The sequence below is a fragment of the Equus caballus genome, chromosome 11 (assembly GCF_041296265.1).
Source record: "Equus caballus isolate H_3958 breed thoroughbred chromosome 11, TB-T2T, whole genome shotgun sequence".
Classification (NCBI taxonomy): domain Eukaryota; kingdom Metazoa; phylum Chordata; class Mammalia; order Perissodactyla; family Equidae; genus Equus; species Equus caballus.
Genome location: NC_091694.1, coordinates 46,277,561 through 46,421,739, shown reverse-complemented (window position 1 = coordinate 46,421,739; position 144,179 = coordinate 46,277,561). Strand labels below are relative to the sequence as shown.

The window sequence follows — 144,179 nt, the reverse complement described above, 5'->3', positions numbered from 1 at the left end:
TAGCATCAGCATGTCCAATTTTTTAAGGCATTTTTAGGAATTGTCTAGATAACATAACTAATTTTCTAGTGCCTTGTTGGTGAGATTATGGACTCTGTTTTCTTCTTTAGGAAAATCTTAAATCATCTTAAAATAATAATGTATTTCAAATGAATAAAAGACAAAAACCAACCACAAATAGCCAATTATCTTTAAGAGGTCATTTCCCAGCCTTTCTGAAGTGTGATTCTAATACTTCTCCAATAAAACGTAATGTTAAAAAGAACTGGCTGTAGGGAGTGGCACATTTAGGGCAAAATGTGGAGCATTACGTGTGACAAAGCTAAAATAAAGTTAGGGGAAAAAGGGGCCACAGTTATACCCAGATCACCAAAGCTTTAAGGAGCTAGTTGCCCAAGATCATGGAAAGTGGTCTGAAATGAAAGGATTTCAGGCACAGGTGGTGAAACCCCTCAGGGTCCCTTTCGTGATGCCTGCCAGGTGAGCTCTCTGCCGCAGATGGAGGAAGACGTGGGCAGGGTTGAGGCAGAGGGAGTGTGTCTGAGACCACACACACACACAAACACACACATACACAGAGCTCATTCCTGTTGCCATGCCAGTGGTTTAGGAATGATCAGAGACTCCGAAAGTCAGAGCTGACATTTGAGGGATCATTTTCTCCAGATCAGGCATTTCACCACTAAGGAGAATGCAGCCCTGCCCGTTTGATCTCTCCTTCAGAAGGTAAGCTGGCTAAGAGGCTTATCCTCAGAAACCTCTGGCTGGCTCTCCAGCCCAGAGCTCCCCATACACAATCCCTCTAGCCGTAGAATCCCAAGGAACCCAGAGAGGGTGGTCTTTCAGGACCCCTAGCTGAATTGAGGAGGCCAAGACAGCACAGCCAGAGTCTTTGAAGAACAGAGGCTACCTCTATCGTACTGTCACCTGCCTCCTTGTTGCATGGAGAGGGGGTCGTGGTGCCTACTGATGCTGGAGCACTCAGTGGGCAGCAACCTAGGAGGGAACAACAGCCCAAGCTGGTGAGGAAGGTCACGCCACATATCTCATCCCTCCAGAAACTTTCCCTGCCTTTCTCCACTCTGCTTGCACCCTGGGAAGTCAACCTGTGCAGGCAATGTCAATGGACTCCCTTAACGTCTGGCTTCTGATTGGGATTGGCTGGAGGAGGTATCAGCAGAGCACTGGGAGGCAGGAGGAAAGTGAGGTTGGGGTATTTATTCCTCCCCTCCCTCCCTCTGTGTCACTGTGCTCAGTTCCTTCCCTTTAAGGAAAGCCACAGCTCCTGCCAGGCAGCCTTCTCCCCTATCTATCCTTTCTTTTTTTTTTTTTAAACAACCTTAATTTTATTGTATTTTAGTGTTTTGCTGGGGGGTTTTTTGAGAAAGATTAGCCCTGAGCTAACAGCTGCCGCCAATCCTCCTCTTTTTGCTGAGGAAGCCTGGCCCTGAGCTAACATCTGTGCCCATCTTTCTCTACTTTATATGTGGGATGCCTGCCACAGCATGGCTTGCCAAGTGGTGTCATGTCTGCACCCGGGATCCGAACCAGGGGACCCCAGGCCCCCGAAGTGGAACGTGTGCACTTAACCGCTGCGCCACCCGGCAGGCCCCCTATCTATCCTTTCTGAGTTCTCGTAACTGCCTTCTTCTCTTGTCCCTCCAAGCCCAGGGATGGTAACAGCTCTGCCTATCCCTTGTCCCTAAACTCCACCCACAGCTTTGTAAATAGTTCCTTAACTCTTTTCAAATGATCCATTTTAAATGTACAGTGTGTTCCCTGCCAGGATGCTGACTGATACAGAGTTGTTACCCAAACAGAACTCAGAAAGTTGTATTCCAAGCTGTCACGAAGAGATAGAGAGAAGCTCTAGGCCTTGTCTGACCCCCACACCTCACTCTCCTAGCTGGCATTCAAGGCTCTTACCTTCCCCTAAAGCTCATGGCCACTATGGGTGCCTTCTGCCACAGCTGGATTCATCTCCTCGCTGAGATGCCTGAGGAAGCTCGCCTCTGGCCTTGACTGGGCTGGGGTTTCAATCCTGGTTCTGCTGCTTACAAGCTGGATGGTGTTAAATTGCCAATAGGACTTCTCGGAAGTTTCAGTGCCATTACACTGGTAAAGTGCTCAGCTCAAAATAATGGTTACTTCTGAGGCAAGATGCACACTTTTTATACACTTTAGTTTGATACACAAAGGTTTTTTTTACACACAGTCTTTTGACTTTGTTACAAGTTTAATTTTGAAAATAGAAAAAAGATACTTTAACAGTATTTAGTATATTGCCTAGCACACAGAAAATGCCTAATAACTGTTAGTTATTATTGTGATCAACATCATCATCTCCAATGTCATCATCTCCATATTTCATAATATGTCTCTGCATCTCCCCACAACTTCAGGTAGAGTACCATGCAGTCGGCTTTGCTAAATATTACTCTGTGTGTTGAGTGACTGTTCGCCTCCTCCAAGGAAGTGCCCCTCAGTCCCCTGGTCCCCAAATCCAGGTCCTAGCTCTGCTTTCACAGGGCAATCTCTCAGCTCTGCTGGCTCTGCCACTCTCAGCTGCTCCCTGGGTGCTCTGTACACATCTTTTGTTGCTTCACCTGTGGCTGTTTTTCCAGCCAAAGATGTTGCAATTGTCCTGAGGACAGCCTTAGAGGCCAGGCCTTTTATGCCCAGCTGGGAGCCCGACCCAGTGGAGGACTCTGCAAGAAGCACTTCTTGTTGCAAGGTTGGGGCCCCCCCTGAACAGGAGGGGCCACCCCTCAGACAGACATCCAGGACTGTTTGCTTTAGCTGATGAAAAGCCACTGTCCTGGGATCCATCTTGTTATAGATCAAGGAGAAAAACATTTGGGGTTTGTTCATAACCATCCTATCCACTGCACTTTACACAACCCTTTCAGTCTCATCTCAGGACACCCTCACAATGATCCTGTTGGCAGAGTAGATATTCCCATTTTGCTGAGGAGGAACTGGAGCTCAGAGAGGTTAAGACTTGCCCAGGGGCCAGCAAGGTGGTTAAGTTTGCACACTCCACTTTGGCTGCCCAGGGTTCTTGGGTTCTGATCCTGGGTGCGGACCTACACACTGCTCGTCAGCCATGCTGTGGCAGTGTCCCACATACAAAATAGACAAAGGTTGACACAGATGTTAGCTCAGTGAAAATCTTCCTCAGGCAAAAAGAGGAAGATTGGCAACAGATGTTAGCTCAGGGTCAATCTTCCTCACACACACACAAAAAAAGACTTGCCCAGAATTACCCAACTAGTAAGTGACAGAGCTGCCATCAGAACCCAGGTTTTCAGGCCCCTTCATACCATACGTCTTCCAGGGATACAAAACAAAACTTTCATCCTTCTTACCGATATCTGGACTTTAGACCAGTCCAGTTTTTATCCATTGACACCCAAGTCCAGGTAAGGCTTAAAAGTTGACTGATGAACGGGATCCATGGACAGAAGGCAGGGAGTCCTTGAGGTCAGTGAGCCACAGGGACCCTCCCCCAGGCCCTCACGCCAGGGTCTCCCAGCCCTGGAGACAAAGTAGAGGACTTCACTGGACTTCACTGGCCCCGGAGGGCAGGGCAGTGAATATTTGGCTGGTAATGGAGTGCAAAAAGCTATACCAGCCCTTTAGTCTGAATTCCCTCAGCTCCTTTCTCTGGGCCCTGAAGGCAGGGATGGAAATGACTTATCCAGAGCTCTGAGCCACCTGCCACTCAGACAATGCCACCTGGTCCCCTGCCATCCTGAGCATGAATGCCTAATGAGCACTCGGCACTGTTTTAACCACTTTACATGTGTTAACTCATTTAATCTTCACAACAACCCAAAGATCTTATGAGCTGCGGGGACCATCCTTGTCTCATTTTACAGATAAGAACATCGCGGTCCAAGGAGGAGGAAGGTATTGGTAGAGCTGAAACTAGAAGCCAAGCAGCCCCGCTCCAGAAGCCTCTCATGTGCAGTGAAAACGGATCAACATCAACGTTCTGGACTTTAGACTTTATAAAGGATCTTCTCTTGGCTCTTGGGACCGTCACATAGAGGGAAGGAGGGTGTCATCAACTGGAGCCCAGAAAGGTGATGTGACTCACCCAAGGTCACACAGATAGTGAGAGGTCTGGGGCGGCTTTGCTACCAACTAGGCACAGAGTAGGCTTCCTGACCGCCGGTCAGCTCGCCCCCCACCCCAACCCTTCCCTGGGCCACCGAGGGCACTGTCTGTTGTTCCCACAGCAGGGGGTGGGCGGAGGGGCGGAGCGCAGCGCGGCCTGCCGGCCTGGGCGCTGTCCGCGGTGCTGATCCGCCCGCCGTGCCCTTGCTCGCCTAGTGGCAGGCGGGTGCCCCGGGTTTCCCTTCCAGCTCCCAGCCGAGGCCGCCTCCGAGAGTCCGGCGGCCCGCCGGGGTCCTTAGGCCCGACTCTCGGGACTTCCGGGGTTCCCCCTCCCCCGACAGCGCACCGCCAGCCTCCCCTCCCCCCGCCCCGCCCACGGCCCCTCCCCGCCAGTCCCAGGTCCCTCCCCTCCCCCCTTATCTCTCCCGCCCCCCGCTCCCCCCTACGGCTCGTTCGCCAGTTCCGGTCACGTTGCTGGGTGTTTACGCCTGGAGCCCGCCCCGGACCCCCCCTCGGCGCCCCGGAGCCCCCCGGAGCCCCGGCCCGAACGCCCCGCAGCCTCGCAGCAGCTGATGGCGCCGCAGCCGGGGCGGGCGCTGCGGAACCCCGGGCGCAGCTAGCGCGGGGAGGAAGAGCGCCTCCCCACACCCGGCCAAGCCCGGACCCAGGGCTGTGCTGGCCCGTCGCTCCCTCAGGTCCCAAAGGTGAGGAGGCCGGTGGGCGTGGGGGGTGGGCGCCGGGGTTCCCCCGGGAAGGCTGGCGCGGGGCTGGGCACCGCAGCGCGCGGGAGGCGGAGAGGACCCGCGAGCTGCTGGCAGAAGTTGTCCTCTGCCGCCCAGACTCGGGCCCTTCCTGACCCTGGTGGAGAGTCCAGAGCTGCCCGAGGTCAAGTCCTCGCTACCTCCTGCCTCCTGCCACCTCCCACCACACATCTTTCTTTCTGCCTGCCTTTCCCTGTCCTCCTTAGTACCTCTCTTCCCCGTCCTCCTTAGTCTCCACATCCCCCTACTGCCTTCTCTGGGAGTGATATTCCAGGCATAATCAGGGCAGAACATCAAGACTGAAGGGGACGGGAGCTCCAGTTTCCCCATACATCCCACGCCCGTGTCCCTGGATCCTCAGCTTTGCTGAGGCTGGGGGTCTGGGATTTCGGGGGCGGGCGGGGGGGGGGGGCGGTGATGCGTTGTCTACGGGTATTGGGAGAGAATGGGCCCTGGAGTGGAGAGAACCACAAGACCCTAAAGAACATGCCTCCACCACTGGCCAAGTGAGCCCACCTTGCAGAGAGTCCCAGACATTTGTCAAGGGCTGACTTCTAGTACCCAACTCAAGTCCCCAGGAGAGCCGAGGACTTGGGGGGGAGTAATTATTTTTTAATGCATGTGCTTTTCTTGCCCTGGTGATTCCCAATTAACACTGAGCTCATCTTCCCTGTTTCACCGATGTTCGTTATGTGACTATTCCATGCCAGTGATTCCCAGAAACAAAGCCCTGGCCTCAGGAAGCTTATGGCTCAGAGCAGAAGCCAGGTGCACGCACACACCTGCACACACATACACACACAGAGGACAAAGTGTGAGACGTGGTAGAATGCCTGGGAAACACAGACCCCCAACTCGGTGGGGGTCAGTGAGGGCTTCCTGGGAAAGGTGGCATCTGAGCAGGACCTTGAAGGATGGGTCAGGTTTCAGGTGGCAGAGAGAAGGTGAGGGATAGTAAGCGAGGGGCTGTGCACCGGCAGGGCAAGAGTTTGTTGTGAGAGCAGCAAGAGGTAGAATCCGAAAGAGGAGGAGATCAGACTGCAAACGTGGACTGCACTTAAATTATGAATGGCCTTAAATGCTAGGGTGAGCATCCAATGGGGTGCTCCTACTTGCCAGGCAGTGTGGTTGTGTACACTAGGCAAGCTCCTCAACCTCTGGGAGCCTCTGTTTCCTCATCTATGCAGTGGGTATACTAATAGACCCTTCAGTGAAGGGTTATTGTAAAGAGAAATGAATAAGTATATGCAAAATGCTAAGAGCAGTGCCAGCCATTTATTATTATTATCATAAGTATTACTAGCTGCACGCTGATTATTATTATAAGTATTATTACCTGTGCATCCATATCTGAGAAAGACTTCTTGAGTTCCTATTCTCCCCCCTACCCTGAGCCTCAGTCAGGTAGTGAAGAGGAATAACAACCAAGAAGAGTAAAAAACCTATTAATTCATTTATTACCATGCCTGTCCTATCTAAAATATCTGTCTGGCTATAAGAATAATAAAAATAAGTTTAACATGCTCCTTCAAACAAGAAGGCATTCTTAAAGAATTTTAACAAAATGTAGGTATTCAGTGTTCAGAACAGTGCAAAGGTATTTGTTGACTCAATAAATATTTTCAGTCCCAAAGAGAAAAGAAAAGTTAAGAATGAAGTTGAAACTGGGACAAGAGACATGGTCAGGGGGTGCGAGTGGCAGACAATGCAAACTCCATGCGAGCAGAAAGCAAGAGGCTTCAGTTCTGGTTCCTCTCCCAGCCACTTCATTTGCCTGAGGGAGACACGGGGCAGCAGAGGCCAGGGGCCATTGAGCAGACTAAGGGAGGGCGAATGGTTAGCCACCCAAGGAAAGACTGGACTATAAAAGTGGTTTTCAAACCTTTGGTTAGCAGAAGGCTTTTCTCCAATGATTTCACACGTACAAGCCCACCATATGAAAGACGGACAAAATTAGCAAAGCCTCAGGCTCTGCCCTTTACCTCCAACCCTTTTGGCCACATCTGAGACCCCTCTGCCGAACTCTCAGACTGTATGGAGCAGAATTTGAAAACCACTGATTGAGATTATTCAGAAGGCCTTCCGAGCCCTGAGTGCTAGATTCTGTACTTTCTATGGTTCTTCCAACTCAAAGAACTATAAGAACTGGAGAGAGGAGAGAAGTACAATTTCCTACTTCCCACGTCAGTTGTAGGCAGATAGCTGGGAGAGAAAGTGAGTACCCAGGAGCTCCAAAGAGAAGCAGGAGGCGAGGTCATTTTCAGAGATCAGGAGCCCAGGCCTTTAGAGAGTCAGAATTGTGCCAGAGTCAGAGGATTCTTGAGCCTGACACTTTGTTGGTGACCTGAGCACAGAAGTCTTCTCCCACCAACTTCCCCAAGGGGAAAATTATCTGTAACTTTCAAACAGATGAGAGGCATATCAAAAGTACTCGGGATTAACTCTATAAATTGTGAACCCTGTGTTACAGGTCCATTTTTATTCTGGATGACAATTTTTGAGAATGAGCTTTTTTTTTTTTGTGAGGAAGATTTGCCCTGAGCTAACATCCATTGCCAGTCTTCCTCATTTTTTGCTTGAGGAAGATTAGCCCTGAACTAACATCTGTGCCAATCTTCCTCTATTTTGTATATGTGATGCCTCCACAGCATGGCTGATGAGTGGAGTAGGTCCACGCCCAGGATCCAAACCCACAAACCCCAGGCCAACGAAGTGGAGCAAATGGAACTTTAACCACTTGGCCACAGGGCCAGCCCCTTAAGAATGAACATTTTTTATCAAACTAGAAATTTAAAACAAAGAAGATCTAGGAGCAAAGGGAGAGGGTGGGCAGCAGAAACAATGCAGGCCCTGAGGTGGTCAGGACAGGGGTCAGAGGCAAGGGACCCTTCTCACTTCAACCTGTGAGGCTGGGCATCTCAGGCTGGATGTGGGAGAAGAAGCTAATCTTTTCTGCTGCCACTGACCTGGACAACGTCCTCAGGCATGAGCTTCTTCTGAAGCCAGGAGGTTCCAGGACTGCATTTCTGTGCAAAACCCTGACATTTTCCTGGCTTGGGCCTTCTGAAGTGCACGACTCCCTAGACACACAGAGAGCTCTGTGTTGTCCCTGGTGCCCCCTTCCCCACTCCACTTTCCACCCTCCCCAAAACAAACTAAACAATAACATCTAAGAAAGAATATTTGCCAAGATCATTTGTGACCCAAATTCCTGCCCTGAGAAAAGCAGCCTGCCTACTTGGAAGCAAATACTCAAGTCCTTCTGGGAAGGCACAGAAACAGCTGGTTGGCTCAGCCTCTCGCTGTGGCCAGGGTCCAGTCTCCAGGGCTGTGTGGAAAGGGCTTTTACCCTTCAGAAACATTTGCATTGCAGTGGCTGGGAACAGACATTTTCTCTCTTCCTCGTAAGCACAGGCCCACATGCTTTCATCCTCCAGGTACGCACACAGCAGACACATAGATGCAAGAGAAGCAAGAACCACCCCCCACACACACATGCATGCATGTAGACATACATGCACTCCTCAAGGCACGCACACAGGCTCAGGTACACACACATAGGCACACACATCCCAACATAGATATACAATAGCACAGACATAGCTCCCCTGACTTACGTACCAGTATGTCTTTTTGACTTCCTGCTTGACATCTACTTCTTGTTTGAGGTCTCCTGAGCATGTAAGTCTAACCATGTCTCAGGCTTGATCTTACCTTCTCTGTAAGTCTGCTTCTCCATCAGCCCTGCCCCAGCTCCAAGATTCACTCACACGTGCATTCTACACATATTTACTGAGTACCTCCTATTTGCCAGATTTTGTGCCAGGTACTAGGGAACAGGAGGAAAAAAAACAGAGTTCTTCATCGTGTGTTTCCAACAATCTGGCAAGGGAAACAGACAATAAACAAAAATGTAATATACGCATCTGGTGATAAGTTTATGGAAGAAAAACAATGCAGATTAAGGGAATGGAGAGTGACAGAGGGTTCTCTTTTAAATCAGTCTATCAGAGAAGGGCCCTGAGGAGGTGACATTTGAACAGAGTCCTGAATGAAGGGAGGGAACTGGCCATGAGGGTATCTTGACGAAGGGTGTTCTGGCAGAGGGGACAGCACATACAAAGTCCCTGAGGCAATAGTGTGGTTGGCACATTCAGGAAACAGCCCGGAGGCCAGAGTGGCTGGGGTGGAGCCAGCAGTGGGAGGGCAGTAGGAGATGAGGGCAGACAGAGCCGGGGCGATTCTCTGGGGTCTGGTAAGAAATTTGGATTTGGTTTCAGATGCGATGGGAAGCCAATGGAGGGTTTTGAGTGGGAGACGGGGAGACATGATCAGATTTGCTAAAGAAACACTGGCTGCTGCGTGAAAAACAAGGGCAAGAGTGGAAGGGAGAAGCCAAGTAGGAGGCAGCTACAGTGGTACACCAAGGGGATGGCGGTAGCTGGGACTATGGAGACGGCAATGGAGAGAGCGAGAACTGATCGGATTTAGGACATTTTTTTGAAAGTGGAGCCAACAAGATTTGCACATGGATTGGCTGTGGAATCAAAGAGACTCCTAAGTTTTGGGCCTGAGCAACTGACAGAATAGGCAAATAGCAGTGCCGTTTTTCAAGATGGTGAACAGAGGGCAAGAGCAGGTTTGTAGGAGAGATCACAGGAGTTCAGTCCTGGCACTAGTAAGTTTGAGGGACCGATCAGACATCCAAAAGGACACATTAGGGAGTCGGTCTAGTGTGTGAGGGAGAGTTGGTTTAGGAGTCAGCATATAAACCATATTTACAGCATGGAATTGGACGAGATCACCTGAGGAGTATCAGATAGAGAAGAGGTCCAATGTGAAAGATGTCTAATGTAAAAGATGAGGAAGTGGGAAAGCTCCAGCAAACGTGTCTTCATACTTAAGTTGGCCAAGCCAGAGGACTGGCAGCCATCCCTCTCCCCATCATCGTGACCTAATCCAGTCCATGCCCACGTCCTGCCAATTCTACCCCCAAAACTCACCTGGAACTCCTCTGCGTCTTCACCTCCATCATCTGGTTCAGGCCTCCATCCTCTCTCACTTTGACCACTGCTGCATTCTCCCAGCTGACCTCCCCGCCCCGTCTAGTGCGCCCTTCCCACAGCAGCCAGTGATGTTTTAAAAATGCAAATCATATCATGTCTGTCTTCTGCTTAAAATCTTTTAACTTCCCAATTCACTTACTATTAATGCAAAATTCTTGACATAGTTGACGACCCTGTGTGATCCTTCTCTTGCTAACCTCACTCCCTGAGACCCTCCCCCAGTACCTTCCACTTCAGCCTTCACCAGCTGTGGCAATATCTCTGTTCCTCAAAAAGACCATGTGAAGCACTTAGCACAGGGCTTGGCACATAGTAGGCACTCAACAACTGTAAGCTACCATTATTATTCTACCTCTGGGCTTCCACAGATGCTGTTCCCTGTTTGGGATGCTCTTCCCTTTACTCTTCAGACTAACTCCTCCCCACCCCACCCCCAAGTCTGTATTAGTCTTCTATTGCTGCATGACAGATTACTACAAACTAAGTGGCTTAACACAACACAGATTTATTGTCTCACAGTTCCCAGGGATCAGGAGTCTGGCACATGTTACCTGGGTCCTCCACTCAGGGTCCCACAAGGCTGAAATCAAGGCAGGCTGCACCCTCATCTGAAGGCTCAACTGGGGAAAGACCCACTTCCAAAATGCCTTAGGTTGTTGGTAGAATAGACTTCTTGCAGTTGTAGGACTGAAGTCCCCCTTGTCTTGCCAGCTGTCAGCCAAGGGCCATTCTTAGCTACTAGGGGCTTCTCTCAGGTCCTTGCTGTGGCTTCCTCCCTAGGCTCTGTCACAGCCTGGCAGTTAACCCCTTCAATGCCAGCAGCAGACTCTCTCTCAGGCTTCATACCTCGTCCTTCAGTAAGGGCCCTTTGAACTGGCCTGCCCAGAACAATCTCCCTTTTGATTAACTGAAAGTCAGCTGATCGCAGACCTTAATTATATCTGCAGAATCCCTTCACCTTTGTCATATAACCTAATCACAGGAGTGAAATCCATCCATAGTCCCACCCACACTCAAAGGGAGGGGAAGATACAGGAGGGCATGCACACCAGGGCTGGGAATCTTGGGGACCATCTTAGAATTCTGCCTGCTTGGAGGTCTTGGCCCAAAAATCACTTCCTCCAAGAACATTTCCCTGACCCTAAATCTAAAATAGGTCCCGTGTTATATTCCTTCACATTACCCTGTAGGTTTCTTTCATGGCATTTACCACAGGTTGCAATTGTATCCTTATTTTTGTTATTATTTGTCTGTTTGATGCACTTATTTATTTGTTTGATTCTCTCCCCCTCGCCCTGTAAGCTCCATGAGAGCAGGAATTTTGTTTCATTCATCACTGTGTCCCCTGAGCCCAGCACAGGGGTTGACAATAGTAAATCATTGAATGAATGAATGAATGATGAACCGATGAGAAAATCAAGACAGGGATTAACCTACTCGCACAACAAAGAGAAGAGAAGGGATGCAGCATTGACTGAGCCAGGTCCTCTGGGGAGTGCTCCACACTTTTTAACCTCATTTCATCCTCACAACTATCCCAGGACTGTCCCTATTAGTAGCCTCATTTTACAGGGAGAGGATACAAGGTTCAGAAAGGCTAACCTTCTTGCCCAAAGTCACACAGCAGGTAACTGAAAGACCTAGGATTCAAATCCAGGATGGTTCTCTGTGTAAATACTGGGAACTTTCTTTGGATTCAAGACTCAGTTCAAGAATTGGGTCTGCCACCCCTTACTGACCATGTGAACTGGCTCAAGTCACTTCAGCTCTGAGTCTCAGCTTCTTTGTGAAATGGAGGTGGCAGTACCTCCTAAAGAGTGGTCGGCAGAAGTAAGACAATGTGTATAAAGTTCCCCAAACACAGCAGATGGTCAGTAAATGGAGCCAGTAATTCCCACAGACCAAAGGGCCAGCCCCTGCTGAAATGAAAGTCCCGTTTGCTTGGATGAGGGGGGTCGGGAGTTCAAGGGGAGGGGCCCCAGAGAGAGGAAACTATGAATGTGAGGTTCTCAAGTGGACCTGCTTGATGTGACCCTACAGATGAAATTTGGATCTGCAGAGACTTACATGGGAGCCAGACAGGAGCAGGGGACCATTTGCTGAACAGAACCATCCATCAGCTGGCCTCCTTCTCCACTGCCCAGGGAATTCTTAGGCAGGCGGAGGCAGGTCCTTGAAAGCTTAGGGAGTCCCTGGCAGAAAAGGCAAGAGCTCTGAGTCCTGGGCTCCAGAGGCCTGGGCCTCCGCTGCCCTCTGCCTCCTGTTGTTGCCCTCTGCCTATACTTTTCCAGGACGATGTTACACAGAAGACACTCACTGGGAAAGGGGTGGGGCTGGAAGAGAGCTGAAAAGCCAGACCATCGTTAGGATTCAGGGCTGCAAACCTCCCCTCCATCACAGTGTCCTAAGTTTCCACTATGGATTCACTGCTTGTATCTCCATATCACCCTCCTCTATTCCTCTTTTTAAAAGGAACTCCACCGGGGCTGGCCCGGTGGCATAGCAGTTAAATTTGCACACTCCACTTTGGTGGCCCAGGGTTCACAGGTTCAGATCCCAGGCACACACCTACACACCACCCATCAAGCCATGCTGTGGTGGTGTCCCACATACAAAATAGAGGAAGATTGGCACAGATGTTAGCTCAGGGCCAATCTTCCTCACCAAAAAGAAAGAAAGAAAGAAAAAGAAGAGAACTTCACCACTGCCTTTAGCCCACAGAGTCAGTGTTAGTAAAACATTCATCAGATCATCCTCCTCTGTGACCTGGAAGAACCCAGAGCCCTGGGTTGAGGTTAAGTCAGAGAAATGGAGTTGAACTGGGGGAGGGATGTGCTCTAACCATCATGCTGCCCTGCCAGTTGACGGTCGCCCTTGACGTGGGATGCTTGTGGGATGGCAGAGCTGGAAGAAACTTCAGGATTCATCCACTCCACAACTCCCTTACCTTACCCATGAGAAAACTGAGAGCCCAGAGAGGGAGAAGGCTTGCCCAAAGTTACACAGCTGGTTAAGAAGCCAACTAGAACCCAAGTCTCTGTCTGTCTTTACTGACTTTGCTGCTCCATTTGTTTTCCTCTCTGAGAAGTAGAAGAGGCTAAAGTTACATGGGGGCAGGAGAGTGAAGCCGTTTCCCTCAGGGCCCCTGGTTCTTCATCTGTTAAATGGGAATAATTATGCTTCTCTACCAACACACCCACCTGTTCGTGAAGCTCTGGTGAGTAAATACAGGGGAAATGACTGTAGTGGCAGAAACGTCTACCTGGTGGCAACAGGACCCCAGATTGGAGGAGACTGCCTGGGATCCGAGGTTGGGCAGGGAAGATGGACTTAGAAGATGTTGGTTCACCTTGTCATCCTCCCCAGGTGGGGCCCAGGCCTGGGTTGCCATGGATACCGTGTCCCTGGAGCATCAGATCCAGAGCGTGCAACGCCACATCAGCTTCCTGAAAAAAGAGCAGATGGCCCTGCTGCGAGACCTGCACCTGGAAATCCTGAGGCTGCAGAAACGCTGCTCAGGTGAGGCCAGGAGGGATGGCTGGGGCGGGGGGGGGGGGGGGGGGGGGGGGAGGTGACTGTCATCATCAGAAGTGCTATCTCTGATCAGGTGTCCATGGGGAGGCTCTCTAAGCCTCAAAACAATCTTGCCAGGCGGGTGTTCCTCACCCCTTTTTCTGGATGAGGAAACTGAGTCTTGGAGAGGTGAGTTTCGGGGCAAAGGGCTCTGGTTCTGTACCAGAGGGAACCTAGGAACAGTCCTGAGGATTCCTGTCCTTTCCCACTAAATGTCCACCAAGCACCTCCCAACCCTGAGAAGCCCCAAGTCTAGTTGGGGAGACACACACACCAACAGGTAATATTAAGATAGGCAGAAAATAAAGAGGGCCGACGGGAGTTCATGGGCAGGATCATGTCCAGCTCGAGGCGTGGGTGATGGAGGAGGAGACGAGGCATCCCCAGCTCCCCAGAGGAGGGAGCATTTCCACTTCCTGAAGGTTGAGTAGGATTTAGACATGCTGAGATATTATGGGGGAATGAGGGTGGAGAAAGCGTTCCAAATGAAAGGAACAGCATGGCAAAGGCCAGAAGGTAGGAAACCAAAAGCTCATGAAAAGTTCCATTTGACCGGATAAAGCTACGCTTAAAGCTGATGAGAAAAGGGGAGCCGGATCATGAAGACCTTGACAAATATCAGGGCAGCTGAGAAGTTTGGCCTGTCCTCCTCGGTAGTGGGGAGCCACTGAAGGATTTTGAGCAGCATCCTGCTGCCTTAAGAAACTCAATCTCGTAGTCATGTGGAAGATGAATTGGTGGGGGAGGGAGGCAAGGAGACTAGTGACAGGGCTGATGAAATAGTTCAGGGGAGAGGTGAAGGAGGATGGAAAGGGGACAATCAGTGGGAGGCAGATCGAAGGAAACGACTTGACAACCGATTGGATTTGTGAGCAGGACAGAGGGAGGCGCCAAGAATGAACTAAATCCCAGGCCTGACCGCCCCTCTTGGCCCTCGGGCCTCGGCTGCCTGGCTCTCTCAGAAGCTTGGCTCTGGCCCAAGCGCTTATCCAGGCCAAGTCTCCAAGTGAGGCTTTAAAGCCAATGACTCCTTGAATGTCTCAGCTGGAACGGCCCAACCTCTTCATTGTACAAGTAGGTAAACTGAGGCCCAGAGAGAGAGAATCACCATATGTTAGTGGCAGAGCCAGGATTAGAACCCAGGAGGGCTCTAGACTCCCAGTTGTGCATGCCTCTGCAGCTTTCTGCACATTCTCTCCCCAAGATGCTCAGATTTCCACCTTCATTCCAGCCCCTGCTCATGGGAGGCTCCCCATTCCCCAGAGGGTTTGAGTGACCTGCCGGGCTCACTCTGTGACATGAGGAAGCCAGCAGTCTGACTCTCAGCCCCCATAGCCTCCTCTGGCTCCATATACAGGTTCAGCTGCCACATCTCAAGGCCAGGCTCCCTGCAGTCTCCCACAAAGCCTGAATGCCAGCAGAGGCCAGCCCAGGGAGCAGGGATGGCCCATGCAGACTCAGCCCTGCCTCATGCCACTTTCTTCTTGCAATAACAACACTAAAGGAAACCGAGACAAGAGACCCTAAAGCTCTACAGCTCTTCTGTTTGCTTTTTGCTTTGCCCTAATTCTGAACACCTTGGTCCTTCCACTCAGGACACAGACCAGGATCCCGAGAAAGTGTAATCGCAGGAACGGAGGGCCCTCGGCCCCCACCACACTTCTCAGACGGGTGTGGACCTGCAGCCTCTTGGTATTGATTAAGGAGATAAAAATAACTCTGCCCTGGAGCAGCCACTCTTGGGGCTGATATGCCTGAATAAGGCCCTGTCTCCAAGGGGTGGGAGAGTCAGGAAGAGACAGGAGCAAAGCAAAGGAGAAGATTAAAAAAAAAAAAAAAAGATTAAAGAGGGACCCAGAGGCTGGGAAGGGGATAGGAGAGGGGAGGGGCTGGTATAGGAGTCACCGGGGCAGACCTGCAGGAGCGCCTGCCAGAAAGGGGTGACAACTCCCAATGGAGGGGCTTGACAGGTGGGTGGGTGTGTTCTGAGTGGCGGGCAACCTGGATGACAACAAGAACTGCCCCCCCCCCCCCCCCCACGTATTCAGCACTGACTCAGCCACAGGCTGATCCCTCTGTTTATTTCCTCTCATTTAATCCTAGCAACAGCTCCTGGTGAGGCAAGTATGATTCTGTCGCCATTGCGTAGGTGGGACAACTGAGGCTCAGAGAGGTGCTGTCACTGGCCCAAGGTCACACAGTGTATCTGGCCTCACAGCATATTCATCTAAACTGTGGGGACTCTGGCCACAAGATGGGCAGGGAGATTTGATGGATGGGGGAGCGGAGCCCAGCTGGGATTCTGTCTCCCCTCCCCCAGCTCCTGGGGTTAAGGGCTGAGGAGAAACCAGCCCACAGGGAGTTGGTGGCAGAGCAAAAATCCCTTGGGCTATGTCCCTGAACCTAGTCCAGGGTTCCTTGGGCTACATCCAAGGGCTTCGGAGGAGGGGCCAAGTTGGCCCCAGGAAGCCCTGCGGGGTGGAGGCATCACAGTCCTCCCAGGGGCCCCAGGGAGGAGGTTCAGGCTCCGGTCACGGCAGAAGGGCCCAGGCACCCCGGGCTCTCTGCCTCCTAGCAATAGTTGGCCTCCTCAGGGAAAGCATCTCCAGCAAAGCCCTTGGTCTCTAGAAGAGCCGTGAGGGCAGTGAGCAGGGGCAGGAGAGGGCCCACAAGGCTAGTCGCTGTGGGTGCTGCTGGACGGTGGTCCCAGAGATCTGCTACCTTCCCCCACCCCCACCTCCCTGCAGGCACACACAGGTGCTCCTGAGTAGGTCCCTCTGTCACAGGCAGCGCAGCTGCTGGGCCCCCTCCTGCCCCTTTCCCAGCTCATGAGCCCTGGTGGAGTTTCGGGAATGGGGGTGGGGCTGGAAAAATGATCAGACTCAGCTGGCTGAGGGGCGGGGCATTCTGGGCTCTAAGGAATGGGGACTGGGAAGACAGACAGGCAGAGGGGTGGTGGCTGGGCTGCCAGCGCCCAAGAGGAAACTGCTCCTGCACCGGCGCCCTTGGCGGGCTCCTTGGCTGCCCCGCCCCGCCTCCTCAACGCCAAGCCACGTGCCATGCAGACTTTGCTTCGCCAGGTGGCGCTGTCCTCCTTGAAGCCCCCTCCCTGCCGTGTGGAATATGGCGGGACCGGGGCTTGAAAAGGGGCGGGGCTGATGTTCAGAAAATAACATAGGCACAGCGGTACTGCCTGTGGAAATAGTGAAACGCATGTGTCCTACTAGTAAGCAGCCACTGCCCTGAGTCCCCGTCCAGTGGTCCCAAGCAGCCCAGGACCCTCCACCCTTCCCAGATCCACCAACTAACGGGTCTCCGCCCCGCACAGCAGGGGGTCCTCCAGACCGGCTCTGATTGGTTGGCATGTTCAGTATTTATGTATCACCCCTGGGAAGGAGCACATGCGTCTCTATCCCCAAAAGCAAGCCGGGCTCCTCAGTTCCACAAGAGTTGAACTAACCCCAAATGCAGGCCACATAGCTTGCGCTGCAAAGATCTCTGGGCTTAGTGTCAGGCAGATCGAGCTAAGCTGACCCTGGCACCTCTCTTCATCTGTTCCACTCACGGGGCTGTGGTAAAAGAGGTATGGGGGGGGGGGCAGTTAGATGGTTTCTAAAGATCCTGATTTCCACTTTTACTGGGCTCTAATTATTCCCTGATCCCTCTCACACACCTTCTCTCTCTCTGACACACACGACTGCCTTTTATTTTCTCTCCCACCAGAACTGACCCATGACCTGGAGTTGAGAGAGGCCCAGTCTCACCAGCAAGGTAAGGGAAGGATGACTGGTGGGGAAGTGCCATGGGGCCAACAGGTCACCTTTTCCCCACCACTTAGTAGGACCCAAGCCTTCTCTATCCCCAGTCCAGGCTTGGGGACTCCACTCCTCAGCTTGTTAAGCAGATGCAGGACGTCGGTCCCACTTGCCCACTCAGCTGGGTGACCTTGTTGCGTGAACAACCTGTACCACCATACATAGTGCCCTGTATCCATGTCTCTGTCCAAAGTAGGAAAATGAAAGCAGGAAGGAGATGGTGCCCAGGATATCCACCTGGCTGAATTCATTCCTTTCTGTGACCCACCTCCCCAGTCCTTCCCATCCTTGCAGAAATGATTCCCATGGTCAGTGTCCACGCCCTGCAAGATGCTGAGTGTCAAGATGCAACACAATGGCAGTATAGGGGTCCTTGACTTGAAGGAACTTAATCTAGATGAGGGGAAAAGAGACACACGCACATTAGCAAATCTTTCATTTTACAAAAGCATGACTTCTTGGCAATGTAGCAATTCCACTAAAAAACTTGTTTACAGATTATTACTTCCTCTGTAAAACGGGGGGTGGCGTGGGGAGTGGTGTTCAGTGGGTATAGGGTTTCAGTTTTGCAAGATGAAAAAGTTCTAGAGATCTGTTGCACAACAATGTGAGTATACTTAAACTATTGAACCATACACTTAAAAAATTAAGATGGTAATTTTTAAGGGTTTTTTCTTACCACAACTAAAACTTTTTTAAACTGGGAGGGACTGCATTGTTGAGATCTTAATCACCAGATTGTCTGATCTCTGAGAACTAGGACTGGATGCCCATGGTCTCCAAGTACAAGACACATTACCCGACATGGAGAGGAACTCCGTAAATGCCTAATTAAAAATGAATCACAAAAACAGTCTTTTTTAGCCAGGAGAAATTTAAGAATGGGCCATGTTAATGTGCTACTCATAGATCAAGAGCTACATGGCCAAGAGTTCGGGATGGGGAAAGCTGGAAGTTGAGAGTAAAATTAAAAGCCCTACACATTGCTTTGTGTATTTGTGCATAAAGATCTAAAGACTTACGGACTTGAATGAATGCTGCCCACTCCTTTAAGTGGCCACCACGGGCAACCTCTTGGTGTCTAGGTGCTTAGAGGAAGGGAGCACACATCCCAGACACCAGGTAAGGACAGTTCTGTGACAACAGCAGTTTCCCCTCCACCTACTGTCCTTCCTCTGAAGGGCTTTGGAGTCACCTGGGCTCAAGACACTGCCACAGTGTTCCAGTGTTTACCTTCTTTCTCAGTGCCCTTGAGAGCTCTCTTTCTTTGTTCTTTTCTTCTATGATCACCGAGTGATTTTCATATCCCTTCCAGCATCACCTTCTGCCTACCTTCTGTCACCTTTCAGCTCCATACATCTCTACACTCACATGTGCATATCCCGGGATACTGTCTCTGCTGAAATGGGACTATGATCCAGTAGGCAGGAATCCTCAATTCTAGGGGTACATTAGAATCACCTGGGAAGATTTTTTTTTTCTTTGAGGAATATTAGCCCTGAGCTAACATCTGCTGCCAATGCTCCTCTTTTTGGTGAGGAAGACTGGCCCTGAGCTAACATCCGTGCCCATCTTCCTCTACTTTATATGTGGGACACCTGCCACACATGGCTTGCCAAGCAGTGACATGTCTGCATCTGGGATCCGAACTGGCGAACCCCAGGCAACTGAAGCAGAACGTGCGCACTTAACCGCTGCACCACCTGGCTGGCCCCTACCTGGGAAGATTTGAGAAGTACCAGTTCCCAGGTTCAATCCCAGATTCTGACTCAACTGGTCCTTGGTTGGGCCTGGGAAACTATTTTTTAAAGCTCTCTAGGTGGTTCCAATATACATCCAGTGGTAAAGGCAACTGTCACTGCAGTGGCAAAGGCAGACAAACAAAAAAATTACCAAGTGCAATAAATGCTCTCTCTTTGAAGGAAACAACAAGGTCTGGGCACACTGACTCCTCTCTCCTCCCCACACTCCCAGTTCTTTCAGTCCCTTGGTCTTGCGTGTCTCTCCTGCCACAGGGCTTTTGCACAAGTTGTTCCCTCTGTCCAAAGCACTCTTCTCTCCCTTCTTTACAACTTAGTTCCTATTCATCCTTCAGATCCAAGCCCAAGTGGCTCTTCTGCTGAGAAGCCTGCCCTGCTTAGGTCACATTCTCCTGTTACAGTCAGGGCACTGGCACATCAGAGGCAACCTCACATTCATTTGTGATTCTGTACTGCACCTCTCCCACTATTCTTACTGTAAACTGCATGAGGAATGTTTTATTATCCACCATATCCCCAATGCCTACCACAGTGCACATAGTTGGGGCTCAACAAGTATTATGGAGTGAATAAATGATCAGGGAGGGTTTTGCGCTTAAGCTGAAACCTGAAGAATTAGAAGGGAAGCCAAGCAGAGGGTAGGAAGGTGCAAGGGCCCAGAGGCAGGAGGAGGAAGGCCAGTGTGGCCGAAGCGTGGGACGCGTGGTCGGGGAGGGGCAGGGCTCTGTCACGTGGATCGGTGGGCTGTGCAGGTTCCGCCAGGCGGGATCATCACTTCTCCCCGTTATCTCTTCCTTCCAGAGGCGGCGTCCCGGGAGCTGGAGAGCAAGTGCCGCGCGCTGGAGTCCCAGCTGGCGGCGCGGGCGGCGGCCAACGCGGAGCTGCGGCGGGAGGTGGCGCAGCGCGAGGCGCTGGTGTCGGCGCTGCGCTGCAGCCTGCGCGCCGAGGAGCGCCGCTTCCTGGACGAGCTGCGTCGCCGCAGCCACCGCGCCACCGTGCTGGGCACCGAGCTGCAGAAGCACACCGAGGCGGCCGCCTACCTCTCCTGCCAGCTGCACGCGGTGCGCCAGAGACTGCAGACTCCGCGCCCGGGCCCCGGCGCCGCCGCCGAGCCCCGGCCCCGCCGGCGCGCACAGCGGGCCCGCCGCCTGCCCGCCGCCGCCGCGGAGGCCGCCGCCAAGGGCCCCGGCCGGGACTGGGCCGCCTGGGACCGCGCGGCCGGCGCCCTGGACGACGCCGATGCCATGCCCGACCCCGCGCTCTTCCTCTACGCCCGGAGGCCCCCGCGGCCCAGCGGCCGCAGCCCGCGCCAGCCGCCCCCCCAGGAGCCCCCGGACGAAGCCGGCCCGCAGCCTGGGGCCTGCCGGAGCCCGCCGGCCGCGCCCAGCCCGCCCGGTGCGCCCGGGGACCCGGAGTAGGCGCGGTGTCGGCGGGGTGGGGAGGGCGGGGAGGCAGGGCCGGGCAACGGCTAGGACGCAGCTCGGGCCGCGCTGGCAGGTCCCCGAGGCCGAGGGAGTCGGTCCCTCCTCCAGGGGGCGGGCGGAGGCGGCCCCCGCTCCCCAACCCCGTCCCACCGCCCCCGCCTTTTGTATTTCCCGATGTTTCCGAAGCTTCGAGCTCTCCCCTCCCGCGAGGAAGCTCCTGCGCGGGGCTCAGCGATTGCACCTTCTTTTGTGGCGTGGACTCGCAGTGCCGATCCCCACCCAGCCATTGGGAGGGGAGGGGGCAGGTGTCACGCCCTGCCCCGGGAAAGCTGACAATCGTTTGGCGGGAGGGAGAACGCTGGGCTGGCCTCCGGAAAGGAACAAGAGTGGCACTTAGCACCCTTGGGCCTTCTAGCCCCTCCCTGCGGCCTCCCCGCGCCCCGCACGCCTGCCCTTCCCGCCGAGCCTTGCTCCGCGGAGAAGCTCGGCGGCGGGCTAGAGGCTGGGCCTTTCCCTCGGAAGCCCCGTCTCCTACCCCTACGCCGCTGATAGGTCCTTAGGCGTGAGCACCGAACACTTTAGAAGAACCTCCTCGCAGAGCTCCTGGTGGAGAAAGTGTGGCCTGAAGGAAGTTTGAACTTATGGAAAGTAGCAGCCATAGACCCTTAGAGAGGATTACAGAGTGGCTTTGGCAGCAGGACCTGGTGTAGAGCTGTCTGCAGCTCGGTTCTTTCCCGGGATGCCGACCAGGTATTTAGACTAGGAGCTGAGCTGGGGACGTGAGGGGGAACGCTCCAGAGTCGGGCCGCCCTGCCAGAATGTGGAAGGGCAGCAACTGCCTTCAGGAGGTCGCTGGGAACCTGAAGGCTGCCCTGGGAGTTGTCCTAGTCCTGTTTATTGGTGCTCATTTTGCCCAGCTTCCTAATTAGCTGGCTGCACCCAGAGGCGGGAAAAGTACCCGGCTGCTTGGAAGTGGCAGTTGTTAGAGGTTTGAGTTTGCTGGGGCGGGAGAGCGCAGGTTAGTCCTCAGCCTGGCCCCCTCCAGGGAGGCCCCCAATCCTATCAGGTGACGGGGTGCATGGTGCCCTTCTGTCTTGGTTGGGGAATGGCCAGATGGAAATGGAAGGCCCCCACCTCCAGCTGCGTTGCTCCCCTCTCCCGACCGAAGGCAGGCAGTGCAGTTCCAGTCCAGCTGGTTGCCCCTCCCCCCAAGCCCAGCCTAGAAAGACACACCGCTAGAGCCCTCCCAGCCCCACGCCATTCCTCCTCTGTTGGTCCTGCATCGAGTCCTAAGTGCCTGTGAGGTCTTCCAGGGGCTGCCGAGGGAGGACATGGGGTAGGGAGAGGCCTTTACCTCCCTCATAAACACCGCATTCTGGCAGGTCCCCACCCTGGCTGAGGTCGTGCATTCTGTGTCACCCCGGGATCCGGGCAGTGAGCAGAGTCAATCTCTAAGGGTGATGAACCCTTCTCCCCGTACGGCCGGCAGTGAAGAAGAGGGGGGAAGTCAGGAATCATATCCTCTTTCACTCTATATGTTAGAGGGAGGGGGAAATCAGCAGGAAGCAAACCCAGTGAGCACACTCCCGCCTCACACCGACATGCAGCCCCTCCGGGCTGGCCACACTCAGGGCTGCTGAGACCACTGAGCAATAACCAGGCCTGGTCTGGGCGTCCAGCCACTGGGATCAGATGGCCAAGGTGTGGCCACCCTTGGGACAGACAGTGCTCTCTAGTCTAACCTGAGCCACAGTAGTGGCCCAGGGTCCTTGCTCTGCCTGCCCCTGCCTCTACCCCCTGCCCCAGTTCTCTGGTTGAGCCTCTGCCTTCTGTGTCCCCCTTCAAGTGTGTGTGATGCTGTACCCCTCGTCCTGTCGCCCTCCCTTTCAGAATGGGTCTGTGTGAGGAGGCCTCTCTTCTCTCTTGACTGCACTCACAGAAGGAGCCCAGAGGATGTGGGAAGGAGGGAAAGGGTCTCTTTCTGGAGGCACCCCCCAGACCTTCATCTTCCACAACCACACTTTTGGGGTGAACAGGGTGACTTTGTTACGTCGCTTCTTCTACAGAGATGGTGAAGTACTTGATCCACCTACCCACCTACTAAAAGCCATAGCAACACCCCCCTGGCCTCCCCCTGGCTCTATAGCAATAGCCCTCTTCCCCCTTCCCTCCTGGGGCCCCAAGGTGTCCTGCTGGGGCTCCCACCACACCCCCACCCCAGGGATCCTCCGGTGGCCTGCCTGTCTCTCCCCAAGTGACCCCATCAGCACCTCCCAACTCCTGTCCCTGTTCTAGCACCAGAGATAATGACATTTAATTGTTTGTGGGGTGCTTGGAGAGCCCTGAGATGAAAGAAAGTCCTAAGTGCGGGGGCGGCTGAGTCACTGAACGTCAGAGGTATTGGGCCCCCTTGGAAGGGAAATAAGGCGATCCTCCCCCCTCCACTAGCAGGCTGGAGGAGGGGCTGCGGCTGATACAGGGTCTCAATTTTAGCAGAAATTCCCTTTCCCCATCTGTCTCCTGGAAATAATGGACTAGAGACTCCCCTCCAGCTGCCTGCTCCGGGTTTTGGAACAGAACACTTGGTGCAGCAGAATGGGACTGGGAGTCAGTGGCCTGCTTGGCCTCAGCCTCAGGGTTGGGAGAGGCCCTCCCCGTCCCCTAGCCTGGGGGACCCACCCTGCCAAAGGAAAGACTCCTTCCCACGAGCTCCTGGAAGGTCTGGGTAACTAGAAGGGAAAGGATTCTTTCTCCTCCTGGCTTCTCCCCTCTTCTCTGCTGCACGAAACCCCAGCGGGGCAGGGGTGTGTTGACAGAGACATTCAGGGGCCCTAGTTGGAGCTCCAGCCACACCCCAAGTGTGCACAGACCAGGAAGGAAAGTGCAGGTGGGGAACCCTCCCTGTTCTGGAAGCCAGCCAGGGACCAAGGGGCAATGCAGCATGAGGCTCTGAACCCCTGCCCCCCATCCCACCCACAGTGGCCTGCAGTTGAGGGGACCAGTCCAGGGCTGAAATGGGGTAGCCCTTCTCCAAATAAGCAGCAGAATAGAGGCCTCCCTGGTAGAGAGGAAGGGGACCGAGAGGGTGTGGAGCAGCATGTCCTCAGTGCGGAGGGTGGGGCATCCCTAAGCGCCCTCTCGCTGAGGCGCCAGCCTTGAATGGGGGACAGGCAGGGCTTCAGAACCCCCTGGCAGGAGCCCCGTGAGCAGGGCAGAGGCATCCTGCTCCAAATTCTCTGTTGGCTGCGCTTTTTAATCCAATGCTTTTCAGAGTGTATTCACTCACCCACAGAAATAGAGCCCTGTGCTTTAGGGGTGACTGTCATATGCCTTATTCTTAATAAAATATCTGAAAAACACATAAGGCAGACCTCCTCTCTGTGGGCACTCCGCCTCACCCCACTCCCGTTCCCGCAAGTGTGGAGAAAGGATGCAGAAGAGGTAGAGAGTGGTTTGGGAGTCAGGCAGTGGATTAGGTGAGACTGGGAGCTGAGACTCTGGAGTCCCCTCACATAAGGCATAAGGCACTCATCTGAGATGTCCCAACGCACAGGCTAGCTGTGTCCCTCTCTCCATGCCACCCTGAACCAAATGAACGAACGAGACTTTCAATCACAGGCTCTTGGCTAGGGTTGGGAGGGATAGATTGGAAGGGTTCCATGCCTGCAATTGCCCATAATCCTGGCCTGGAAGGAATCCCGGGGTTCTGGCAATTTGGCCGGGCTGGTTCCCCCTTCCTGACACCCACCCCCATCTGATCCAGCTGCATCCCCGAGAAGAGCCCTATTCTTATCCTCCACTAATGAGGGTTATCCTGGGACTGCAGCTTGAGCGCTCAGTACACCCAGCACCCACAAGAATTCAAGCCTGTGTGTTTTAAGCGCGAGGCTGTGTTGTGGATGGCTGTAGGAGAAAAACAGCAGCTCTGCATTCTAAGGATGCAGGGGACATATTGCTTTTGCCTGTGACCTTTCTTCTGATAACAGGACCCATCATTTCCTTTTGGGCAACTGCCTTTCTCCCATTTCAGTCCATGAGTTGGTGGGGGCTGACTCCACCCAGATAAGGTAGGTCACACTGGTTGGGTTGGAGATGGGCACATGACTCAGTTTGAGCCAATGAGAGTCGATCTCAGGACTTTTACTGGAACCATTCACTCAACACACAAAGTTAGGTGCTGGGGATACAGCAGGGAACAAAACAGGACTATTGAGAAGGACACTCTGGGGTGGCTAAAATGGCAGAACATCAGCCTGGAAGTCTGGCAGGCTGGACCACACCTGCAGCAAGCCTGGGAAATACGGCCCAGGCCTGTGCTTGTCCCTGGCCTTTTATCTCCCAGGGCAGCTAGAAGAGGGAAGCCCCAGCACTGGATAAACATCTACCAAGGGTCTGGGATCCCATGTTCAGTTAGAGAAAAAGGAGCGAAGAAGGGGAAGGAAGAGACGGGATTGGCCTTAGGATCCTCCAACAGAGCCCTGGGGTTGCTTGGCTGAGCCCAGCCCAGAGTCGCAGTGCGGGGTGGAGATGTGCAATGACAGCACCAGATAGCTCAGAGATCATCCGTGCAACCCCCTCATTTTGCAGATGAGGAGACTGAGGCCCAGGGCATCTCGCTGTCGCCCCTTCCCTCCTGGCAGTTCTGCCCACACAGGTTTGGGGGTGAGGAAGGTGGGGCATCTCCTTTCTCATAGGTCCCTTGAATCAGGCCTGCGACGGACGGGACTACTTCCCACAATCCAGGGGGTTTGGGTTCCTTCTCACCTCACCAACCCCTTGGGAACTCTAAAAAGGAGAGGAGAAGTAGGCATGCCCAGCCAAGTGGGTACATCCATCATAACAATAATTAGAGAGGTGGGACGCTTTAAGCAGGCTAATTACATAGGCTTGGTCTCAGCCTCGATAAGCCTCCTTTCATACTAACTTAGCATCTTTCCCCAGGGGTCCTAAAGATGGGAAAACTGAGGTGCTCAGGAATGCTACCCAGGCAGCCCTGAGGATGGGGGTTGTGTAACAGGAGCCTGCTAGGGAAAAGGGAAGGGGATCCTTGGAAGCCAAGATGTAGGTTTTAAAGCTGCTGGAACCAGTTAGTCACCAGACACAGGGACAGGCCAATCACCAGCACCCATGCTGACCAGTTGGCACTCAGGCCCTGACCAAGAGGACAGGGGAGGAAGGCCAGGGCATGGTGCAGGCTGGTGCCTCTCCAGGGCTCAGCCCGGTGGGTCTCAGCCAGGCATTGTGGAAATGCTTTGAAGCTCTGGATACAAAGTTCAAAGCATACAGTACACAGAAGGGATATCTTCAAGGAAAGCCAAGATATTATAAATAATGATGGGGGTCAAAGGTGAAAGACTGGACTGCTAGCAACCCTCCCCCCTCAACATCCTGTGGAGCCCCCAAAAGCACTGCTTGGGACCCCCTACTCCTGGGTCACCCCTTCAATCAACATATGTGCATTAAGTACCTACTATGCATCAGGCTCTAGGAAGATGCTGAGGATACCCAGATAAATAAGGTGTGGTCCTCGCCTTCAAGAAGTTCCCCAGTCTAGCAGCTGGACTCCACCTGAGAACCAGACATTCCAGTTTGGCCAAGGCGTTATCAATGTATGCTTGCTGTCCAGTGTCATTATTAATAGTGTCCGCTGTCACTCTCAAAAGTGTCCTGGTTTGAATAAGTTATATAGTCACCTTAATGATCCCCATCTGTTTAATCTGTACACAGAACATATCATATAAAAAACTGGGCTAGCTTTAGATGAAAGAGGAGTGAACATTGGTGGAAGGAATATCAACAATCTAAGACATGCAGATGACACCATCTTACTTGCAGAAAGCAGCAATGACGTGAAACGACTTCTGATGAAAGTGGAAGAAGAAAGCGCCAAAGCACGACTGCATTTGAACATCAAGAAGACAAAAATCATGGCTATAGAAGAACTACACAACTTTAATGTAGACAATAAAGACCTTGAAATTGTTGAAGATTTTGTTTACCTCGGTTCAGTCATCAATTTAAATGGAGAGTGCAGGCAAGAAATCAAGAGAAGACTGAGACTCAGAAGGGCAGCCGTGAAAGAACTGGGAAAGATCATCAGGGGTAAGGAAGCGTCACTGTAGACTAAGGCCAAGATTATCCACACCCTCGTATTCCCAGTTACTATGTACAAGGGCAGAAGCTGCACAGCGAAGAAGGCTGACGGGAAAAAATGGATTCATTTCAAATATAATGTTGGAGGGGAGCTCTGCCAATACCTGGGACTGCCATAAAGACGAACGAGTGGGTCCTAGAGCAAATTAAGCCTGAACTATCGCTGGAGGAAAAATGATAAAACCGAGGCTGTCCAACTTTGGGCACTTCATGAGAAGGCAGGATTCCTTGGAAAAGACAATAATGCTGGGAAAAGTAGAAGGCAGCAAGAAAAGAGGAAGACCAAATATGAGATGGACTGACTCCATAAGGACAGCCATAGGCGTGAGTCTACACAAGCTGAGTAGGGTGAGGACAGACATTGTGGCCGTCACTCATTCGTAGGGTCTCCAGGAGTCAGAGCTGATTTGACAGCACATACCTCACACACACACCCTACCCACAGCACAATGTGTAGACAATGGTGGGAATAGTTGAGGAAAGTGGTGGGAGTAGTTGCTGTTAAGACTGTGATGAACAGACATTGGTGGAGGCAGCCTGAAAGCAAAAGTCTGCTTAACATGTGATCAGAGGTCAGACTACCAGACTACAGAGAAAGTGGTCACAGGATGACGCTTTTTTTTTTTTTTTTTTTTTGGTGAGGACGATTGTCCCTGAGCTATCATCTGTGCCGATCTTCCTCTATTTTATATGTGGCTTGCCGCCACAGCATGGCTTGATGAGTGGTATAGGTCCACACCCAGGATCCAAACCTGCAAATCCAGGGCTGCCCAAGTGGAGTGCATGAACTTAACCACTACACCATCGGGCCGGCCCCAAGGATGATGCTTTTTGTGTGTATCACTTTCCCCGTCCCCAGACTTGCTGCCTCCCATATCAAAACTGAGCTATGCTTCTGGTTATGAGTAGTGTTACCAACATGAGGGGGCTTCCAGCTTCAGCTACACTGGACTAGGCACAATTCTCCAAATTCTTTGAGTTTCATGGGTACAAACTAAGTACTCATCAGTCTGGAGACTGGTCAAAAGAATTATGGTATGGCCACACAATAGAATATTATCCAGCCATAAAATCGAATGAGAAAGCTCTTTGTGTACCCATATGGAACAATCTCCAGAATATATTATTGTTGAATAAAAAAAAGCAGGGTGAAGAATAGCAGGTACAGTATGTTACCATTTGTGTAACTCAAGGGAAAAGATATATATATTTTTTAATTGAGGTATAATTGACATATATATATTTATATGCAAAGAATATCTCTAGAAGAACATAAAAGAACTGGTAACCTTGGTGGTCGGAGGAGAGAAACTAGGTGGCTGGGGGCAGGTGAGAGATTTCACTGTATATCCTTTTGTACTTTTTTAAGTCTGAACCATGTGAATCTATTACCTGTTCAAAATTCTAAATACAATTAAAATGCTTTTTAAAAATAACTAAATGAGTGAATAAATTCCCACAGTCGCTCCTTCTGTGTCTGCCCATATTATTCTTCTGACTTGTTCATTAAAATCTTTCTTACCTCTCAAAGCTAAGAGCCGCCTCTTTCCAGAAGCCCTCCCTGACTGACTCTCCTGCACACTCCAAACAGCCTTCTTTAAAGGCCTTTTATTCTGCAGCCTTGGAGGTGAAGTAACTGTGTGCATCTCACTTCATCCACCAGGTTGCAACTTCTTCCGGCAGGGACTGGGTCCTGTTCATCTCTGATCCTCCTGCAGCTCTGAGCTCTTGCAAGCTGTGCTTGAAAGACTGAGTGACTCACTGAGTGTTTTACGCTACCTAAAGTGCTTTGATGACCACCGTCTCCTCCCAACAGTTAAGTGAGGCTAGACAGATGGGTGTTTTTATTTGACAGAAGAAGCACCTGAGATTCAGTGGGGTGAAAGTCGAAACACTTGCTCGAGGTTACAAGAAGAGACAAAGTAGAGGTTGCAGGATGCAGATTTCCAATCCAGTACAAGTCAGTGTTAGGTTCATGCACCACTCTGGCTGCCTGCCTTCCCTGTACACGCAGGAGTCAGGTCTTGCTTTTATTTCTAGTCTTCTTGTGCAATAGTCCTAACTCATCTCCCCCTAGTCAAGCTCAGTTCCCCTTATCCTCCACACAGCAGCCAGAGCATTTCTCACCTCCCTTCCTCCTGCTTAAATGCTTCAAGTCTTTCACTAGCTCCCCTTCCCACCACGTGTACTCCAGGACAAAGTTCACTTTCCTTTGCAATTTTTACGAGGCCTTAGGGCCCGCCCCACGCCACCTCTGCAGCTTCAGTTTCTCAGTCCCCATTAGATCCTGGCAAACGTCAGATGCTTCCCAGTGGCTTCCGGGCCTGTGCATGGAAGACCCTCCCCACTCTGCCTGGAGAACTTCAGCTCACTGGCAGGACCTGGTAAAATGTCACCTGGGGAGCATTCTCTGACCTCACTTCTCAGTCCCTACCAGCCCCAAACCCTTGAAAATATGAACTACCGTAAAGTGTCCAGGCTGCGGATTTAGCCTGACCCAGCGCTCAGTGACCTTGGTCTCAGCTTCCTCCTTTATAAAATGGGGATAACGTACCAGCCTGGATGTGAGCACCCATGTGGTGAAGGGGGTCGAGGCCGCTGGTAGGGAGACCCGTTGTGGCTCAGCACAAAGTTTGGTGGGTCCATTTCTGACACTTATCCCCATTAACCACCCGCCACCCCCACCTCTAGTGACCATGCTCTAGGCCGCCCCCCAACCCCTCCTCAAGAAGCCAGAGGCACCCTTCAGCAGAAAGGGCAAGCTTGGTGAGGAGGGCGCTGAGGGTCACACTAACACCGCAGGTTAGAGACCGCGTGGTCATTTGGCATGTTTGCAATAAGAAGCAGTGGGTCATTGCGGGAGGGGACGGTTAGCAATGGCAGTCCTAGAAGAGTCTCCATCCAAGGTCAAGGCGCCCGCCGGACAGGCAGGGAATCGCAAGGACGTCCTCCTCAGCCCCGCCCCTTGAGGGGGCCCGAAGCTTCTCTCTCATGAGTCTGGGTACGTTCCCTTTAAGGCGTTCGGGAAAGTCACCGCGTTGGTAAACGGCCAATGAGGCGCGGCGCGTTTTGTCCCTCGCGGGCCACCGTGGGTTGGGCAGGGCGCGAGGGCGGGGCAGGGGAGCGGTGGTGGGGTCAAAGGCTACAGCGCACACCACGTGGGCCGGTGACTCCGTCCTTCCCGCAGCGGCCGCGGCGCGCAGGGCACTTGGGTTAGTGGCGCGGCGGGCGGCTCGGACAGCCTAGCTGGACGCCCGTTCCCGCCGCCATGGTCATCAAAACGGACGAGTTGCCGGCGGCCGCCCCGGCCGACAGCACCCGGGAGCCCAGCTCGCAGGCCGGTGGCAAGGGGCGGCCGGGCGCGGCCGGTGAGCGGGGCGGGGGCCGGCGGGTAGCCGGGTGGGAGGCTGGACCGGGCCGAGCGGGCGGGCGGGTTCGGGTTTGCGCGGGGACCGCCGCCTTCCCTCCGCGCCAGGCCGGGTTGCATCTCACCCGGCCTTCCACCGGACCGCCCCCGCCCTGAAGGTCACCTTCACTGTCGCCCCCGGCTGCGGCCCGGACTTCACACGTGGGGTCCCGGGGAGGACAGCAGCGGCGGGCACCGGCGCCGGGCACACGCGCGCCGGATCGCGGGGACACGTGCGCGCACACGCGGTTTCGGGGTGTGCCGCTGCCACAGACGGATTGAATCGGCGGCCCCACCCCCTCCGCGTCCGGGTCTAGGGAGCCCTCCGGGCTGGGGTACTGACTTTTGCTTCGTCAGGCACTCCTCCGCGGCATGATCCCAAGCATTCTCTGTGCACAGGGCTGCAGCCCTGCGAGTAAGGCTCAACTTGGGACTTCCCAGGCTTGGTCTGTGGGGAGAGCGCGAGTTGCATGTGTGTATTGTGAGGGGGCTTCTCTGGTTCCTTCCCAGAGGCAGGGCTTTAACCCCAGGTCTGCAGGGTCTGATCTCTGCCCTGTGAGGTGTTGGCCTGGTTGGCAGATGTAGGGGTCTGCATGTCTACGGGGGCAAAGCCAAACTCCTTGGCAGGAGGAGGTGTTTGTGCCAGAACTTGATCATTAACCCGCCTTATTGCGAAAAGTGGGTCAGCCCAGAGTTGTTGTTTTTAAGGCAAAGGTCGTTAGTGTGGAGCTGAGCTTCCAGCTCTCCCTCCATTTGGGCTGTGTGGCAGTGGCTTTGGGAGTGGCTGCAGCTTTTCTCCCGTGGGGCCTGCTTCTCTCCCTTTCTCCTGAGTTGCCTCTGTGCTTTCCATCATGGTTTTAGATTCCAGCCTTGAGGCTGGTAGCTCCTCCCCAGCTCCTCAGTTGTCATCTCCAAATCTTCTTCAGAGCCCCAGGGCTGGACCGTGGTCCTTCTGTTCCCTGGGTGGCAGTGTAGTGCAGAACTACTCCTGTCTCCTACTCCTCCCGACTCTGCTCAGCATGGACTTGTCATCTTCCTCTCGCTTCCCAGTTTCAGTGAGTAAGGATAAGAACAGGGTTATGTAGGCTCTGTGACCCTGTAACCCATCACAGCAGGGTTCCCTTGTGGTGGGGGATAGGTACTGTGGCAGCTTTGCTAATTGCCTAGACAAGGCCAAGGTTTGGGCAGAACGACAAATGCTGATGGCTCCAACCTGCCAGGTTTTGCCTTGATGTGGTTCTGAATCAGTGGGGCAGGCTAGATGAGAGGAGGTCGGGCTGACTGAGTTCCCCTTTAGAAAAGAGACCTGAAGAGATGAAGTGACTTGCCCAAGGTCACACAACGATTTAGCTGCTGGGGGTAGCATTTGGAGTTCCAGCTCACAGCCAACATGTCAAGGCTGTTCCGGCCTGTCCCAGCTTCCTCTGGGACAGGCCTATTGGTTGGGATCGTATGCTGAGAATGTGGGCACTGAGAGTATGTTGGAGGATTTCTCTGAGGGCCTGAGTAAAACCCCTTCTCAGCTATGTGCTGAGAGGCTCTGTCTGGGGGACCCTGGGTCGGGGAACAGAACAGCTGTTCATTTTGGGAAACTGGGAGCATACCAGCAGGTGGAACACTGGCTCCTTATATCTCTGGGAAGCTAGTATAGATAGCTAGGACTTGAATTACAGCTAGCCTGAGTCTACGCAAAGAAGACTCTTATTCAGGCTCCTCCCCTCAGGATCCAGCTCTGGAAGGCTCTCCAGTACTTTGAGGAGGTGATCAGGGCCTTTTGTTGGGAGGCGCAAGGGTCAGTTACCTTCTTGGGAATAAAGCTGCTTTTAGGGGTTAAGAGAACGGGCAGGTTTTTCAAGTTCACAGTGGTGTGTCAAGTTCCTTCTGTCTAGGGGAGGACTCCTTGGGGTTGAGGCCCAGAGCAGAAGGGAAGGGCACTGGCAAACTGGGGAGGGACTCGATGGCTTAGAGGAGCTCCTCGGAAGGATCCCATAGCTCTGCTCTTGGGTGGGTCTGAGGAGAGCAGCTTGAGGAACCCTGGACTACCACCACACCATGCAGACTTGCCTCTGGTCTTGGGGGACAGGAATTAGGCAAAAGAGGTGCCCGCCTCCTTGGGGTCTTCCTTAGGCTGCCTGCCTGTCCCTGCTGCTTTTTCTTGAAGCCCTGGGTTCTCGGGATGGGGTGCTGTGTCTTCTGTGGCCTTACTTCCTGCTGGAGCCTCACCTGCTAAGGTCTTGGCTGGGGTGGGGCCTGGCCCTGGCACAGACGACTGAGGGAGGCTGTGCCAGGCTGGGGAAGGCACACAGAGGCCACCCCAGCTGGCCTAAGTTTCTTTTCCGACTCCTTTCTGCTGCCCGTGGGGTCCTGGGGCTCCCAGGCCAGGGCAGGGTATGCTTTATCTCTTCACTCTGATCTGGCCAGTGAAGACTGGGGGGGGTGGGGGGGGGGCGGTTCACCGCTCCTTGGGCAGCCCCTTCCTGTTCTGCAGAGAAGCACCTTTTCCCTTTTCCCTGAAGCCCAGATCCTCAGAGGTGCCCCTGGGATATGAGAGGAACCATGCTGGCCCAGAGGTGTAGAGGCTTGGGGAGGGAGTCCTATGGCTGAAGATAGATCTGCCTCGTGGGCCAAGGCCTGAGGCCTAGAGGAGGAAGGGGGTACTCTGTATCTTGTGGGTGCTGTAACCTGGGGGGGTAGCACTCGGGACCATGGGCCTGGGCATCTGATGGCCCTGGTTTTTTCTTGACCTGGCTTCGCTTCCTGTTGCCTCTGCGACTTTGGGCAGCTTGCTTACTAGCCTTCTGGAGCCCCAGTTTCCTCAAGTGAGGTGGGCTGGGCCTAGAGTGTGCGTAGGCTGTGTGGTGACCAGAATGGATGTGGCTGGCACCACCATTCGGGGGTCATCTCCAGGCCCCCCTGTGGCTTCTCCAGAGGCTTGGGGTGTGTTGGAGGAGAGGGTGGGATAAGAGAGGCTCTGCTGGGCCTGGCCTTTCATACCATCTGGTCAGTGTGTGGGGGCTATAGAAAGGCTAAAGGGTGTGCTGGGTGCCAGTCCCTCTGGGCTGCCTTGGATGGGACTGGACGGACGTTGGAGGTGGGGTGGCTGGAGCAAGCCTGGCTCCCCACCCCCACCCTGGTTAGTATGGATGCCGGAACAGTCCTGACTGGGCCCTGGCAACAAGTCAGAGGCCCTGGGAAGGCGCCCTGGCGAGGCTGGGCATGTTGCTTCTCCACAGCCAAACGGCCTTCGGCCTCTTGTTGCCAGCTCTGTTTTCCCTGGGGGGAGACTTGGTTTTCTCCTGGCAGTGCAGGGACTGCTGGGAAGGGAAGACGGAGCCTGCCAGCTTCTTGATGGAGCTAGAGGCGTGGGGCACGGGTGCGGTTGTCCTCTGGGAGACTGGGGGCCCATCCCCCTCCCACCAGAACCAGTGACTCTCAGGAAGGGGAGAGCTGCCAGGTCACCTGCAGGGGGCAGCATGAGCCAGACGCCCTGGCTGGTCACTTGACCCAGGAGGAGGCAGGGTGCTCAGTGTCTGCGCCTGGTGGACAGGGGGCGGCCACCTCATGGCCTGGGCCCAGGTCTGTGCCAGCTGTTGCCGGCAGCTGGCTGAAGCAGTCCTGCCCACTGCCACTGGGGTTGAGACTGAGGAGAGGACCCTCTTGCTGGGCCCTGCCTCTGCCAGGCAGTCCCCGGGACCCTTGATCCCAGGGGTCCCAGGTACCCCAAACCCTGGGTTCTCCTGCCCCTCTAACGGCTTCACTAGCAGTGACCCCCTTTCTGAGGGGTACAGGAAGGAGGGCCTGAGCACTGGTAGCAGCTCCACCTGGGGTCCTGGAGCCACCGCGGCCTCCTGGCCCACAGCCGTCCTTCTGGCCGACCTTGAGCAGGATGCAAGGCAGGGGGAGTGTGCCCTTCCCAGGGCTGTCCCAGCAGGCCTGGCCCCACTGAAACCCGAAGCCAGCCGGAGCTCTAGCCCTGGGTCGACCAGCTGCATGGGAGCAAGCGTAGTGGCAGAGGTCGGACCGAGAGACACAACCAGTGCCGGGCCTGAGCCAGAGACCTGGCTGCCTCGCTGCCATGGCAGTCTTGAGACTCCAGAGCCCAGGAGAGGGCAACCACCGACTGCACCAGGTGGGCCTTGGGGGCGGTGAGCCAGGTGGCTGGCCTCTTGTGGGGAGATCACTTAGCCTTAATCCAGTGATAGGGAGACTTCAGGGTCCTTTGGAGGAAGGAGGAAGGGCAGGGCGGGCTGTCCTAGGGGAAAGGAGGCCCCTGGGAACCACATTCCTTTGAAATCTGATAGGAGATTGAGTGCCGCCTGGGGCAAGAACCTGGTGCCGAGGTGCCTTCTGGGCAGGCTCACTGGGCTGGGGAAGGCAGAGTGGGAGCTGTGGCCACTCTTGCCTTGTCTTCCCTGCCCTCCTCCCAGTCTTCCTGGCCCAGACTCAGGGAGCACAGGCTGCCTGTCTGGGTCTCTGACTTCCCACTTTTGGGGTCTCAGACCTCAAAGCTCCTGTTCCATATTGGATGGGGACCCCTTACTGCGTCTCCCCTCATTCCGGGGGATCACCAGTCAGCAAAAGCTTTCTCAAGGACTGTTGGGGGAAGTGCCTCCTCATATCTGCCATTCCTTTTGCTGCCTTTTGAAAGCTGACCAACCACCGCCCTTCTCCCCGCCCTGCTGTCTCTGTCTGCTTTGTCATAGAGTTGGCCAAATTCTCCCTTTGGGGCCGGCTGTTCACTTTCTGGGGGCTTGGGGCTGTGGGCTAACTGGATGGAGAAGTCCTTGTGCGTCCTTGTGGTTCTCGGGAGTTTCACTTCAGGTTTGGAGAGGTGTGCTGGGAATGGGGACGGGGGTGATGACAGCCATCAAAGGTCCACAGTGGCCAGGATTGAGGGCAGTGCAGCTGCGTGGTGGTGTCCTCTCTTGATGGGGAATCTGGGATCCACTCTTGACCTTGGGCAAGACTCTGAACTTTTCTGGGCCTCAGATGTCCTTGTTTGGGGGAAGGAGGAGGGGACTATATCTGAGCTGCTGGAGGTCCTGTTTATCACTAAGTGGAGGGGACACGGGGACGAGGGAGTGGCTTCGCTCCATGTCCCCCTGGTGTGCCCTTCTGTGCTGGGCTTATCTGCTTTCCTGAGGCCCCTGCTCCACGTTTCTGGCAGGTCTGGGTAGGGCCCACACAGCTCTGGGGACATGCACCTCATCCCCGCTCCTAACAGCTGGGTAGGGAAGAGGAGGTGGGATGGGCTGGGGTCCGGAACAGCTCGATGAGCTAACCTGTCTGCAGCTCCCAGAAAGCAAGGGGCTAGTTTAGCTGCCAGGTGGACCCTGAGTGGGAAGCCCCATGGGCCAAATGGGCATCCAGGCAGGGCTGTGTGTTGCTGGAGGGCTTCTTTGAGGAGGTCCTCTTGCTCCCCAGAGCAGGGAGGGGCCTCTCCTTTGATCCCCTTGGTGCCAGGGTAGAAATGGAAGGTTTTGTCACCTGCTCCCGGCCTCTCTCCACAACATGTGAGTTGGGTGCTCTTCACAAATAATTGGACTCAACTACACGTTTACAGTAATTAACTCAGTGTCTTTCTGTTGAGTGCGGGCAAGACAGAAGGAGGAAGATAGAGCTACTGGTGGGAACAGCCAGCCACCCAGAATGCAGTAGAACAAGTGCCCTGGGAGGTGGTAACCATGTCTCTGGGGACAGTGGGGTGGCGGTAATTCTGCTGTCTGGGGTCATTTGGGCAGGTTTTAGAGAGGAGGGTTTATTTCACCGAGGCCTGGACGGCTGAGTAAGAATTTGCCCAATGCATGGTCTGTCGGGGGCAGCACGGGTGGGAGGGAAGATGTGTGGCCTGTTCTCAGGCTTCCAGGTAGTTTGGTGTGGCTATACCTCGACAGGGAGAGCTGGCAGGAGCCAAGATGGACTTCAGGCTGTTGCCTGAGAGTGTTGGCTTAAGAAGCTTGGATGTGGTGAGCAGTAGGGAGTTTAGAAGGTTCTAAGTGGTGCTCTTGAAATAGGGGAATTGGCCTGCCCAGGGCCATGGCTGCAGAGCCTGGGTCCCATGGCCAGCTTGGAGGTTAGCTTGGGTGACTAGATAGGTGCCTTGTGGGAGCATCATTCACAGAGAAGGGACCAGTTTGTGGCGGAAGATGAATTCCATGCTGACATAATGAGTCTTTGGTGATGCCTTGGAGTAGCCACGTATTGAAAAGCTTGAGCAAGGCCTGGATTGGCCCTGTGAGCTGTGAGGCAGGAGAGCATTTGAAGCCATGGGAGAGGGTGAGATGAGAATGAGGAGAGGCTGGGGCCCAGGGACACTCACAGCTCAGACTGCTAGAAGATGGAGCTGGAGAGGGAGGAACAAGACTGTCAGCATCTGTCAGGGAAGAGGAGGAGGAAATGAGCAGTGGGAGGGCAGCTGAGGGGAACCCAGACACATTACAGCCAGAGAAGACCCTTGGGTTTGGCCCTCGGGGTGGCATTGGTGGCTCCAGGGAGAGTGGTTTGGGTGGCGTGCTGATATAAGTGGGACTAGTAGACTGAGGAGTGGATGGAAGGGAGGACCTGGGTGTGGAAGGGAGAAGACAGTGGCCTGCAGGTGGCCAGGGCTGAGGGGACTTGTGTGCCCAGTGTGAGGTGGGACTGTGGAGTGTGGGGTAGGGCCAAGTCTCAGAAGGACATGGAGATGCCATTTTTTAATTTTTTTTGAGGAAGATTAGCCCAGAGCTAACTACTGCCAGTCCTCCTCTTTTTGCTGAGGAAGACTGGCCCTGAGCTAACATCTGTGCCCATCTTCCTCTACTTTATATGTGGGACGCCTACCACAGCATGGCTTGCCAAGCAGTGCCATGTCTGCACCCGGGATCCAAACCGGCGAACCCCAGGCTGCCGAGAAGTGGAACGTGCGAATTTAACTGCTGTGCCACCAGGCCGGCTCCCACGGAGATGCCATTCTATAGGGCACATGCCCACCCTTGGGGGTGAGCTGATGGCCTCACCTGACCAACTAGGGCCATCTGACTCAGTTCCCATCTTGTCACCTGCAGAACTGCCGTCAGTCATGCTGTTGAATGGGGACTGCCCAGAGAGCCTGAAGAGGGAAGAGGGGACTGCCGAACCGCCCCGGGAAAATGGGCTGGATGAGGCCGAGCCAGGAGAGGAGACCACTGGACAGGAAGTCATTGTCATCCAGGACACAGGCTTTTCTGTGAAGATCCTGGCCCCTGGGATCGAGCCCTTCTCCCTACAGGTGAGATGGGGGAGGGGGTGCTGGGGACCAGGGCCAGAGCCTTTTAGGGAGGATGAGGCTGGAAAGCCAAGCCTTGCCTTTGTTCGTCCTGGCCCCAAGTTATAGCAGGAAATTGAGGGTCCTGTGCCTTGCCCAAGGTCATTCAGCTAGCATTGTGGATGTGGCAGTCCAGGTTCGAGTCAGTGCCCTGTTGCTGGGGGATAGCGCCCAGCTGGGACCGCCAGCCCTGCCTGGGGAAAGGTATTCCAGCGGCTGAGTGCTGTTGGGGTCCCAGGGCTCCTCAGCCTTCTGCTCTGTGCCCTCAGGTGAATCACCTCTCTCTCTTGCTGTGGTTTTACCGTCTGCCTAAGGGAAAAGCCACGCCAGAGGTCTAGCAAACCGTTAACTCACTGGGGAACCAGGCAGTGCCCTCTTACATCTTTTGTATCCGCAGCTTGGGCCCCAGAGAATCCCTTCTCAAAGCGGGGAGCCCTTTGCCTTGGGGGCCTTGGCATTGGGCAAGGGAGGAGGCAAGATTGCCAATTTCTTTTCCCCGTTCTTCTGTCTCCTGCTGCTCTGCTCAGGGCTTGCTCTTGGTCTACAGGAATAGTTTACGCCCGAGGGTGACGGGGCTAGGCTGTGTCCTGCACACATACACAGGTGCAGATGGGAGTGGCCTGTATGGGCAGGGCCTGGAATTTAAAAGCCAAAAAGTGGGAAACTGAGTATTTGGGGCATTGACTCTAGGGATCCAGGTGCTTTGCACTGGGTGAAGCGGTTTGCCCTCACCAGGGTAGTCGGGGCCTTCTCCCTGGCAGGTGTCCCCGCAGGAGATGGTACAGGAAATCCACCAGGTACTCATGGACCGTGAAGACACGTGTCACCGCACCTGCTTCTCACTGCACCTGGACGGCAACATGCTGGACCACTTTTCAGAGCTGCGCAGCGTGGAGGGGCTGCAGGAGGGCTCCGTGCTACGTGTGGTAGAAGGTTTGTCCGGAAGTTGGGTGGCCTGCCAAGGGAGGGCACATGGAGGCAGGGCCAGGCAGTACTCCACCCGTCCCGGCTGGTATCTCTGTGTCACAGATGAGCTCGTGGAGGCTCAGAGCAGAATCAAACTTGTGGAGGTGGGATTGGAGCACAGGTCTGCTTCTCAGGCCATCACATGTGCACCCTCCAACTTCATGGGTTAAATTTCAGGTTTGTGATTTAAAAAAAGAAACAGTACTAGGCAAGGGCTTGAAATCAGCCCAGTCAAATTCTATGGAGATAAAAGTTAAATCTTATGAGGAAACAAGTCTCACAGCTCTCTAGTAGGGAAGTTGGGCCAGGTGTGGAGCCATCAGCTGGTGTGGTGAGGCTGGTTTGGTTGTAAAATAAAAGTTCTGGTAAATTTGAGTCCCATGGGGAGGAGTGGCTCAGAGGTTCCGGGCATGTTGGCTTGTTAAGAGCAAATATGGAAAAAATGTAACCCAGCTCTGTCCAAACTTGATCACGAACCTCTTTCCTCCCCCAAAAGAGCCTCCATTAAAATTTCATGAAACATATTGGGGAGCAGTGTTGTAGTTCAGGGTCCTGGTAAGTCCTCAGGCCACCCTTGAGCGAGGGCTGCCCTAGGGGCACACGACCAAGGCCACAGGGGCCTAGCAGCTCTGTAGGCCTACCCGCCTGTGGACAGAGCAGCGAGCTTTTGTGGCTCCCCAAGGCCTGTGTGCCCTCTGGCAGAAGGTTCTTTGCAAACAAGGATCCCTGCCCACTAGCAAGCAGGTGTATGTGTTGAAACCAGAACTCCAAATTAGGTGTTCATAGTGGAATTTGTAAATGGAAGCCTAAAATTGAAAATCAAGACCACCTGTGGTAGCTCCAGGGCAAAAAATTCTCTGTGCTGGGCAGCATGTTGCAGAGCGGGGCCCTGGTAACGCCCTGCCTCTCCCCCTCCCAACAGAGCCGTACACGGTGCGTGAGGCCCGCATCCACGTGCGCCATGTCCGAGACCTGCTCAAGAGCTTGGACCCGTCTGATGCCTTCAATGGGGTTGACTGCAACTCCTTGTCCTTCTTGAGCGTCTTCACCGACGGCGACCTGGGAGGTGCGGGAGGCACTGGGGCCAGGGGTTGGGCAGAGGGGCTGAGAGCAGGTTGGCCAGGGCTGACAAAGGGGCTGAGGGCCAGGCCTTCCCACCCAGAGGGGGTGGGGCTGGAGGTGCCCAGACTGGGGCCAGTTTAGGCTGGGAGGTGGTTGGCCCCTGGGTGGCCCTGTGCTGACCACCAGGCTCGGGTCCCTCAGACAGCGGGAAGCGGAAGAAGGGCTTGGAGATGGACCCCATCGACTGCACGCCACCCGAGTACATCCTTCCAGGGAGCCGGGAGCGGCCGTTGTGTCCCCTGCAGCCCCAGAACCGTGACTGGAAGGTGGGACTCCCGGAGCAGAGCCGGGAGGTCTCTGGCAGGGCGGGGGTTCACCACACCAGGAGGCCTGGCTACTCATGCTTGGCCATTCCTGCAGCCCCTGCAGTGCCTGAAAGTGCTCACCATGAGTGGCTGGAACCCGCCCCCTGGGAACCGTAAGATGCATGGGGACCTCATGTACCTGTTTGTGATCACGGCCGAGGACCGGCAAGTCAGCATCACGGCGTCCACGCGGGGCTTTTATCTGAACCAGTGAGTCCCTGTGCGAGCCTGCTCCGAGTCCATGCGCAGCCGCTTGGGGCGCCCTGTGCAGTGACCACCCTCTCCCTGTAGGTCAACAGCGTATCACTTCAACCCCAAGCCCGCCAGCCCCCGCTTCCTCAGCCATTCCCTGGTGGAGCTGCTCAACCAGATCAGCCCGACCTTCAAAAAGAACTTTGCTGTGCTGCAGAAGAAAAGGTAATGCCTTTGCCCCATCTCTGCCCCTTGTCTGCTGTCCCGGGGGGGATGGTGTGAACCAGCCAGCCTAAACCCTAGCACTTCTGTCCTAGGCTGCTCAGCCCTCAGCTTCCCAGCCTCCTTTTAGGGAGCTGTTGGCCAGGTCCCAAGATAGCAGTCCTAGGAGAGGCACCGATCTGCTTCTGTCGGGCTCTCCAGGGCTGGAGTCTCAGGACAGGGAGACAGTGGAGCAGGTGGGGTCCCAGGGCAGGCATCTGAGCTTGGTGGGCTGCCCCATCTTCCCTCCTCTGCCTGCCACAGGGTCCAGCGCCACCCGTTCGAGAGGATCGCCACCCCGTTCCAGGTATACAGCTGGACAGCCCCCCAGGCAGAGCACGCCATGGACTGCGTGCGCGCAGAGGATGCCTACACCTCGAGGCTGGGCTACGAGGAGCACATACCCGGACAGGTGCCCGTGGCCCAGCCCTACCCTCCCTGCGCGCCTCCCTCCTATGCCTTTGGTGGGTGCTGGGATGGGTTCTGTGTGCTTCCCTGGAGGCTCTATCTGCTTGCTTGTCTGTCTGATTCACTTGGGAGCCTGTGGGACTGTCCATGGGAAGGTGGAGGAAGTGACTGCCCAGGGCAGATCATGGGGCACGGGCTGAGCTGGCGTCTCCCTCCCCACTCCCTTTGCAGACCCGGGACTGGAACGAGGAGCTGCAGACCACGAGGGAACTGCCCCGCAAGAACCTGCCTGAGCGGCTGCTGCGAGAGAGAGCCATATTCAAGGTGCCCATGGCCTCTGACCCGCCTGCCCCGCGCCAGCTGTTTTCTTGTGGACAGGAGGAAAGCTGGCATATGCTGCAGGGGGTTCTGCTGCCTTCTGCCTCCTGGCAGACCACCCCAGCTCCTTTTTCTGGCTTCTCTGAGACTTGGAGTCCGTAGGCAGAGGAGGGACCTGCCTCCAGTGTGGGCTCAGTGACAGGGTCCATTCCGGCTTCCCACACTCCACGGACCACCCTGGGGCCCTCGCCTGGGCACATATGCCCTACTGTGATGTTATTAGTGCTTTTACAGAGGTAGAGAGATGGAGAGAAAATAGTGCCTTCAAAAAAAGCTAAATTTAAAATCTCCCATAATCTTACCACCTAGAGATGGTAATGGTAAAAATAAGGTCTAAATGTCCTGCGTACTAATTTTGCCAGGGGCTCTGCCAGGCGTTTTGTAGGCGTTGTCTCTGGTAGTCTTCTAGACCCCTTGTGAAGGTAGGTGCTTTTATTGTCCCCTTTCTGTAGTTGAGAAAACGGGCCTGAGAGGTGACCTGTCCAGGTTCACCCGGCCTGTGATTGGTGGGTGCCACACCCGCTCCAGTGCTTCCGCTCTCTGTTAGTCACTCAGCTCTGCTGTCTGAATATCAGTGTTAAGTTTTGTTGAAAAAAGAGTTTCTTGCCCTTTGCCAAATGTGAGGAAATGGAGGCTCAAGTCCCTCGGCCCCCCGCAGGCCTCTGCTTCCACCATCTGGGTGAGCTTGACCAGGTGGGACGAAGGCTGAGGCTCTTGTGGACAGAGCCTCTCACTCTCCCGACCTTGGGTCCCCCAGGTGCACAGTGACTTCACGGCGGCAGCCACGCGGGGTGCCATGGCGGTCATCGATGGCAACGTGATGGCCATCAACCCCAGTGAGGAGACCAGGATGCAGATGTTCATCTGGAACAACATCTTCTTCAGCCTGGGCTTCGATGTCCGTGACCACTACAAGGACTTCGGTGGGGACGTGGCGGCCTATGTGGCGCCCACCAACGACCTGAATGGCGTGCGCACATACAATGCAGTGGACGTGGAGGGGCTCTACACGCTGGGCACGGTGGTGGTGGATTACCGTGGCTACCGTGTTACGGCCCAGTCCATCATCCCCGGCATCCTGGAGCGGGACCAGGAGCAGAGCGTCATCTATGGCTCCATTGACTTTGGCAAGACAGTGGTGTCGCACCCACGATACCTGGAGCTGCTGGAACGCACGAGCCGGCCCCTCAAGATCCTGCGGCACCGGGTGCTCAACGACCGCGATGAGGAAGTGGAGCTCTGCTCTTCCGTGGAGTGCAAGGGCATCATCGGCAATGATGGGCGCCACTACATCCTCGACCTGCTGCGCACCTTCCCCCCTGACCTCAACTTCCTGCCCGTGCCTGGCGAGGGGCTGCCCGAGGAGTGCACCCGTGCTGGCTTCCCCCGCGCCCACCGGCACAAGCTCTGCTGCCTGCGCCAGGAGCTAGTGGATGCCTTTGTGGAGCACAGGTGAGGAGCAAGGCCTGGGAAACCGGGCCAGGGCTGGGCTGCACCCAGCCGGTAGGTGGTTCTGATGCCTGATCTTGGTGAGAGAGACTTTGGAAAGTGGAGAAGAGTTAACTCTGGCCGCAGTCATTACAGCTCCAGCCTCCCCCGCCCCCAACTCTGACGTCAGGGTCCCCAACAGACATCCAGAACTTTATATTGGTCAAAAACTAGCAAGCAGCTAGACCAGTGGCTCTCAACTGAAGCTGTGCTGTTCCTTTAAGGAGCGTGTGGAATCTGCTAGGGTGTCTTTGAATATCCCGGTGCCAGGGCCTGGGAGGAAGGGCAGGGGTGTCACCACTGCTGGCATTTAGTGCTTAGGAGTCAGCCACATCAAATGTCCCACACCACGAATAGTTCTTCCTTTCAAAATGCCGGTGGGCTTCCTGTCACTCTTGAGAGCCCTGGCCTGCATGGTGAGCCACTCCCCCACCCATCCCCTAGCCGTCCTCTTACTCTCTGGAAAGATCTTGTATTGTGCTGCGACCTGCAGCCTCCTGGTAGAGTTGCTGGGCAGGCACCTACATGCCTGCGTTGACTCTTGCCCACTGGGCAGGACACGTCCCCGTGTCAGCAGAGTGTCCAGTCCCAACGTTCCTTAATCCCAGCAGGCCAGGAGCCTGGGGCTTGCCTCTCCTCCCCATAGCCTGAGGAAGCTGCTGGGCCAGCGAGGCTTCCACATTCCCCTTTCCTATCCCCTGCTCTGCCTGCTCTGCTGTGCTCTAGGTACCTCCTCTTCATGAAGCTGGCTGCCCTGCAGCTCATGCAGCAGAAAGCCAGCAAGTTGGAGAGCCCCACCTCACTGGAAAACGGCGGTCTCCCCTCCCCGGAGTCCAAGCCTGAAGACCCTCCAGGACCCGAGGCGGGAAGCGAGGAGGAGGGCAGCAATGCTAGTGGCCTGGCCAAGGTGAAGGAGCTGGCGGAGACCATCGCCTCGGACGACGGGACAGGTGGGGCTGCTGTGGATGCCGAGGGGAGCCCCAGGCCTGTCCTGGCAGCTGGTGCTTGTTGGGGGTGGCTCACGACTCAGCCCCTAGAGAGCCAGGCAGACGTATCTTCAAGGAGCTGCGGGAGGCTCGGGGCAGCCTGGCCCCACCGACGGTGGAGTGGGCTGCCTCCCAGCAGGCCGTGTCTCCACAGCAGACCCTCGGAGTCGGGAGGTGATCCGCAACGCATGCAAGGCAGTCGGCTCCATCAGCAACACAGCCTTTGACGTTCGCTTCAACCCTGACATCTTCTCGCCAGGCAAGCGGTGGGGCAGGGTGGGCACAATGGCCTGGGGGTCATCTTGGGGCCTTGTCCACCCACCTGAGTGCCAGCATTTTTCTTGCCTCCCTTCTTCGGCCTCCCTTCTGCGTGGCTCAAGCCTCTGCCCTCCCTCCTGCAGGGGTTCGCTTCCCTGAGTCTTGCCAGGAGGAAGTTCGGGACCAGAAGCAGCTGCTGAAAGATGCCGCTGCCTTCCTGCTCTCCTGCCAGATCCCCGGCTTGGTGAGCGGGGGAGACAGGGGTAGGGGGCTGCACCAAGGCTGCAGTTACAGGCCCTGGGGCCTTGTCCATCTCTGATTCCGGAAGCTTGTAGAACCTTCGCAGGAGTGCCTTCCTTAGACCTGCTGACCTGCAAGGCAGGCAGGGCAGAGTGCTCATCCCCATGGTACAGATGGGGCCGCTGACCCAGAGAGGCCAAGGGAGGCATTGGGTTCAGGCTCTGCTCTGCCATGCTCTCCATATGGGCCGGCAGCTGGGGGTATGGTCCCTTGAGCCCCTGTATGATGGGATGGTTTACAAGAGGGGTGAAGGGCATCTGGGAAAAAAGGTGCGGGGGGGCCCTCCTGTTCACCCTCACAAGCTTTGTACGTAGGCCCTGTGGATGACTGGGTGCTTGTTCCCTCCTAAGGTGACTTTGAGGTCAGTGGTGCTCTTGTCTCAGATCTTTGAGCCGAGCCTGCTGTGCCCTGGCCCCCTGCCCGACCCCTCCAAGGCTTGGCACAGGGATGGGGTGAAGCTGTGGTCCCCGAGTGGTCCCGCCTGCTCCTTCCTGGGTGGTCAGAGGGGAGCCTGTTCTGCCCACTGAGCTCTTTGAGTTCATCACCTCTGGGGCTCCCTCATCCCTGCCTCCCCATCAGGTGGGCCAGGCAGTCCCAGGGCCCCTCTTTCCTGTGGCTTGTGTAGAAGGCTGTGGTCCAAGTTCTCACGTCTTTGCTGCTGCTTTATCTCCTTCCCTCATCCCCACTGGGAGCTGGGGTCTTAGTCCCCTTCCTCAGGGCCTCAGCAGAGCATGAGCTCCCCCGGGAAGACCCAGGACAGGAGGAGGCCGAGGGCCTGGGCTGGGGGCGCCTGACCTGTTGCAGCCCACAGGTGAAGGACTGCACAGACCATGTGGTGCTGCCCATGGACGGGGCCACACTGGCCGAGGTGATGCGCCAGCGTGGCATCAACATGCGCTACCTGGGCAAGGTGTTAGACCTGGTGCTCCGGAGCCCGGCTCGTGACCAGCTGGACCACATCTACGTGAGTGGTCCTTAGGGTGGGTGTGTGACAGTGGGGCCAGGATGGAGGCCTGAGCCTGACTAAGACTTCCCTCGAACTCTTGCAGAAAATTGGCATTGGAGAGCTCATCACCCGCTCTGCCAAGCATATCTTCAAGACATACTTACAGGTACCACTGCTCCCTCCCCAGCCTCGGTCGTGTGGGGCATCAGGGAAAAGCCCTGGGCTGCGGCCTGAGGGCCCTCGTGACTGATCCAAACCTTCCTTACAGGGAGTTGAGCTCTCTGGCCTCTCAGCTGCCATCAGCCACTTCCTGAACTGCTTCCTGAGCTCATACCCCAACCCCGTGGCCCACCTGCCCGCTGACGAGCTGGTCTCCAAGAAGAGGAACAGGAGGAGGAGAAACCGTCCCCCGGGGGCGGCGGATAACACGGCCTGGGCCGTCATGACCCCCCAGGAGCTTTGGAAAAACATCTGCCAGGAGGCCAAGAACTACTTTGACTTCAGCCTCGAGTGGTGCGTGAGTGGCATGGCAGGCAAAGTGGGTGCTGGGCTCCCAGCCAGCATCGAGGTTCTCTGACAATGTGGGGCAGTGGACTAGGAGAGGAGGAAGGGGGGAGCTGTGGGGGCCATTCGTTCTGGAAAGTGCGGATGGGAGCTGTTAGTCCGAGTCCTCCAGGAGTCCAGGCTGGAGGAGGAGTGGCTGGGAGGGGCACCTGGGTGGGAGGTAGCTGTTAGGGGAGGGGCGGAGTGGGGGCTGCTCGGCCTACCTGCCGCTTCTCCCCAGTGAGACTGTGGACCAGGCTGTGGAGACATACGGCCTGCAGAAGATAACGCTGCTGCGGGAGATCTCCCTGAAGACCGGGATCCAGGTGGGTACAGTTCATTGTCCCTCCTGTGCCGTGGCTCCTACAGGGCCGTTGGGGGAGGTGGCTTTCTCTTGACACGTGGTGGTGGGTTGGGAGGTGCTGGCCATTTAAGCCTGGGACTGAGCCTGCCTGGGGGCGTGTCCCCTAGATCCTGCTGAAGGAGTACAGCTTCGACAGCCGCCACAAACCCGCATTCACTGAGGAGGATGTGCTCAACATCTTCCCCGTGGTCAAGCACGTCAACCCAAAGGCCTCGGATGCCTTCCACTTCTTCCAGAGCGGGCAGGCCAAAGTACAGCAGGGTGCGTGGCCAGGTGCGGCTCGGGGGAGGGGGGTTCCCTGGCCTGGCCCTGACCTTGCCACCCTTGGGGGTGCCCTGCAGGCTTCCTGAAGGAGGGCTGCGAGCTCATCAATGAGGCCCTGAACCTGTTTAACAACGTGTACGGAGCCATGCACGTGGAGATCTGCGCCTGCTTGCGCCTCCTGGCCCGTCTCCACTACATTATGGGTGACTACGCTGAGGTGGGCCTTGAGCACCCTCTGGGCTGTGTCAGCAGAGGCCTTGGGGCCTGGCCTTGCACTGGGGATTGGCGAGTGAGGGGGCTGGGGCCGTGTTCTCACCCCTGGCGGCAGCAGAAAACGGGAGTCCAGGCCTGCAGAACTGGAGCACCGTCCAAGGGGCCTGGGATGCTGCTCACCTCCGGGCCCTCCAGGGAGGAGCAGACAGAGACCTGGGAGACCTGGCGAGTCCCTTGTTCTGCCTGGGCCTCCCCCGTCTCTGCTGTGCCTGTGGACAAAGTGGGAGTGATGGCAGGGACGTTGGGAAGGATAAATTTTGAGACTCGGAAGCACCATGTAAAGCTGCTAGGGGTGTCTCTGCTGCTGTTTTTACCTGTCATGCAGCTGGGGGTGCACCTGCCTCGTCGGCCCCAGGGCTTCCAAAGGTGGTTTTCTGGGGCAGACATGCTAGAGGCGCATCGCCCTTCACCCACAGCGATTCTTGTTTTCTTTTGCCTACAGATGCCTGTTTTTTTTTTTCAATACTTTATTTTTAGCACAGTCTTAGATTTGTATGTATGTATTTGCATAGTTTTTATTAAGGGGAAAAAAGGCTTAAGACAAGTTTTTTTAAAAAGTGAAACGGGCTGGCCCAGTGGCGCAGCGGTTAAGTGTACATGTTCCACTTCGGCGACCTGGGGTTCACCGGTTCGGATCCCGGGTATAGACATGGCACCGCTTGGCAAGCCATGCTATGGTAGGCGTCCCATGTATAAAGTGGAGGAAGATGGGCACGGATGTTAGCTCAGGGCCACTGCTCCTCAGCAAAAAGAGGAGGACTGGCGGCAGTTAGCTCAGGATTAATCTTCCTCAACAAGAACGACAACAACAACAAAGTAACGCCTTCTCAGAGTGAGGCATAGACTTCCATGGTTACAACAGCTGAACCGTGGCCCTTTGTCCCTGCCATTGTGCAAAGTAAATAGCTGCAGTCGGGATGAAGCCAAGCTACTGTGTGTCCGTTCATGGGCCAGGCAGAGTCGGTGTGGGGCAGTGCCCACCCTGGGGTGACAACGCCCCCTTCTCCCAGGCCCTGAGCAACCAACAGAAGGCAGTGCTGATGAGTGAGCGAGTGATGGGCATCGAGCACCCCAACACCATCCAGGAATACGTGAGTAGCCATGGGCGGTGGGGTCTGTGCAGGTGGGCAGGGTCTGCGCCTGCCCTGCCTTGACACAGCTGTCCCCGCAGATGCACTTGGCCCTGTACTGCTTTGCCAGCAGCCAGCTGTCCACGGCCCTGAACCTGTTGTACCGCGCCCGCTACCTCACACTGCTCGTGTTCGGGGAGGACCACCCGGAGATGGCACTGCTGGACGTGAGTGCTGGGAGGGGCAGTGGGACTAGCCTCAGCCCCAGGGGAGCGGGAGCTGACTAGGGCCCTCCCGACTGCCCCCAGAACAACATCGGGCTGGTGCTGCACGGAGTAATGGAGTGTGACCTGTCGCTGCGCTTCCTGGAGAATGCGCTGGCCGTCAGCACCAAGTACCACGGGCCCAAATCCCTCAAGGTGGCCCTCAGGTGAGGCTGCGCTGGGTTAGGGGGCATGGGGGCCCCAGGGCCACAGGGACAGGGTCCCAGGAAGCACTTGCATTGAGGGCGGGCACGGGATGCAGCGCTCTGTCTCCCATCTGACTCTTGAGGAAATTTCTCTTAATTTCCATCTCTTCTCGAGTCCTGGACTTGTTTGTGGGTAGATTGCGTAGCAGGATCCAGAGTAGTGTGCACACCCCCCAGCAGGCCCCCACTGCTCTGGCCCATTCGTGTCCCTCCTTCACCCGCCGGGCCATGCCTCCTTGCAGCCACCACCTGGTCGCCCGGGTCTACGAGAGCAAAGCCGAGTTCCGGTCAGCCCTACAGCACGAGAAGGAAGGCTACACCATCTACAAGACCCAGGTGGGCCGCAGCAGGGGCCGAGGGGGTGGAGCTGGGCCTGTGGGCTGTGGGCAGCCCTGATCCATTCCTGCCCATGCCGCCTCTCGCCCCCTGTAGCTGGGCGAGGACCATGAGAAGACCAAGGAGAGCTCTGAGTACCTCAAGTGCCTGACCCAGCAGGCCGTGGCCCTGCAGCGCACCATGAATGAGATCTACCGCAACGGCTCCAGCGCCAACATCCCACCCCTCAAGGTACGTCCCCGGCGGAGCTGGGTGGACCCACACCCCAGCCTCCCGGCGCCCACCCCTTGGCTCATCTTCCCTGCCACCTTCAGTTCACAGCCCCCAGCATGGCCAGTGTCCTGGAACAGCTCAACGTCATCAACGGCATCCTCTTCATTCCTCTCAGGTGAGGCCCCTCCACCACCTGCACCCCACCCCCTCTTAGCAGTTGGCCTTGAGTTTTCTGTTTTAATAATATATAATACATTGACATGGCTCAGAATTGGAAAGTACAGCCAAAGGTGAGACGTTTGTTGTGAGTCCTTCTGGAAATACTCCGCGCCTAATTAAGCAAACACGTATCTGTAATCTTTTTTCCCTCTTTTTTTGGGCACAAAATGGTAGCAAGCCATGTGCATAGGTATTTTTTTTTCCTACACTTAACGTATCTTGGCGGTCTTTCATTTTGGTACATAAAGAGTGGCTTCCTTCCTTCTGTGGCCTCCTGCTCTTCCAGTGTAGACATGTGCTTTACAGCCAGACGCTGAGGGTTCCAGTGTGGCTCTTACAAACAGTGCCGCCTTCGTGGGCCCCTGGTCCTGTCTCCCTCCCACCAGTGTGGGACGTGGGTTTGGTCCAGCAGGGGTTAGGGCGTTTACCATGTACCAGCTGGGAGGGCGTCCTAGCCCACTCATTTCCTGTGTGTAACCTGCTGTAGGAGAGACCACATGTGATGCAGTGGGTTTGAACTAGACATAAAGGCCAAGTGGGAGCCAGGCCTTAGCTGGAGGCTGTGTCTAGTGCACCGAGTTCGTACTTTTTAGCACTTGGGGACCTTTCTGCTCTGGGGAGGAGAGCACTTGTTCCACACAGATCTCTCACTGACTGAAGCACAGAGCCTGATCTTGTCCCAAGTTTGTTTAAGTAAAGCCAGTAAGGTGACGGGGCCCAGGCCCGCTCTGATACCCACCCTTCACCCCTGTTCTTCTACTCAGCCAAAAAGACTTAGAGAATCTGAAAGCTGAGGTGGCACGGCGGCACCAGCTCCAGGAAGCCAGCAAAAACAGGGAGAAGGCCGAGGAGCCCATGGCCACCGAGCCTGAGCCAGTGGGGGCCCCAGAGGATGTGGCCTCCCAGCCCCCGGCTGCCAAGGACCCTTCTTCCCCGAGCTTTCAGGGGTAGAAAGGGAGAGACAGATGAACAGTCAGTCAGCTGCCCCGTTAACCAGTGATCCGGACTCCAGGAGAAGGGGAGCATGCCCTGCAGATCGGGAGAGGAAACAAGTCCCTCTTCTTCCACGTTTCCGACCCCAGCCCCATCCCCAGCATCCTCCTGGGACCCCGGCCTGGCCTGCCTGTCCCCAGAAAGATGTTTTTGCACTGGTTCAATGAATATACGATGCAGAGGCCTAACTGAAGACATGTGAATGGAGTGTGTGGGCATCAGTTCCCAGCTGGGGGGCAGGTGGCCCCACAGGCCCCCCATCCTCGAGCAGTGTGTGCGAGTGTGTCCATGCCCGTGAGCGTCTCGGTCCATCCTTCCTAATTGTACATAGCCCCGAGTGGATGACGTGCAGCTGAGATTTCTCAGGTCATTTGTATGTTTGACATTATGGCTGCTGCTTTTGCTGCCACTACCCCTGGTCCAGCCTGGCTTAAAGTCCAGGTTTGAAGCCAAAAAGAGGGGAGCTTTCCTGTGTCCTGGGATGGGGAGCCAGAGCTCCGTGGCAGGGCTGGAGGGTCGGGGTGCACTTTAGCTTTGTGGCAAGGTGGGAGCTGCGGTAGCAGCTTTACTAATTGGGATGGGTCTGGCCTGGCTGTGCTGGGGGTGGGCCGTGGCGGTGGTTCCTCAGACACCCCTGTGCCCAGCCACAGCCTGTCTGCCCTTGGGCCCCGGCAGGAGGCGCTGCCTCCCCACTCCCTGCACCCCAGTCGGGGCTGACCTTGGGGGCAGCAGTCTGAATGTATCCTCCTCCCCATTTAACCTGAGCTGCCTAACGCACAGTGGGGGTCGGGGGGAGTGAGGGGTTGAGGAACCAGGGCTGAATCATGGATCCTGGGGGGGAAGCTACTAGATACAGGAGTGATTATCATTGTTTGTGGAGCCCAGGTCCCTACCTGGTTCTTGCCACACAAGCACCTTCTACAGAGAGTAGCTCTGGGTGGCAGGGTGGGGGCTGCATGGAACGTGGCGGCCCTCACAGGCCCTGGCTCCTCCCTCTCTCGCCTGCCTGTGCCGCTTCTCTGTGCCTGCTGTTGGAGCCCTGATGGGTGGGTGGAGTTCGCCACCCTGGTGAGCCTGAGGGAGCTGTTCCCAGGAAGGGGCCTCTGCCTGGGAGCTTTGCGGGGAGCTGCTTATGGGTATTGTCTGTCCAGACACCTTGTTTCAAAGGGAGTGGGCGGGAGCTAGCAAGCAAAGCATCCCCACAGCTGATCAAGAACTTTTTCTTGTTTTTAAATCATCACGTCTTCATTTCACATTGGAATAAAGTGAGTTTTTGAAACCTGCTGCCCCAGTCTCTCCTGTGTGTTCTGTACCAGTCTCACTTGATTGTGAGGGCTGCTGCCAGAAAGGGTTTAAAGCATGTGAATGTGTATAAATTAGGTCAAATTCAAGGTTATGCTTATAATGTCATTTAAGCGGGAGGAAAGAGGGTGGAATCACAGGCACCCAGCTCGGGTTTACCAGTTGGCCAGTCCTGAGACCCATGGGAGTAGCACACAGATGAATGCCACCTCTTCTTGGTCACGGGAGAAGGAAAGGCTGAGAATCACTTCTCCGTTGAGCTTTGTATGGTGCATGCTGGAGCAAAGGCAGCTGGAGTGAGGGTGCTACAAGGTGGGGGCCCAGGCCCTGGGCATGCTGGCCCTGAGGTCACTGAACACCTAACTCTGGGCATCTGCCCTTGTCCCTTTCGTTGAGTCGAGAGGACTGACAGCACTCCCCAAAGACTGGGAGTGGGAGGAGAATGGACGGTGTTTGAAGCTTGCCTCCTAGGGCGGCTTCAGGGTTAGCGAGGCTCTCGTGGAGATCTAGGGAGGAGAGGGAAGGGGAGCCCACCTAGGTGGCCTTGAGGGACAGGCCTGTGACGTGGGAGGGGGTTTGGAAAGGGCTTGTCTCTAAGCAGGGGGGAGTCTGATTACAGCTGGTGGCTTCTGCTCAGCCATCCCTTTCCTGAGCAGGCAGGCCCTCAGTCTCACGCATCCTAGAGTGCCGGTTTGAATACTTTTTTTTGAGTTGTGTCTTTGACATTCCGAAAAAAAATTGCAGCCCTAATGCCTGTTAGTTTTCCTGAACCAACTAGAAAAGACGACTTCCCTGCCCTCGAGGTTTTCAGTTGCCGTCAGTGCCTTGACAGTGCTGTGACGCACGCTCCCAACACCCCCCACCACGTTTGCTTTTATGATGTGGTGGTTGTATTCTGAACATGCCTTCCTACGGCCTTTATCCTGTGAACACTAGTCACATGTTTCACAGCACTTCTGGAACTTATCTTGTAAAGCTGAGAAAGGATTAGGTTTAAAACCTACTAGTCACCTGAGAGGCCCATTTTTCATGGTTGATCTCTTAAGTGTATTAGTGCTGTCAGATACCGTTTTGACAACCCGGATAACAAGGGGCTGCTGTTGTATAAACAAGAGGCTCTAGGTGTGAAATCCACCCTTTCTCCTTGCCTTCTCTGAGTTGACAGATTTCAGTTTTTTAAAAAGGGTGAACAGTGGCATCCAGGAAGGGTTAATGTGAGAACCAGCATGTCATGGTCACGGTCTGTGTGGATGGGCAACTGCTCAAGATGGAAATTAAGGCTAAATCGTGTGAGCCACACCCAGCTCTGTCTTCCTGTACCCTATGCTGGTCTTTCACTTTCCACTCTTCTTCCAAGTTAGAATTTCTTTTAACATGCATATTACTTTCACACCTTAGAAATTTTATTTTTTGAGGAAGCTTGGCCCTGAGCTAACTGCTGCCAATCCTCCTCTTTTTGCTGAGGAAGACTGGCCCTGAGCTAACATCCGTGCCCATCTTCCTCAACTTTATATGTGGGATGCCTGCCTCAGCATGGCTTGCCACGCGGTGCCATGTCCACATCCAGGATCTGAACCAGTGAACCCCGGGCCGCCGAAACGGAACGTGCACACTTAATTGCTGTGCCACCAGGCTGGTCCCAGAAAATATTTTTAAAAGAACTATTAGAACCAAACTTCAATCATGTGTCTCCACACCTGCCCTCAAATTGTCATTGTTAGATGTTAAGTATTTTCGGGGGTTTTTTTTGGTGAGGAAGATTCACCCACCCTGAGCTAACATGTGGCAGTCTTCCTCCACTTTGTATGTGGGATGCCTCCACAGCATGGCTAATGAGTGGTCCAGGTCCACACCTGGGATCCAAACCTGTGAACCCAGGCCAATGAAGCAGAGCATGCGGAACTTTAACCGCTCGGCCATGGTGCCAGTCTAAATATGGGTATTGAGAGACCTGTTAGACTTCCTTGAGGAATTCCTATATATCCTGAAACTGAGAATAAGGTATCCTAATGTGGCCCGAGTATTTCCTCACCCCTACTTCCAGATCTAAAATACCAAATCAAATAAAGCATGCATAATTAGGACACCTACAGAGGACAGGCAGCCCTCCTCAAATGGAAAGTGAAATACCCCCATTAAGCAGGCAAATCTATCGATAGTAAACCAGACACCGAAATGCAGACAATTCAGGACACAATTACCCTAAGAATCAAGTCATTTCATATAGAATGATTGAAGAACCTTCCTAAGTGCCAAGTGTGGGTAACTTAATTCTTTCTTAGCCATTCCCAGCCTCCACCCCATTCTTAATGGCCATCCCACAATGCAGTTAGCAGTGGGGTGTGACGTGGTGATAGGGAGGTGCTCAGGGATGGGGTGAGGGTCTTCCTTACACTTAAACAGCCAATAGAATGCTTTATACAGGCACAACCTGATAAAGGAAAGAGTAAGTGCATTTCGGTTAAAGTCCCAGCTCACCCTTTAATTAGCTTAATACCTTTCACATATAACCTCTCAAGTGAGCCTGTTTTCCTGTCCATAAACATGCACTAATATCCACCTGTAGGGGGTATATGTGAGAATAAAGTGTGTTAAGAATAAAGGTTGGTACTGGCACCTAACAGGCATTTTGTCAGGAATTTTCCCTCCTCTAATCCCTCCACCTCCACTTTTATTGAAAGAGGGCTGGTGACCAAGTGGGAACGACTGAACAAAATATTCAGTAAGGACAAGCTCCACATATCAAAGAAAGAGGAAAGAGATCCGGGTTTAAAAGCCCAGGGACCAGCGGCTTTTGTCCAAATTTCTTCTTTGACGAGAAGTTAGTTGGATCATTTAGATAAGTGGTTCTCAAACTTGAGCCTCTGCCAGAGTTGTCTGGATGGCAAATCTAAAATAGATATGCTGGTTCCCACCCTGTTTCCGATACAGTAGGTCTGAACTGGAGCCCAAGAACTTGCATGTCTAATGAGTTCCCAGGTGATGCTGCTGCTGCTAGCCCCGGGGAACAGAGAATCACCTTCCAAGAGGACTGTGGTACGTCAGCAGTTGAGAACTGTCAGTCTGCATGCAAGCTAATTTTCACCAAAGACCAAACAGGGACAGAGCTGGCACATCCAGGATGCAGCATTATATCTCCACCAAGTCTTCCACTTGCCTAACCATCATCTCCACTAGGGACAGACACAATCATGAAGCTCTGAAGGAAGCCTGATGTGTCTAACACCAGTGAGTTACTCAACAGGTTTTGAACAGCTAACTGCATTTCAGGATAGTGATACTAAAGCTAGAACTCCACCCCTAGGGAAAGCGATCACCATCATCTGGATCTTAGCCTGGGAGCAAAGAGGAGCCCTGCAAGGAAATGGAAAAGCTGCAAAATGCAGGGAATTGTAACTGGAAGCAAATTACTTTGGTGCTCTTGGCTATTTTGTTTGGGGGTAGAGGCTACTCCCAGCAGGAGGCAGGAAAACAACTGGGCTATAAGAAAAGAGTCGCCACATCATTCAACACGTCCTTTATACTGAACAAGGCTGGAGACTTCGGAGGTGCCCTGAAGACACTATGGACACGAGCTGCGCAGTGGTGTAGGGATGAAACACATGAAAGAGCCAACGTGCAAAGCACAGAGGCGGCTAGGGGCTTCTGGGGTGAAGATTTTTTTGGTACATTTCAACCAAAATGTAAAACAGTTATCAAGAATCTTCAAGAATCCAAGACCACTGGGCAGGATAAGATGCTCATTCTCTAGAACAAAGTGGGTAGGAACCCTTATCTCTAGCCCCTGACCACAAGAGGGCCAGGTCTTTGTAAGGGAGGCTATAATAGGTCACTCCTGGCTGTAGAGTCACTGTCCAAAAAGGGCTACTGGAGGGGAAGGTGGGGCCTTAGAAGACAGGCTGGAGCTGCCAGACCTAGTGGGCTCTCTATAAGCCCACCACCGCCAAGATCCCCTATGGTCACTTCTTCTAGCTCCTTCCTCCAAATAGGATGAAGGAAGCAGACAGCAAAGGTGGTGCTGGCATTGGCCTAAAGAAAAGCCTTCCATCAAGGCCCTGTCCCCAATTTGATTTTACTCTATGACTGGTGCTGAAGACAGCCCCACTTCCTATTAGGACTCAACTTTAAAGGTTTTAAATCTGTGCACAAGGAGACCAAAAAAAAAAAAAAAAAAAAAAATCACATCTAGTTTTATAGGCATTTAATAGTTTACCAATTGGTACAATAAGATTTTTTAATATGCAGAAAACATGAATAAATTTTGTTTTACACAGTCTGAGCAACAAATCTTACTGTAAAACACAAGAGCAATATTATATACATTCCTTTACTGATTTTTTAAAACTGTGTCAATATCTTCAGTTAACTCTTACAATCTGGGGAACTGTCTTCTCCAATGACCACCTCTGCAACGTTCATCTGAAATCAATGCTTGCCTTCACGTCAGTGTCAGGATCAACTTCTAACTCGAAGATTTTGTATTTGTTTCTATCATCTTCAGAGTGAGCTTTAGGGGTGCCTGAAGGACAGGCAGGACGAGAAAGCAGCTACTTACATGATACAGCGGAAAGATAAAAAGGCCAGTTCAGTCCAGTCGTGACTTGTAAATCCAGCTTGCCCTCCCCCCACCCCACTGAAAAAAAACCATAACCTTTTTCACCGATTTTGTACGTTGCTTCTCTACCAGGAGATTCTTCTTTGCATCATCTAGATTAATTAACACATTGGACTTATATACAGCTGGACAGAAAGAGTAACCATTTCAAGTGCCTTTTCCTCCAAATTCAACAATTTTAACTTCAGTTGCTTAAGGATTATCAAGCCACCACTGTCAACAAAACAAATATCCTTTACTTTTAAATAGTTTTTTTTTTAATAAATTTAAAAAAAAAGCTATTTAATGAGTGATATTACCTGGAAGTTCACATAGAAACAGAAAGAGGCAAACAGGAGAGCAGGGCACTGACAGCAAGGAGACTGGGCGTGGTGATCTAGAGCCAAAGCTTCCAAAGACTAAACGAGCGCTCCACAGCCCGGACAACTTGCTAACACTAGTGATTTGAGAGCAGTGCTCTGGGCACACCATTGGTCACACCACACGTAGACAAAACAGGACGGTCTTAGTCTCCTAAAGTGCAAGATGCCATGTCAAAAAGCAACTATTCTCCAAGCGATGTCTAAACCAGTTTCCGTGGCTTGCACTTTCCAGAGTGCAGCTAGGACTTCTTGGGCACGTTATATCAGGGCGGCACTGGAATGTCTGTTTTCACACACACAAAAAGTCAACAGTCATCTGAGGATGCAATTCTACCAGCTTTTTATTTCTTAAATAAGTGGCCAATCTGATTGAGAAAGTGACAAAGCAGCAGTGAACCTCTAAACCAATTAATAAATTCCTCTACTTACAATCCAAACCAGGAACCTCCTCATTGTACTTATCCCAGGCAAGGCACAGGGTTAGACAGCAGACAGAGAAAACGAAGAAACAGGAAGAAAGGGCATCAACAGGGCAGTGTCAAACAACAGTGCAGGAAACTTCCGCCAATCTGAGTCCGGACTGTGGATGGATCACTCTCCCCCACCCCCCTTCATTATTCAAACAGGGCTCATTACATTTGGATCCAGTTGAGGACCATCCCTGAGATTCAACGTTCGCTGCTTCTTAAAAGGAGGCTGTCTGGTAACTCAACTAAGCAGCAGGCTGTGGCACTCTCCCGAGGAAGGATAACTTTGTTTACAGAGTAATATTGTTTCTCCTCCTTTGTCAACTTAAGTCACTGTATGCTGCAGGGGAAAAAACCCACCGGACAGCAGCTTTGTTTCCTCCTAAATTGGTACCATTTTTTCCTTTATTGTTCATATCTATGAGTGATTTCTAGATGTTGTGGCTTACCCTTAAACAATTCGTGTTGCTACATGCTAAAAATGAATTAAAATACAAGACATTTATACATGTACAAACAAATGTTAAGATGCACCATTTCTATGTATTTATATTCCTTAAAATAGGACAGGAAATAGCAGCAAACGAGAACAAAGATATTTTCCATAGCATTTTTAGAAAAATCCAGTCAGAACAGCTGAGGGGAAACAAAAAAACTTCTCAATGTGAGCAGGGTTGTGAGGCAATATTGTCCTGAAAGTTCTTCTACCGTATTTAAGGAATTAGCTTAAGTTGTAATTTTTGTCCTCAAAAATAGCCATTAGTTCTTAAAACACTTTTCCTTCCAGAGACATCTCTCAGGAATTATTAAAAACAAACAAGTAAACAGACAGACAGACACAAGCTAGACATAAAGCTGCTTCTAGTGAATACATGGCCTATTCTCTGTGTGTGTATCTACAGGACGTTAACTCTAACCCTTTGTCTTTTTCAGGAACCAAATTTCCATTAAATACTAAAATGGACATTTAAAAAATCACATATTACACAAATGAATAAAATGCAATTCAGAATAAGTTTCTTTGTTAAACTGTCTGTTATTTCATTGTTCTGTTAACTTTTCAAATGACTTTCTTAAAAAAAGTTGGTTAGCTAAGCAATGGAGTTATTTATTAATAATCTTCAATGGAATATTGTTTCCAAAGTCACAGATAAAAATTCTCTCAAACCTCCTTGTAGAAACTTTGGATCACAATATACAGTATGTCAGGGATGCATAAAATGCTGAACAGCCAGATTGCGGGGGGCGTCAGGGGGAATAACGGAAGTGATTTCCTTTAGCTGGGAAAAATTCCCAGAGCCAGACCTAGTTTTCAGAAGCGTTAGGATCAAAAAAGGTTTGCCCTAAAGCACAGCATTCCACACAGCACGATTTATTCTATTTGTATGCTTTAGCACTTCTTCAAAAACCCAGGACTCAAGGACATGGAGGTTCTATGTGTGTGATATACATATACAGACTTATCCACTTACAGATAGGCCCATATACTTATAAACATTTATATATAACCAAAAGGTGAAAACACAGTACATTGTTATGCGCAGTCCATTAAACCCTGTCTTTTTTTTAACTTGTAAGTTAAACACAGATTTCATGTTGAACAAACTGCTGTATTTCTCCCACTCCCTTAAAATGGGCAAACATAACCTTTTCCATATTTCTCTGTCATTATGTAATGCACATTGCACATCCCTAAAAAACATCAAAAAACAAATAGTGATTTGTACCATGACACACTCAATGGGAAGATTAAATTCTACTTGGAAGTCACATCACTATACAGTCTAAGAGTATGGAGAATACAACTAGAAGTGTGTCTAGTGTGGAAAATAGAAGCTTAGAGTATTACAGTGTTTTTCAACCTGTTTACAAAGCATTAAGACCCAAATGAAATAAATGATTTGCTATTAGCTGCTGAGATTTTTCTTATTTGAGATTTACAGTCATTTTCTTACATAAATATACCACTAGCCTTTGCTTGATAGGCTGCCAAAACAAATGTATCCTATCAATTTGGCAAATGTGTCATGACAAAAATTCCAATGTGTAATCCCCATTAATTACATAGATGGTTCAGAAGATTTTGAATTGTAGCCTTATTATCTAACATCCTTAAAGAAGATTTATTAAGCACACTTAAGTGATGTTACATAGATACACATTTCAGAAAAAGCCCTAATAACCACCACTTTCCCCCACATGAGGCCATCAAGTCAGGCACCAACAGATAGCAGAAAGAAAAACAGGAATTAATAATCCAACATAAAATGACACTGTCAACTATTCAGTTTAGTGCCCTACTTCAATTTATTCAACTTCTGCCTTCTTAGGCCTGGTGTGACCAATGCCAGCCCAGGTTTTTAAACCCTATGGTACTTCTAGACAACGTATGTAAATTTACAGTATACAATTTGGATTCACCATGCATGAATACTTTGTGTGTAACATTTAATAAGCTCAATCTACATCCAGAATAATTTACATGAAAGGACAATATTTATTTAAACAGAGCTCAATGGGGTAACCATGGTATCATCAGAGTGCATCCAGAGGAAAAAAGGGAGGAGGGGCCAAATGAGACTCAATCAACGGCACTCCCACACCTTTACTGTTTGATCTACACTGCCAGTAACCACATATGGGGCCGTCTTATGGAAATCTGAAACAAAAAGAAAAGGTTTATTTTAAAATCAGATTGAGCCAAATACAATTTTTAATAAGCCACAAAATAAGCAAGTCAAAGTGCCAGGAAAACCCATTTTTTTTCTATACACACCCACACATCCACCCTCAGAAGGTATCAAATCAAGCTTACCAACTGGGTCAGGGAAACTGAGACTTAATGATTCACTCCTATATTAACACCTCAATAAAAATACCCCGAATACCTCCATCCCAACTAAGGCTGAATAAACATTCAAATCTAACAAGGACAGCCTAAATGTATCCATTTACTCAACACTCGCTTTATATTCATGTTTAATCCTGTAACAAGCCTATGAGTTAGGCATTAACCCTATTCTACTGAGGTTTTATCTTTATCATTAGATCCATCACACCCAGTGTATTATATTTTACTGTATTCATTATCTTAAATTCTACATTCAGGTCCAGATGATACTGAGGATGTTCATTAAACTTAAATACAATTCCCTGAGTTTCCAGTACACAATAGTATATACCTGCCAGAGGAAAAAGGTTGAGTAAGATTTCCTTTGAGAAACTTACACACTAGTAGGGGAGAAAAATTACCCATCAGAGTGGTCAGTAAGCATCCTCTTCACAATTCTAGTTTCCAAAACCAATGTTGTGCAATGGAGAAAGTAATTTTTTTATTATAAGGCTGATGATGGAGAGAGAGAGTTAGGGAAAGGAGAATTTAAAACAATGGTAGGAATCCACAAAATTTTTAACCTGTCTTCTCTATTCTGCCCTGAAAGCACATCATTTCTTACCTGGAAAAGTCCACGTAGTTATGTAAAACTTTGTTATGTCTGGCACTCCAAAATTTAATTGCTCAGAAACCTCATAACTCATACATACCCAAGGAGGTAACAAAGTGTTCATGCGCATTCAGGGTCTTCATGCATCTCTTGTTCTTGTAATCCCATACACGTAGGGTCTTGTCATCAGCACAACTCAAAATAAACTTCCCCCCAGAATGGAACAGAACTCCACGTACCCAGTTATCATGACCCACCTTAAAAACAAAAAAGTATTTGACTTCAGTAAAGGGATAAACTGTCTGAATAGTATCTATGAAAATAATAAAGTAACTACTCAAAGCACACCGAAACTGCATGCACCAAAAATGTCAATGTCAAAAAAGACAGAAAAAAAAAAGTCTAGGTAATTCTTCTATATTAAGGGAAACTGGAAACTAACAATACATGACCAGTAAATGCAATGTGTGATACGTGACCGGCTCCTGATTAGAAGCTAAAATAAAGTTATAAAGGACACTACTGGAATAACTGGAGAAAATCTGAGTATGTAGTGTATTAATGTTAAATTTCTTGACTGTGAGATTTTATTGTGGTTATCCAGAAAACTCTTGTTCTTACGAGATACATGTTAAAATATCTGGGGTCAAGAGCCATGATGTCTACAAGTAACTCTCAAATTGTTCAGCAAAACACACACACAGAAAGGAAATGTTAACAGACAATTCTAGGTGAAGGATATACAGGTATGTACTGTACATCATCCATCCATCCATCCATCCATATCCCTTGTCCCAGCCAATTCCATTTCTTGCAATTTATCCTAAGAAATAATTAAGGGGGTGTCCAAAAATTTAGTTAACAAAGATATTCATGAAAGCACTGTATGTAATCAGTGAAGAAGAGTATCTAATGACATGAGCAAGTGTTACATACCGTCTAAATTAAAAGTGTGCTGCAAAGCAGTATATACAGTACGATACCATTTTTATTAACAAGATACTATATTCATCTACACAGTAATTTAAGAAAAAGGCTTGTTTAGAACTGCACAGTCCTATTGGGTAACCATTAGTCACATGTGACTATTTAAACTAAAATTAAACACAATCGACAATTCAGTTCTTCCATCTCACTAGCCACATTTCAAAGGCTCAATAGCCACATGTGGCTCATAACTACCATACTGGATAGTGCAGATACAGAACATCATCGCATAAGTTCTACTGGACAGCTCTACTTTAGAAAAATATACTTGGTAGGTATTATTAGATAAGCTAGAATGATCTAAGGGTGATTTTTATTTTATTTTTCTAGCTTTTCCGTATACTCCTAAATTTTTGTACAATGTAAATAACCATATTGCTTTTTTAAAAGAACCAAAAAAAAAAAGCTATTTTAATTTTAAAAAGACAGACAACCAAGGCAACATATTCTTTGCCTTGGTTTATTTTGCCTTTGCCCTTATTTAAAATACTTTGTTCTATTATAGTGACCTAAGAAAGTCACCAATCATTAGAGGTAGAAGACTCAACAAAAGTCAAATTGCATGTCTCATGGTCACACCAAAATAAAGCAGAAACAAGCACTCCCCTTCCACCGATAAATAGGAGCCAGAAACCTCCAGGGAAATGAACGTTAGGGAAGAGGAGAGCACATGCTTTCTGACGTGAGATGCAGATCTTCTCTTCTAAAAGCAACACAGCACGTCTGAACTCAGCTCAGACGACTACTAGAGGAGAGTCAAATTTCCTAATCAATTCTCGATGACACTTCCACAAGTGTCCGTCTGTCATATCCTACAGAGAGACAATCACTTCGAAGTATGGTGAGCACCTAAGAAATCTCCAAAACAAACATGGACACCAAATTACAAAAACTGCTACTGGACTAATGTCCAAAGATCCCCTTGGAACTCGCTTAGGCAAACAAGAATGTCCACAACCTTGAATTATCATTTATATATCCTCATACTGAAATCCAGGTACTCTGAAAACAAAATAAACATTTCCAAGTCATAAAGCTAGTACCATTAATTTCAGAATGGTAACAAACAGGTAATAGTTAAAAGCATTCATATTAAAATAAAACATAGTGAAATAGAGAAGCAAACAGCTTCAAAAATGAATGAGTCTTTAATAATAATGTTTCCCCTCCATAGGAGATATTATATAATTTTTAAACATACAGTGAGCTAGGATCCCCCTCCCAGTACTGTGGCTTGGTAGATCTTTTATATAACATGACATTCTATAGGAATAACTGTCATATCACTGTAACAATGGAACAACAAAAGTTTAAGAGAAAAAGTATCCTTACAAAGAAGTTATTTTAAAGCCCAGAATAATTCAAATTATTTAATAAGATGTCACAAGGCATTTAGCCCCAAAATATATAGTGTATATACATAGCATATAAACATAGTAAACAGGTGAAAGAAGCAGTGAGATTATGCAAACTTACAAGGGTCATAAGGCACATGCCAGTACTGACGTCCCACATCTTAATAGTCTTGTCTCTGGATCCAGACAGTAAGAATGGCCCAGGTTTGCCACTTTTTTTAGTCTATAGAAAACATATAAAAACTAAGTTTCCCATGCAAGAAGTTAGGTAAGGATTTCAAATGACTTCTACCTAGCAATGATCTTTATTTCCAATTTTGTAAAAATGCATTTTGTGACAAAAATTATATATATACAGGGCATACAACTTGGTGTTTTGAGATACGTAAACACTGCAAAATGGTCACCAAAATCATCCTACTTAACATACTCATCACCTCACATAACTACCCCTACCCCTTTCTTGGTGGTGAGAACACTTAAGATCTACTCTCTTAGCAAATTTCAAGTATACAATAGGGTATTGTTAACTATAACCACCATGCTGTGCATTAGTTCTCCAGGACTTATTCATCTTGCTTCTCTCTACTGAAATGCACAAGTCTTTTGACATACCTAGGCTATACAGAAGGACTGAGATAACAAATATAAAAATAGAAAATCACTACTTAGGCTAATATTCAGGTTCTACAACACCAATGGATGATAAATTTACTGCTCAAGACTTGTGTAATCAAGAAGGATTTAAAAACTATTTAATTCAGCCTTTATATAAAGTCCAGCCAGAACCAAATTTATGACATATTGGTAAGTAACCACCACCAGAGGGCAGTAAAAAAAAACCCTGAAAATTGAAAAATGCAGTCAGCCAGCCAAAATAAAAGAGATTACAATACAATTTCGTTTAGAAAAATAATGTTTAGGGGGAAAAAGATTCTCCTCCTTCATTTATTAAAATGTAATCTTAACAAACCCATGATAGAAGCTCTCTATAGAAAAGAAATGTGGTCAATTTTGGCTCACACAACTTCTTCACAGAAATAATATTCTATAATTTATTTTTAAGGTATTAATCATAAAGAATAAAATCATAAGAGCACAAATTAAGAATCATGAAGAAACACAATAAAACTCCAGACTCAGCCAGTGCTTCTCAGGATCAAGGGATAATATCACAGGCCTTCCTAAGAAATATTCAAGGTAAAACAAATACTTAAATACTGAACTGCATTTCACCATAAATTTATAAATAAAATAACTACGTTCATTAAAGAAGGCTATTCTTCTAAAAGATAAGTTTAACCTCTCCTGTAAGTTTTACTTTGCATTGGTAGACTCTTATAACACCGGTATTTCTGATAAATTTAAATGACTACTTTCACTCTTCAGGAGACTCCCCGTCCCCATCAATCATCAGCTGACAGCAATAATAATCACTGGTTAAAAAATATAAACACATCTGCAAGGTGGAAAGAGCAAAGCGTTTCAAGATTCAGAATTCTGGGATGCAGACTTTTAATGTATTAATGGCCCTAAAAAAGTTATCTAAGGTTCTGAGATATTAGCAATAAAATCATGAAGTGACATGTAAATCACACAGTACCTCAGATCCTGTTGCTTCAGAGATGGAAGAATATGAGCTTTCTGGAGCCCAGGAAATGCATTCTACCACATGCTCATGTTCTCGAAGCTCAGCCTTGCATTCCTTTGTTGCTACGACCCATACGCGCACAGTCTGGTCATTGGAACAGCTGGCTATCAGAGTGCCATCCTGATTTGGCCGCACCATACGTACCCATTCTCTGTGTCCTGTGAATGTCTTCACACAGTAGCTGTCAAAATAAGTAATAATTTACATTATGAATGGCAATCAATGGGACACTTCCCAGAAGTGATACAAAACTAGCTACACACTGGAATAAAGAGAATGGCACCAGGTTAGAGAAACTGTATGCAAGTCAACAGAATAAATGTACATTCCTGGTTAATAAAAGATGAGGACAGGCTAGAAAATTAAACCTCAGTTAAAAATAAGCTGATGGAAGTATCATTAAAAAGCTAACCAAATCAACACAATCTACAAGGTAAAACATACAGAGAAATAAAATCTTTCAAAACTAAATACACGCAATAAACCTAACAAAAATATTTCTAGGCATGTTGGGAAAAAGGCAAGCTCTACTACTCTGGGTAAAACCAGTAGGTTAAGATTTTATTATAACAATCATGTGTAATTCTAAGCACAATCAAAGTAAGCCTAATAGGAGCATACCTGCATAAATGTTATTTAATTTTATTTCAACCCACAGAGAAACCACCTAAAAGAAGACCACAGAGAAAATAAACCATGGCACAGAAAATGGCTCTCAAGGACATAGTTCCTTTTTATAATTTCTCTGTTCCTTTTTGGGAGAGATTCAGAGATCAAAACTTAGTTTTAAAGTATATAATACAATGGTCACGGTGATCATTCTGGGTTAAAGCCAAAACAACTGGAACATTCAGAACACAATTTTGGTTTTTTTGTTTAATATCTCTTTAGCTGATGCCTTTTCAACTAAATCTACTTACCCAGTTTGTACTTCCCACATTTTTATAGTTTTATCCCTTGAGGCAGACACTATATGATCTCCATTGGGCATGATGGCTACTGAAGAAACATTGTGGTCATGGCCTAAAATATAATACAGCAATGTATTAAGTGATACACCACCAAGAGCAATTAAACCCTAGTTTACCATGAGATTTCACCATGGAATTTCAATATCAGAGCAATTTAAAATACACTGGGCTTTATATAAATTTGATAAACTTAGATTTACACAAAATAGTTAAGGAATTAGTAACTTAATAAAATAATTCACAATGAAGTAAGTAGCCAGCTCATTATGATTAAATTTCAAGCTGTCCAATTGTTTTAAAATCACAAGGCATCAGTATTATCAGCATTTGAATATATTAATATGCTGAAGATCTACATCTGAACACCAGAAAAACACTAAATTTTCCATGGTCGATATTCTAAGATAGAAATAAGATTTACAAAGCTAAACAGAATGGCTAAGAAAAATGGGAATTTGGTTATACACTTTAAAGAGAGGTTGAAAACGATCTCTTTTTGTTGTTGATGTTCATGGGGGTAAAAAAAAACGGATCGTTCCATACACATTATTCACATTCCTAATTAGCTATCCTTTGAGGAAAAAGCCCCAGAGTTCTCATAAATATCATATTATTTTAAGGAATATAAAATGGTTGGAAAGAACTCTTTCCTTCTTTAAGTTAAAGCAACAAGGTACAGGCTATTTAAAGAAACAAATACCAGATTTTACAAAAGGAGTCAATAGAATTCCTTTAATTGGTAAGCTCCCCAAACGCATTTAATGTGAGGGGGAAAACATACTCTTCAAAATTATACTCTCTAGGTAATCACAGCTTACTCACATGCTAACATTACTGGATATCTATTAAAAAAAATTTATTACTTAACACAGTATGTGTTCCTTATATAAAATCCAAACATTCAAATTTCATCATGTTTACAGAAACAACAAAAAACCTTATTTAGTGAGCACCTTCTATGTGCCAGGTACTAAACCAAGATGATGTAAGTACACAATCTCATTTTATCCTCACAAAAAGCCTACACTTAGAGATTATGACCTCTACTTTGCAATCAAAGAGGTTAAAATTTCCTAATGCCATAAGTAAACAAGTAGGAATTTGAACCCAGCTATCCTATTTCAAAGCGCATGTTCTTTCCACAAAGCTAAAGAGAATAGTCTCCTCAACAAGACCTGGAAAATCAACTTAACAACGAGACGATAGAGTATGTGGAACATTAAAAAGTGAGCAAGGGAATCTGGGTTCCAGCTTTTATTATATCTACTTTCTCTGGATTTCAGTTTCTCTACTGAGAAAAATGAAAAAAAATCCAATAATTTCATTTTCTCTTTTCCTCAAGGATACATAAATGTCCTAGGAGTTTTTATCAAAAAAATATTTGTGGAAACAAATTAAATATTTTATGTAAATCACTAAGAGATACTTAAAATCTCCTAACAGAAACAACTCTCAACTGCTGCGGCTTATCTTTGGATGACATATCACATGCTCCTCCACCAATACAATTAAGAATTGAATGTAGGGGGGCCGGCCCGGTGGCGCAGTGGTTAAGTGCGCGCACGTTCCGCTTCTTGGCGGCCTGGGGTTCCCCAGTTCGGATCCCGGGTGCGGACATGGCACCACTTGGCATGCCATGCTGTGGCAGGCGTCCCACATATAAAGCAGAGGAAGACGGGCATAGACATTAGCTCAGGGCCAGTCTTCCTTAGCAAACAGAGGAGGACTGGCAGCAGTAGTTTGCTCAGGGCTAATCTTCCTCAAAAAAAAAAAAAAAAGAATTGAATGTAGGGAACCTGCACATTGTTAGAAAACAATACTCTTCTTCTCTCCAGAATGCCATGTTAGAAATCAGTATCAAGATACTGTCCTCTACCCCTTACCGTGCATGGTTCTGATGCATTCAAAGCCCTGAAAATCCCATAGTTTAATGGTCATATCTGCAGAACAGGAAGCCAGAAGCTTGCCACTGTGGTCAAATGAAATATCCTGTACAGAGTCTGTGTGGCCCTTAAGAGTTCGTTCAAAGTCTCCAGTCTCATAATCCCACACCTGACAAGTGAATAGAAAACTGATTAACATCAACCCATCACTCCTTTCTCATTTCACATCTGCACTCTACAGGCCAGTCAGGCACCTTATTCACTAATTAACTGAGCAAGCGACAGAGGGTAACTGTCTTAGAAATACCACATCTTCAAGTATAAACTGGTCTTCTCTGTACAGAGAAAATTGATGTTGTGATTATTAAAACAGACCTCTAGTACCATATTTATTAAGCATTCACTATATACCTAATTATGCTAATGATTAGATATATAAAGCCACAAGCCAAAGTCTCGTCCCAGTCTGACAGCAGGCAACAGACATGAAACCAAGTAAATTTAAGTGGGGGAAAAAAAGTTTCAGGGGGATATGACAGGCATTTATATAGAGAATATTAGGGGAATAAAGGAATACTTAATTCTACTAGACAAGCAGAGCTCAGATATCTAAGAAGCCAAAGAAAGACTTCACAAGATGTAACTGTCCATGAATAACAGGTTAACAAAAAGCGTATGTCATTTCGATGTAAAGTGAAGTTGCAGTCACATTTTTAAAAGCTAATTTTTCTGATAATAGAAATAAGGAACTATCAAGAAAAATAAACAGCCAGAGATCTGAAGAACACATCAAACTTTCATTCTAGAGGACAAATGCTAGCCTGAAGCTCAATCTTTAATCAACATCAATTACATGCTCTAAAATCAAATGATTGATTCCATTCTTCCCATAATAAGTTCAAATTTATCTGTGGTAGGGTCTATTTCAACCAATTTAGAGAAATTTAGAAAATGCATCTTGAAAACTTGGAAATAATCTAAGCATCTAACATTAGGGGAATGGCTAAGTAGATATAAATTTTGCAACTATAAGGAATTTATGGCACGTATACAATAATGTTACATAAAAAAGAACACAATTATACACATGTAATCACAATTACATAAAAAAACACACCTAAAAAAATAAACTGTCTGGGGTTGCCACCGTGGCCAAGTGGTTAGGTTTGCACACTCCGCTTTGGCGGCCCAGGGTTTCGCCAGTTAGAATCCTGGGCGCAGACATGGCACTGCTCATCAGGCCACGCTGAGGCAGCGTCCCACATGCCACAACTAGAAGGACCCACAACTAAAAATACACAACTATGTATCGGGGAGCTTTGGGGAGAAAAAGGAAGAAAATAAAATCTTCAAATAAATAAACTATCTTCTAAATACATTTCTTTTATAGAAACTTATGTACTCTTCCCAATATAAAAAAGTGAAAGTTTTACATGAAAGTGATTACTTTATGTTTAATTTTGTGCATATTTTGTTATATTTATCCTCAAGTATTTTTGGGTTTTCTGATGCTACTTTACATGGCATTTTAAAATTTCAATTTTAAATTATTCATTGCTAGTTTGTACAAATACAATTACTCTTCGTATATTGACCCTGTATCCTGTGATTCTGTTAAACTCAGTCACAGTTCTAGTAGCTTTTTTGTAGATTCTGTGGGATTTCTACATAGAAGATCACGTTGTCTACAAATAATGACAGTTTCATTTCTTCCTTTCCAATTTGTATGCCTTTTATTTTCTTCTTCTTCCTTACTGCACTGGCTAGGCACTCCCGTACAAAGGTGAACCTAAGTGATTGAAACCAGACATCCTGGCCTTAGTTCCTGATCTCAGGGGAAAAGCAATCAGTTTTCCACCATTAAGTACTATGTCCACTGCAGGTTTTTCTGATATCTGATATTTTATCAGGTTAAGGAAGCTCCCTTCCTAGCTTGTTTATAGAGTTTTTATCATGAATGATGTTGGAATTTTGTCAAACGCTTTTTCTGAAACTATTGTGGTTTTTTGTTGATATGGTACATCATACTGATTGATTTTCAAATGTGGAACCAATCTTGCATTCTGGGATAAACCCTATTTGGTTATGACATACTAATTATTCTTTCTATGAATTGTTGAATTCAATTTGCTTATAGTTTGTTTAGGATTTTGCACCTGTGTTCATGAATGGTATTATACTGGTCTATAGTTTTCTTTTTTTGTAATATCTTTGTCTCATTTTAGTATTTAAATGTTTAATTTTAACAAGAGCTCAGATGAGCATCTTACATACTGAAAATAAATAAGGTGTCATCATGAAGTTCATTTCAGTTTCAGTTAATTTTCTTTCCATGTGTTCATTAAAAAACACTAAAGCATTTTTTCTAAAATATACCCAGAAAGCAAACTGTCTCTTTTATAAATGGTGAGCAAACAGGGCACTTTAGTGTTAGTTTATAAATGTCAAGAATGCATACAAATTTTATTTTTTCTTGACTTTATATTTACCTTTATATGATTATAAAAGTGATAAATGCTCATGATAAAAAATCTATAATGTACTGATATAAAGGCAATAAAAAACATCCATCATCCTACCAATGGCATGGTTTTTCCCTTTTTTTGGATGCTCTTTTTTTTTTTTTTAAGTAAAGTGACTTCATCATCCCATTTTCCCTTTGCTTACCATAAGGACATTTCTATGCCATTAAAAACTTAGCAAACATTCTTTTTAAAGGAATTCCTATCTTTGGCTAAAATTTTTCATAATTACAGAAAACACAGTAAAAATCTTTGAATACTGAGAAATATCTGTCCTCATTTTGCAATACTTGGGTCATACAATGATGGTGAAAAAAATTTTTTGTCAAAAAGTATAAACTTTCCAGCCTTTCATATACTCTAAACTATTCTCCCATAAGATTGTATCAAATGTAATGAGAATCCTGCTTCATCAAATTCTCATCACCACTGGGAATTCTCATTTAAAAAGGAAAATATCTTGGCAGATTTGACATATATTGTCATTTTAATTTACATTTCTTCTACTATTAGTAATGAGACCAAAATTTTTGTTATTGTTGATTAGCCATTTTTCTTCTTCTATGAACTGTCTGCTCATGTCATGTTACAGTCCATTTTTCTATTAAGATGGTATTGTTTTTCATATTTGTTTGAACTTTGTATATTAAAGTTAGCAATCCTCTTTACCTGCTTTATTAGTTGAACATATTTTTCAAAGTTTTCTTTTCTGTTAAGTTTTTAAAGTATTTAAAAATTAGTTTCTCAATGACAACCATAAATAACATTTCAAAAATTTAAATGATGCAATTAAAAAGTCATGAACTATTCCAAATACCTATCTTCAATCACTTTTCCTAAATTATTATAGTTCAAATGTTGACGATGTAAATGAATGGCTCTAAAAGGAAGAAACCTGTTGTATTTACCAGATACACAAGAAAAATTTTTAATAAAAAATTTAATTTTGTTACTGATAACTAAAACATTAACTACAGTTTATTGAGCCCTTACCATCTATCTGCCAGGCACTACACTGTTATATACATTATGTATAGATTATTTTAAGCAAAAGAATCTTTTGACATAGATATTTTTAATCCCCCTTCCCAACAAATGAGAAAATTGAGCCTTAAACATTTCAAGCACCTTGCCCAAGATAGCCACAAAATTACAAAACATTCCTTGTGTTTTCCTTTGAGTTTAAGAAAAGTAGTTCTATCATAATCACCATTCAGAAATCACCTAGCTTTACCACAACTGAAGAAAGAAAAGCACGGAAGGGGAGCAGAAATAGTTTTTTTCATTCCACAAAATATCCAAAGGTAATTTATGAGGAAAAAAGGCTTTATGTATAAAAATGGATAGAACAACATTATTCATGATAGCAGATGACTGGAAATAACTTAAAAAGCCCAAAGGAAGATTTGTTACTGGTGCTGAAATACGGTTGATGTTGAGCACTCCTTAATACTCTGGCCGGCATTATTTTAAACAGTTTCTATGTACTAACTCATTTAGCCCTCCGTAAAGCCCTATGAGACAGGCATTAATTTCCATTTTAAAGATGAGGAAAGAAGCACAAGAAGTTAATCTGTCCATGTTCACATCCATTATTAAGTGACAGGGTTAGGACTTGAACCTAGAGCCTGTACTCTTGACCATTAACTACTTTATAAAGCCTGCACATATAAATAAAACAATCAGTTTAAAATCATTCATTCATTAGAAATAAAAAAAGGTATTTTTAAAATAAGTTTAATCAAAAAAGGAAACAAAACTAAATACAAATACCTTTCACTAATGAAACAAACGCGTGCACATAAATAAAAACTAAATGGAAGGAAGAACTATAAGTAGTTGCTGAGTTATGTGATAGGATTATAGATAAAATTTTTTTTTTTAAAGATTTTATTTTTCCTTTTTCTCCCCAAAGCCCCCTGGTACATAGTTGTGTTTTAGTTGTGGGTCCTTCTAGTTGTGGCATGTGTGATGCCACCTCAGCATGGCCTGATGAGCAGGGCCATGTCCGTGTCCAGGACTCAAACTGGCGCAACCCTGGGCCACTGAAGCGGAGCGCGTGAACTTAACCACTCAGCCATGGGGCTGGCCTCAGAATTTTAAAACTTTCATTTGTAATATTTTAAAGTTGACTCAATAGATACATTTCAAGATGGCATATTTAATTTCTTTATACTTTAATATCACTGCTGCAAAACCAATAGTTAAGACCAGGTTTTCAATGTATTCAAGAATGTCTACCCTTCACTCCTATGTCTCATGATAGCAGTGCAATTTTTTAGTACACAAGAATACCATGAAATCAGTAATTTAAATACATATCTAAGTACATTAGAAAAATAGCACTATATTATTAGGCATGGTATTATCTCAGCCTACAGAAATATGTGATGCACATAGGAATTTAAGACTCTCTTCCAATTACTCTGCAGCCTGCCTCATGGATCACCAGCCCACAGGATGGAAGGAAGCCACTGATTTAGAAACTGAAGAAACCACACAAGGAAAACATAAAAAACAAAGCTTAATTTGAAGAACAGGTTAGATATAGTGACATTTAAGTCATTCCTGCATTTTATGCTGGACTGCTGCTATGTGATATATACAATCTTAACAATCTACTCACTTTTTCTTAGTTATACTTCTACAAATAAAACTCAAAATCTACAACTTAATCTGAAATAAGTCTTTGAATCGAGAAACCTACCTAAACCTTTTAACTATATTTTACTTATCTTTCTGCAGGTGATTTATACAATGTTGTATTGTGTCTGGATCAAAGGAAATTATAAAAGCAACCGTTCTTTTCTGATTAAAAGATAAACATTAAAATGTATATGCTTATGAAAATAAGAGAAATACGTAACTTATAAAGTGAAGGTTCCTACATTCCCACATCCCTGGAGAAGACTGCTATTTAGTTTGGAATAAAGCCAATATTAAACACATCAAGGAGAGTCCAATTCAAATAGATCCTTACTGAATTCTTTCGCAGAATATATTTACCCCCTGAATTACTAGTTTTGTATTCTATATTTTCATCTATCACCTCTGCTTAAAAAGTAAGGCACACACTTATATCTTCATTCTTCAATAACAAAAATTATTCAAGCACCTGGTGACCTACTGTCCAACACTAAATTAGTGGCATCCAATTTTCTCAAATTCATCAGTGAACTTATTTGGCAGGCTGCCTCTCAGGAGCTACAATGAAATTTTATTCTAATTCTGTCTTTTAAAGATTAGAACCAATCACACAGTTTCAAAGGGTGCCTCTGCTTAGGTCCTAATTTTCAAGATCTTTTTATTTCTTTCACTTGATTAACTTTAAATCTGCTTTAAACAATTATCCTATTACACATCTTCCAATTTTGAAAAAACTACCTTAATTGTAGCATCCTCTGAAGCAGAGACCATAACACTGAACACAGGATGGAAAATGACTCGAGTGACTGGACTCCTATGACCACTCAATGCATATTTTTCTGGTGGACGGGGAATCCATTCTTTTGGGTCTCGTTTCTGACCAAGCGGTCCACCCGACGTAAATTCTTCTTTTGCTTCATTTAGCTTTGATTCTAATTCCATAACCTTGAGCAGAACAAAGGTTATGTACAGACAGATTCCAATAAAAATATCATGTGATATTTTTAAATAATTTTCAGTAATTTACAATGCATTTGTCAAATTTAATTGAAAATTATCTATATTATATACCACTAAAATTTTAAAGGTCTGACAAAAGTGAAAATTGAGAAAAATTCAGTACAACTGTGTCTTAACTACCTAAATCAAAGAAAAATTTCCATTTATATCTACTAATTAGAGTAAGAGCAGAGTGCCTGCCTTGGTCCCTGTAAGTCTGCTACTCTTAGTAAATTCTTTCCAAACCACAGTTTACCTTACACGTTAATAATAATAATATTCATAATAAAAGCTAATATTCACTGAGCATCTATGTGCTGGGCACTTTTCTAAGAGCTTTTATGGATTAACTCGTATTATAACAACGTTATTTATTTATTCTAACTTTGTCTACTAAAAGTATAAATTCTAGGACCAGAATATTACTTATTGCCTTCACTTTACAGAAGATTAGAGATGACAATGACTTGTCTAAGAGTACACTTTAGTGCTGTTTTCCCAGCATAATGGCTCCATGCATTCTTCACATCTAAGTGCACAAATGAGTTCTTTCAGTATCAATTCCTCGAAGTCAGAGTTATGTAAATTCAACCCAGCCAGTATTCCAATTGCATGAGCTAGCATGTATCAGCAATGATCTGTCTAGGTCAAAGTATTTTTTTAATGTATAGAAATGTATTTTTATTTGCCTTTTCAAGATTAAATATAATTATTAATGCAGAAGAATAACATGTTAATATTTTCAGAAAGCATTTACGCGAGAACACTCCAAATACAACTAACTTCAAAGAAAAAAAGACTTAGTTACCTTCTTTTGTAATCTAATAACAGATGTCCATTTTTTTTCCAAAAGACCAGCATATTTCTTATCTAATTCTTCATTCTAGAGAAAAAAGAGGACCTTTTAAAAAACGGCTCAACTACGATAGTTCAAGCCATACAGACCATTCATCTTTAAGCCCAAATGTTACTAAAAATCTGACTATACAAAAAATAGGGGTTAAAACCAAGTTTAGTGCCAAATCAACAGCAATAACAAAAGATAAGATTTGTGAATAATTTAATTAAGGTGACTGGTAACTACTGACATTTGAGTAAAATCCACTCATTAATTGTACTATGAATAATTGTAAAAAGTCAAACATACCATATCTAATTCAGCTTCCTTTTTAAAAACAGAATATGCCTCTTCATAGCCATTTGAACGAAGATAATCTGCTATAGCTCGATTTCTGAAAGAAAACAAATTCAAATCCTTCTTAAAATCTCATTTCTATTTTTAAGAAATAATATTTTACTTAAAATGTCATAAATCTTAAGACACTCTTTTAAGAGTACTCCCTTCCAAATCATACAAGTATTTCACAAAAAGGAACCCCTCCCAAAAAAAGCCTCTAAAACATTTAGCCCTGCCATAGTACATCTACAATATTATAATATTCTTGAGCTTTTAGTTGTAAGTTTCTAATGTGTTGCTTACCTTATGAGCTGCAGGCACTCTATAGATCAAGATATGGCTTATGTAATTAGGTATCAATTTGTGATGGTAATCACCAATTCTGTTCATGTTTACGTTTAGCTTTCCCTTACTACTTGTTATGCTAATAGATACTCAATGATTAGCAACTGAAAAATTTTGCAAAGAGAAATGTTCTCATAAAACTATAATTAAGTATCTTAATATTAGATGTAATTTTCAACCGTTAGAGTGGGTGAAAAAAAGGCACAAGCCGCAAACTTAGTATGTATCATAGAATAAGACATTCATTTAGAATTAGAAAGAACTTGAAGGTTAGAGAAGATCAATTAGTAGATACCTTTTCACACTCTCCTTATATTCTTTCAAAGAGAAAATCATCTACCTCTGTCCTAAGGCAACCTATTCCAATGTCTCTCAGGGTTTTTTTGAGCAGTAAGTCCCACTGTGATCAAAATAGTTGTTTGCTTGGGATTTCTTTTAAAACATTTTACATTTATTTAAATAATTTAAAAGTTAATATATACACAAGATTAAACAAACTTTAAATATATAATTACACAATAAAGTATGTACTCAGTTTCCACCACCCAGAGGCAACCACTTTACCAGTGTTTTGTATATTCTTTCAGAGATAATCTACCTATAAACACACATCCCCTGCATAGTCTTCTAGACATAATCAATACTTGTTTTTAAAACAAACTTAAGTACATTACATGTCTTACATACAATGTCCCATAAACTCACTTAATCTTAGCAATCATTCTTTATCAGTAGATGTAAATTTGCTTTTTATACATTGTATTCCACTACAGAAACATGCTTTTACAAACAATCCTGCTATGCCTATCTTTGTATAAATTTCAATGCCACTGCCCACCTAATGCTTTAGGAAACAAAAACACTCTAGTGGTACTACAGGATCGGTGGGATTAAGTTTTAATTCAATGGCATGTTAAAAACAAAACAACACAAACAAAAAAAGTGGAGAAAACAATAAGGAATTACAGCAAACATTTATGTTACAGGTAATTATTAGTATACCAAAGACTAAAGTATAATAAATAGTGGGAGACAGGGTCAACACATCACATTTGTTGGCCTGGGGGTTGAGGAAAGGTAAATTCTTACTATTATTGTGAGACTGTAACTGTGTGCTGCTCATATCATAGCCTGTACCTTCTGGCCTGTTCTATTAATAGACAACTAGATTCATTAAGAGGTATCTTCTTTACATGGAGATGAAATCTACTTCTTTTTAACTTCCACCAAGTAGTTCTACTTGGGCCTTCTGAAACAATACAAAATAGAAAGGCAATGGCTCTCTCAAAATATCCCACCAAATACTGTGTTGTCAAAGCCTATACTACAAACCTTCAACAGAAATAAATTTCCCTTTGGTTAGAATATTGCAAACAAAGGAAAAAAAGAAGCTAAAAGACATCTATTTCGTAGCTTTATTCTCTTCTTCTTTTAATCTAAAAAACCAACACCAAGCAAATAAAGGGAAAAAGTCAAGGGTAAATAAATCATAAATAAATATGACTGTAAATATTTAATGTTCCTAACCTAGCTCCACTTCTACCTCAGGGTCAAGCCCCAATGCCTGAAACTTTGCCTAAATACACTGCACACAGCTTACAACTCTGAAGCTCACATAATAGATAATATGTATATGTAACATACACACAAATTATAACAATTATGATCTTAATAGATTTTTTTGGTAAAGGAAAGATAAATGGTGATACTTTCCCAGGCAAGAATATTAAAAGGAGAAAAATGCAAAATAACTATTCCTTCTTATTTAAAAAAAAAATCCCAGCACTTCGAGATTACCACTGCTAACCTTTCAGCATAGTCTTCTCATACCATGTTCTTTGCCCATACATTCACATCAGCATGCATGCATATGTATGGCTTTTAATCAAGTAACTTAATCTACTAGTTTCATTCAACGTACTACAAAAATCTTTTCTTGTCAGTATTCATTTATGACATCATAGTTATTAATATTCTAACAATACTTCATTATACAGACGTACCAAATTTTATTTAAGCAATCATCTACTGATAGATTTTCAGGTTGTTTCTAATTTTTCACCAGTTAAAATAATGTTGCAAATAAACATCTATATAGGTAAAGTCTCTCTCACATCTTTACATATGAGTCAAAAGATGCTATACACTGAATGCTTGTGTCCCCCAAAATTCTTATGTTGAAACCTAATTCCCCAACGTGGTATTTGGAGGTGGGGCCTTTGGTAGATGATTAGGTCACAAGGGCAGAGTTCTCACAAACGGGATTAAAGCCCTTATAAAAGAGACTATGCCCCAGGAAGTGAGACCCCACCAGACACTGAATGTGCCAGTGCCTTTATCTTGGACCTTCCAGCCTCTAGAACTGTAAGAAATAAATCTGTAGTTTCTAAGCCAAGCACTTTAAGGTATTTTCTTACAGCAGCCTGAATAGACTAGAAAGAAATATATATACATTTTTAGGATATTTTGATAGCTATTATCAAATTGTTCCCCAGAGTTGTACCAATGTACACTCCTACCAGTAGCTACAAATGTCATCCCTTTACTTTTATCTTTCAAACATGTGGTAAGCATTTACCCACTTAAAAAAAGTTGATATCCTTTGATTTTGCTGATGTAACTTTATGAAAATGGACTAGATGTTAAAAATTCTTTTTTTTAGATTTTTATTTTTTTCCTTTTTCTCCCCAAAGCCCCTCCCAGTACATAGTTGTATATTCTTTGTTGTGGGTCCTTCTAGTTGTGGCATGTGGGACACCGCCTCAGCGTGGCTTGATGAGCAGTGCCATGTCCGCGCCCAGGACTGGAACCAACGAAACACTGGGCCGCCTGCAGTGGAGCACGCGAACCTAACCACTCGGCCATGGGACCAGCCCCTAGAGGTTAAATTTTTAAAACTTCTGCAATATTTCCAAATTCTATGTGGCTTAACCCAACCTCTATCTATCTATCTATCTATCTGTTGTTGTTTTTCTGCTTACGAAGATTTGTCCTGAGCTAACATCCACTGCTAATCTTTCTCTTTTTGTATGTGAGCTGCCACCACAGCATGGCCACTGACAGACAAGTGGTGTAGTTCTGCACCCAGGAACTGAAGCCAGGCCACCGAAGCGGAGTGTGCCAAACTTAACCACTAAGCCCCAGGGCTGGCCCCCACTATCTATATTTTAAAAAGATGCTGTGTGGCAAATGCAATTAATTAGAAAGATGGAGGTAATTCCAAATGTGTACAAAGCAGCACCTCAAAATATTTGTACATTACATTTACACTTTCTATAAAGTGTTAAATCCAATTTAAAAAACATTTACTGTCTCTTTTGATCCTAAAACTATCTTTCTAAATTACAGAGAAAGATGTCTTACCCTTATATAGTGGCAGACTGATTTATCTAAGTCACCAAACTAGCAAGTAGTGAAATAATTTAAGATAACTCCAATCAACATCTATTGAGTGGGTGAGGAAGAAACTGGCTAAGCAAGTGGAACTCTGCACCTCCCTCCTGTAACTAGAGTTGTTCCATTTCTATATATTTCCATATATTGTATTTCTCCAAAAATGCTTTAAAAATGGATTTATACTGCTCTTAAAAAAGCCCTACACACAAATCCTTGAAGCCAAATCTGACTCACATTTTTAACCACTAGGCTTTTGTTTTGATAACTGACTAGATGTGGGAGATGGGAGAAAATAGTTGATTCACAAGTTTCTGGTGGATGACAGTAACATTTACTTGGACAGGAAACAAGGCAAAGAGGAGGAAGAAGAAAAAGAGGTAGGAATATAATAAGCTCAGTTTTAAACCTTCTGACTTGAAGTAGCTATAAGAAATTTAAAGATATATGACATAGGAGGTAAATGGATATATAGGTCAGGACCTATAGATAGATCTGATGTGAGAAAAGGATTTGGGAAAATTACCAAAGAGATAGTAGTGATTCAAATTATGTTAAGTGTTGAAAGACACTTAGGAAGAAGGTATCTAATGGGAAGCAAAAAGGAGACTAGAATGTAAATGATGGAACCTTGACAGATACCAATATTTAAAAAGCTAGTAAGAAAATTCTAACAGAGATGTCAGCAAAGCAATGAAGAAGGGAGTTTCAAAGAAATGGAGATGGATAACAGTGACAGAGACCTGAGAGAGATCAAGTAAAGTTAGTCTAAAAAGTGTCCAAGCAATCTGGCTACAAAGAGGTCCCTGTTGACTTTAGAAATGCAGTTTGAGAACTTAAAAGCAGCCTCAGTATTCCATTCCACAATAAGGTTTCAAATGAGCACTGTAAAACATTGGAGTTGAGGAGAAGCAGTAAGTTTAGAGAATATCAGGGATGGGTTCTCTTTCTATCTAATGAAGATAAAATATTTAGTTAATTGGAGCCAGCCCCGTGGTCGAGTGGTTGAGTTTGCGCGCTCTGCTTTGGCAGCCTGGGGTTTTGCTGGTTCAGACCCTGGGCGTGGACACGGCACCGCTTGCCAGGCCATGTTGAGGCAGCATCCCACATGCCACAACTAGAAGGACCCACAGCTAAAAATGTACAACTATGTACCGGGGGGCTTTGGGGAGAAAAAGGAAAAATAAAATCTTAAAAGAAAAAAAAAATTGAGTTAATAACACTATGACATATGAGAGTTTTGCAAAAGAGAGAGAGATCCCATGGCATTAATAATATCCTAATACTAAACCACCAAAGAGTGAGATATATGTACAAAAATATAGCAAATAAATTAGAACTGAAGTGTAACTGAGTCTGATACCATTAGGTATTGCTGTACAACACACTGATCATGCACAAAGCCTACAACCCAGTCCCAGAAAAGTCTAGTCAATTCTATTTCCCTATCAGATATAACTTAGTCAGTTACACTTCTAGCCACATCATGTAAACGATGTTGACAGAGTCAAGAAACAGAAATTGGGTTCTCATGGCCAGATAATTCTGGTACCACCATCCCCGCTGCCTCACTACTCAGTATCTAAGCCAATGATCTGATCCAGTGAATGAAGAACCTCTAACTCAGGCAAGGTATACTACTGTCACTTAAAGTAATAATAAGACTGAAGCATCTCTTAGTTCTAACAGCCTAAAGGGTGCTTCTGGGGTTTGCTACTAGTTGCAGTTATCGACCTAGAGTTGATTTTCACCAGTTTTATTAAGGATGGAAAACTTATCTCTTGAAACAAGTGGACAAGGCACAAGTTTATAATAATCTCTCAAAGAAATGTCATTCACATGATTTAAAGTAATCTATTAAGCCTCCGAAGATGAAGAAAAGCAACCAATCACTAGAATCAAAGAAAAATTCAGGCAGAAGTGTAACAGGTCATTTTGAGTAGACCAAAACGAGTAACCGTATACAGAATCAGAAAAAGTGGTTAAAATAAAAAGAAAGAACAGAGATGAAGGGCTATTTTTAAAAATTGTTTTATTGAGGTCATATTGGCTTATAACAGTGTATAAATTTAAGGTGTACATTATTGTATTTCAGCTTCTGTATAGACTGCATCCTGTTCACCACCAATAGTCTAGTTTTTATCCATCAACATACCATATGTGCCCCTTTAGCCCTTTTGCCCTCCCCTCACCCCATTCCTCTCTGGTAATCACCAATCTGTTCTCCTTATCTATGTGTTTGTTTATCTGACGAAGGACTTTTATCCATGAACGAAGAGAACTGGCTGGATACAGCTTAGGCTTATATACGGAATAGCACCACACTGGAAATATTCTATTGCTGTCCTTTGAAACTATTACAATAATAAATGAGATTGCGTTTGTTTTCTAAACTATTCCAAGTTTATTAAAATGCCAGGATTACATTTTAAACATTTTAGAACTGACTTCCTGCACTTTCCTCATTGTTGTTTTATCCCCTAGGATAATTTCTGTATCTGTAGTATCAGTCATAACACTCTAGTACTATTAACCCATACACGCACTCACACTCTTACAAAGAGAGAGAAGATTTTTTAAAGTTACTCTGAACTAGCTGAACTGCTAGTTAAACAATAACAGCTAAAAAGATTGGATAGCACCAACAATAACAGCAGAATACTTGAGGGTTCCCAGCATCTCTTACAAATTTAAATCAGAGCAGAGGGAATTACAGAGCATGCATTAGAGGAGACAGGTGGAAGCTGTTTATCACAGGTAAAGAAACAGCAGCCAGCTTAAGTGGCTTTTTGGCTAGCAAGTGGTGGTGCTGGGAATCAAACTTGGGTCTTCTGAAGCCAAAACGACAGCAACAGTGTTTTTCAAACTGTGCACTCTAGCACTGTAAGGTTGAATAAAAATGTTCTGTGAATTCTATAAACATTTAATTTCACTGTTTATATGAGGAGAAACAAGGCTAAGCTGAAAGCTGACAAAGTGAGATGTTTTCTTACCAGGCCCATTAAAAGAGAGACACTGAAAAGGCTGACCTCACATAGTCAGGAATTAGGAAAGCAATGGAGTTAGTGTGCACTGTTCTAAAAGGCAACAGTAGCCCAATGATTCTAGGGTATCTGCAGGGTTATGAGGGCACACCATTAAGATAACAGAGAAGACCAGGCAGGAAGAAGCATGCCAGTTCACACCACCAGGAGCACATCATCATCTTTAGTGCCCTGCTCCAGAAGACATCCCTTACACCAGCCCAGGCCACACCACTTTAGACAAACAACCAAGATGAACTACATAATCCCGAGGGAAGATGTAAATAAAGTTCACTTCGAGTGCGGAGACACTACAGAGGGTCATTCCACACGCTGCTGACATAGGATATCAACCAAATCTCAGAGAGGTAACATGACTTCTTAAATATGCTATAATCGCCAACAGAGTCTTTGGGGAAATGGCAGCACAGATGTGAAGAGTTTCTGGCCATACGTCTTATATCTCCCTAATCTCATGTGCCCTGACAAAGGGTTACAATGATCATCCTTCACCATCACACTTGAAGATACCCACTTCAAAAGAGAGTAGTTTACGATTCAACTACTACCAGTCTTGGGAAAAGTACAAGTCCAGCAAGAGGTTACAATGAGACCCTATCCACGGCAGTGACAAAGTAAAGGAGAACGAAACTTGGGCTAGCGGACTGTCATTTTCACCATTAAACAAAAGAATATGTGCCTGGTATACTATTCTGTCAGTTACAATTTCTCTTCAGCAGAGATCTGGGTCTGAGCTAACACTGACCCCTCACTCTGCACATGACAGCAGCAACAAAACTATCTACCAAATAAGCATATCACGTTGGATTTTTTTTAAAAAGTAAAACCAAAACAATGAACACAAAAATATGCATTACTGCTGTTCATTCTCATACTCAGACAAAATTATTTGAGTAAGTGAACCACAAGGCAGAGGGCACCATTGTACAGCTCAGTTTTGATCCTGCCCCTTCTTATTTAGATTTTCTTCTTTACTCTTTAAATCTGTTACGAAAAATAACTTTACTGAAAACTAAGGTAAATGAAGGTATAATTATGATATGACTTTACACTAACTGGGCTAAACTCCCAATTATGTTGTTTCAAGTTAATGATATACACATATATTAGTGACATTTAAAAAGCTGCATGGCCTAGTATAAGTCTGAGGTCAGCGACGTCTCCAGAGAGAGGGAGATTTTGCCTCAGTTTCTCGGTACAACTTGCAACTTTAAAACATTTTCTCCCTTTTCCTCTAATTTCAATATAAGCCTATAGTAATTGTAAGACATTTATTTAACTGTGAGATTCATTTAGAATATATTCCTATAAAAATTATTTTGCATACTTAAGAAAACCATAAGGAAAAGTCAGGTTGTACAAAAAGAAGGATAGCCAATGTAACTGTCATGTATTGAGAAGTTTGAAACATTTTCATTTTTTAAATGAAAAGCAAATTTTCACTATACAACCAGGAAGGCAAGAAAAGAGGGGGGATAAGGGAGGGATGATATCTGGTATATTCCTAGCTTCATACTCAGGAATATAGAAGAGGATTAGGTTATAGTCCCTTGCCTGCAAGAACTTGTAAATCTATCTGAGGAGCAAAACCAAAGTTACCAAAGTGTGTGAAACCAAATAAGAGAGAAGTGAGATTCAATGGAGGGATCTTTCTATAAATGCAAAATGTGAGTTGGGCTTTAAAGGAAAAAGAAAAAGTAGGCATTATAGGCAGGGGATTGGTGGGGAGAAAGGGAATGAGAATGGTAGACGATGGAGATCTCACTGCATATCTAATCAAATTCTTCAACATTCTTGATTTTAAAACATTCCTCAACAATGAAAAGGTCTTCATTAACATTAAAAAGATATCTCTTTATTAATATTTTAAAAAGAAATTTCTCAAACTTTCAACCAATAAATCTAACAGTTAATGGTAAAACACTAAAAATATTTGCCTTAAAGTCAAGAACAAGACAAGGATGCCTATAATCACTATTATTTAAAATTGTTCCAAAAACAATCCATCTAAATAAATAATATATATAAATATTAGAAAAGAGATTATGACAATGAGAGAAATGGCTGAAAAGACAGGACAGAAACAGATTATGAAGGACATGCAAGGCAAGAAAAAGAAACTTAATAAAAGTGACATTTTAAAAAGACCTACTTATCAGAAGTATACAGGCAGATTAGACAGGATGGCAACTAAATAAAGGAAGATCATCGTATAGTAAGTCAAGCCCTAAATAATAAAAGTGAAGATCCCTTAAAATCAGGTCATATTACTAATAACCATCCCCAGAATTACAGGACTAAAAATGGGTTCCATTTGTTGACAGAGCGTAGTTTTTACCCTACAGTGAATAGCAGGACAGTCAATAATCTACAATACTGCTAATAATGGATTTATATTTTTAGAATTGGTATGAGTCAAATCATTATATATGGTTGTCACTCCAGTGCTGCCTGATGAATCATTTACTTGTCCCTGGTCCCCGTTCCTCACTCTCAAATACCTAATTGCATTCTAGCCTTCGGCTGACCTCCAGCTTCACAGAGAAAATAGGAGCTACTCAGCATATAATTTTTTCAACTTCCTTATTGGTATTTGTGGCGCTACCTTCCTCTCTTCTACAATGTTTTTTCTTCTCTCTAATAAATCCTCTAGAATACGATACAAATCCTTCAAGTGAAACGAAATATGATATGGCACAATAAAAGGGCTTTGTATGAGTTCTACAGAAAGTTAACAATTTTAACCTTGATGACCATACCTTGATTATCTTTAAAGATGCCTACATTTCACACTTGTCAACAAATTTTGAGACATATTTTTTGAAATAATCGGCAATTTCATAATTTTGGTTCAAACTAAGAGATGAAGTATGTGTTTTTGCTTTGACAAATCTAACAACAAGAGAAAAATATCAGCACCCCTACAGTATAGGATGTCATTATTAGTTACCTGGAATAATCAGAATATGATGCATTTTACTGAATGAAATATTTCAGTTAAAATATTTTCTAAGAATAAAGAGATTAAATATAACACAAACCGAGAATACTTTAATCTTCCATTGAAGATTCAGAAGACCTTTTATAATCTTTTACCTCAAAGCACTAATTAGAAACAATAACCATTGTATGGGAAGTAACAATACAGGCAATACGGTTCATGATTATCAACCTTTCAAAGTTTAAAAAGAAGTAGAGAGGCTGGCCCCGTGGCCAAGTGGTTAAGTCAGCGGCTCCGCTGCAGGCGGCCCAGTGTTTCGTTGGTTCGAATCCTGGGTGCAGACACGCCACTGTTCAGCACACCACGCTGACGCAGCGTCCCACATGCCACAACTAGAAGGACCCACAACAAAGAAGATACAACTATGTACCAGGGGGCGTTGGGGAGAAAAAGGAAAAAAATGAAAAAATCTTAAAAAAAAAAAAAAGAGTATGACCATTAAAAAAGAAAAGAAGTAGAACCTCAAAGCACAGACTAGATAAAAGTAATATATTAAGAATTTTATGTTTAAATATATAGGTACTTTTACAGTCAATGACAACATGTAGCTGTTTTTTATAAATATAAAAACTTGAAATTGAGAGGATATGAATTATAGTTACAGTCTCATTTCAGCCCCAGCATCTAATTCCTTCACGTATTTTGCTATTGTTGCCCAGGATTAAGACAATTCTAATGCACATAGATTAAGCAGTGCAAACAGTAACCAGATTTCAATAGCTCAACTTGCAGTCTCAGAATATTCTTCAAACAAACTGACTCAGATTCAAAAAGGAGTGGGAAATAACCTGTTTGAAAGCTGAATCACTAACAAGATCTAAACATTGTTCTCATTCCTTACCATAGATCCTAAAGCCAGACAAGCAATGTCCAAAAGTTTAAGCTCTAAAACTATTTGTAATAGGATACTGCCACGATGCCAGGCATTGTGCCCACTCTTGCCTTTACAACGGCTCACATGATGACAATATGCATATGTACCAGAGCCTTGTCTGGCATACAACTCAACTCCATGAACATGTGCTGCTGTCGCGTATTCTCATGTACAATTTTTTTTTTTTGAGGAAGACTAGCCCTGAGCTAACTACTGCCAGTCCTCCTCTTTTTTGCTGAGGAAGCCTGGCCCTGAGCTAATATTGTGCCCATCTTCCTCTACTTTGTATGTGGATGCCTACCACAGCATGGCGTGCCAAGCAGTGCCATGTCTGCACCCGGGATCCAAACCAGTGAACCCCGGGCCGCCAAGCAGTGGAACATGCGAACTTAACCACTGCGCCACTGGGCTGGACCCTCTCATGTACAATTTTAAATGTTAGTGCAGATCTTTACTTTTTTTAAAGGCCAGCACAGAACCACTTTCTAATCAATGCTAAGTATATACAATGTTCAAATATATGCACAGGAGAAATGTGAACACTTCAATTAACTGCAGAGGTTAGTTTTTTTAAAGTAAAACACAGCTTAAAAATATATTATAGTCATGAAAAGACATGGAGGAATCCTAAATGCATACTGCTAAGTGAAAGAAGTCATTCTGAAAAGGGTACATACCACCTGACTCCAACTTTCTGGAAATAGGAAAGCTATCGAGACAGTAAGAAAGATAGTGGTTGCCAGGGGTTCGGAGAGAGGGAGGGACGGACAAATAGGTGGAGCACAGGAGATTTTTAGGGCAGTGAAGCTGTTTATAGGTAAAGTAGGATTTAAGAAAGGGTAAAGAAAACTAACTTTACATGTGCTGGCCAGAATTTGCTAACAGAGATAAACAATAAATTATCCCACAAAGGCCTGAGATCACTGTAGGAAGGTCAGCTCACCTGAGGAGGACCTGAGAAGCAAAGAGGCAATGTACCCCAGGGGAAAGGACTGTATTAATATGGTAGAAAGGTGTTCTAAGACAGGACACTCAATTTCAAACTATTCCAGCTCAGTCATTCTTTCCCACAAACAGAACTGTCCTCAAAGATGTTTAGTAAGAAGGAAGGATAAAACATAGCATCCTTGCAAATTTTCTTAAGAAGAGAAGGGGAAGTAACAAAGTAAGTAAAAAGAGAGGAAAGTATGCTTTAGAGAGGAAGAATACCCCCAGGAAGCCGCAGAAAATTACAGATGAATACTCTATATTCTCAAAGAAATCTAAGGTAGTATAAAACAAAAAATTGATAAAAGTAAAAGGAATCCAAAAAGACATGATATAACTAAATATAATAAAAGAACATGTCCCTAAAATAAAGAACATCCAAAATCTAGCTTGGTGGACAAATAATTACAGACACCTAGGCAGAAAAGTAAGGAGAAACATCAGGCTGGCCTAAAACTTCTCCATTGCAACCCATAATGCCAGAGAATATAAATTATCTATAGTTTCTATGTTTTAAAGAAAATCCATTAAAATTTTATTTATTTTTTCTGAGGAAGATTAGCCTTGAGCTAACTACTGCCAATCCTCCTGTTTTTGCTGAGGAAGACTGGCCCTGAGCTAACATCCATGCCCATCTTCCTCTACTTTATATGTGGGACACCTACCACAGCATGGCTTTTGCCAAGTGGTGCCATGTGTCCGCACCCGGGATCCGAACTGGTGAACCCCGGGCCGCTGAAGCAGAATGTGCGCCCTTAACCGCTGCACTACTGGGCCAGCCCCCAAAATTTTACTTTTATCCACACAAAAATAAATACATTTGCCTTATAAATTACTGAAACAATACTGTCACAAATCTTGTTTGTTCCACTTTTATCCAATCTCATTCTTCTCTTCAGAGGCAACCACTGTTAAGTTTAGTATATATCCTTTCAGGACTTTAGCTGTGCATCTACACAGATAGAGGCACAAAAGAAATATATAGTTGTATGAGTAAGTGTTTAACATAAAGGTATCATAGCATCTTATTTAGCAACTTGATTACTTAACAGTAGATCTTAAAGCTCTTTCCATGTGGATATTCATAAACATACCACTTTTTTTTTCTAATATTTGTAGGAAAGTGGTATTTTCTTTTCTTTTAAAGACTTTATTTTTCCTTTTTCTCCCAAAGCCCCCTGGTACATAGTTGTGTATTTTCAGTTGTGGATCCTTCTAGTTGTGGCATGTGGGATGCTGCCTCAGCATGACTTGATGAGCAGTGCCATGTCCGCTCCCAGGATTTGAACTGGCGAAACCCTGGGCTGCCGAAGCAGAGCTCGAGAACTTAACCACTTGGCCACGGAGGCAGTCCCCATACCACATCTTTAACCTGCTATCCAGCAATCCCAAAAACGGATGTACCATATTTAACATATCCCTACTGAAGAATCAACGTTTTAGGTTGTTACCAGTTTCTTAGAACTAAAAACAATGCAACCAACATCCTTTTACATGGCTATCCCTAAAGAAATATTTGCAGATGTGCTAAAAAAAACTCTTTATAAAGAAAATTGTTAGATCAAATAACATATATTTTAAAAGATACTGTGAAATTGACCTTTAAAGAAATTATAACAACGTATACTCCCACCAGCAGCATCTGAAAGCACCCATTTCCCCACATCTTTGCTAGCAAAAGCTATTACCAGTATTTTTTCTTGGGGAACAAATTGTATCTTGTTTTGTTTACAGATGTTAAACATTACTGCAAATGTTTACTTGCCAATTTTTTATTTGTTTTGTTTGTGAATGGCCTTAGTACTACCTTTTCCTCATTTTTCTACTGGTTGTTTGTGATAAGTTTTATGAATTTTGAGGACTTCTTTATATGTTCTAAATGACATTCCTCTGCTACATGTGTCGCAAATATTTTCCCCAGCTGGTCACCTGTATTTTAATTTTGTTTAAGGTCTTTCTTCATACAGAAATTTTATATTTTGATATAGTCAAATATATCACTTTTTCTTTTGGTTTCCACATATGGTATCTTTAGGAAGTCCTTTCCTACGAAAAAGCTGTATTTTCTTCTACCACTTCTACATTGTTATTCTGTATGTGTTTAACATTTGGGTTTTTACTTCATGTGGATTCGACATTATCTTATTTTAGTATAACCCACTGTACTATTTGCTGAGCAGTACATCATTTCCCTAGTGCTGTGAAATGCCACCTTTATCATGCTAAATTTCCATAGATAAATGTGTCTGTCTCTGAACTTTGTTCTCCTAACCTATTTGCTTATTCCACAAATATTTTACTTACTACTTTTACAGTAACATTTGGAAACTGGTACAATTAGTTCCTCTCTCATTTATCTTTTAAAAGATTTTCTTAACTATTTTTCCCTATCTTTCTCTTCCAGATGAATTTTAGAATCAAGCTGGTCAAATTCGTGAAAAATTCTGTTTGGATTTTATTTAATTTTATTAGTAATACGGGAGTTTTGACATCTTCCCATTGTTCATTTTCTTCACCAGAAACAGGGCAAAGAAATCTTTTCTACTACATTATCCAATAACAAAAACAATCTATTTTTGTATGCCATCTTGTTTCTGGCCACCACACTAAATCCAACAATTCTAACTGTTGATTCTATTGGATCAGCTATGTAGATATTATCATCTACAAATAAGTTTGGTCTCTTCCTTTCCAATAATTCTAATTCTTTTTGTTGCCTTACTGCATTGGCTAGAATCACAAAACTAAGTTTAAGTGGTCGCAGAAACATGGGAACTCTGAACTTGTTTTTGACTTTAATGGGAATGCACCTGATAGTCTATCATTTACTGTAAATTTCTGGCAGAGAGCCTTAATCAAGTTAAGAAAATACCCTATTCCTTATTTTCTAAGAAATTTTTAACAATCAGGAACAAGTATTAAAAACACTATTTCTATATCTTCTGGATTGATCATATGGTTTCTCTATTTATTAACATATAGTTAATAGTAATTACATTAATAGGTTTCTTAAAGTTGAAAAATCTTTGCATTCTTGGGATAAATCATACTTGCCCATGATTAACCTTTTTCATACGATAATGGATTCAACTATTATATTTATTATCTTCATATCTGGGTCCATATAAAAAATCAGCTTGTAATATTCTTTATTATTTTCTTCTTGTCTAGTGTTGCTATCAGGGTTATTCTAGCCTCATAAAAAGAACTTCTAAGTTTCCCCCTTCTTCTATGTTCTGGAAGAGACAATATACTCTGGGAAGTTACTGGTCCTTAAAGACTTGAGAGAATTAGAGTCTAGGCTTGAAAACCGTCTAGACTTGAAGTCTGTAACTGTAATGATCTATTAAATTTTTCTACTTCTTCTGAAGCAATTTTACCACATATATTTTCCTAGAAGATAACTCAAGTTATTTAGATTTTCAAAATTAACAGGATAGGACATCCTCGTAATTCTGAAAATCACCTTCTGAGTTCATTTTATGTTGTTTCTCTCATTACTATATTGTTCATTTGTGTCTTTTCTCTTTACTAATCAGTTTGGTCTATCTTATAGTCTTTCCTTCCCTCTGCGTCCTTTGGGTTTATTTTGTTGTTCTTATTCTTGAAGTGAATGTTCATTTCTCATCTTTGTTTTCTTAAGAGATTCATTAAAGACTAATTTTTTGTATGCTATGTTGGCTACATGGCACAGGGTTTTGTTTTGAGTATCCTCATTATTATTGATTTCTTCACTTTAAGTTTCATTTTGATCTCTTAACTCCACAGTCATTTAGAAGTGTATTTTCAAATGTCCACATGGATAGATTTCTCTTGGCTCTCCCTTTGCTATTAATTTTTATTTTTATTGCATTATGGTGAGCAAATGAGGTCTATGTGATTTTTGCGTTTTTGGAATTTGAGATTTTCTTTGCAGCCTAACGCATGGCAATTTTTTCCTTAATACTTATAACTGAGTGGGGAAAAAATGTGTAACCTAAAAATTATTCACCTTTCACTTGTCATTCATTTACAAGAGCAAGACAAAATTATTCCCTAAGCATGCAGAGACTCACGGAGGTCCACTTATGAGCCCATCTTGAAAAAGGTACATAATGACAAAATTCACTCAACTATAGAGTAATCAAAATAAGAACAGAAGAATGGTCCAAACTCATCAAATTGTAAACATTAAATATGGGCAGGTTGGGGCCGGCCCTGTGGCCCAGTGGTTAAGTTCGCGCGCTCCGCTTCAGGACCCAGGGGTTTCGCTGGTTCGGATCCTGGACACGGACATGGCCCCGCTTGTCAGGCTACGCTGAGGCAGCATCCCAAATGCCACAACTAGAAGGACTCACAACTAAAATATACAACTATGTACTGGGGGGATTTGGGGAGAATAAGCAGGAAAAAAAAGAAGATTGGCAACAGTTGTTAGCTCAGGTGCCAATCTTTAATAAAAAAAAAAATGTATGTGCAGGTCTTTGTATGTCAATTATACCTCAATACAGCAGTTAAAACAATATAAGAATGAGAAAGCTGTGGCACAAAAGAATTAGGGGTGAACATCAAACAGAGTGCAAATATTATCCACCAGGATAATGTAAAAATAACAGACTTTATCTTTCATAGGGGAAGATCAGTGAGTAAAAATTTGATAAAGAAATACAGGTCTAAGTTTATTCTGTTAAAAGCAGCTATTAGAGGGGCTGACACGGTGGTGCAGCGGTTAAGTGGCCTGAGGTTCACGGGTTTGGATCCCTGTCGTGGACCCAGCACAGCTCGTCAAGCCACACTGTGGTGGTGTCCCACATAGAACAGAGGAAGACTGGCACAGATGTTAGCTCAGTGACAATCTTACTCAAGCAAAAAGAGGAGGACTGACAACAGATGGCAGCTTAGGGCCAATCTTCCACACCAAAAAAAAAAGTAGCTATTAGAGAGCCAGCCCTGGTGTCCTCATGGTTAAGTTCAGCAAGCTCTGCTTTGGCAGCCCAAGTTCAGTTCCTGGGCACAGATCTACACCACTCATCTATCAGTGGCCATGCTGTGGTGGTGGTTCACATTCCAAACAGAGGAAGACTGGCAACAGATGTTAGCTCAGGGCAAATCTTCCCCAGCAAAAATAAGTAAATAAATAAATAAATGAAAAAAAGATGTTCATGGGGGCCAACCTGGTGGCGTAACGGTTAAGTTTGTGCACTCCACTTCAGTGGTCCGGGGTTCACAGGTTCAGAACCCAGGCACGGACCTATGCACTGCTCATCAAACCATGCTGAGTGGCATCCCACATACAAAAGGGAGGAAGACTTGCACAGATGTTACTTACTAAAAAATCTTACTCACTAAAAAAAAGGATGTTCATGTAATTTTTGTAAACACATGAAAACTATCTGAAAAGATTATAATTTATAGAGGTAAGCAGCCACCTCTGGAAAGTAGGACTGAGAAACTGGGGAGGGGGAGTTATGTTTACACGTTTTGACATATATTAATTCTGGTAATATAATTTTGTTTAATGAATAGTGAACTTAATAGAAAACTGGTTTCTGCCTCTATTACCAGTCATGAAACTAGATAATTTCAATTTCTCCCATCCTTAATTTATCTACAAATATATTTGTCATGTCCACATAAATGTTTTCATGCTATTATTCATGTTTGTATGCCCCACAGTAGTAAGAACATAGAAGGCAGGCAATACACATTTGCTGAGTTGAATCACATTTAGGAGAACCGCTCAAATTATCTATTTCAAGCACATCAAAATTCATTTTATTTCTACCCCAAAAATAACTCAAAGAATTTTATAGGCTAACTGCTATCCAACCTATGAGAAATGCTAAAATGTTACACAGGCCAACTGAGGTGCCAAACCTTATCTTACTTGTAAGAGGTATATAAAGATTTGTTTCTTCCTATCATAGTAAATATATATTCATAATATTTTCAAAAATAGGAGGAAAAGCAAAAAGATTCATTTGATTTCCTTACTAAAAACTAGAAGATATTAAATCTACTTCTCAAATTACATTTAGATCTTTAAGACAAGTTTTCTTTACCTGATGAGTACTTTTAAGTCAATTCTTATCTCAAATTCTCTACAAATTTAGCCACCTGAAATTAGGTCCTTCCCTTCTCAATTGATTTTTATCCAAATTAAAAACTCTACTTTTGGTCAGAATGTTTAAATAGTCATCCTGATTATGAGGTATAAGCATGACTTGCAGTCAGCTCACATAAGGCATCTAGGAAAAAAAGATCTGAAATGACTGAGAAGCAAGAATAATTAAAAACCTGACATACCTTCAATAATACAAAAGTACCTATACAGAGTTATTAATTATAGTATTATTTATAATTATGAAATAGTGGAAACTACCTAAATGTTCAAATATGGGAGAATGGTTGAAGAAACTATGGTACATACACAGTAGAGTACTATCAGACTGTTTAAAACAAATGAGGAGGATTTCTATGAACTGATGTGTAGCGAGTACCAGGAGATGTTAAGTAAAAAAAAGCGAAGTGCAAAAGAGCACACATAAGATGCTACCTTTTAAGAATGAAGAAACAAGAAAACATACATCTCTCTCTCCTATCTTTATAAAACGATGAGGTTGGTTCTTACAAGGGATAAGGGAAGGTAACTTAACAGAAAGGGTTCAGAAGAGAGTAACACTTCTGAATATACATTTTTCTACAGATGACGTTCTACATATTCAAAATATTAAATTAACAAAGATGGATGGGGAGAAAAACACAGAAAACTGAAAACCTAGAATAGATGAACCGACTGTATTTCAAATGAATAATATAACCACATAAAGAGAGAGAGAGAGAGAAACAAAACAAAACTAATCCAAGTAACTTACAAACACATTATCTGATTATATACTCTCAGTCTTGGGCAGAGTAGATCTGCACACAAATTCTGAACCCTTTCCACGAGGTCTGTTTCTTGTAGTGGTGTGATGATAACAATTCTGACACTATTTGAGAAGTACTATAGGATTGAGCAAATGAGTCAATGTGTTGACATTATTGTTGGGAGTCAGAGTTCTCACTACAGAAGAAGGGAGACACAAACATGGCATCAAGGAAGACAAGACAGAACCTTGTTGGAACAGACTGAAATCAGAAGGGTCGGTGTAGCTTAAAGATTTCTAAAATAAGTGTGTGTACATGTGTATGTATACATATCAGTGGTTCGCAACTTGGGGAGATTTTGCCCCCACAAGAGGACAGTGGCAATGTCTGGAAACATTTTTGGTTGTGGCATCTAGTGCATAGAGGCTACAAATGTTGCTACACAACCAACAGTGTACAGGACAGCTACCCCAGCAAAGAATTATTCAGCCCAAATTGTCAACAGTGCCAAGAGTTGAGAAACTTTACAGATATCTGTACAAGGGTGTCTGTATATGTGTTTATACATACATGTGTTTCCTATTTCTGTCTACGTAAAAGGCCTAAGAGCAAAGACACTCTAGTAGCAGTAAGTACTAGATATAGTGCCCATATCTTGGTGTCTAATATCATCCCCCACTAAGAGGAACCTGGGCTTCCTGGAACAATGGCTGATTCCAGGGTTAAGGAAGGATAGGTACGTAAGAAGCTTGGAACATCTTGTTATGCTAGAAAGTAAAGAAGTGCTCACAAAAAATGATAGGGGCATATATAACAGCCAACTGAAGAGGCTCCTAGGGGACAACCTGGGACAATTCAAGCACCAAAGCAGTTAAGAACAGTAATGAATGATAAACTACCAAAAGTATGAAAACCCATGAGTTCATATCAATACAGAGAAGACAAAAATAAAAAGGAGGAAAAGAGGTCCCTTAAATACAATAAAATGCTGAGTGCTGACTAATAAATGTAGAATGAGTGGTGGTGTTAGAAGATCACTTTGCAACAAGTGAGTAAAAGAATGGTTCAGGCAAGAATTATCAATGTATATTAAATCTAGAGGAGGAAAACTAATTTGAAATAAGAATGTTTGCATGGTCAAAGTTATCTCCCCACTTATTTGCTGAAAAAGAAATAACAGTAACCATATAGTGGGGAAATCAGGCATCTGGACTGAGGGATCAAAATGAACATCATCGAGAGACAGATGGATATTATGTGTCTCTAGATACGATATCCTGAGAAAAACACAAAATTACTTATGTGGTATTCTGGCCAAGAATGCATAACCTGAATCTAACCAAGAAGAAACACTGAACAAATGCAAAAATGAAGAACACTCTATTACTTGAACAAATGCAAAAATGAAGAACACTCTATTACTTAAAAAAAAACATAAACCTATTCTTCAAAAATATTAATGTCATAAAAGACAAAAGAAATGCTGAAGAAATGTTCCAGATTAAATGAGACTAAAAAGATATGACAACTAAATATAATACCTAATCCTGAACTGCACGGTGTATCAGAGAGGGAAAAAAAAGGTTGCAAAGGACATTACTGGTTCAACTGACAAAAATGGAGTACGTAAGGTAGATTAAATAAAAATATTGTGTGAATGTTAAATTTACTGAAATTGCTAAGTGTACTGCAGTTTTATAGAAGAATATCCTTATTCTTAGGAACTGCACACTGAAGTATCTGGGGAAAAAGCTTCCTGATGTATGCAACTTACTCTCAAATGGCTTAGGAAAAAATATTGTACTGCACACACGCACACAGCTATAAAGTGCAGATGGTACAAAATGTTAACGATGAGTGAATTTAACTAAAATGTATGTAACTGTCTTTGTACTAATTTTACAACTTTTCTATAAATTTGAAATTGTTTCCAAATAAATAATTTTTAAAAGGGTACAGGAAATTGTTTTTAAAAAATCTAGAACACGAAGTTAAATTTTTTCCCTTGTATTCTTCACCTACAAAAATAGAATGCTATAAAATATGGGACACTGTAAGATACTATAAAATAGCAGTGGTCAAATCATTTCATGCTTCACTCATTAATGCATCTGCATTAACTATTATGTTAGCCACCTCATAAAGTTCAAATCCTATAATAGCCATTGGACGATAAAAGATAATACAATAAGGCAAAGGAAAGGCATTAGCAATAACAACAAAAAAACTTTCATTTTTCTAATACATGGATTCCAGAAAAAAAAACTGAGAAGAGCTTTGAAGCACCTATCTTCCTATTGAACATAATATATTTAAGACAAGGTTAGGATAAAACTTATCCCAACTAACTTACTTATTTGTTCTGCTTTAAACTTACACACAATAAAGTCACAAGGGTAGATAACGCTATGTCAAGGTAAGACTCAGTTTTAAAGTCAAATTAACTGCCTAAACCAATATCTGAACACTCATAACAACAGTTTTAATCCTAGAATACATCTCCCAAAGGAGTATTTTAATTTACTACCTCGTCATTTAAGAAAGTTTTTAAAAAAACACAAAACAGAGAAACTTACAGTTCATCTCGTTGTCTCTGGGACAGCACCATTTTGGCTGTAATATCAAGCTTATCTGATATAGTGGTATGTCCCTCCTTTGGGAAATCAAAAAGCTTTGCGATCCCTGGATTTATAATTAAATAAGCCACTAAGTGGCTTCCACGCAGGGGAAAATGATTCTTTTACAAGTGAATCCAATCAGTAACCAGGAGATACTCAACAAGTAAGGTTCATTCCACCTAAGAAGAAAGAGAGAGAGAAAATATTATTTCTTTCACTTAGAATTTAAATTATTTCTAAATTACTATATGCAGTTTACACTTTCAAAGATGAGGTTTACTGTGATGCTCATAAGAATATTAGATGTTTTCAACCCATCATGAAAATCAATGCCAAAATATATAGTATTTTATGTATTTAAAATTATCTTTAATAGTTTACTGAGCCAAAACAGCACTATTTTTAAATTTACCCACTCACAACCACGTCACCTGCCAGATATATTGACACCAATTTTATTAAATTTCAAATATTAACATGTAACTTCTCCAGAAAACTACATAATTTTCGCTTAAAGACAAAAAATCAAATTTTCTAATTTACAAAAAAGGTATAATCTGAAAAAGTATGACAGTTAAGGATTTTTATAAACTGTTCACAAACCAAAAGGTGTGAATCATAAATGAAGTACCTTTCAAGATTGAATATTAGTCACCAATAATCTTAGAATAGCTGATATTATTTATAATGTAAATAAACTATTTAGAAATCTCATGCCCTCTTAATCATGCATTTAATCAAGAAACAATATTTCAATTTATTTTATATCTTTTAGAAGCATGTGTTGTTTTTGTTTTATTGTTTTTTAAAGATTTTATTTTTCCTGTTTCTCCCCAAAGCCCCCCGGTACATAGATGCGTATTTTTAGTTGTGGGTCCTTCCAGTTGTGGCATGTGGGATGCCGCATCAGCATGACCTGATGAGTGGTGCCATACCCACGCCCAGGATCCGAACTGGCAAAACCCTGGGCCGTCAAAGCAGAGCCCGCGAACCTATCCACTAGGCCACGGGGCCAGCCCCAGAAGCATGTGTTTTTAAAAAAATAAAAAACAGAATGGATTATTCTACATTCTATATGTTCACAGAATAATTTTCTAACCTAGTTTTAGGATAATATTAATATTTCAGAGCTCTTTCTTTACACTTGCAACACTATAAAATCTATTTCTATACAATATCTAAAAAGTATTGTGATCAGCTCGATGAGAGTAAATGGAGATAAAAGCAAAAAAAAATCAGAATTGTTTCTTAAAGAATTATTCTTCAAATCTCCCATTTTACAAAAAAATTTACTTTGTCTTATCACATGGTACAAAAACAGATAGACAGAATTTTCACTGTATTTTAAAATATATCTGAGGCAGTCAGTCTTAAAACGCAGACTACTGGTACATAAAAAATTCAGTTGGAAGGGACATTTCAAAGAAATAGGAAATCATCTTCCAAATGAAATGAAATTAACATCTAATGAAAGGCCCGTGGGACCACCTATCAAGAGACACATCATTGACAGAGGAAACAAAGGCCATTACTTGCGTACCCTCCCTTTTCATGCCATCCCAGGCACCAGGAATGCAGTGGTGAATAAGCCACTCAAGGAGGCAAAATCAGAGAGTAAACCCTGGTTTTAAACACGAGCTCTGAGTCAAAAAGTAAGCGCTCAGGTGTTCACAACGGCAGCTGCTAATTTCAGTGGAGATCCTTCTCCATTGAGCAATTCCAGTAAATACAATCAGGGATTTATTTTACGATCTTTAATTCTTCTGACCTGGAACCCAGCTAGCTCAAAATGATAACTGAAAGCCATCACTCCACTACATCTAAATTCAGAGAAATATGACTAATGTCAGTAATAAATGCTAGTGTATTTAGAACCAAACAAAATGGACAATCCAGAAAACCATCCCTCTTTGGTATTTAACAACTGCTAATTGTTTAAGCCTCACTTGTCTAAGTACTTGTCACCAAGCCAAAGCATGTAAAGACTCACACTCTGACAAAGGTCACAGTAGGGTAAGTAAGGATTATCTGATAGTGGTGACTCTCTGAACTGTCTATAGGTGTCTATTATCTGGGACGATGGTAAATCCAGACAGAGAATTAATCACATAAATCAAAGTGAAAAATGGATATGGTAAAAATCCATGTTTTAATCAGGAAAGAACTCCACTACATTATATACATTATCAGGTCCAATTTAATTATGGAGAGATTGCCTCTAGCCAAAAAAGCAAATCAATGTACAAGAAATACAATAGTACTAGAATACTAGGATAACGATAAAACCAAGACACAAACATTGACTGTATAATGATGTACCACACAAATTATTCAGTCAACAAACACACACAAAACACTTACTACGTGCCAGGCACCAGCTTAAATGAGGGAAAAGACTTGGTCTTTACACTCAAGAAGTTACAGTCTACTGGAAGAGCCATCGAGAAACAGGCAATTAAAACACTGTGAAAAGTGTGACAAGTATTACCACATAGTGGATAAGATGACTCAGGAGGAAGCTGAGGAGGGAGGTAGGGGCTAGATGACAAGACAAGCTCAGTTCCTTACAATTTACCCTAGGGGCAATGGAGAGCCGTTAGATAAGTTTTTTAGAAAAATCACTCTCAATTTTATAGTGCAGAAAGACTGGAACCGAAGAGATCAGATAGGAGGCTTGCAGTAACGAAGGTGATAGATGATGGGGATCTATACTAGTATAGCAGCAGTAAATGAAGAGAATTGGATGGATTTAAGTTATTTACCAGGCAAATCTTACAGGGCTAGTGACCAGATGTGGACAGCAAGAAGGTAAGCAAGAAAGGTGAGTCAAGGATAACTTCCAGAGATTTCTGGCTTAGAATTAACTTGAACAGGAAACTCTTCTGTGTGAGGGGAGAAGAGGAGTTAAGCACGATTCATTCCATTTTAGATATGTTGATTCTAAGGTGCCTGTGAGATTTGCTAGTAGGAAGCTGTACGAACAAGTCAGCTCTGAACAGAACCAACCTACAAAAAAAAAGCTTTGGCACTTAACAGCTTAGAGATGGTATAATTGAAGCCATGAGAATGGATCAGATGATCCATGGAGAACATGTAGAACAAGATGAGCAGAGAGCCTAGGCTAGAGCAGGCAGAGCAACACCAACACTGAAAAGGGTACAATCAAGGCTAAGAGGAAGCAGTTAAAGAAGTAAAAGTAAAAACAGGAGAGAGTTTGCCACAGAGGCCCAGGGAGTATTTCAAGGAGAGGCAATCAACAGTATCCAAAGTTATCCAACTACCAAGCAAAATAAGGTCTGAAATGGGTCTGCTCTGTTCAGTATAGAGCTCTGATAACCTTGATGAGACCAGTTTTAGTAAACTGGTAAGGACATGGTTTAACATGATGGAAATCATATTTAAATGGGCTGATGAGTACAAGAAGATGAAGTAAAGACAATATCATAAATAAATATCTTAAAAATTGATGGAAATGTTGAAAAGCGGTCTTCTTCCTGGTTGTTTTTCTCAACGAAGTGAGATGTTTCTTAATGGTGGAGAAAGAAAAGACACCGGAGAAATGAAGAAAGGAATACAGAATTTTAATACCACCATTTTCATCCCATAACTACCCAAAAGCAAACAACCAACCAACCAGACATGACGTATACCCTTGAAAGAATAAAACTACACCATCTATAAAGTATTCTTGCCACAAAATCAATCTGAATCTGTTCAAGTCTCTGGCTCCAATGACCAATTTGCAAGAAGTATAGAGGACAGAGGAATAAGTTAAAGACACCATGGCAATGTGACCAGCAAAATCCAGACTGTGAAAAGTGCTATAAAGTAAATGACCTAGTTTCTTCAAATAAATTCTACAGAAAGAAAGAAAAAGAGTTGGAAAGGGAAACGTACAGACTAAAAGAGATAAGTAACACACCAACCAATTACAATTTATAGACTATATTTATTATTTAGATCTGGATTCAAAAAAATTGTAAAATAAACAATTGTTCGTAAAATAAACCAACAAACAAACAATTGGGGAAATTGGAACATTTTCTGGATGTTTGATGGTATTAAAGAATAACTGAATTTTTCAAGAGTGATAATAGCACTGTGGTTATTTTTAAAAGTCTTTTAGCAATATACAATGAAAATTTATCAGTAAAATATCATCTCTGGGATGTGCTTCAAAAAATTTAGGGTGGAGTGGATAGGGAGAGATATATGAAACAAGATTAGCCTTGGGTTTATAGCTGTTCTAGCTGGGTAACGGGTACACGAGGGGTCATTACACTACTCTCTAATTTTGTTTATGGGTCTGATATTTTCCATAGTAAAAAGTCTTTTTTAAAAATCAAAAGAGGGAAATACTCAATGGAACAAGGGCCTAAGAGAGGAGGAAGAGAAAGGAACGAAAACCACATGTAAAACTCTTACACATAAAGATTACCCCTTCCACTGTGTTAGAAAAAAAGGAGAAAAAGATGCAATTATGTTTTTCTATTTCAGGAAAATAGGAAGTGAGGTCATGAGCTGAGGAGGGGGAGCAAGGAAGAAGACATTAAGAGGCTTAAAATTGCTGCTATGAAAAGTGAGAACAAAGAAATGGTATAAGAAGCACATTTTTTATTTAGTTTTTTATTTTTGCTTAGGAGGATCCACCTTGAGCAAACATCTGTGCCAATCTTCCTCATCTTTTAGTATGTGGACCGCCAGCACAGCATGGCTGCTAACAGAGTGGTGTAGGTCCATGCACAGGAACCGAACCAAGGGTGCTGAACTTAACCATTAGGCCACCAGTGTTGGCCCAGGAAGGACGTTTTTTAGATTGGAGACTGAATTTTTAGTGGTGCCAGTCTACAAAGACATAATTTTTCTTCAGCAAGTATGTACACTCTGGCTGCAGACACAATAAGTCATACATTTAGAGATCTAGGGTTGGGTTGAGAGTTTGCAAGGCGTGTGTGTTGAATGCATGATGAGGAGAGTTGAAATAATGGATCAAAGAGCCTAAAATGCACTGTGCAGAATGTGAAAACAAGGAAAGGCAAATAGAGAGTAGAGGGATCAAGAAGAAAGCAGAGATCACTATGCCCTGTGAGAACCTTGAAGGGTTGTAGTCAGAGAGTGGGATAATTAAGACTTCCTAATTTGTTAACTATTATTAATGGTATGTTATTATTAATCATATACTAATAATGTTTTTATTACAACTCAGTATTGACGATACATGGTAAAGAGAGACAATGGGTATGATGAGCACTAGATGCAGATTAAGAAAGAAGATGTGGATTCAAATCTGTCATCAACTCTGTAAGCCTGAGCAATTCATCTAACTTTCCTGGGAAGTACTAACATCTAAGGTTCCTTTTAATTGAAATTAATCCATCCTCTATCAATTTCCTACCTTTAAACTTTCCTACCTTTAATACACATATTTTTGCTATCAGAAAGCACAAGGATGTGATTGAGCTATCATACTTCAGAATATAACATAACATTCTTTCCAGTTACCTTTTAGCTTAAAATCTTAACATACAATTGTAAAATATCCCATGACAACAGAAATAAGCGGTTCTCCAATGAAGCAAGAGAGAGTATTTTGCAATAAACAATCTGTATTTATAACCAACAGTACAAATAAATCAGGCAACCACCTGGTGGAGGAGTTCCAAATCTTTTTTGGGGGTCACTGGATTCCTTTGAGAACATGAGGAAAGCCAAGATCTCTTCTCTCAAAGAAGCACATATGAAGATAAAGAAAATATTACATGCATTTTAAGGGGGTTCACAAATCTTCCCAAGTCAACGTAACAAATGAGATGACTTATTTTTGAAATGTATTTTGGCAGTACTTGAATAATCCCCCCTAAGCTTCTTGTATATATTACATATCTCAAAGAAGAGTCTGGTTTATTGATTTGCATGTCAATATCCAGACATTCTTAGAGATCAGATTTTGTTGCCTAAGCACTAGAGACAGAGACTTCAGCATGCTTTTTGGAACAAAGAATTCTTTTTTTTGAAGAAGATGATTAGCCCTGAGCTAACATCTGCTGCCAATCCTCCTCTTTTTGCTGTGGAAGACTGGCCCTGAGCTAACATCCGTGCCCATCTTCCTCTACTTTATATGTGGGATGCCTACCACAGCATGGCTTGCCGAGCGGTGCCATGTCCACACTTGGGATCCGAACCGGTGAACCCTGGGCCGCAGAAGCGGAACGTGCACACTTAACCGCTGCACCACCAGGCCAGCCCCAGAGCAAAGAATTCTTAATCATTCTATATTCTAATACCATATCCAGTTATCTGCTACACCAATGCAGCTCTCCTAGACAACAATGTCTATTGCTTGGGTAAGCACCTCATCATAGAAAGAAAAAAGGGAAAAGTAAAAAAGAAATCAAAAAGGAAATAATGGGGCATTAAAGAATAATCTTATAAATCAGAATTGTGAGTAAATTAATTTAAATTCTTCTCATTTTAAGTTTCAATGTGTTAACATAGGTTTCACACTTATCAAAACAGCCTTTATAAAATATTATTTCATTAAAAATCTATTTCGTACATTGGTCCTTGCCAACTAGGAGTTTATGAAAGAGGGGGAAATAATACAGAAAATAAAGAATGTGTCTGAGGGAAAACACAAAATAATTATATGCTAATAATAGGGGAGTATTAACACAAAAAGTGGAAATCATCAGATTTATTTTATTAGATGCAGGATAAGAGTTTAAGAGAGCCACTAAAAACTTACACAGTAATTGATTACCAATGGTTCCTGCTCTGATGAAACCGTCACTCAAAGGTGCTTTATTTAAAGAGGGTCAGCAGATTATCCACCTTGTTGAATAGCACATATTATAGCTCACAGGCCTAATCCAAATAATATTTTCCAGATACAGCAATGAGGCAAGGTAGAAGCTACTGTCAATCAAGAATTATTGAGTACCTTTCAGACTAGTTTTCAAGAGTTAAATAAAATCTGTTGTTTCCCAATAAACTACATGCTTCATGATACTCTACAAATCATCAGGTTTTTAGAACACTAGTTCAAAAAAGCAGAATTTTTCTCAAAGTCGCTAATGGGACATAAGATATTTTACTAATCTGTATGACCATTCATATTACAGATACAGCCCTCTTGATGTTTCCAACTATTTTTACCATTTTATCCAATTATCTTTACATAGGTTTTGTACACAATAATCCATTAAAGAAAAAAGCTAATCTTTTTTAAAAGGTGGTAAAAAAGAATGAAAAAGTATTTAGCCATAATTTAATGAATTAAGATTTCAATTTTAGAGAACTGGAAGCTACTTTCTTAGTTATGCTGGCTATACATGATGTTTTAAAAGATCTGGACCAAGGTTTAAAGAGCAAAGATAACCAGCATGCAACAAAAAAGAGACAGAAAATTTGTTTATTCACATCACGTTATAATGTTCCTACCTAATAACCTGTTTTTTAGATCAAACCGAAATATCGTAAGAGAATACTGAGGTAGAATATAGTAAAGTCACAAAAAAGTTAAAGAGAACTAGAAATTTTATATTTACAATCTGTACATTTCCATTCTAAGGTGAATGTGATAGTTCCAAGAATATTCCGAATGCAAGCAAGGTACAACAATATCATACTTTAGGCTTACACAATCAACTCAGCAAACGCTTGGTGAACCTCACCTAAAATTTCAAGCTACAAGGAACAAAATTTAATCAAAATTACTTCCTTTTTAATGACCTAAAAATCAGGTGGAATTTATCAAGTAATAGTTATGAAAACATGGGATGGGGGCAAAATTCAGGATTCCAGTTCTATAACTTGAAAGCTGTGTTCTCACAGCCTAAACCTCAGTTTCCTCATTAAGCCTGAGTTTACTCAACTATAAAATGGACTTAAATATGAAATTTACCTCACAGGGTTTAGTGAAGATTAAATAGGGTAATAATGTAAACCAATTCTATAAACAAAGGAGTACCATACGTGTTAGCTACTGCTATCAGTTCTGAACTTTAAATACATTTTCAAAATCCCAGCTAAAGCACAATGAACACCAACAACAAACCTGGGACATGACTTGTTACACAAGTCCCTGATATTGGCTTAATGTGTGACACGTTTTTCATAAAGTGTAGTGAAGAATGTGCATAATCTCCTGGGTAGTATAACCTCACTGATATTCTGCAAATTTTAAGAAACGAAAACTGAAGCAATCATCTCCCAAAGCATGGTCTTGCCCTCTGGAAAAGAAATGTTTTTTCACTTCTGCTGTCTTCTCTGTCCCTCACCATCCCCAATTTGCTTGCACCATCCAAATCATTCTGATTTCTGTATAACTAACACCACAGAACACATACATGTGTGTTTTGATTTGCACAGTCCTCATGATGTAAGGGTAAAAGAAGGAACAACTCTCATCATTCAATAAATAACGGAGGGTATTTTGAGTGTGCCTGCAAATTCTTCATCACTTCATCAGATGATGCCAGGTTACAGGTTTCTCTAAGTTCTCAATATTTGACTTTGACTGTTATTTTGGGCAAAAGCAACAGTTTAAAACTGCATCATTAATGCTATACTGCAATGCAGTCAAATAATGAAAAAAATAAGTAAATTTACCAATGAAGTCAATGCAGTGCATATTCTGAAAAATACCCCAGTCTACAGTTTAAATCTGTGAGGTTATATAGGACGATAAAGTACCCAAGAGTAACTTCATTTCCTTAAATCAATCTTTGTGATATCCTCACTTTCCCATCTACAGAAATAACCTTCTAGAATCTCAAGACTGTTTTCTAATAAAAATAAAGATTAACCAAAATATTGTTCTGCAGTATCGTGTGTTCTGTGTGAGCAATTAAATATGAGAAAAGTGGGCTGGCCCGGTGGCGCAGTGGTTAAGTGCGCACGTTCTCCTTCGGCGGCCTGGGGTTCGCCGGTTTGGATCCCGGGTGCAGACATGACCGCTTGGCAAGCCATGCTGTGGTAGGCATCCCATGTATAAAGTAGAGGAAGACGGGGAAGGATGTTAGCTCAGGGCCAGGCTTCCTCAACAAAAAAGAAGAGGATTGGCAGTAGTTAGCTCAGGGCTAATCTTCCTCCAAAAAAAAGAGAAAAGTTAGATTTTTCCCATCCCCCCAATTTGAAAATGTTAGATCACTGAAAGTTTTTAATCAAACACTGAGGCTTTAATGTCTACTTGTTCTTATTCTGCTTCAACTTGGAGGCCCATGATTCATTGGGATCTGCTGTTGACAGTCAATAACAAAAGCGAAAGACCAGGTTGGTTCATCATTGAAGGATGGACTGAGCTCAGGCACAGTTCACCGAAAAGTAAAAAAATTCTTCTAACAGCCACACTGTTTTCTCATTTTTCTATTCATTACAGCTAACTACTGTATCTCATTTTACAAAACTTAAATCACTCATCCAAAATTTACATATAAAAATATTTTGCATTTTTTCAATTAGCCTTGCCAAAGATTAAGACATCACTTTTTCACTGAGAATTATTCCTACCAATCTCAAGTCTAGTAACTCTAATGTTAAACTAATATTGAAGGCAAGTGCTGCAAATAGATGCTCCATAGCTTTAAACTATTATCTCAAGAAACAAAGTAGAAATAGTTATTGGGCTTTGAAATGAAACAGACTTAGATTTAAGTAACATAATCTAAGTCCTATCTAGGTGTCCATTTTGGGGAGGAGGATTTTTATTTTTATTGAGGTCATATTGGTTTATAACATTATGTAATTTCAGGTATACATTATTAGGTATCACTTTCTGTATAGATTGCATTGTGCTCACCACCAGTAGTCTGGATTTTATCTGTCACCATACATATGTGCCCCTTTACCCTTCCACCCAGCCCCCAACCCCTTCCCTTCTCTTTATCCATGTGTTTGTTTATCTTCCACATATGAATGAAATCATAAGGTGTTTATCTTTCTCAGTCTGGCTTATTTCACTTAGCATAATACCCTTGAGGTCCAGGCATGTTGTTGCAAGTGGGATGATTTTGTCTTTTTTTATGGCTGAGTAGTATTCTATTGTATACATATATCACATCATCTTTACTCATTTACATGTCCGTTTTTTAAAATCAGTCATTTTTGCCTTTATCTTCTGCCTTTCACTAGAAGACTAGAATCATATTATGAGATGGTTTCTACTATATCCCCTGTGACGGTTAATTTTATGTGTCAACTTGGCTAGGCCTCAGTACTCAGATCAAACACTACTTTAGATGTTGTCATGAAAGTATTTTTTTAGATGTGATTAACACTTAAAATCAATAGACTTTGAGTAAAGCACATTACCCTCCATAATGTGGGTGGGCTTCATTCAATCAGTTGAAGGCCTTAAGAGAAAAGACTTACACATCCCCCCAGGAAGAGGGAATTTTTCCAAGCAGACTGCCTTTGGACTTGAGCTGCAACATCAACTCTTCCCTGGGTCTCCAGCCAGCCAGCCTACTCTGCAAAGTTTGGACTTGTCAACCTTCACAATCATGTGAGCCAAATCCTTAAAATCTCTTCCTACTCTCTCTCTAGAGAGGTTGACTGAGGGTCACTTTTTTCTTCTAAATATATAAATACATTCTCTTGATTTGTTTCTCTGGAGAACCCTAATATACCCCCAAATCCTTTACAAACATTAATCAGGACACATCATTATTCCCATGGCATACCCATCAAACACGTGCTAGATATAATCTTCATCCCAGCAGTGTTCACTTGTTGATGGATGCTCAAAGACTGCTTCCTCATTGATTAAAAAAAGTTTCCCCCTCTTCTTTGACTTAAGGCATGAAGCCATTTGGAACACCCGAAAGTTCCAAAGAAACTGAATTCTGACTTGCTTAGATTTTGTTGCATGTGTCTTTCTAGTGCTTTTTATCTCAAACCAGCTATTCTGTATGATACAACTGCGAATGCCAATACACACTATAAACAGTGGACAGGAATGGGAAAAAAAGACAAACTTTTCATTTTAATATGATTTTAAAGACTGTGGGTCACTTCTTTCTTTTAAATTTACTCTATTATCAAAATACGCAAATAAAAACAAGAGGAAAAGATCTACTATTTATATGGTTATTTTACAGACACACAGCCTGGAAAGAATAATGACAAAACACAATGGTTCTGGAATGTAAACTATTCCTCCTAAAAATGTCGGGTTTTCTATCAATTGTGTTCTACCTTTCTAACCATTATTTCAAGATTCACTGGGATTCTATGATGCCAAATGAGTATGTTATAAAAATGAAGAATACTAAATTACACTACTCGCTCTATAAAGTAACATCCAACTTGAACTCTACTATTCTATTAACTGAGTGACGTCAAAAGAGAAAGTGAATTCACCAAAGTGATGCTGCTGACTTCTGTGAGTTTACATAAATATAGGCAATGATTCTTTAGGTTGAAAAATACCTCTGAGAAACACAATAAATGCCACATATGTATCTTTTTCAAATTGGATTTAGTAAAATATTTGAAGAAGGAAGTAACTAGAAGAGTACATTAGAACCACCTGAGGAACTTCCTGAAAATAATCACGGCTAGGCCTTATCCTCAGAGATTCTGAGGGGGCATCTGAATTTTTAAAATTTCTCCAGGGGCCGGCCCTGTGGCCAAGTGGTTAAGTTCATGCACTCCACTTCGGCGGCCCAGGGTTTCGCAGGTTCGGATCCTGGGCGCAGACGTGGCACCACTCATCAGGCCATGCTGAGGCGGCGTCCCACATAGCACAACGAGAGGCGCTCACAACTCGAACATACAACTATGTACTGGGGGGCTTTGGGGGCAAGAAGAAGAAAAAAAACACAAAAGACTGGCAACAGTTGTTAGCTCAGGTGCCCATCTTTAAAATTTCTCCAGATGATTTTGATGCACATCCTCAGTAGAGAACCATACATTCAAGGGTACGAACTACAGCTAGTCCTAAGGGATCAAAAGCAAAATTACAAAAAAGGAGAAATCGTCAGTGTCAGGAAAACAGTATCTGGGCTCCAAGGGCAAAAGTCAAATTGGGAGGCCAAGGTACTCAGATTTCAACGGTAACTGCAACAACTGTCACTCAAATTCAGAAAAATATTTACAAAGCCACTCAGATATATCTTGAAGAGATATTTTATATTAACAGGAAAAAGAGGTCAATGCAACATTTTGAAATATGTAAGCATTTTTCATTATAGGTAAGCTTTCATTAAACTTTTTTTTAAAATCCTTCAAGAAGACAATACAGCTGGCTTGTTGATTTTATAACTATCTAGTCTCCCTGGTATGTTCTAATAAAGGCACATTCTTTTGTAACTACATTAATTTTGTTGCTTTTTATCTTGATTGTATCTTCCTCCTTTTATTATTTATTTATTTATTTATTTTTGGTGAGGAAGACTGCTGCTGTGCTAACATTGTGCCAATCTTGCACTATTTTCTATGTGGGACACTGCCTCAGCATTACTTGATGAGCAGTGCAGAGGTCCACGCCCAGGATCCAACCTGCAAACCTTGGGCCACCGAAGCGGAGTGAGCAAACATAACCACTACACCACTGGGCCAGCCCTCTCCCCTTTATATCTAGGCCAGGAGTCAGCAAACTTTGTATAAAGGGTTTATCTATTTATCTAGATAGATATCCATTTATCTACCTATTTATCTAGATAGATACATCTTAGTTTCTTTCTATATCTTTTTTTAATATCCCTTCATTATGTTAGCCTATCACATTGAAATGTCTTGCCTAAAATTTGATTATAAAAAAGAAAGATCCCTCAGTGCTGAGGTAGAAAAATAATCCAATTATGATTTATCAGCTCTTCCTAGAAACTAATTTTCTAGCTCTTACTCAAAAATCCAAAATATATCCACCTGCAATTTATCCACAGTAGTCCCATTAACTTGAATCTCAGGCAAAAAAACAAAAAACAAACAAAAAAACCTACCTACTAAAGCAACTATTTACAAAGACCTACTAAGACCTCATAGGATGACAAAAAGATCCTAATTCTCAACACACCAATGCAACTGAATTTAGGAAGGACTGGTCTATAAATGCATCATTACACTATAACCAAGACATGGCTTACAAATTCAGGTTTAGAGTACTTTTTCCTTTAGTTAAGTAGTCAATTTAATTAGTGAAAGAAAGTTAGTGGCTCTCATCCTGGTCCAGTCTAACACTTAAGTGTGAGTTGAAGAATGTAAAGAAAAGCTACCTAGAAAGCAGAGAAGGCCACTTATCTCCAGAACAGTAAAATGAGGCAGAATTCCACACTGCCCAAGTCTTCCTTATCAAAATGTTTTATTTGGGGTATGTGCCATTTACCCATATGTCTTGCAATTTTCTGTTTCCTCTTCAAGATTGAGCCTGAAGGCAGCCCATTATCACCTCAGTGAAGCCCTCCCTGGATAACCCACCCCCCTTGGCAGAGGTAGGTGCCCTTTTCTTTCATCTCACTGTGTCATACATATAATCATAACAGGTACCATTTACTGATTGACTTCACATGCTAGGCCCCTGTCCTACCACGTTTGATTCTTATTCTTACAATACCCAGCAAAGTAACCGATATCCTCATTTAAACAGATGAGGAAAACAAGTTCACCAAGGTTAGATCATGTATCCAAAGTCAAACACCTACACAGTGGCAGGGCCAGGATGCAAACCAGGTTTGTCTTTTATTCCTAGACCGAAGATTTCAAACAGTAGGAATGAGGACAGAGATGAGGCCAAGTACGCAGGACTCTGTTTTTATCTGTTTATATATTGGGTTTCTGCATAAGAATTTTGGGGGAAAAATTTCTACCGTTAAGATAAATTTGAAAAATCACTGATTCTACCCTGTGCTGACTCCCACATTCTTTGTAATTATATACATACATGCTGTCTCTAGCACCAGACAGACTCCTCAGGTGCAAACACTGAACTGAATTTACTTGCCTCTCTAGTACCAGGCAAAGTATCTGGCACTCAACAAATGTCTGCAGGGACTCAAGCTTTGAAAACAAGATTTTCTAAATTAAATAACTATAGTTTCATGGTTACAGGCAATTATAAAATAATTTATAACTACAGAGCAATTTATAGTTAATAAAATTCATATATATTTTCTTCTTAAAAAGGGAAACCAAGCTGAACTTTTAAAAATGTTTTCCAAAAATGGCACATTTATTCAATATTCAAGGCTTTATTTTAATAAAATATCTATTATCTAACAACTGTCAAACAGTATTGGCAAAAGATATTAACTATGTTTTATTTTGTTTAATTGCCACTACAGGGTTAAACCATATAAAATCGCCAATAATGACAATTACACAGGTTAAACCTAATACTTACCAATGGTATTTAAACAGCATTAGCAGAATTCTCAGCACCTAGCACAAATAGCAGAATTTGAGGGATTTATTTACACAGTTTTGACAAAAAAATTAAGCAGAGTAACCTCTCCTCTGTGATTTCATAGTTCTTTGTACATACACATATTTAACACTTCTCACACTACACTGTAATTATCTGTCCTGATGTTGTCTCCTCAACAAGGTTCCTCCAAAGCTGCAACCCTGACATAGTCCTCATTGCATCTCTACCAACAATCATGGTAATTAACACACAGTAGGTATCTAGTGTTTCTAAATGACTACTACAGGCATCATAGTAAAACCGAGATAAAACTTAACTATGTTTGGGGCTGCCCAGTGGCACAGGGGTTAAGTCTGCATGCTCTGCTTCAGCCACCCAGGGTTCACCGGTTTGGATCCTGGGTGTGGACCTACACATCACTTATCAAGTTGTGCTGTGGCAGGTGTCCCACAAATAAAACAGAGAAAGATGGGAACAGACGTTAGCTCAGGGACAATCTCCCTCAGCAAAAAGAGGCAGGATTAATCTTCCTCAAAAAAAAAAAAAAAATTTACTATGTTCTCAGAACCAAAGATGCACTTATCACTTTATTCTCTCTCTTTTTTTTAATAGATTGGCACCTGAGCTAACAACTGTTGCCAATCTTGTTCTTTTTTTTTTCCTGCTTTTTCTCCCCAAATCCGTCCAGTACATAGTTGTATCTTTCAGTTGTGGGTCCTTCTACTTGTGGCATGTGGGACGCCACTTCAGGGTGGCCTGATGAGTGGTGCTATGTCCGCATCCAGAATCCGAAACTGTGAAACCCTGGGCCACCAAAGCGGAGGGCGGGAACTTAACAACTCGGCCATGGGGCCGGCCCCTCATCATTCTCTTTTAAAACTCAAAAAAATAAAATTCTGAAAGATGGGCAGTGAGCTATATCAAAGTTCAGCTGCTCGAGGCTGGTTTCAGTGTATTTTTTTCCTTTTTAAAGACTGAACACTAATTAATAAGTACCAGAGAAAGTATACTAATTTTAAAATCTTGTAGAAAATCAACTGGTTCACTGCAGCACTATTCACAATAGCCAAGACATGGAAACAATTCAAGTGCCCAATGACTGGATAAAGAAGATGTAGTATATATACACAATGGAATATTACTCAGTCATAAAGAAAGACAAAAATCATCCCATTTGCAACAACATGGATGGACATGGAGGGAATCATTTTAAGTGAAACAAGTCAGACCGAGAAAGACAAACACCATACGCTTTCACTCATGTGGAATATAAACAAACACATGAACAAAGAAAACAGCTCAGTGGTTAACAGGGGAAGGGGTTGGGGGTGGGCACAGGGAGTGAAGGGGGGCACTTATGTGGTGACAGACAAGAAATAATGTACAAGTGAAATTTCACAATGATATAAACTATTATGAACTCAAAAAAATGGGAAAAAAATCAATTGGCTGTCTCAACTTTACATTAAAACTAAATTAAAGACCTTTTACCTTCTGACATGCGTATTATTATTCTGGTTTCTGCTTACAAATGCTACATTTTCAAGCAGCAATTAGCCAAACATAGCTACAACAGCCCTGTAAATCTGACTTTTTTCAAGTCAAAACAAAGTCACAAAAAAATCCACTGCCTTAAAACAAGAAGAAAAGAGCTTGCTAATACTTCCAAGCATACAAACAATAATAAAAAGACACATTGTTCTGTGTGCTTTTTCTGTTTTTTTTTTAAGCACAACGTATGGTGAATACTAATGCAGATAGTCCAAAGAAATTATGACAATGCAGAAATCACTGCAGTTCTTAAGCAAGGGAACAATATTCTGAAACTGGTGTTTCGTGGTCACTGCTTTGGAGACAACGCAGAGGAGATATTAAAGCAAGGGAAGGTTAGGGGCTGGCCCCGTGGCCGAGCGGTTAAGTTCGCGCCCTCCGCTGCAGGCGGCCCAGTGTTTCGTTAGTTCGAATCCCGGGCGCGGACATGGCACTGCTCATCAGACCACGCTGAGGCAGCGTCCCACATGCCACAACTAGAAGAACCCACAACGAAGAATACACAACTATGTACCGGGGGGCTTTGGGGAGAAAAAGGAAAAAATAAAATCTTTAAAAAAAAAAAAAAAAAAAGCAAGGGAAGGTTAGAAGTAGAAGATGACAGAGGCCTGGACTAGAATGGAAGTGATGGGAATAATTTGAAAAAAAAGAGCTTTATGGTCAAACTGCAATTATGCAAAAGCGGGATTTTTTTTTTTTTTTTTTGCCAAGGTCCACTACTTGCTCTTGGTCTTGAAGATGGTGTTCTCTAGGATATGATCTCAGTCCTAAAGGCAGAGATCTGTTTACACCCAAGGATAACTGCCCAGGTGTTATGACAACCCAACTAGAAAATCAGCAGCATCTCTCAACTGAACTGATTTCTAGTTTACTATTATCCACACCAATGTTTGTCTCCACTGAAATAAGAGAAATATCTATATTCTGCATCAGTTATTCAATTTACTTACTGAGGATCTACCAGGCACCCAGTATTCAAACCAAACACATATCTGTGTGCCATGTAGCTCAGCACATAGTTAACCTAATGTGCCTCATCCATAGAAAGCTACATGTGACATAAAAGCAATGTTAAGAGATAGTCTTTGTCCACAAGAAACTTAAGATATAGTTGAAGAGGTAAGTTCTACATATCCTTTCATTCATTCATTCATTCATTCATTATCTATTCTGCTAGGCTCTGTGCTATGAGATTTTACAGTAACTAAAGATGAATAAAATGCAATCCACAACTAAGGGAATGTATGACCTAGAGTGAGATAGGAACATGGGGATGGGAAGGTGATAAACAGAAAATAACACGAGCTGAGGACTGAACAAGTCAGCTTTATAAACTGAGAGACTAAAGAAGATGGAAATGACTGATGATTTTTGGAGACATTTTGGAGGAAGGAAAAATATGTTGAATGTAACACGACAACAAAATATCCAAACGCAAAATTATTTTAACCAGTTGGAAAATACAATATAGCTGAAAACTTGAGGCTAAAGATGGCAAACTAAGAAATACAAAGGGCAGTCATCAGTAAGAAAATAGAGTGATTTCAACTCTGAACTCAAGACATTCAGCAGTGAAGGTAACAAGATAAAGAACTGTAGTTTTAGCAGGGTTGAAGGAAAAAATCCCACTTGTTTTAAACAAGAGGAGTCAAGCATGCGTGAAGAAAGAAGGGGCAGAGCCGCATATTAATATGTTTCTTGAGAGTAGAGATCATATCTATTACAGACATAAATAAAAACAGTATCTCCTTACATTTAATCTACGCTGAAAACCACTGTGAATCCTGATCCATAGGAACGGTCTTCTGCTGAAGCAATTAATTTCCAGCAGCATAAAACAGGGTGGTGTACAGGCCCCTTCTTTCTTTAAATCTATTTCTTAATGATTTTACCATTTCTGGATACTCCAAAAGAACACTGCTCTGTCTACCTTCAGATAAGAAAAAAAGACAGGCATGTAGCAGATTCAAAATTATTTCCTAAGAAGAATCTCAACCTATAAGCATTCCCACAAATTATACTTGGGTGAAACTAGATTTTCACAAAAATATTTAGATCCTACATACAAATGGTCTGTATTTGATGTATGGAACATCCGAATGCCAGGTACTTGCCAAGGAGCTTAATCTCAATACATATCAAAAGCTGGGTTGAGGGAAACTATATCCATTGGTCAGACACCGCAGGACAAACAATCTACGCACACATTCAGATTGACTCTCACGATGTGGGTGGTCTTCCTCTACTACGTGTTGTTAAACACCAGACACCCATCTAGAGATGCTGATGGAGGATAATAATTACACACAATCCTCTTTATGAGGACCCCTATGAGAAATTCCAGTCTGACAGCGACAACTGGTTAGTTACCTTTCTGAACTAAGTGGTTTATTTTTATCTGAAGGAAATTGTGAAAAATAATCTAACAGGTTTTTTTCCTCCTGCTAGCTCATGGAAAGCTCAGAGTCAATCTGTACTCTGCCTGTAGCAAGAACACTGTGATCTACCTTTTAGGCCTAGATTCTGAGTTGATTTTATCCTTACACTTTACTTTAGTTTCTTCTTTCTCTTCACTTTTAATCTGTGGTATTTTGTAGTTTATGCATCTTTATAAATTACCTTAAATAAAGGGTTACAAATCAAATAGTACTTAGAGACTAACCAGGCAGATAAAAGTGTGAATCAGCTGGAAAGAAAACAACAGTGGTAGAACTGAGGTTTTAAAGTAAGTTCAATTAAAAACAAAATCACTGAGGAGACAAAACATGCTTATAATCCAAATCTTGGACCATCCCTATGTAGCCTCTGGATAAGGTACTTAACAAATACAGCAGTGAAAGGTATAGGATGGTTGAGATCAAACCAGTTTCAAATCCTCTGCTTAAAACCTTTCTAGAACAAGGATGCATCTAACAGCTAAAAGAACAGATAAATATGGCATTTGCACAAAACTTCATGAGTTACAAACTGTCATCTTTTTTGATCTTCAACCACACTGTGTGGCAGCCTTCAGAGCTACTTGCACAATGTAGAGATCACAAACTCACATCTACAGAGAATAATGCAGGTAATATAAATGAGTGAAGCAGGCAAAGTGTAATCTTTCCATACAAGACTCATTTTGTTCCCATATTAATCATATTACAATATTCTTTACACTTTCAGAGAAATACGCTCTGTTCTACTTTTCTTGAATATTATGATTGTCTAGCTATACCTTTCCCCATTTTTTATAGAAACATCAATAGAGGAGTTTCTCTTCACTATAAACAATAGTGCAAGAGCAATAATAAACAGTAACAGGGAGTGGTTGGAATTTGTTTCTCTGGAGACCTTATGTCCATCTAAAGGAGGGCAGCTGTGACTCATCTTGGGCCAACTGTTGCCACGGGAAAATGTGGGCCCCACTGTGGCCAGAGCTTCTAATTTTTCAGGATAATCCAAAAATGGAGGCATTTTGCAAAGTAGATAATTTTTAAATGTTGACTCAAAAAGAAATTTTAACTATGCAAGGCCAAAAGAAATGCATTTACAAACTTAGTTTGGCCTAGAGGCTGGCTGCCAGTGTGCGACCCATGGCTCAGTACTGAATAAATACAGGTTTTTGAATAGTTGAAAAGACTGAAGAAAGTGGAACAAACTTTAGGAATTTACGGTCTAAAACTGATGCCAACAATATTATCTATTCTCTTTATTCAATTCAAAGCAGAAAAATTACTAAAGAACAAATATTTAATTAACCTTAGGATGAATTCTGCAATGCAAAACCAAACAAATGTTATCATCTTATCTGCAGCCACCTTCCTCATGTTCACTGCAGCATTGTCTATAATAGTGAAAATTTGGGAATAACCTAAAGGCCCATTTCTGTAGTGTAGATATAAAGAAACTCTAGTATAATCATACGTAACAAATTATACAACACAATAAACTAGATCTACACATAGCAATAATACATCCAGAAAACATTTTTTTTTTTTAAAGATTGGCACCTGAGCTAACAACTGTTGCCCATCTTTTCTTTTTTTTCCTGCTTTTTCTCCCAAAACTCCCCCAGCACATAGATGCATATTTTAGTTGTGGGTCCTTCTAGTTGTGGCATGTGGGATGCCGCCTCAGCGTGGCCTAATGAGCAATGTCATGTCTGCATCCAGGATCTGAACCAGTGAAACCCTGGGCTGCCAAAGCAGAGGATATATACAAACATTAGGAAAAACTTTACCACTGAGAAGAGGAAGGGAGGGGAATGGAATTGGAAAGAGATACCAAAAGGACATCAATTGTAACTGTAACAATGCCTTATTTCTTAAAAAAAAAAAAACCCTCAAAAGCAAATACAATAAAATGCTAAAATCTGTCAATTCTGGTAGTAGTTATGTGGATCTTTTGTTATATTACTGCATGTATTTTTCCTGCGTGTTTGACACATTGCATAATAAAAATAAATTAATCAAGCTATAAATATGTGAAATAAAACTTAAAAGAGAAAACAAAAAGCACTTTTTGAGTATAGGTCCCATGATAGGCCCTCTGACAGCAAGGTGAATACATAAATGATATGAAAGCATTGAAGGAATAAACTCTACACATTTGAGGTCCTACTATGTAGAATTTCGGAATCAAATAGTGGAGGTTCAAATATCAACTTGGCCACTTACAAACTATGTGATCTTGGGTAAATTTTCAAACTTCCTAAGCCTATCTGTCCATTTATAAAAGGAGCTAATACTACCACACACCTCAAACAGTTGTGGTTCTCTGAAGCTTAATGAGATAATCAGCGTTAAGGGCTTGCCTACCATTTTACTTCCCTCAATAGAGTTCCAGAACAGTAAAACCACTTTGAAGATGATGATATGGCACAGTACCTTCTGCACTTTTACATACATAACCAAAGTAAAAGAGACACTGCTTTCCTAGTGTCCAAGCAGAAGAGAACAAATCAGTTTTGCCATTACAAGAAGGCAGAAAGTAAAGGTAGACTGCCCTATTACTATTATCACCACAATTCATCTTAATCATCCTTGTTATCATAATAACAACAACCAACATTTATGGCGTACTTACTATGAGGTAGGTACTGTTCCAGGCTCTTTAAATGTATTAAGTCATTTGATACATCAGATAAAATTTTATATAAGCTATAACAAGAAAAAAGTAATAGATACCATAGGATTACAAAGTCGGAGAAAAAGAAAATTTCTTTCAAGTGAAAAAAATTAGGGAGGGTTGCCTGGAAAAGGAGAACCTGGTAGACAGATATGAAGGATAAACAGGTCAGAGGATACACAGAGGAAAAAAGAAGGGAAGGAGTGATAAAAAAATGTAAACACCATAAGGAACCGAAACTATCCTCATAAGGCTCAATCAGAGGATACATGGCAGGCAATAAGAAAAAGGATGAAAAGGTGAGCCAGACACATAGGAAAAGTCCTTGAGGGGCAGGCCCCATGGCCAAGTGCTTAAATTCGCGCTCTGCTTCGGTGGCCCAGTGTTTGGCTGGTTCGGATCCTGAGCGCAGACATAGCACCACTCATCAGGCCACACTGAGGCGGCGTCCCACATAGGACTCACAACTAAAATATACAACTATGACTGGGGGGATTTGGGGAGAAAAAGCAGCAGAAAAAAAAAGTCCTTGAGTGCCCACTTAGGATTAAACTAACATCTATTAAATACCACGTTTGCTAGCAATGTGCCCTTCGCGTTTTCACACACAGAGCTCACCAAAGATAGTAAAAAGCTGGCAATGGGATTTTGGCAAGAAAGTGACTCGAGAACTGTGGTTCAGGAAAATTAATCTGGCTGTCTTAGGTAATATCCCACATAACTCCTCCTCTTATTCTCTACTATGGCTAATGATACCCAGTTTCTCACTTCTACCAGTCACCCAAGCTACAAATCCAAGATGTCTTCTAATACTACTTCCCTCTCCCCATCACACACTACTCATTTACAATTCTACCTCCTAAACCTTTCTCCAGTCAACAACCCTCACCGTCACATGTTATTTCAAGCATTAATCATTCTTTCCTTTAAAGCCTCCTAAGTGACCTATAAACATATTCCTCACTGCTACTCACATAAACTATCTAAAATACACATCCAATCATAATGCTCACCTTTGCCTGGAATCGTTTGTTGACTTCCAAATTACCTACAAACTATACAGAATAATTTACAGATCCTATCAATCTGGTTCATATGTACCTTTCCAGCCTCACATCCCTATGTACCCTATAACCCCTTCTGCCAAACTACTTTCCACCATACACATAATAGTTTTTCACGCTTTTGTACCTGTGTATATTGCTGTTCCCTCTACCTAAAATGACCTTCTCCCATGTCCACTCCAATTATTCACTATTCAGTTTAAATATCATCTTTCTCAACTGTCTTTAGTGGGGAGATCTGATGGGCCCTGCAATAGCCTAAGTGACAGATATTATACACAATGCACACGATTACAATCCAGGTCCCAGATTTAAAATACTATACAAGAACACTAAATTTCCTATCCATTTAATTATTTTATTAAGAATCTAGAGAAGGGAGCTGGCCCTGTGGCCGAGTGGTTAAGTTCGCGCGCTCCGCTGCAGGCGGCTCAGTGTTTTGTTGGTTCCAATCCTGGGCGCGGACATGGCACTGGCTATCAAACCACGCTGAGGCAGCATCCCACATGTCACAACTAGAAGGACCCACAACGAAGAATATACAACATCTATGTACCGGGGGGCTTTGGGGAGAAAAAGGAAAAAAATTAAATCTTTAAAAAAAAAAAAGAATCTAGAGAAGATTCAAATTCAAGAAAGTTCTCACTTCAACTTTTTTCCCCTTTTTATAAAACTAAATGACAAGAAAAAATATTCTTAAAATTTGACAAATCTAGAAATACGGAAGGGACATAAGATTTATCCAAAGCATGAGGAGATGATGAAGTATTCTGGAAATCAAAGTTTATTTATCATATATGAATAAACAATGAAAAAAACTGGATATAATAGAACTAACAAATTTTAATGTCTTTCATGATTCAGCAGTCATTTCAAATTTTTACAGGATTACCATGGTGCTATACCTTTATAATCACAAATCTCAACATAAAGATATAACATAAAAACAACGGAATAAAATCATTACTCAAGTTTTCTGGCTCTTTACACTCCAGCTAAATGAGAGTTTTCTGATAATAGTACATCCTGAAAGAGAAATTTATCTCTACCTGAAAAAAATAGCTAAGGGCTATAACTTTAGAGATGTAAAAATTATCTCGGGCCATTAGTTCTCATTTTTTTAGGAAGCATCATAATATACCCCCAAAGCATCAAATATCACCAGCATAGAGGACATCTAATATCCAAAGTACTTTAAAAGAATATTGCTTTTAAAATGCTAGAAATAATACTTTATGTGGGAGTCAACCTTGATTTTTTTCTTCCTCTATAGCCAATTACCTTGATCTGCTAACTTTACTTCCTCAATATTTGTTGAATTATTCTCCTTCTGTCTATCCTTGCTATTACTACCATAATTCACACCATCATCTCTCACCCGGACTAATTTCAACAGAACTCCCTAAATCTAGTCTTGGCCTGTTAATATCTGTCGTCTGTACAGCCCCTAGAATCATCAAAAATACAATCTGACTACAGCACTTCTCTACTTAAAAACAACCATTTATTGGCTCCCTATTTTTTAATTATTTAAGAAATATTCATACGACACTTACTACATGCTAGTCACTGCTTTAAGTGTTTTACAAGTGTTCATTTACTCCTCACAACTACCTATGAGAATTTAAATAATTAGCCTTTATATATTATATGTGTATATATGTGTGTGTGTGTATATATATATGTACGTACAAATTTTAATGTCCTTAATGATTCAACAGTCACTTCAAATTTTTAGCTTTATTACAAACCTCAACATAAGCACAAATCTCAACATAATGAGATTATACAAAATATAACACAGCTATATAAGCAGCAGAGCTGGCAGCTGAATCCAGGCATCTGGGCTCCACAGTTGGGGTTTGAATCACTGCACAATGCTGCCTCCCCACTTCCTAAAATCCACACATTTTAACAGTTTATAAAGTCTTTGATTACTATTTGCTCCCTGCTCACATTTAAAGTCTCATTTCTAATCAAGCCCTACTTTGCTCACACTCCATTAACACTTAGCACCTTGTAATGTATGCCTTCCCTCTCCCTACTTTGTGACTTTTATGATTCTACTCCTGTTGTCCCCTATCTGGAGCATCTTCTAGTACTTTAGCAGTTCCTACAACAGAGTGCACTGAATACATTCTAAGGAAACAATGAATTTTTTAATGCCTCATAATGTTAACAAGCAATAATAAACAAAAGTTTTCTATTATTAATTACACTGGTACATAAAAACATGAAAACATCACGTTTTAGAACTCAAGGCTCCAATACATCTAAACAGTTATCCTGTTAAAACACACAGGCACACAATAATAACCTAAAAAACTTTCTCCAACCATGGTCCTCCCTCAACTCTTTCTTATTCCTTCATAACACCCACATCCACCTGACAGACAAAACCCAACAAAAAAAACACCTCAATTCCTCACTTTCCTCGTTCCTCGTCTCCTCATTTCCCATATCCTCCATCCACTCCACAGCTGCGTCTTCCACAATGCTGACAGTTGCCTTTCTAAAAGGGAAATCTAATGATGTCACTTACAGTAACTTAAAATCCTCCACTGGCACCTTGGGGACAAAAGCAGTGGTTCTCAAAAACAATCAACTTGGGAGTTTATTGAAAATGAAGATATCCCAGGTGCCCTCCACGGAATTTCTATTGCAGAAGTCTAAGATGGAGCCTGGAAATTTACATTTTTAACAAGTAAAAATCCACATCAGATGAAGATGGTCCAGGTATCACCCTGCTTTACAGGCAATGTACTCACTCCTCTATACTTACCCATCATTCCAGGCACACTGAGCTACATGGAACTTACCTCACGAACCAAGATATACTTATGAGATTCAGTACAAACTACTTCCTCTGCCTGAAACTCCAAACAATGTGACAAGATTTGTTCAAAAATGTTCAACCAACAACTTTGTGAAGACTTCATTGAAAACTCTGGGCCCTCATCTCACCAAGTACATATTTTGATTACAGCACTGGTATGCTACTTCTACATATTAAATGTGTTTGTAAACTTTAAGATGTCTGAGGGCAAGGGCTGACAATCATGTTTGTATCCCCTAATGCTTGTTGTATAACATATCTAAATAAATGTTTGCTGGACATAAAAACTGATGGAAATTTAGAAGAGAAACAAAAATATGTAATCGTGTTGGATTTTTTTTTAAGTAGAAACCCAATGAGATTCTCTATACAAGAGTTACAAAGGAAGAGCAAGATACAAAATCAACTGCAAGAACTGTAATTCTCAAGAATGATCTTGCTCTCAAATTATAAATTCTCCTTAATGTAGAACAAGTTATCTTTCAGAACATGGATCTACCAGTTGTTTTTAAAATAAGAGTCAAAAATATTTTGTTTTCTGAAGTATTTAAAACTTTTGAAGAACACGGTGTTTTTAAATACTAGCATAGAACCAATAAATAAGACACCCTATTTGTTTTGCTTCTCAGATCACAGCAGTCTCTCTCTAAACAAGGCCCCAAATGGGAGCTCTTCTCTAAGCCCAACACTGAACTCTACTCTCAGAGTAATTTCTAGAGGGATACACGATTCACTTAAATGTAGCTTCTTCAAAGCCTTTCTCTGATCTTTATTCTCCAAAATATTGTTAAAATATTTATTAAAAAAAAAAAAAAGAGGGGCCAGCGCAGGGGCACAGCGATTAAGTTCATGCTCCACTTAGGCAGCCCAGGGTTCGCCAGTTCAGATCCTGGGCCCTGAAGAACGTGCTTTACAGAAGAATTCTAAATCTTCTATGTAAACACTCTCCCCTCCAGGACATGGAGTTTGACTCAATTCCAAATGATAAAGCAGGAGAAAGGAAAAACAATAACTTTACAGTAGAGAAAAGTGGCAAACACTACATTAACTAAGCAAGAAAGTTAACATCACCAGTGGTGTTTTGTGGGTATCATGTAGCCCCTGACATGATGTAATGAGAAGTACAAGTCACCTCTGGTACTTTTTCCAAAAACCCATACTCTGAGTCTAATCATGAGAAAACATCAGACAAACCGCAGTTTGGGGGACATTTTACAGGATACCTGACCAGTACAACTCAACACTTTCAAGGTCATGAAAAATAAGAAAGACAAACTGTCACAGACCAGAGGAGAGTGGGGAGAAAGGACAATCAAATACAAGGTGGTACCCTGGATTAAATCTAGAACAGAAAGAGAACATTAATGGAAAAACTAGTGAAGTCCAAATTAAGTCTGGAGTTTAGCTAATAGTAAATACCAAGACTGACAAATGTACCACAGAAATGTAAGATGTTAACAAAGGAGGAAACTGGGTGCAGGGTACATACAAGAACTCTCTGCACTATCTTTACAACTTGTCCGTAAATCTAAAATTATTCCAAAATAAAGTTTATTTAAAAAAAAAACAGTCACTGCTCTTCATACATCATGACAGCTTTTTTTTATAACTTCTATTCATTAGGAGAAAATGATCTTTTAGTGTTAAGTGGACTATAAATGTACTGTTTACAATGAAAGCAGGAAAAAAACGGTCATATTTCGTGTCAAAGCAATTATTGCTATTGGTGTTGCATTACTGTACTAACTTCAAAAGGGTGCGTATTAAACGCTAAGCTTTGCACATGCTGAGTCGCTGTCCCAGCTTCCATTGAAGAATATCCCCCTCACCGGCCTTTGTGGGTAGACATTTGAGTCTGGGCTCACATAAATTACCAAAAGCTGCCTTATTGGCTTCTACTTTCGACAAGGGTAGGTATTTTCTAACTATACTCAACTACTGGGACAAAAGTTAATTTTTCTTTTTATTTTTCCAGAGAACAAACAAGAATCCATAGTGCAAAATGTCTTGTACAAAAATTCAAAGGGGTTTCAGAGGTAGAACAGACAGCTGAATTCATCTATTCCAAACTTCTAGTAACTGGAGAAATCTCCAAAGGTAGGTGCTTTCAGGGAGAAGTCCACTGCCTTGAAAGGTAGGCTATTCTACATATGAATCATCCTAATTTAGAAAGTTCTTTCCTGGTCTGAACAGCTCTGTCACTCTTATCTGTTGGAAAAAGTTCTTCTATCTAAACAGAGATTAGGAGCAGGTACACAGAGACTAATGATGTGAAAGAGATGGAAATATTAAACAAATTGAATAAATACCACAAAAGAGGTAGGGAATACTTATGTGCCATAAAAATATGGAAAAGTGCCTACATTCCTACTATCAAAGAGACACAAATTAATGTAATAAATTGCCATTTTTGTCTGTCAAGCTGACAAATACTTTTGAAAAGTAATAAGCATCGAAGGGCTGGATGAAGAGTAAGCAGTGGGGAAGAGGATCTCATACAGTGCCAGCAGGGTGTACATTTTTATGTTTTCTAATGTGCATTTCTGCAATAAGCATCAAAAGCTTCAAAAATATGTTTACCTTTTGACCTCAAAGTCCCATTTCTATTAACCTACTCTAAGGAAAAAATGGATATAAGAACAGTCATTAGTGCATTATATAAATATAAAATTCGAAATCACATAAATATTAATATTTTTGTCCCTTTTATCATTCAAAGGACTTCAAGATGTTCTCAGGGTCAAGGTTGGTTTACACCAGATGCCCAAAGCTCTCCTGTCAGCTTCTCCAAAACTTAATTTTGTGGCATCAGCCAAACCAAGTCTAGAAACTCAAAGAAAAAGAAAGTAAGAAATCTTGAACTACCATTCTGGATCATCCTCTTTCCAATTAGAATCTGCATGAAATTCTCCATCCTCGCTATGGCAGCAACCCTAAACGAATGCCTCCTTTCTACTCACTGGAGCCACTATCGTTTGAGACTCTTCATGAAGATCTTCAAAATTAGTTTCCAATAACGATTAAGATTATCTTGCATATCAATGAAAACAGGATTGAAACAAAAAAAAAACCCACTAACTGGGAAAAAATATTTGCAAGTCATATATCTGACAAAGGCTTAATATCCATAATATATAAAGAACTCTCGCAACTCAACAACAAAACATCAAACAACCCAATCAAAAAATGGGCTGGAGACATGAACAGACATTTCTCCAAAGAAGATATACTGATGGCCAATAGACACATGAAAAGATGCTCATCATCGCTGATCATCAGGGAAATGCAAATCAAAACTACACTAAGATATCACCTTACACCCGTGAAAATGACAAAAATATCTAAAACTAATAGGAACAAATGTTGGAGAGGTTGCAGAGAAAAAGGAACCCTCATACACTGCTGGTGGGAATGCAAACTGGTGCAGCCACTATGGAAAACAGTATGGAGATTCCTCAAAAAACTAAAAATAGAACTATCATACGATCCAGCCATCCCACTACTGGGTATTTATCCAAAGAGCTTGAAGTCAGCAGTCCCAAAAGTCCTATGCACCCCAATATTCATTGCAGCACTGTTTACAATAGCCAAGACGTGGAAGCAACCTAAGTGCCCATCAACAGACGAATGGATAAAGAAGATGTGGTACATATATACGATGGAATACTACTCAGCTGCAAAACAGAACAAAATCATTCCATTTGCAATAACATGGATGGACCTTGAGAGAATTATGTTAAGTGAAATAAGCCAGCGAGAGAAGGATAATCTGTGTATGACTCCACTCATATGAGGAATTTAAAATTATGGACTAAGAACAGTTTAGTGGATACCAGGGGAAAGGTGGGGTGGGGGGTGGGCACAAAGGGTGAAGTGGTGCACATACAACATGACTGACAAACATTAATGTACAACTGAAATTTCACAAGATTGTAACCTATCAATAACTCAATAAAATAAAAAAAAATTATCTTGCATATCACTGTCACCTAAGTAGCTGAAATTCCCGTTAACATTTTAACGTGGTCTACCATGCAATATTAACAGGAGCATACTACTAAAAATAATTATGCTATCATTATTTTAAATTGCATTAAAATTTTTGATTGCTTACACTATGTATTTTACTTTTTCTTTATTGGTAACTTAACCTTTCCAAAAATGATTTAAGGAAAAATTGTGATACTGTGTGATTTCTTCCCAATCTGTTAAACAAGAAGTAGATGTCCACTGAATAGAATGTGGGTCCAAGATGCGTGAGAATACAGTTACATAAAACTGAATTAAGGTTAACTTAAAAAAAAAAAAGGAAAAACGTAGGGTCATTAAAATTAATAATAATTAATAACATAATAAAAGTACTAAAATAATAAAAGTACAAACAAAAATGTTCTGATTGTTCAAAGATGTAAATTATACTTTGCAGTTTAAATAAAATGTTTATTAGCAACATAATTTTATATTAAAAAACTGAATTTCTCCATTTGGCACTGATTTACAGAGCACTTCTTGCCTACTAAGAAACTCTGAAACCATCACAGGTTTCAGATACACATAATGGATCCCAAAGGGAAAAAGAATCCCCAATACTAATTCTTAACAAAAACTATAAGAACTAAATTAACATATTAATGACTGCTTATTTATGATTAAACTGTATGTTAATCCTCTTCCTTAAAAAACAGTCCCTAACAATGAAAAACATTTACTGAAGGGTTTAGAGGCCTTTTATCATTCAATATTAGCAACCACCCTATGAGTTAGATACTATCAACACTATCCATTTATAGATAAGAAAACTGAGGCTCTTGATCAAGGCATATAGCTGGTAAATTGTGGAGTTAAGATTAGAATCCAAAATATTCATGGGGCCGCTCGGTGGCGCAGCAGTTAAGTGCGCACGTTCGGCTTCTCAGCGGCTCGGGGTTCGCCGGTTTGGATCCCGGGTGCGGACATGGCACCACTTGGCAAAAAGCCATGCTGTGGTAGGCGTCCCACATATAAAGCAGAGGAAGATGGGCATGGATGTTAGCTCAGGGCCAGTCTTCCGCAGCAAAAAGAGGAGGATTGGCAATAGTTAGCTCAGGGCTAATCTTCCTCAAAAAAATATATAAATAAATAAACATATTCATATATGTTTTTAGTCAACAGCTTTTTCTGATATGCTAAATGTATAGCTTTTTCCCACCATTAAAAAATAAAAGTTGACCAATAAAACTAAACAATCAATACAACCAACTCATCATCTTCACCTTTCCTTCTTTTGCAGTCAGCAGATTTTTTTTCTCTTTGAGGAAGATTAGCCCTGAGGTGACATCTGCTGCCAATCTTCCTCTTTTTGCTGAGGAAGACTGGCCCTGAGCTAACATCCGTGCCCGTCTTCCTCTACTTTATATGTGGGATGCCTGCCACAGCATGGCTTGCCAAGTGGTGCCGTGTCTGCACCCGGGATCTGAACTGGTAAACCCCGAGCAACTGAAGCAGATCGTGCGAACTTAACCACTGCACCACCGGGCAGGCCCCTGCAGTCAGCAAATTTTTGATAAAATAAAAACAAATATATAAAGATGAACAGATAAATATATGCCTTATGCATATAAAACACTGGTATCATAAAACATCTTTTATATTTACCATAGATTAAAAGTGGATTAATGACCAATGTACAAAATCTTAATAAACAAAACTGTACAATCCTTCAAAAATTAAATTCCTTAAAAACACTCCAGATTCTTATTTTCACTGATGTCAAAGGATAGTCTCTCAGGGCTGGCCCCGTGGCTGAGTGGCTGAGTTCATGTGCTCCACTTCAGCGGCCCAGGGTTTCACCAGTTTGGATCCTTGGTGCGGACAGGGCACCACTCATCAGGCCATGCTGAGGTGGCGTCCCACATGCCACAACTAGAAGAACCCACAACTCAAAAAATATATACAACTATATACTGGGGGTATTTGGGAAGAAGAAGAAGAAAAAAGATGATTGGCACAGTTGTTAGCTCAGGTGCCAATCTAAAAAAAAAAATAGTCTCAGAAAATTTCTTAACAGCCTCAGCTGTCAATAATTCTTGTCAAGATATGAGAGTTTAAAGAGCAGATAATCAAAATGCAAAGAGCAAATAATTACAAAATACAAAAGCAATTTGTCCAGTTGGGTTAATTCACTTCTCATAGGTGAGAATTTTGTGGCCCTGATACACCTATATCAGACGTGTGATATAGACATCCCCTTTCCCACGGAAAACATAAAATTTCTGTAAAGGGAGTATAAACACTTTTGTCTCCTTCACCCTAATTCCTGAGTGATCACTGGAAGTTAGCTTTTACAAAGAACTTACAGGATAGCACATTTCCTTTCAATAACCCTCCATTCAATCAAATGTAACAAGTATTTATTTACTTATAATACTACTTGTATGTATTAAAATATTAGTTTAAGTTTTTCTGAGAAGAATCACATAATTTTCATTTGCCATTCAAAATTAGTACATACCTACAAATATACATATTCTCTCCATGCATATAAACATACAGCACTATTATACCGTAAAGTTGAGTCTCATTTAACCAGAATAAAGATGATATTGGTGCAGAACCCACAATGAATAGTTAAAACAACTTCCAACCCCCTCTGACTGTCCTCAGTTTCCCACTTAGTGCCGTGAGAATTCTCTTGTCCTGGTTCAGCTGCCATTTGTGGCAGATGTATTGGGAGGAAAATGATGACCTTTAGAAACAATAGAAAAGTTTCCATTTTAATGATGGTGTTAGCGTAATAGTTAATATTAATTTGTTAATATTTACTTATGAATACTATTTGCATGTATGCAACAAGTATTTATTTACTTATTGATACCACTATAAAGCAGTATTAGGGACTTCTGGGAGTCCTTACTCAAATGCCTTATGCAAGCAAAATAGTTAATGATACAAGACCATATGTTATAAATACCAACTTAAATGATGCAGACAATAAATGTCACCAATTTTTACCATTTTAGAAAAGAAAGAAATTAACAAACATAAGAATAAGCTATAAAAAGAGTCCAGGGGCTGCCCAGGTGGCGCAGCAGTTAAGTGCACACGTTCCGCTTCTCAGCGGCCCGGGGTCCACCAGTTCGGATCCCGGGTGTGGACATGGGACCGCTTGGCACACCATGCTGTGGTAGGCGTCCCACGTATAAAGTAGAGGAAGATGGGCATGGATGTTAGCTCATGGCCAGTCTTCCTCAGCAAAAAGAGGAGGATTTGGCAGTAGTTAGCTCGGGGCTAATCTTCCTCAAAAAAAAAAAAAAAGAGTCCATTTTGTCAAAAGAAAAGGGAATGTTTGATCATTCAAGGCAATACTCAAGTGTGTGGTTCAGTGTCTTATAATATTACCTATTTCTAGTTACTAACGTAACATGTGACCTTAGGAAAAGAAATTCTCTCATCCATGATACCAATCTACCTCAAAAAGTAGCTGACGGAATAAATAAAACACCACATTCAACATATTTACAAAGTTCTAGGGAAATGTTTATGACAATTTTAAGTGACAATAACTTTAGAGGATACTTTTCCAGAATTATGCTTGACAAATGCACAGATCAATCCTAACTAGATAAGTAAAGTTTCAATCTCTTTTAAAGAGAAAACAATAAATGAAAATAATAAGCACTTATGGTGCCTGCATCCAATGACTATAAAGCATTTTACAAATATCAATTAAAATCTGTAAGTGCCACAGCAAGGTTAAAAATTATACATATAGCAGAAGTTAAACTAAGGTTCCATTTAAATAAGTAGCAAGAGTGTCATATCAACGACAAAGCTAAAAACAACCCAAAAAGTGTTCACTGCAGTTAACTATTAGGCTTATATAAAACAGCATTTTTCTTCAAGAAGTACAGATTTCTCAAAACATTTGGCCTTCAGCAACTAGGATTCATTCTACAGCTAAGCATCTTGAGGAGAACAGTAGGTTTGCTTTTTCTTTTTAAAACTCATATTATATACTATTAGTTTTACTTTAAAGAGAGCAACTTTTTAAGCAAAAAAACAATTACAGTTGTATGCAGAAGACATAAGAACAGTATCAAAGAAGCCCTACTTCACACTTAACTGTTTCTCTCTTTTCAAAGTGCGTGAAAACAGGTTACCTGTCACAATGAAATATTTTCACAACAGAGACTTAGAGGCAAGTAAAAAAATCTCTTTTAGGACCACAGCAGACATAGCCGGCTGGATTTAAAACCAAATGAGCCTCAAGTCCCTTTTGGCAAAATAGTGCATGACTCACTGCTTTAGAACTCAATGGGAAGAACTGGAAAATTCACTCGGACTGCCCCAAGATTCTGCTTTGGGTTTGTTTTTTAAGACATCTCCATCCTAATGTCAACAACTTCCATAGTTTCTATGGCTTGTTTATTAAGATGACAAGTCGTGAATAATATGAACTACACGTAAACAAAAAGTAAGGTCCTATTATTTCCTGGATACTTAAAATGTGAGCCATAAGGTAAAATCATTTTTATATATATACACACATATATGTATATATACATACATACATGATATATATGGCCACACATATATAATCTATTTTTAGTACATAAGAGGGAAGCATTTACATTGAAAAAATATAGACAATGAAACACGGATGTGATAGCTAGAAAACCAAAAATTATGAGATACTGATTTTTCCCTTCCAGAAACATCTCCAAATGTCTTATATACTTAAGAGTTATTTTATCTGGAAAAACAGATACCAAGCAACTCTATTGAAAAATGAAATCCATCTCAGTCTCATTAAAAGGTTTATAAATATAGGATTATGAAGAATTTTAAAAACTGATCTCCAAACTAAGCAAAAGATTCTGCCACATGTATCAGAAACATACAGATATAGATACATATTTGAAACTAAAGCTCTCTTACTTAAGTCAAATTATTTTAAACTCCTGATCAACTAATAATCTACTGAAAAATCACAGCTCCTTAGTGCACTTTTATAGCTACAAATACTAGGGAGGGAGCTATGTCAGACACATAGTGAATGATCATTCCCACTCTCATTCCTCACCATATGAACCCTTCTACTTTCTAATCACATTAAAAATAAAAATGTAAAAAGATATCATATATTGACAAAGCCGTAAGGCCCATCAAAATCACATTTACCACATGATTTTGACATTCTTTTGAAGATGTCTATTCACATGAATGCTTGCAACATGACATTAAAGTGACCTACCCTATCTTATGGAAGAACCTTACAAAAAGGTCCCTTTCAAGGGACAACACAAGAGAAAAGGTCTATATAAAGAGCCTTTAACACAGATTATCTTAATTCTTTTTTACTCATCTTTGATGTTCATTATCAAAAAATCAGATTTACTATTTTAATGCAAACCAAAAGAACATATCTGTAGTATTCTTATTAATTTTTAAAATATTTCTACTATTTCTTGCCAATATTTGACATTCCTTAATTTACACTTACTTGACTAAAAGAATACAAAACATTAACAAGGGTGTGTACACATATGTGTGTGTGTATGTATATTTACAGAGACAATAAGTGTCTGCTTTAGAAAAGGGACACGGCTTTTTATTTCAATCATTCAATACCTACCTTGCAAAAAAGGTGAAAATTAAAAACATAAGATTTTAAGATCTACTACAGAGAAATGGCTTTGTTGTAGCACCAATTAGCATCAAATAACCTTACAAAACATAAGAGAAAAATGCTATGAAAGGGCAATCCAACATTTCACAGCTTCTGCTCTCTTACTCCACCCAGTCTCCTCGGCTCAATGGCTGTTCACAGCATCCACAAATATTAGCCCATTTTTTAAAAAAAGGAGGCGGGGTGGAGGTACCAAAATAGGGCTAACTCCATAAAAATCAATATATACAGAAATACTTTGTGAAAAACTGGGTTCCTTTCTCTGATTTATTAAAAAATAACAGCTTCAAATTTGTTTTAGGAGATCCTCCCCTTCTGAAGAATCCAAACAATGATCATTTATAATAGAATACCAAAGAATAAACCACTCTAAATACAGATTACTCTCCTGCTTTAATAAAAACTGCAATTTGTAACTGCCAATTATTTTGCAAAACTGTGTCCTGAAAGATACCCATGAGAGATTAAACGCTAGCTAATGCCTTAGACCCAAATCAGAATTTTTTAAGTAAAAGCTTTTTATATATTCGACATTACAGCACTACTGACATACTCAAGCAGGAAATTTTCCCGATTAAGAGACTGGACCCCGCAGCCATCAACCCTTGCTGCAGCAAAAAAAAAAAAAAAAAAAAAAGCAGCAGCAAATACTACTGTGGCAAAAGGGGAGAGATGACATTACTGGTATGAAAGGCCCAAGTACTGTCTCCTCCGCCCTAGCTTCAAAATGAAATTCACACAAAACAACCCACCTCCCAACAAAAACAGAATTACCAAAAATGGTACAAATTCTTTGTTTAGCCTTCAAAACGTTATGAATCTCAAGGACTGTATGTTAAAGTAGAGGTCAGAATAACAGTAATATCTTTATTCTCTCCCCATTGCCTCTTGAGGAAAGGGGGAGGGGGGGCCCTGGCATGACATCGCCCATTGAGAACGAGACCACAAATCTGGTTCTTCTCTTCAAAAGCACAATTTCTTAACCAAAAGGTTGATATAAATTGGACCTAAACCCCAACCCCAAGCGAAAATCTCCTGCATTCCTTCCAAGGAGTTTCTTGCTAAGTCACTGAAGAAAGGCAGAATAACAACGCCAAGGCACCTTGCTCTATCTTGTCTCCGATACTGAAAACCTCCTCCCCTTTTCTCCTCTCCTGTTTAGGGAGGTAGCGTTAAAATTTGCCCACCACCTCGAAGGCATTTTCTCACCTGGGAGGCTAAAGCAGGCACTGCGTTTCCTAAACGAGTGGGGAGATGAGATGAGATGAGATGAAGGGGAATGGCTGAGGGCCTCGAAGCTCAGTTGTTACAACGTCAAAAGGCAACTCCCGTTTGAGGAGCCGGTGGCAGAAGAGAAAACCCTGCCTGATTTGGTAGGTGGATGCTGCAGATGGTTCGGTGGGTCGGGCCGCTCCTCCTTAGTGGGTGTAGAGGCTGGACCACCGCACAGGGGCGCCAGGGTAGGGGTGGGCCATCCTCCTCAGGTCAACCTCATCCTAAGGACAGGTGGGGGACGGAACGCCCGAAGGCCTGTGGGTGCCGAGGCGGCGCGGGGCTGAGCCGGGTCCCCGAGCCGCCAACCGCGGAGGGGGTGGGGACTGCGGAGCTCTCCTGCCGCGGCCGGGGAGACGACGGCCAAACCCTTTCCCCAAGATCAGAGAGCGACCTGCTCTCCACGCCCTTCCTACCCAAGAATACTTTTCTTGCTAAGTCACCGAGGGAGGAGGGCGATCTCTTCCCGGGGAGGGCCGCGGGCGGAGTCGCGGCGGCCCTGGCACCCCCCGAACCCGGGCCCCGGAGCAGGGGAGCGAGGGCAGCGCCCTCCCGGGCCTGTCCCCCCTCCTCCCGAGTCTCTCACTCAACGGCCGTCGCGGCCGCCATTTTGAGAGCGAGGAGAGAAGAAGAAGGAGGAGGCGGCGGCAGGGGGAGGGGAGAATGGGAGGGAGGGGACCGGCGCAGCCACATCGTCAGGCCGCCGTGCCCGGCCCGCAGCCGCCCGAGCGCGGTGGAGGAGACAGAGGGGAGGGCGCAGCCCCAAGCCGCCTTACCGGAGCGATGCACCGCCGCCTCCGCAGGGCCTCTTCCGTCCTTCACTCCCATCCACCGGCGGGGGAGGGGGAGAGGGAGAGGGAAGGGAGGAAGGAGGGAGGGAGGGAAGGAGGGAGGGGGAGGATGGCGCGCTGGGCCCGGTCCCGGGGAGGGGGAGGGGAGGGGAGCGGGCGGGCTCCTCAGCCGTTCCGGGGCTCGAGCCCAAGCCCGGCGCTCGCGGTTTCTCTCGCTCGCGCCTGAGCGCTCCCCTCCTTCTCCTTCTCGCTCCCTGGACCCCGGGGTCGCTGCTCGTTCGCTCGCTCACTCGCTATCCCGGCCGCCGGACTCCGCCGCCGCCCCACCGCTCCAGCTCCGTCTGTCACAGGAGCTGCCCCAACGCCCTGACGTCACCGCGCCGCCGCCGCCGCCCCAGACCCGCCGGGAAGAGGGAGGGGAGGGGGCCGGGAGCGGAGGAGGGGCTGCTGCGCATGCGCCGGCCTGGGCCGGGCCCTGAGCCGCGCTGCCTTTCGCTTAGCGGGCGGGCGGCCGGTGCGGCTTGGCGGTACCGAGGGGGCCGGTGGGCGAGTTTGCGCACGAGGCGCTCCCTCTCGCGCTCCGCACGCCTCTGTAACGTTGGAGAAAGGCTGTCCACTCCCTTTTTCTACACCCTCGTCGGGCTGTTCTGGCCCCCCACGAACTCCGGCTCTGTTCACCTCCCCGCCCAGCTCTTGCCGGCGAACAGCACTCTTCCCCGCTTCCCCCGGCCAACAGCAGGGACCCGCGGGCACCCGTGGATTCCGGGCCCCGATAGGCTTCAGAATAAAGCGGAGCCCTGGCCAGGCTGTCGCCCCTTCTACCTCCAGCCTTCGGGTCTATTTCCCGGTTGAGGGGCGTGGGTGAGGGGAGATGAGCAGGTTGGGTTGACTTGGGGAGAAGAGCTGTTGAGATTGAAAGGCTGATGGACTGTCTAATTTGTCTTCATTTTCATTATAGATTTTTAATTGGGAGGATTCGCTTTTAGAAGTGATTCAGCTGTTCTTCTCCTTAGTCACATACACACATCTGAGACTCGAAGTCTCGAAACTGACGCCCAAAGAAATACCTGGAACTTTATCCCTACAAGGCGCGCATGTAGTGTGTGTGTCTGTGTGTGTGTGTGTTTGCTAAATTATGGGTTGAAATACTGATGACAAGTCTTGGGGATTTGTAGTCAATTTATTCCACCCAGAGACGTTTGATTTAAAAGAGGCCGGATTTGAGGTTCTGCATAATTCAATATGGAATATTTTTTAAATAAAAAGTATCTACTGTCATTATTTCGTCATCAATTTGTATCGTCCAAGGAAACTCTTTTCCTGACACATAGGCTTAGGCTTGTGTTTATTGATTTCATTACTTCACTTTATGAAGGTAAATACACACACTGCTTTTGAGAAAACAGCTGGGTTAATGAAAGAGATACCTTGGGTGTGAATCCTGGCTTATCCACTTACCAGCAGTGTGACCTTGACTAAATCGCTCTCTCTCGGCTCAATTTCTCTATAAAATAGACCTAATAAATAACCAACTTGTAAGGCTTTTGTGACAATTGCAGAGGAAATGCTGCATGTGTGAAGTATATTGCTTTAGTGGGAGTCATAGGTAACTCAGGTAACCACTGCTGTTGCTTGATACCAAAACAAGTTTCTTTTTATCGAGAAAGGTGGTAAATCTCTGTTCCTGGAGCTGTTTAAAAAGAACATGAGCGAGTTGTCCGAGGGTTTGGGTTTTCTTCTTCATTAAGGCAGGGAAGGAAATCAAATGGTCTCTGGAAGGTCTTTTCCAGGTATACAGTTCTCGGATTCTCTAGTTAGATAAGGACAACAAGATGAGGCACAGTAGTTTAGTCTGTGCCTCCTCCAGTAACAATCAAGAAACGGGAAATAAATTATCCCTTGTTCTAAGAATCTACCTTTGGTTCATTTTTACCTTTTAAAATATTATTGCCTGATATCACACTACTTAATATTTAATCAACTGAGTAAATCAGTTCTTTATTTGTTAAATGAATGTCCTAAAAGACAGCAAAATTGCCCAGAAAGAAATCACATTGATAAACACTGATTTAATACAAATAGGTAGCACTAACCCCTATAAACCTTGAGCTCATAGACTCATGTATTAAGAAAACTTTAAAATCTGTATTATGTAATTATGCACTGAATTGAGATCAGGTTTTATTTCTATAGCAATCCTTCAAAAAACGATAAACTCCTTTGGGAGGAATGTATGAAAACTTTCTCCCTGGATTATAGTTTTTCTCAACAGAAATAAAACTGTGTTATGTGCTTAGCCTGATATGGAGTGATGTGTTATGGTTCTGTGCACTTTCTTTTCAGTTTCTAAGATAATAGATCCATCTTAATAAACACTTGTCTGATGAGAATGGAGAATTAGGACATCTATGCTATCAATCATAATTCGTAAGGGCTTATACAGAACGTACTGTATCCATCTAGGAAACATTTAATATTTTGGATGATGTTTCTTGAAAAAAATTAAGTATAATCATCCATTTTACTTACCACAATCTAACAATCTCCCCATTCATTTGAATTGCAAATCTTTATTTTTCCAGAGACATTTTCAAAATGGAAACATTTGTTTCACTTGCTGCAGTAAAATTAGTGTTAAACAATTCTGCAAATAAGCTGACTGGAAGAAACACTCCAAAAATATTGCTATTTGGGAGAGGACAAAATGTCTTCTAAAAGTGGCTCCAGAGTAGAAATCTGTTTACAGTGAGCACAAATGTTAAAACATTATTATGAGAATTAAACTGTCCTTTGTTTATAGGCAAACATACATTGTTGTATGTGCGTATTTGACAGAAAGCAATTAGCAAATGGTGAGAAGGTAGCTTTCAGGCATACAAGTTATGTGAATCAAAGTCCCATTTGAAAGAGAACCCTAACCCAACTGGCAAGAGACTTGCTCTAGGAGATTTTAGCTAATTAATTTGTGTACCTGCAATTCCCCGAAACATAGACATTGTCAATGAGGACAAGTCTAACTAAACCAGTCATTCTTCATCTCAGCATCATGACATCCTCATGTGTCATGAACATTGGGAGGCCATAGAAACAAATTAAAGACTATTAAAAGAGGTGAAACTCTCCACCTGGATGTAGAAGAAATATTTAGAAGCAGTACTTTGTAATCTGAAACCTTTTCAAAAATATACAGAGAAATAATTTTTAAAATGCTAACATAAAAAACAAGGCAAAAAGATGTATCAAGTTCATTCTAGATGTCACCACAGCAGACCAGGCAAAGGGTAAAACAAACTTTTTTCTCCTTTATGTCTGTTCGTACACCTAGTATAGTAAAAGATTAATTCTCACCTAGAGGACTCAAAGAAATCTTTATGAAGGTCCGATTTAAAGCAGACCTTAAAAAATGACTAAAATTTTAATTCAACAAATATTTATTGAGTGCCTTCTATGTACCAGATCCTGTGCTGGGTGCTGAGTGTAAACAATGAACAAAACAGAATCCCTGAGTTCATGGTGTTTATAGAAGACAGAAAAAAGGTGACAAAGCTACAAAGGCAATAAACAGTATTGAGATGGAGAAAAATAGGGAGGGCTACATTAGTGAGAGTGGTAAGGAAAGACATTTCTGAGGAACGAGTGACATTTAAGCTGAGACTTGAGTAGCCAAGGGATTCCAGATTCAGGAACAGCAAGTGCAGAGGTCCTGAGGCAGAAGATGCTTGCTGTGTTCCAGGAAATGAAGTGATGGCAGGCGGATGGAGTGAAGTGATGGTGAGGAAGGAGGCTTCTTGACTGCGCTTGTCCGGGGACACCATTCACATTTTATTCCCTGAATAGCCTAGCAGAATAAAGTAGCAGGAGATAAGATCAGAGAGACAGGTAGGAAACAGATGGAGCAGGGCCCTGAAAATACAGTAGGGAGTTCCAATTTCATTTTTGTAGCTGTGGATAAAGATAAGGACCAAAAAAAAAGAAAGCATATTTTGACGCTGCCTTTTGATCTTAAGAGCTTTAAAAAAATAGTTATTATTTTACCTTTTTATTATGGAAATTTAAAAACATATCCAAAAGGTAGACAGAATATATAATATAATGAACCCTCATATACCCATCACCAGGTTTGACAGTCGTAAACTTATGGCTAATCTTGCTTCATCTATACTCCCACTCATTTCCCTCTTCACATTATTTTGAAGCACATGCTACATATGATATTATTTCACTCATTAATAGTTTAGTATGTATGTCTAAAAGAAAAAAACCTTTTTTTTTAAAAGATTTTATTTTTCCTTTTTCTCCCCAAAGCCCCTCAGTATATAGTTGTGTATTTTCAGTTGTGGGTCCTTCTAGTTGTGGCATGTGGCACGCTGCCTCAGTGTGGCTTGATGAGTGGTGCCATGTCCGCGCCCAGGATTCGAACTGGTGAAGCCCTGGGCCACCGAAATGGAGCATGTGAACTTAACCACTCGGCCGTGGGGCCGGCCCCAAAACTTTTTAAAAACGTAATCCCAATACCATTATTACACCTAAAAGAATAACAATAATTCCTCAAGGATATTTTTTTTTAAGAGGATGCTCTTTTTTTTTTTTTAAAGATTTTAAATTTTTCCTATTTCTCCCCAAAGCCCCCCGGGTACATAGTTGCACATTTTTAGTTGCGGGTCTTTCTAGTTGTGCCATGCGGGACGCCGCCTCAGCATGGCCCGATGAGTGGTGCCATGCCTGCACCCAGGATCCGAACCGCCGAACCCCTGGGACACCAAAACGGAGCGAGCAAACTCAACCACTTGGGCATGGGGCCGGGCCCTCCTCAAGGATATTTTGACCCTTGCCTTTTGATCTTTGTCTCACCAAAGGCATTGAGTGATCAGAGAAATTGGACAAGGAATACAGTTAAGCAATCTTGGATAATAGAACTATCCTGGATTATCTGAGATCTTCCCAGAATTTTCTCAGGGATAAATTTAAAAATCAGGGTAAACGATTGGTCTTTTATCCAATTACAATGAATATTACTAGTAGAAATGATTTGCATACCATATAAGTGGCAGTGGCTAAAACTGGACACAGTATATTTTTTATCTGCAAAATTTGACCTAGGAAAATTGCATGTGGTCAAAATCATGACCACAAAAAGATACTCGCTGTAAAGGAAAACCTAAAAAAGAGACTAAAAAAAAAAATCTTGATAAATAAGTCAAATTCCCTTTGTAAAATTATCAGAGGAAAGAACTAATTACAATGAAAATAATTTCACTAAAATAAAAATGAAAATAGAAAAATTGGAAGTGGTTTAACTCTAAGTAGAGAATTGATCAAATAATTAAATAGAGTTTGTTCTGATAATATATTTTCCCTAAAAATTCACTGAAGTTAAAATAATTCTGATTAAAACACTTGAATTCACAAATGCTGAGCTAATGTGTCCTTAAGGTCAATAAATAAGGGTCAAAACTTCCTGGACATATTATACTAACCATGAATGTAATTTTAAAGATCTTATTTTTTCCTTTTTCTCCCCAAAGCCCTACCCCAACCCCGGGTATGTAGTTGTATATTTTTAGTTGTGAGTCCTTCTAGTTGTGGCATGTGGGACGCCGCTTCAGCGTGGCTTCATGAGTGGTGCCATGTCTGTGTCCAGGATCCAAACTGGCAAAACTCTGGGCCACCAAAGCGGAGCACGTGAACTTAACCACTCAGCCACGGGGCAGGCCCCCATGAATGTAATTTTAAATTTTGTAGTAGCTACATTTTAAAAAGTAAAAAGAGGTGAATTAAAAAATTTTTTTGTACTCTTTGAAATCCAGTGTATATTTTATACTTATAGCATATGTCAATCCACACTAGCCACATTTCAAGTGCTTAATAGCCCCTGTGACTAGTGGCTGCCATACTGGACGGTACAGGTCTGGGAAAGGCAATCTAGGTAGAAAGAATAGCTTGAGCAGAGGGTGGAGTTATAAATGTGTAAGGCAAGTTCTGGGAACAAAAGATGGTTCCAGTGTAGCTGAAAAGGAGTGTGCGTATGTGAGAGAGGAGTGGAAGGTAGATGGAGGGTTGGAGAGGGAAGAAGAGAGAAATACATAGGCTGTAAGACTGGAAAGATAATTTGGACTGGAAGATTTTGAATATCTTGATAGCTAGTCTGCTCTGCTTGCTATGGGGTTGCTTATATTGTCTTTGTGTAAGACCATAAGCCAATAATCTTCATCCTCCAAAGAGAACTTTCCCCACTCCCTTTAACAGTACACTCTTTTTCCCTCCCAGTTGCTATTTCTACTGTCCGTCCTTCCCCTGTTGCCTGTCCAGAGAAAGGAAGGACTAAATTTCAGGTCTCCAAATGATGGTCCAGAAAAACCACTAATGCTATGTTATATCAAGACATACCTTAAATTATGGTTTTCATACGTTCTTTTTTTCCAAACAAAATATTGTACAGAATGCCCATATATATAAAAACAAACAAAAACAGAACTTCCCTGTTTGAAGTAGGAGTTTGGGGGCATAAACTGATACCCCCTCTGCCATACTACATGAGCAGGAGGAAATTTCTGTCATCTTACTGTGCATCTTTGACAGTAGTCATAACTCACACCAGATTCATTTCTTCATTTAAAAAAAGTTAGCACACTATCTTTTTTTAAAGGTGCTGCATCTATTCTTTCTTTTCCTTGAGGAAAATTAGCCCTGAGCTAACATCCATGCCAATCTTCCTCTACTTTATATACAGGTCACTGCCACAGCGTGGCCCACGAGTGGTGTAGGTCCATGCCTGGGATCAGAACGTGCGAACCTGAGCTGATAAAGCAGAATGCACCAAACTTAACCACTATGCCATGGGGCCAGCCCCTAAAGGTGCTGCATATCTGGAATTTATGATTTCCTCCTGGACTCCCATGTACAGTTCTTAGATAAACAAAGCAATATTCTTTTCCTTATAGTCATTTTTGATACATGTATATTTAAAAGTATATAAAATTTTGTTCCAAACTTCTTCCTTATAAAACTGGGGTTTGTTTTAAACACTTGTGCATCTTCTAGGACTGTAAACAGGCTAGTGGGAGCTCTCTGACAGGTAAGATGGGAGATGCTTTAGGACAGAAGGCCCGTGTGCCGGCAAAACACAGTCTGCTTATCTCTGAGACTGATCTTCCTTCTCAGTAGTTATACATTTATTTCATTTATGTATGACTTATGCCGTAGCAAAAAAGTTGGAAAACCAGGAAAGTATGAAAAAGGAAATGAAAATCACAAGTAATCTCATCACTGAGATACAACCACAGTGAAAAAATTATACATATCCTTTCCATTTTTTTGCGTATATAAGTAAATATTTTTCATAAAATTAGGATCTTAGTTTAAATGCAGTTGTGAATCTTAATAGTTTTTAACTGACGGTTAAAAATAAACATTTCCCCGTGTCATTAAATAGTCTTCAAAAGCACGATATTTAAATGGTTGCTAAATAGCCCATTGTATTAGTGCTTCTCACAGGGCCACTACTGGCATTTTGGATGGAACAATCCTTTATTTATTTTTAATTTTTTTTTCTGCTTTTTCTCCCCAATACCCTCAGTACATAGTTGTATATTTTCAGTTGTGGCTCCTTTTAGTTGTGGCATGTGGGACGCCTTCTCAACATGGTTTGACAAGCGGTGCCCTGTCTGCGCCCAGGATCCGAACCGGCAAAACCCTGGGCCACCAAAGCAGAGCACACGAACTTAACCACTCGGCCACGGAGCTGGCCCCTATTTTTAAATTTTTAGTTAAACTTTTTACTTTGAGATAATTGTAGATTGACATACAGTTGTAAGTAATAGTAGAGAGATCCCTTATACCCTTATACCTTACCTCAGTGGTAACATCTTGCAAAACTGTACTTTGACATCACAAATAGGATATTGACATTGATACAATAAAGATATAGAACATTTCCATCAAAAGGAGGATCTCTCATGTTGCGGGTTTACAGCCACAAGTACTTCCCTCCCACCCCACCCGCTTCTTAATCCTCACAACCACTAATTTGTTCATTTCTAGAATTTCATCAATTTAAGAATGTTATATAAATGGAATCAAATAGTAAGTAGCCAGTCCTTTGGAGATTGGCTTTTTTTTCACTCAGCGTAATTCTCTGGAGATGGATCTAGGTTGTTGTGTGTATTCAATAGTTCATTCCTTTTTATCGCTTAGTACTCCTCCATGGCATGGATTTGGCAGTTTAACTATTCACCTGTTAAAGGGCTTGTGGTTGTTTCTAGTTTGGTGTGATAACAAATTAAGCTGCTATGAACATTTGTGTACGTGTTTTTGTGTGAACATGTTTTCATTTCTCTGGAATAAATGCCCAGGAGTGCAAGTGCTGGGTCACATGGTAGTAGCATGTTTAGTTTTATTAAAAAAGAGCCAGACTGTTTTCCAGAGTGGCTCTACTATTTTACATTCCTACTAGGAATGTTTGAGCAATCCAGTTTCTCTAAATCCTTGCCAGCATTTGGTGTTGTCACTAGTTTTTATTTTAGCCATTTTTATAAGTTTGTAGTGCTATCTCGTGATTTTAATTTGCAACTACCTAATGGTTAATGATGCTCAACATCATTTCCTGTGCTTCTCTGCCATCTGTGTATCCTCTTCAGTAAAATGGTTCTTCATGTCTTTTGCCTACCTTCTAATTGGCTTGCTTTTTACTGTTGAGTTTTAAGACTTCTTAATATATTCTACATACTAGTCCTTTGTTGCATATGTGGTTTGCAAATATTTTCTCATAGTCTGTAGCTTGTCTTCTCATGCTCTTAACAGGGTTTTTCACAGAGCAAAAGTTTTTATTTATTTATTTTTATTTTTTTAAGATTGGCACCTGAGCTATCAACTGTGGCCAATCTTTTTTTTTTCCTGCTTTATCTCCCCAAATCCCCCCTGGTACATAGTTGTATATCTTAGTTGCAAGTCCTCCTAGTTGTGGCATGTGCGACGCCACCTCAACGTGGCCTGACGAGCAGCACTATGTCTGCACCCAGGATCCGAACCAGCAAAACCCTGGGCCGCCACAGCGGAGTGTGGGAACTTAAACACTCGGCCACGGGGCCAGCCCCAAAAGTTTTTAATTTTGATGAAGTCCAATTTATCAATTTTCTCTTTTATAAACTGTGCATTTGGTATCAAGCCTACCACCTCTGCCTAGCCCTGGATCTCAAAGATTTTCTCCTATGTTATTTTCTGAAATTACTGTAGTTTTCCATTTAAGTCTGTGATCCATTTCAAGTTAATTTTTTTGTAAGGTGTGAGACTTAGGCTGAGGGTTTTTTGCTTTGTTTTTTGTTTTGTTTTTACCATGGATGCCCAACTGCTCCAGTACCATTTATTGAAAAGGCTATCTTTCCTTCTACTACTGAGTTGTTTTTTACACCTTTGTCAAAAATCAGTTGAACATGTTTGCGTGAGTCTATTTCTGAGTTCTTTATTCTGTCCCATTAACCTGTGCCTATCTCTTCACCAATGCATCCATACTACACAGTCTCGATTACTATAGCTGTGATGAAACTTAACATTGAGAAGAGTGGTTCCTCCTACTTTACTTTTTCCAGATTGTTTCAGCTCTTCTAGTTCCCTTGCCTCTCCAAATAAAATGTAGAAAAATCTTATCTGTATCTACAAAAACAACTTGATGGAATTTTAACAGTAATTGCATTAAGCCTGTGTATCCGTTTGGAGAAAACTGACATCTTTCCTATACTGAGTCTTCCAAATCAGGAGCATCGTATGTGTCTACTTTTCTTTAGGTATTTCTTCCATCAGCAGTTTGTAGTTTTCAGTAGATGAGTTCTGTACACTTTTTGTTAGATTTACACCTGAGTATTTCACGTTTTTTTTGAGTGATTATAAATGCATTATATTTTTAATTTTAGTGACCACATGTTCATTGGTAGTATACAGAAATGCAATTGGTTTCTGTATATTTATCTTGTATCCTGAAACTTTGCTAAAGTCGCTGATTATTTCCAGGAGGTTTTCTTTAGAGATTCTATGTAGACAATCATGTCATGTGAAATAGGGACATTTTTATTTTTTCCTTTATGATCTATATGCTTTATTTCTTTTTCTTGCCTATTGCATTTCCAGCACTATGCTGAATAAGAGTGATAAGAGCAGACATCCTTGACTTGTACCCAATTTTTGGAGGAAAGCATTCAGGCTTTCAATGTTAGCTGTAGGCTCTTTGCAAGTGTTCTTTATCTAGTTGAGGAAGTTCTCCTCTATTCCTGTTTTTGCGAGGGTTTTTATCATAAGAGTATGAATTTGAATTTGTTGAAATCATTTGAATTTGTTCACATGATTTTTCTGCAGCAATTCTTCAGATCATGTATTTTTCTTTCTTTATCTGTTAATATGGTAGATTACATTGATTGATTTTCACATATTGAACAGCTTTGCATCCTTGGAATAAATCCCACTTGGTCATGACGTGTAATTATTTTCATGTATTGTTGAATTCTATTTGCTAATTTTTTGTTAAGGATTTTTGTGTATGTAGTCATAAGGTGTATTAATCTATTGTTTTCCTTTTTTGAACAGTCTTTTCTGGTCTTGGTATCAGAATAATACTAGCTTCATAAAATCAATTGGAAAGTGTTCCCTCCTCTTCTATTTCCTGGAAGAGATTATGTACAAGCAGCGTTAATTTTTCTTTAAATGTTTGGTTTCCATCTGGTCCTGAAAATATATTATTTGAAGTTTTAAAATCATAAAAAAGAGAGAAGACACAATCTACCAATATCAAGAATGAAAAGGGGGCTAAAACTACAGACCCTGAAGACATCAAAAAGATAAGAAGGGAATGTTGTGAAAGACTCCACACACATAAATTTGACAGCTTAGATGAAATGGACCAGTTCCTCAAAAAACACAAATTACTCCAATTCACCCAATACAAAGTAGATAACTCAAATAGTCCTATAACTATTAAGGATATTGAATTCATAATTTAAAAACTCCCAGTCTAAAACGGTCTTTGATCTGTTTTGAGTTGATTTTTTTAGACGGCATAAAGTAAGGGTCCAACTTAATTATTTTGCCTGTGACTATCCAGCTTTTGCAGCACATTTGTTGCAAAGATTGTCCTTTCCCCATTGAATGATCTTGGCACCCACACTGAAAATCAATTAACCATTAGTGCAAGGGTTTATTTCTGGGCTCTCTCTTCTATTTCATTGGTCTATGTGTCTCTCCTTATGCTACTACCACAAGGTTTTGATTAGTGTGGCTTTGTAGTAAGTTTTGAAATTAGGAAATGCAAGCCCTCCAACTTTGTTCTCCTTTTTTTTGGTAATTGGGGGTCCCCTAAGATTCCACATGAATTTTAGGATAGGTTTTTCTGTTTCTGAAAAAAATGCCATTGAAATTTTAATAAGGATTGTATTGAATCTGTAGATTGCTTTGGGTGGTATTATCATCTTAACAATGTTAACTCTTCCAGTCCACGAACACAGATGCCTGTTTACTTAAGTCTTCTTTAATTTCTTTCAGCAACGTGTTGTAGTTTTCAGTATACAAATCTTTCACCTCTTTGGTTAGATTTATTCCTAAATATTTTATTCTTTTTGGTGCTAATGTAAATGGAAGTGTTTTCTTAATTTCGTTTTCATATGGTTCATTTTTAGTGTATAGAAATGCAAGTGATTTTTGTGTGTTGATTTTCTATCCTGCAACTTTGCTGCGTTTATTAGCTCTAACATGTTTGTATGTGTGTGTAATCTTAATTTTTTACATATGAGATCATGTTATCTGCAAACAGAGATAGTTTTACTTCTTTCTTTCCACTTTGGATGCCTTCTGTGTCTTTTTCTTGTCTAATCACTCTGGCTAGGACTTCAGGTACTATGTTGAAACAGAAGCGGCAAAAGCAAGCATCCCTGTCTTGTTGCTGATTTTAAGGGAAAAGCTTTCAGCCTTTTATCATTGAGTATGATGTTGGCTGTAGGTTTTTCATTTGTGGCCTTTATCATATTGAGGAAGTTTCCTTCCATTCATAGTTTATTGAGTGTTTTTATCATGAAAGGATATTGAGTTTTGTCAAATGCTTTTTCCACATCAATTGAGATGATGGTGTAGATTTTTTCCTTCATTCTAAAAAAATGATACATTACGTTCACTGATTTTTATATGTTGAACCATCCTTGCCTTCCAGGTATAAATCCTGCTTGGTAATGGTGTATGATCTTTTTTAATATGCTGCTGAATTTGATTTTCTAGTATCTTGTTGAGGATTGTTATATCAGTATTCATAAGGGATATTGGTCTATAGCTTTTTATTTATTGTA

General features: G+C 43.5%; 3 protein-coding genes across 14 annotated transcripts; 2 read left to right on the top strand and 1 right to left on the bottom strand.

Annotated features, from left to right (window-relative positions):
• Positions 1-4,580: 4,580 nt before the first annotated feature.
• CCDC92B (coiled-coil domain containing 92B) lies at positions 4,581-22,582 on the top strand. Its single transcript, XM_023653246.2, has 4 exons — positions 4,581-4,826; positions 13,316-13,468; positions 17,246-17,293; positions 19,899-22,582. Exons 2-4 carry the CDS (start codon positions 13,339-13,341, stop codon positions 20,513-20,515), a joined length of 795 nt encoding a protein of 264 aa, XP_023509014.1. The 5' UTR covers positions 4,581-4,826; positions 13,316-13,338; the 3' UTR covers positions 20,516-22,582.
• Positions 22,583-29,769: 7,187 nt separating this feature from the next.
• On the top strand, positions 29,770-51,000 carry CLUH (clustered mitochondria homolog). Of its 6 annotated transcripts, none has more exons than XM_023653244.2 (26): positions 29,770-30,042; positions 37,124-37,326; positions 38,124-38,295; positions 39,251-39,394; positions 39,592-39,716; positions 39,811-39,965; positions 40,047-40,172; positions 40,473-40,620; positions 40,848-40,940; positions 41,752-42,446; positions 43,209-43,432; positions 43,623-43,727; positions 43,870-43,970; positions 44,838-44,990; positions 45,076-45,138; positions 45,241-45,485; positions 45,757-45,841; positions 45,987-46,140; positions 46,221-46,360; positions 47,427-47,507; positions 47,588-47,713; positions 47,795-47,916; positions 48,198-48,291; positions 48,388-48,522; positions 48,606-48,679; positions 49,488-51,000. In XM_023653244.2, exons 1-26 carry the CDS (start codon positions 29,943-29,945, stop codon positions 49,672-49,674), a joined length of 4,050 nt encoding a protein of 1,349 aa, XP_023509012.1. In that variant the 5' UTR covers positions 29,770-29,942; the 3' UTR covers positions 49,675-51,000. The 6 variants fall into 6 exon arrangements, with proteins under 6 accessions (XP_023509012.1, XP_070083979.1, XP_070083981.1 ...); XM_070227878.1 differs by having other exon boundaries at positions 29,779-30,042; positions 43,626-43,727; XM_070227880.1 differs by lacking the exon at positions 29,770-30,042 and adding an exon at positions 30,832-31,135 and having other exon boundaries at positions 43,626-43,727.
• Positions 51,001-55,204: 4,204 nt separating this feature from the next.
• PAFAH1B1 (platelet activating factor acetylhydrolase 1b regulatory subunit 1) lies at positions 55,205-132,967 on the bottom strand. Of its 7 annotated transcripts, none has more exons than XM_070227881.1 (13): positions 131,848-132,403; positions 131,009-131,295; positions 109,549-109,586; positions 95,166-95,386; positions 74,067-74,151; positions 73,728-73,802; positions 72,659-72,865; positions 66,753-66,921; positions 64,819-64,921; positions 63,851-64,079; positions 62,369-62,470; positions 60,006-60,162; positions 55,205-59,121 (listed from the first exon to the last, which is right to left on the bottom strand). In XM_070227881.1, the coding sequence occupies exons 4-13, from the start codon at positions 95,195-95,197 to the stop codon at positions 59,048-59,050; spliced, it is 1,233 nt and encodes a 410-aa protein (XP_070083982.1). In that variant the 5' UTR covers positions 95,198-95,386; positions 109,549-109,586; positions 131,009-131,295; positions 131,848-132,403; the 3' UTR covers positions 55,205-59,047. The 7 variants fall into 7 exon arrangements, with proteins under 7 accessions (XP_070083982.1, XP_070083985.1, XP_023509010.1 ...); XM_070227884.1 differs by having other exon boundaries at positions 131,009-131,037; positions 131,848-132,236; XM_023653242.2 differs by lacking the exon at positions 109,549-109,586 and having other exon boundaries at positions 131,848-132,589.
• Positions 132,968-144,179: the final 11,212 nt, after the last annotated feature.

Coding starts and splice junctions, on each gene's coding strand:
- CCDC92B (XM_023653246.2), top strand. CDS start 13,339: ATGGATACCGTGTCCCTGGAGCATCAGATCCAGAGCGTGCAACGCCAC. Junction 13,469..17,245: donor GCTGCAGAAACGCTGCTCAG/GTGAGGCCAGGA, acceptor CTCTCCCACCAG/AACTGACCCATGACCTGGAG. Junction 17,294..19,898: donor GGCCCAGTCTCACCAGCAAG/GTAAGGGAAGGA, acceptor TCTTCCTTCCAG/AGGCGGCGTCCCGGGAGCTG.
- CLUH (XM_014727940.3), top strand. CDS start 33,642: ATGGCCTGGGCCCAGGTCTGTGCCAGCTGTTGCCGGCAGCTGGCTGAA. Junction 39,717..39,810: donor CCCAGAACCGTGACTGGAAG/GTGGGACTCCCG, acceptor CCATTCCTGCAG/CCCCTGCAGTGCCTGAAAGT. Junction 39,966..40,046: donor CGGGGCTTTTATCTGAACCA/GTGAGTCCCTGT, acceptor CTCTCCCTGTAG/GTCAACAGCGTATCACTTCA.
- PAFAH1B1 (XM_023653241.2), bottom strand. CDS start 95,197: ATGGTGCTGTCCCAGAGACAACGAGATGAACT. Junction 60,163..62,368: donor GCATGTGCCTTATGACCCTT/GTAAGTTTGCAT, acceptor TTTGTTTTTAAG/GTGGGTCATGATAACTGGGT. Junction 59,122..60,005: donor ACACTTTGTTACCTCCTTGG/GTATGTATGAGT, acceptor TTTTTGTTTCAG/ATTTCCATAAGACGGCCCCA.